Genomic DNA, 144,179 nt, shown 5'->3' on the forward strand with positions numbered 1-144,179 from the left:
ACACAAGCACTGACTGGCTATCATCTCTGCTGTGAAGGCCTGGAAGGGACCGTATGGTTTCACTTTCACAGAAATCCAGCATGCCGCTCTCATACATTTTCTCTGTGGGGCTGAAAACTGTACTGTGATCTGGAACTCCAAACATTTCAATGGAAAAAGTATAAAGCAAACTGTTAAAAACATTTAAAACAGAAAATGAACAGAAAGACATTGAAAAATTTAAATAAACACACTCAGAGCTCTCCACCACGCTATTTGGATACAGATCATTTAGGGAGTGTAAAGAAAGTGTTTCCCTTGGACAACAATATCATAGCATGATCAAGTAATCCATCTGGTGTGCACAGTGTTGTCAGGCCTAACATAAGTTAGTAAGAGTTTATCCCAATTATGAGAAACCTGAATAAAACAGCTGGGATATTCTAATGGCATGGCCAAATTAGACGTCACCTCATAGAGTTCATGATATTATTAGCTTTTATTGCGACGTCACATTGTTGTGAAAGATTAAACCCTGGATATCCATACAGACGACTGGATCATCAACTAGATCTCCATCATATATGGAATGGAGCTGACCCATCTGATTCCCAGATGATGCCCTGTTAGGGCAACCACACTAATAGAATCCCTTTCATGCCATCAATATTAAGCCCATATTGCGTGACCTCGCCCTTTAGGCATCTATACTGAAATGCCTTCATTTATTTATTTTTTTAAGTCTGTAAAATGTAAAAAAGTATTTCACTTTGTGTGAAATCCTAATTTAAATAGATGTATGTATTTTACTGTGCAAGGTCATTGCTTGGCTTACTAGACATTTCATGTTTCAGTACCTTTAGTGTTGATTCTGTCGACTGACAAAATCAACACTGACGAACCATTTTGTCTGTTTTTTTTTCCACTGATGCAAACAAAATAAAAACGAAACAAAAACGGAATAGGTATTATCAATTTCGTCAACAAATAAAGGTGTCCCTATAAGTGAGACACTGGGCCCCTGCCTGCTGCCTGTGTGCCCCCTGTGGCTACACACTGCTCTTAATAGGATGGATCAAATGCAGAGGTCATTTCCCTTTGGGGATCACTACAAAATACCCTTTAAATCTTGCAAGCCTTTTAGCTAAGCGGCACAATTTGTGGGATGGTGTTGTGAGCTCAGTAGATCAGCTCACAGCTGTGACTTCAGGTTGACTGTTGTTACTTTGCGGTTATAAATGTTTACTCAAAGCCTAGCGGTTCTCATTTAGTCATGGCAAGCTAATAGCATTCCCAGTTACCATAGCCGCTTACAGCTGGCTCAGACCTGCTCTTGATGTACTTATTTTGTTTATGAGAAAGGATATCTATTAGTATCTTGCAGTAAAACAAATCTCAGTTAGAGATTGACAACTGTTAAAAGCATTTTTTCTGGAAACTCTGGAAATATTTAGCTGTGCTGAAAAGAAATCTTGATCAGATCTAATGCATTTCCTGTATACATTGCATTGCATTACATTAATCGTAAGTGACCTACAGTAATAAATGCTAGACTTGTCTATAGAGCTTACTTTACTTTACATCGCTAGGTTAACCCTTCTGGTTTGGATATCTATACACAGTGGTCTTAGGTCACCCCTGTAAACAACTTTTTCATCCAACGCTTCCTGAACTATATTGTTACTTTGGTTGTCAGGCAGATTCGCCTAAAACGTATCCGCCTAAACACATTTGGTCCTTTCGCCTGGCACTTTTGCTGTTGGGGCGAGTCTTTTCACCGCCATTGAAGAGCCATTTCGCCATATAGGTCATATACCCTCAATTCTGCTGTCAGACTGTCCATGTTTGCATATTATCCCTTTGTCATTTAAATATAACTGTGACAGTGGTGTTACCTGTCAAATGGTGACCATTACACACAAATCCTATGCACTCCATAGTAATCACATCTATACAGATTAGAGCTATTGGAATCAGGTGCGTCCAAATAATGAATTAATTGATACTTGCACTGCGCAAATAGGTCATGTCCCAATATACATCATAGCATTTGATTTGGAAGACTATCATACTGTTGCTATGCTTTATGGTGAAGAAGGTTTGTAAAATATATTGGCTATACAGCAAAATTGTTCTGGTGGGTGGCGCGCAGATCCTCCCACGAGCATAAACCTTCTGTGTCTGGTTCTGGTCAGTGCGCTTTCCTCTGCTCTGTGCCAGATTCTGTCTGTCTGTCTGTCTGTCTGTCTGTCTGTCTGTCTGTCTGTCTGTCTGTCTGTCTGTCTGTCTGTCTGTCTGTCTGCCCACAGCGTGGCAGCCCGGCCAGTGGCTGCAACGCGTGTCATTGTTGCCTAGTTAAAGACACCCGACTTAACATTTTAAGGACAATTAAGGCAAAATGGTTAAAAAAAGACAGAACCCAGAACATTTAGGCGAAATGGCTCTTCAACGGTGGTGAAAAGACTCTCCTCCACGGCGAAAGTGCCAGGCGAAAGGACCAAATGTGTTTAGGCGAATACGTTTTTGTGAAAGTGCTGGTGACCGTTACTTTATAGAACCTTACATCTATGTCATATTACGGTATATGCGCGCATGGGGGACATGTCTCCACTCCTAAGACGGGAGGAAAACTTGAGGGAGCAGCAGTTTCCATTACGATTGAAAATAACTTCATACTTGATATTTAACCACTTGAACCCAGGCATCCCTATTCTGGTGGGGGAACATTCAACAAAACATTGTAGATCTACAAGCTCACGGTGCGTGACGTGTTGTGAGCTTGTAGATCGGCTAATTTTGGCGAGGAGGTTTGATGGTTGTCTTATTACGTAGAGAGGGGTTTAGTGGTTAAACTGAAGTGATATCGATCAATTCCAAATATTATCAAAATATACTGCGGCACCCACTTTGAGAACCACTGATCTACACACAATATACTGTAGCTTTGACATTATGTTCTACTAAAAATGTGTACACGTCTACACATCCAGACAGACGGACACGGACAAGCTGTGACGTTGCGAACAAAGTGCTTTTATTGCACCAAATACAGGTCGTGACATTTCGAGCACACTGCTCTTCTTCAGACGTTTCTCATAGTAAACTGCGACCTTCGGTCACAATTACCAATTAAAGGAAGGAAAGACATTCTAATTATTGAAAAATCCCCCTTGTTCACATGTCATTTTTTTAAATGCAGACACGCTCAGACAGACTGTGTCAAGCACACATTTTAGCAATCATGCACTGAAAACGTCCCCTTGCATTATTTACTGATTTATATCCCTAATATAGACCAGATTGGAGAGTATGTCATGCACAGTCATTGAGTGATTCTGCATCATCCCTGTGGGTTCCCTGTGGGTTCCCTGTGGTCCCATATAATTTTGAGGAGTCGCGTTCATGGTATGCCTCATTCCCTGAGGGATACGAACACAACTTCCTTAATTGTACTTACATGTGCCAAATAACCGCCCTTTACAGCCCACTTGGCAATCAAACTAAATGCGACAGCCAACTTCTAATACCGTAGTTACCCAACCAGGTATAAGTGCCGTAGATTTATAAGATAGCTTCAGTAGAATGTCCTGTTTCTTCAAAGATTTTTTTTTTTGAAGAAATGTCATTAAATGCATTACATTCACCCATTCACATACACATTCATACACAGATAGCGGAGGAAACCATGCAAGGCACAAACCTTCTCACTGGGAGAAACTAGGGGTGATTGCTCAAGGACACTAACTCTGGAGGAGCCCGAACTGGGAACCCTTTGTGTTCTAAGACTGCAACTCTACTCTCTAAGATGGCAACTCTACCCCTGAGTCACTGCCGCCTGAGCCACTAATATGTTGGATTCATGTGTATTTTAGGATACTTAAATACCACTTAAACCCTCAATATTTAGTAAACTTGACCTATGTCTCCGCCCTGGGTCTGCTCTTTTTTCCCCTCTGTCTACACCAAACGTCTTTGCCAAAAATAGCTGATCTGCAAGCTCACAGCGCGTCACAGTTGACTAACTATTAGGATGGACTACTGTACAGTATATAACACAATGAACACATGAGAATGGCTTCACATAAAGTACAGCCAATGTTAGGGACTCTCACTGGCTCACATTATGTACTAATTATATTTATGCTGCACTATTCAAAATAGTATGAATAAACATAATACAGTATGCCATCATTTGTAATAACTGCCTATATTTCGTAACAGCACTTTTGATGTAGTCGTTCATTGTACACTGTATGTCTTTATTGTAGGTAAAGAGAGAAACTCGAGAAGCCTTCCAGCATGGAGGGGAGATGGGGCCTTCTCTTTGTTCTCGTTGTAGCCGCGTGCTTCTATGGCAATGCTGCTCAGAAAACAGGTGTGTATGATTACCCATATATGACATAACTTCCTGCATACCACAATATAAAGTGTCAAGACGATGACCAATGTTTCATGTCAACATTACATTAGCTCATTGTATAGTACATCTGTGAAACCATGCAGTACACACACACAATATCCAAGGTCACATTAAAACACACACACACACACACACACACACACACACACACACACACACACACACACACACACACACACACACACACACACACACACACACACAAGCGCAGCCGCGCACACACACGGACGCATGCATGCACATGTTACACAGACAACAGAAATAATTGGTGAGTTTCTCATGTTTATTACATTACGAGCACCTATAGAGCACCTTTACTAACCTTGCACATGTTTTTTTATTTGTGTTTGTTCACTATGGGGCACGCAAGCAATACATTTAGAGATTCACAATAACACACAATGGACGATATTTTGGTATATTGCTGGGCAGTTAAAGTATGTGAAGTACGTAGTTTAGTGTTAATAAGTATTAGAGAGGTGATGTGTTATATTTTTGCAGTTTTCAATAGTGGCAAAGAGAGATGTTGACTTCTTCATTCCTGTTAGCAATCAACATCCTGTAGGGTTTGTAATGTTTCACAACAACCAGTATACTGTGCCACTATATGCAGCACTATCTATTCATGGACATGCAGTCAGTCCTATTCTCCTAGTCCTAGTCCACTTCTATAAGTTCTATCTAGATCATGCTCACGCTTTTGCACCTGGGGCACACCTCTATGATGCTGCAGGTAAATGCTTTCACCAGCAGCTCCCTTCGACAGCTCGGAAACTGTTCACGACCTGGAGATCGAATGCTCTCCGTTCCTCTTAAAATCTACCAACACCACGTCTAATCCACCTTTCTCAATAACGCGCACGCTTTTTTCACTGGCGGGAAATCTTCCCAGGGATCATGAACCTGACCAAAAAGTGCTATCTTCCCGCTATCTTCATTCCATGACACTGGAAATTGGCTGCTCTCCCCCTTCCTCCATGCAGTCTGCACACAAGAGGCTGTAGCCGACATCGTTTTCCTGGTGGACGGCTCGTGGAGCATCGGCACCAACAACTTTGAACAGATCCGTCGCTTCCTGTACACGCTGGTCAACAGTTTTGATGTGGGGCCTGACCACGTCCGCATTGGTCTGGTCCAGTACAGCACCACGCCGCGGACCGAGTTCCACCTCAACGCCTTCGAGAACAAGGACGACATCCTTAGGAACATCAGCAGCCTGCCTTACAAGGGAGGCGGAACCCTCACCGGCCTGGGACTGGACTTCATGCTCACCGAGCACTTTGTGGACCGAGCCGGAAGCAGAGCCAACGACAACGTGCCGCAGATCGCCGTGGTGATCACCGACGGCCAATCGCAGGACAACGTGGAGCCACACGCTCAGGAGCTGAGGAAGAAGGGAATCGTCTTGTACGCCATTGGCATCAAAGATGCAGATGAAGAGCAGCTGAGGGAGATAGCAAACCAGCCCCACGACCAGCATGTCTACAGTGTGTCCGACTTCGCTGCGCTGCAGGGGATTTCCCAAAGTATTGTCCAAACACTGTGTACAACCGTGGAGGAAGCCAAACGCCAACTCTCTTTCAGGGTGAAAGGTAACGTGTAGTTAGTTAGCGTATAGCTCAGGATGATTCGGTGACCACATTTTGTTGGTACAATACCAGGACCTAAATAGTAAGATACGGTCTCGCCATTTATTCTTTACACATCGAAATGTCAACATTATTCATTCCTGCAGTTATAAATTCACTATGGAAACGGTTCAAGCATACAGCTTACTGTGATTCGGTTAGCTACTGTACTGTAACAAAGACTTTAAAAATACTTACCTAGAAATATTTTATATGACATTCATACAGTTACATAAATTCACAACTAGGTGTACAAATGCATTATTCAGCTGGGCACTGAGCAGTTGCACTGGAGCTGTTAGGAATTAAGGACCTCGCTCATTGTGTCACTTTGATGGTAGTCGTTGGTTCAACTGGTGACTGAATGCCACCACTCAAGTTTTGTCACAGCATGGCTGCACACTGCACAGCCAAGATAAGGATGCACGAATACTTTCCTACACATATCTTTCTTGGTTAAATTCTCACCAGGCTTGCTGTATACGGTCTATGTTTTAGCCTTACATTAATTCGCACCTGCAGTGGCTTCCGCATTCTGGCTTTGGGACGAGCTGCATGGAGCGTCTTACCGACTATACAGACAGGTCGGGGGCATGGTCGGCAAAACTGCAATTGCGACTCTACACATGCACAAATATGCGAAATATAGCACATCGCAGAAGTTCTGCAAGATGTATGCGACTTGTCCGGAAGCCTTGTTTAATGTATTAGTCCGTATTTTTAAATAAAATGTGTTTTTACCAAGTGTACAGCTTTTCCTCGTTTGCTACAACGTTAGCTGCAACAGCGCCCGTTGGTGGCTGGAAGCATTATTGTGCATTCTTCCGTATACACTTACATCATGTCCTTGTATGAGCGAATGGGGGAATGGATGAACATCACGTGATAAGTGCAGCCATCTTTAACCAAACCAGAGATGCTCGATTTGGAAAAAACACACACTTGGTAAAAACTCATTGTATTAAAAAATACGGACTAATACATTAAACAAGGCTTCCAGACAAGTCGCATAAACCTTGTAGAACTTGTCCGGAAGCTATATTTCGCATTTGTGCATGTGTAGAGCCGCAATAGCAGCTTTGCAGACCATACCCCCGACCTGTCTGTATAAGCGGTAAGAATCTCGTGCAGCCACTGCAGGTGCGACTTAATTTAAGGCTAGTCTATGTTCAGCCCATTCAGACCTGCTGGAAACACCTCTCTGTGTAATAGTTGTTGCTATATACCGGTACATAGCAACATCATTTTTTCAGAAATCTTCAGGTCAGAATTTAGAAATTTAGAAGAGTTTTTTTTAATCGTCCTAAATCGGAACCCATCTGTCTAAATCGCAACCCATCTGTTTGCAGATCTAGCATGTAAATATTTATTTTAATTTGTATTCATATCCATATTCTATAACCCCCAAAACAATTCTTCTTCTTCTTCTTCTTTATGAAATTTGTACTTTAAATGACAAAAATTATTGGGCTATTTTAGAGACAATGTGGAGAGTGCACAAGACAAAAACAAATAGTGTTCAACAAGATGAAATACCTTTGTGGTGGTAACCCATCAGCTTTTTTTTTTTTTAAACAATATATTTAGTGACATGTTTCAAATATATAAAACATGTACAGTATGGCTTCTTAGTTAATACAACAGCACTCATTTGACCATCAATGATCATTCAAGAAAGTCGATTGTTCTCTGAGTGAAGAGATTATCTCTCCACCCAACATACTGTATTTCATATGAATGGAGTATAACCCCACCTAACTTATGATGTGGATCTGAAACCCACGTGACGCACTACCAACAATACTATATAATATAGTGTGCTACTGTATGTTGACTGACCAATTCAACTGGAAGTTCGACCGCCCCAGCGCATTCTGTCTGCTTACCTATTATATACCTACAACCGAGCCGTGACAGCGACCCTGAGAGGAGGGACTCGACACCAGCTCTCTGACTGCACCCAGTCAGTAGTTTCCTTCTAAAAAAAAAAAAAAAAAAAAAAAAACGTTTGGTGGAGGGATAGTCTCGATACGATAGAGAATTCTGTTCACCTGGTGTGTCTTAAGAGACATCCACGTCACAAGTGAGGTGGGGTCATTCATACACATATTTCATATTTAATGAAATATGTTGGGTGGAGGGATATAGTCTGTGATGCCAAATACTGACTGTGTTCTCCCTGCTCTGCAGAATGTGCCGCGGCCACCAAGGCTGACATTGTCTTCCTGGTGGACGGCTCTTCGAGCATCGGCCTCGACAACTTCCAGGAGATCCGGCAGTTTCTCCACACCATCGTTGAAGGCCTGGACATCGGCCCAGACAAAGTACGTGTTGGACTGGCACAGTACAGCGACGATCCACGGCAGGAGTTCCTGCTGAAGGATCACACGGACAAAAGATCTCTACTCGAGCAAGTGGACAAACTCCCCTACAAAACAGGAGCCACTTCCACAGGCAAGGCCATCACGTTCCTCCAGAACCACTACTTCACGAAGGAGGCGGGAAGCCGTGCTGATGAGAGGGTACCTCAGATTGCCGTGGTGATCACAGACGGGGAGTCGGCAGACGACGTTGCCGTGCCGGCCCAGCTCCTGAGGAAGACGGGAGTCATCTTGTTTGCCATAGGAGTGGGGGCCTTTGACGAGAATGAACTCAAGTCCATCGCCAACCGGCCTCACGAACGCTTTGTTTTCAAAATTGACAACTTCCAGGCTCTGCAGAGACTGTCAGATGGTCTGCTGCAGACCGTGTGCACTTCCATGGAGGATAAAAGGCTTGGTAAGTTAATAATGCTATTGCTTGTTTGTCTGTGATTTTCTAAAGCCCACCATGGGTGCTATTTGATAATGAATATACATTGAGGCAATGATCTGCATATTGGACACTTTTAGCTTTTACGGCTTTTCCTTTCACAATTAAACAAAAGGAACATAATGTATTGGTAGGAACAATAGGTAAATGGGGAGATATAAGCAAGTATCTGACTTCCCTTGACCATATTCGACCCTACATTCTACCTACTAGGATTATGACATAGTCATGTTAACAGCCGTTTTACAGTTTGTCTACAGTAACAAGGTTCTCTGTAGACTAAAAAATATTAAAATTGAAATAAAATAAAAAAAGACTCTCTGGAACCATATCCTAAAGCTGCATAGGTTAGTTAATAATTCTGATATAAACAATTTTTCTAGTCACACACCCCTAAGCCATGACTTATAATACCACATTAATTCAGGTTCTAATCATCATGATTAATGCAGTTCTTTTGAGGTCAGGCAGCCATGAAATGTAGCATCAGCCAAAACACATATCTTTAAAACGCAGACATTATTTAGAAAAGAAAATAATCTGACAGAGAGGAGATTTTGGGTCAACTAGGGTTATTCGCAGAAATGCTTTCTTGGCAGGTTGCAAAGATCTCTGCAACACCATACTGTATAACTATAACAAACCTTATTCGTGGCAGACATTTTGTCATGAAATAGTAGGGTAAACACAGGTGTTACAGTGATACTAATTAGGGTAGCACAATAGCTGCACCTGACTCTGTTTATGGTAAGTCCACTGGCATGAACCCATTTAGACCTGGAACGCATCTGTGTCTCTTTAGATTTTAAACACCATTATTTTATACTTTGGCTGTGCCGCGCTATGAGCTTGTAGATCTGTTATTTTTGAAGAATCTTGAAAATGTATGCAAATCTTTGAATATATATTTTTAAAGCAACCAAAAAATATTGCTTCTGGGGGTCCCTGGAACAAAATCTTTTCAGATGGGGTCCCCAGTCTAATACATATAATGGGGGTCCTTGACATTAAAAGGTTGAGCACCACTGATATAGAATTTTTCAAAAAACATTATAGAACCAGGTCCCCAGGTCTGGTGCTGCGGCTCCCACTGATGGAGGGATCGGCCCCATCCATTTAATAGGGGGAACCTTTTTGGTGAGATTATAGGGAAGGAAAGTGAAAACCAACAACAACAACAATCAATAATGTGCCTTTTTGTGTAACAATAAAAACTGTACATTTTCAATCTGTTTAAACTCGAATTTCCTTTATTCTTTTGTACCTTTACAGCTTTGGTCCAAAGGTATGCCGACATATTCTTCCTAGTCGACAGCTCTTTGTCTTCTGGAGACTTTCAGCAGACCCGGAACCTGCTGAATCGCCTGGTCGCCCAACTCAACATAGGAGCCTCCGCCCACCGCCTTGGTTTGGCCCAGTTCAGCAGAGACGCCAACGTGGAGTTCCTTCTCAACGCATACGCAACCAAGCAGGAGACCAAGGCCGCTGTGACACGCTTCCGTCAGCGCCGCGGGAGACCCAACGGCAACGAACCTCGCAACCTGGGCCTTGCGCTGCAGACCGCCAGTACGAATTTCTTCACCAGTGCGGCCGGCGGGCGTCAAGACCAGGGCTTCGGGCAGTTCCTGGTTGTTGTGTCGGGAGGCAACGCAAGTGATCCTGTGATTATGGCTTCCCGCTCAGTAAAGGCTCAAGGGGTGAAGGTGGTGGGGATAGCATTAGGCTCTGCACCAGTCAGAGAGATGAGGTCAGTGGCTACGGCTCCATATGTATGGCAGGCTACCAACATTGCACCTCAACTGAAGGCTCTCTTCGAGACTGAGGACGAGGCAGCCACTATAACTGGAGGTGAGAATCCTTATCATTTCTTATCATTTATTTGACATAAAAAAACACATATAGTTACAGAGCATACACTGCAACAAATACATTTGTTGAACATTTTTGAGGAAAACACAATAATGTTAAAAGATCCATTGGTCCCCTTTACAAGAAGACAGTTATTAAAACATGTCACAGCTATATGGCGCACTGTACCAACACAAGGCTACATTGAAAACAATGTTAGGTACAATAAAAACAACACATGCCTCAATGTAAAACAGGACAGCACAGCATAGATAAGTATAAAAAGTTCTGCCAGTGCCATCTTACGCCCTGATTTACACTTGGTTTCGCCAGTGTTCGTGCACCGGAAATCACAGATCTACAAGCTCACAGCACTTTGCAGCACTATTTTCAGGCTGCAACATATTGTGAGCTTGTACTGTAGCTCAACACAATCGTTGTAGGTCCAATGAGCGCACATACCTACAAGCCATGCATTCAATATTCAAACTACTGTACATACTAGCTTCAGAAACCCAGGCTTATGTACTGTACATACTAAAACCCTCAGACATACTGTGATGTAACATTTTATGACTATAGTCTATGAATTGTAAAGCAATCAAAAAACGATTTAATATAGAATTATGTCCCCATCTACCCTAATTAGGAACATTCATTATTCATTTACTCTCCTTAAACTATACACAAATACAACCTCTGTGTTAATGAATTAACCCATTAATTTCACCCAATTATTAATTATATAATTAATTAATTATATTATATAATTAATTATTGCACATCCTTTTACCGCTTCCTTAACGGTGAGGTAGACAATAAAATGCATGAGTTTGGAGCAAAGCAATATGAATTACCCTAACAAAAAGCATATGCCGTTTTCTTATTTTCTTTCTGCCAGATTGCAACAAAGCCAAACTGGCAGATGTGGTGTTCATCATTGATGAGTCAGGCAGCATTGGAACTGCCAACTTCCAGCTGATGCGCACCTTTGTGCACAACCTTGTGAACGGCCTGGATGTCGGAAGGAAGAGGGTGCGAGTTGGCATCGTCATGTACAACGACAGGCCCACGGCACAGGTCTACCTCGACTCCTTTGACGACAAGAGCGAGATTCTCGACTTCATCAAAATCCTGCCCTACCGCGGAGGTGGCACCAACACCGGTGCTGCCCTGAAGTTTGCCACAGAAAACGTCTTCGTGGAGGCGCGAGGCAGCAGGAAAAACCTGGGGGTCCAGCAGGTGGCCATTATCATCACAGACGGTGAATCCCAAGACAACGTGACAGCAGCGGCAAGGGATCTCCGTAGAGCTGGTGTCACTGTGTACTGTCTGGGGATCCAAAATGCTAATAAGAACGAACTAGTGGAGATGGCCACTTATCCTCCCAGGAGGTATGTGTTTATCGTGGACAGTTTTACCAAACTGAAGCCCATGGTGCAGAGTATGCAAAAGATCCTGTGCACTGACATCTTTGACAACGCGATCACGATCAATACGCGAAGATCAACCATCAAAGAAGGTTTGAGACAGCTGTTTGTGTGTCTAAATGTTCAGCATGCCTTGTGTATTAAAGGACCACTTTCAACCATTTTCAACCTATCTTCAACATTTCTGTATACTCAACTCTGTGTGTCAGAGGAGGACTGTGGACAGTTCAGAAACCTGCCTGCCAGTGTCATCGGTAGGCAGGGTGGGTCATGTCAAACAAGATATATACTGTATATATTTATCTTTTTTTAAATGTGTTTATTAATGCAAGAACAACTGTCCAGCCCACCAATGAGACGCAGAGTGAGTAGATTGAAATTGTTGCCATCTCATAATGAGCATATGAAGATCAGGTGTAACTCTTTTCTGTTTATTAAATTGATTTAGTGACACTCAGAATAGAATGTATATATAAATTAATCCTTATAAGTGACATTGTTGTTCATCCCTGTAGGCTGTGTGAAAACTGAAGAAGCGGACATCTTCTTTCTGATCGACCACTCTGGAAGCATCTATCCACAGGACTTCACAGACATGAAGAAGTTCATCATTGAGTTTGTCCATCCGTTGCGTATTGGGCCAGAATTTGTTCGCGTGGGCGTCGCCAAGTATGCAGATACACCGAACTTAGAGTTTGACCTGACAACTTACACAGACATCCAGTCACTGGAGAAGGGCATCGAGAACATCAGGCAAATAGGCGGTGGCACCCAGACGGGAGATGCGCTCTCCTTCATGACGGACCTGTTTGACAGAGCAGCGGTCACTCGTGGTCATCAAGCCGCAGAGTACCTCATTGTCATCACGGATGGGAAGTCTGCGGACGAGGTCAAACTTCCTGCAGAGAAACTGAGAGCCCAAGGCATCATCATCTACGCCATTGGTGTGAAAAGTGCAGACAAGGCGGAGCTGCTAGAGATTTCCGGCAGCCCACAGAAGATGTTCTTGGTTAATAATTTTGATGCTCTGAGGCCACTCAAGGATGACATCATGACCGATATCTGTGCCCAAGATGGTAAAAGAAGCTAGATTGTTTGTTTGTTGTTGTTTTTTTACAAATGGTTTTGATGTTCCAGGTTTAGTATAGATATGTTCCAAATTAAAATGACAATTGGTATGTATTTAAATGCATGCAATGTGTGTGAATGGGTGAATGTAATGCACATCTAGGTATCGCTTTGGATAGAAAGCACTATATAAATGCACCATTTACCGTGTGCCAGGAGGAATAGCATGTCTCCACGTAAAATGCAATACATAAAAATAACAAGCTTTAAAAAAAGAAAAATGTGGAACGCTCTTCTAAAATGCCTATTTCTCTGCCCACAGCCTGCAAAGACAGACCAGGCGACCTCATTTTCTTGATTGACAGCTCAGGTAGCATCAACCCAGAGGACTTTCAGAAGATGAAGGACTTCATGAAATCGCTTATCAGCAAGTCCCTTGTCGGTCGGAACGAGGTGCACGTCGGCGTCATGCAGTACAGCATCAGTCAAGAACTCGAATTCCCTCTCAACAGTTTCTTTGACAAAACTGCGATGTCGCAAGCAATAGAACAAATGCAACAGCTCGGTGGAGGCACACTTACTGGCTCAGCTATTTCAGATGTTACCCAGTACTTTGATCAACGCAACGGAGGTCGTCCAGACCTGGGACAGAGACTTATAGTCATCACGGACGGAGAGTCCCAGGATGAGGTCAAGGGACCTGCTGAGGCTCTGAGGGCCAAGGGGGTTTTAGTCTATGCAATTGGAGTGGTCAATGCCAACTCCACCCAGCTGCTGGAGATCGCTGGCACCCAGGACAGGGTATATTCTCAGAGGGACTTTGATGCGTTGAAGGACCTGGAGAGTCAATTGGCGATGGAAATTTGTGAACCAGAGAGAGGTGAGAGGCAGTGGTGTGTTCTACTGTGGAATGCATCATATGTCTTATGACCTTAGGATAAAAAGGATATAGAGAGAAAAGGCGGTAACAGATTTGTCTAGATTCAGTCTACTGCATGACTCTTGCCTTGAAGATGGGACCACAACCTCCGCCCAAAAATAACTTGTTTGTTCAAGGCAATCTCCTGACAGGAGATTTAGATTGTTGTTGTGCATTGTGAATGTCCATTTGATGATGATCAGTGAAAATGCCCCTTGTTGCATGTTGTATTCCATCAGGCTTGTGGGCTAAAGCTATACATTGATTAGTGGTTCTTTCTATGAAGCATATTTGTTTTTGCAGGTAGCAGTTATTGGATTTTTCACCACTTTATTTGCATTTTTAATTCATTTATTTGTATTTCTTTATTATTATGTTATAGCTGCTGAAATATGAGGAGCCAAAACTAAAGATACAAACTTACCAAGTCTGATACATATATATTAGCGCATGCTGTGGGTGTGAGAGGGAATAATTATAGAATGGTCTCAAAAGAAGTCTAGAACACACCACTGGTGAGAGGGCTCCTGATTCATGTATGAATGGTTTTGCACTGTAGTTAAACACTAAAAGGTATAGTCCCACGTATGTGCTTTTTATGAAAGCAAAGCATACCAAAACATATCTTAATTTCTTCAACAATAGCACCAAAACTAATTTACTGATTTATTTATCATGACAAAACACTAATTGGTATTTGAATTGATAATACTGTATGTATTTTTGTTTTTCTTTCCAATTTCTTTCAAACAGATTGTAAGAGAACAGAAGTTGCCGACATGATTTTCTTGGTGGATGGATCAACGAGTATCACCCGGCCCAAGTTCCAAAGCATGATAAAGTTTATGGAGTCCGTAGTAAATGAAACCACAGTTGGCATGAACCAAACACGCTTTGGAGTCATTATCTTTTCCACCGAACCCCAAATGAACTTCACTCTGAACCAGTATTATTCCAAAAAACAAGTTTCGAAGGCCATAGCAAGCCTGCATCACCCATATGGTGACACCTATACAGGCAAGGCTCTGGCATATTCCTTACAATATTTTGATGCAGCAAATGGTGGCAGAAAAGCCCTCAACGTGCCCCAGATTCTATACGTGATCACAGATGGCGACGCTACCGACCCTGCCAATTTACTTGCTCCGTCTAATGCACTGCGAGACAATGGCATCAAAGTCTTCAGTATTGGAGTGGCAGAAGCAAACAAGGATCAGTTGGAGATCATGGCTGGTGGGGACAAATCCAGGGTTTTCTATGTGAACGACTTTGATGCTTTAGAGGTTCTATATAAGAATATTTCACATGTCCTCTGTCCTATCACTAAGCCAGGTAAGAGATCTATCTGTCTATCTATTTGTAAAACCTTGTATAGAAATTAAAACTTTTCTTAAATCAAATGTTATTCTAAATTAATTTCTAATTAATATACATATTTGTATATTATATGTATTTATATACACACACACACACACACACACACACACACACACACACACACAATTATATGATCATTTTCAAAATAACCCTTCTCCACTGCCACAGAACAGACACAGTACTTAATTTATCTTTACCTGTTTTTGTATTGGCAGTTTGTGAGAAACAGGAAGCTGACTTGGTCATGTTGATCGACCAGTCCGGCAGTATCGCCTCCAGTGATTACACGATCATGAAGGAATTCATGACAGGCCTCGTGTCGAGTTTCCAAGTCAGCGAGGAGTTTGTCCGGGTAGGAGTTGCCCAGTTCAGCAGTTCTCCTCAGAAGGAGTTTTACCTCAACGAGTTACACAATGAAGCTGCAGTGAACGAACGCATCCTCTCCATGATTCAACAAGGAGGGGGAACAAACATCGGAGAGGCCTTAAGGTTCATCAAGGACTACTTTCAAGCATCACATGGCAGCCGCAATTTGCAAGGCGTCTCCCAGAACCTGGTGCTGATCACGGACGGCGATTCGCAGGATGAAGTGGAGGCTGCGGCCGCCAGCCTTCGAGCTGAGGGAATAGAGGTGTTTGCCATTGGCATCGGAGATGTGCACGACCTGGAGCTCCTGCAGATCACTGGCTCCTCTGAGAGGTTATTCACTGTGCAAAACTTTGGTTCCTTGGCCAACATCAAGCAGAAGGTGGTTGATACAATCTGCCAATCCAGACCCGTCCCAGATCGACCTGGTGAGTTGGTCTGTGGAACTGGTATTTTGTTTGCGACTGCAGGGAGCAGTTAGTGTGAAAACCTGCAGCATTTGTGTCACGCTGTTCCTCTTGCCTGTAATGCTGTATCTCTTGCCTGTTCCTCTTGCCTGTAATGCTTGCCTGTAACGGCACTCGCACACACACACACACACACACACACACACACACACACACACACACACACACACACACACACACACACACACACACACACACACATTCTGTCTCGTTTGCGCTGCTCCACACTGATTGCACTCAGCGGTGACCCCCCCCCCACACACACACACACACGCACACACACACACACACACACACACACACACACACACACACACACACACACACACACAATCTGTCTCGTTTGCTCTGCTCCACAATGATTGCACTCAGCTGCTGCGACCCCTGCCTGGCTGTGGATATACTTCCACTTGCTACATCCACTTGAGTCGAAGACAACTCTAGTCTCTCTCTGTGTGTGTGTGTGTGTGTGTGTGTGTGTGTGTGTGTGTGTGTGTGTGTGTGTGTGTGTGTGTGTGTGTGTGTGTGTGTGTGTGTGTGTGTGTGTGTGTGTGTGTGTACATTGCCAGATTTGCACTGACTATTTTTTTTGGTCTGTTGTTACCCTGCGTTCTGTGGTCGCTTCTCACCCTTAAGGCTTCTTTCTTTCTTTCTTTCTTTCTTTCTTTCTTTCTTTCTTTCTTTCTTTTCTTTCTTTGCTTTTCTCTTTCTTTGCTTTTCTATTTTTCTCCTCTGTTTCCATCTGTTTTCTCTATCTCTATCTATCTCTTCCAGAAGCAGAACCCGAAGTGTGACATTGACTGAGAGTGGCAGAAAGCAAATGTTTTGTCTTTTGTCCCATAGCCTGCAGCATAGACATCGCCTTTGGATTCGACATGTCATACCGGCCCACACCCCAGCCTCTGGTCGCCGGTCAACCCAAGCTCCAGACGTTCCTGCCAGAGATCGTCCACTATGTGTCCACACTGCAGGGCCTGTGCTGCGTTGGACCCTCGCCCGTCTCTGCCAACATTGCATACAGTGCGTGGGGCCGCAATGGAAAGACACTGCATGACCTGCACTTCGCAGGTTACAGCGACGAGGTGGTGAAGAAGGTCATGGCCTGGCAGATGTCCGAGGCCACCTACTTCAACACAGATCTGCTGCACCACTTCAGAGACAAGTTCAGCAAAGAGTCCAATGCTGGTGTGAAGGTGAGTTGGAATGCTGTCGATGCACTGGCTAATCAAACTTTCTTTGGTAGTGAAGTAAAATGTCCAGAATGTTGGTTATGTCCTGACTCCTGTGTAGTGTGTAGTTTAGAAAAAATATAATTTAGAAATTGTGATAGGCCTGTTTTTATTAGTATTGTACAAAACTTTCATCAGGATTGTACCTAATACATTACTACATTAGCACCAATCTAATGTGACAATGCTGCTGTTATCCACCAGGTGTTAGTGATCTTCTCAGATGGACTCGATGAGGACGTGATGAAGCTGGAACGGGAATCGGAGCTTCTACGTCAATCTGGTAAAAGATTTAAATAATTATCATTAACGAATACACTCCCTGCAACTCTCAGTGCTCATGTTGTATTTATTTTTATAGTGAGCTCACACCATATATATAAGTGATGTTGAGTTTTATGGGTGGGTGTCCAGAACAAAACATTTTCAGGACAGCAGAACCACTTTTAATTAATTTGTTATTAAATTCCTTGATTTCATATGTGATGGTAATATAGCACATTTCGTTATTAAAGGTAATAACTAGCCTTGCCAAGCCAGCCCACAAGCTCCATTTCACTGATTGTGGTTGGGCAAGGCTCAGTAGGCATTTGCTTTGATGGACTGATTGTGGGCATCATCAGAGGGTGTAGACCAAAATAACTTGCATACAGTAGGAAGATTTAGATCAGCATTTTGCCCAATTAGGAGAAAGAAAAAATATCCACAAGTTTCCAACGTCCCATCGTGCATTGCGCAGAAGGTGTGCGGCAGTTCCGGTGTTGGATCTACAAGCTCACAGCGGTTGCATCTGCGACGCGACGTGAGCTTGTATGTCAGCTGTTCTCCGGATGTGTACGACACATAATAATACAGTAAATTCTCGCGGAAACAGAAAAGCCTTCAATCAAATCAAACCAATTCATAGCAGCATCAACTCTTACATTGTTGTTACAATCATTTAAAACACAAGGATAATCATTGCCGTTATCATCCAAACAGCTGGTCCGACTTCTAGCTACCAGGCTCAATTGATTCAAAAATAAAAACGGAGCTTGTGATATTTAGGCTGGCTAAGAGAGGCTATAGCGCTGTATAGAGACCTACTGTTGTTACAAAGTTACATTATATAGCCTATTTGTATACTGGTACACATGGTATAATACAACAGGAAAACACATATAGACAGTATATCAGTGTACCGGTACATGTTAAAATATTCTATTTTCATTTCCTCATTTGAAATGTTGTTCTGTGCTGACATGGCATGACATGACATGATGCAAAGTATTTACGGTATATCTTCTGTAAGAGGAGAACAAATGCACTAATTAAACATCATGTGTTGTTTGCTAAGGTATAAGCGCCCTACTGATAGTCGCCCTGGAGGGAGCCCGAGATGCCCGCCAACTGCAAATGGTGGAGTTCGGTCGAGGGTTTGGCTACAAAGTTCCTCTCAGCATTGGCATGCAGAGTGTGGGCAGCACCATGCTGAAACAAGTTGTAAGTTGTGGCTGACAGTCTCCAGCCATTATTACTGTGACCATTTTAGTCTTCTAATGCAGTGGTTCTCAACCTATTTCACATCAAGGGTCCATTATTTATTCTGCATTTGAGCCACGGACCACCATTTAATGAGATTTAGCCTCAGACACAAACTTAGAATATTTTATTATCGTTGGGTACGATTTTGGCCACAATTCCATGCTGTATTGATGTGGTACCATAGGAGAGGCAACAGGCAAACATTGATCAAAATAACAATTCTTCTGCATTCTCTAATTGTGTAGACTTCTTCTAAATTAAGTAATGCAATTGTTTAACAATAATGTAACTCTTGAGAGCGTAAAGTGAAAACAAATGGACCCGTATTTGGTTTCATTTTACATTCTCAAGAGTTAGCGATCTATAATAAGGGTCCATTTGGTTAACAACTCTCCATCATTTAACTGGGGACCACCTGGAACCCCCTCAAGGACCACTGGTGGTCCCTGGACCACTGTTTGAATACTGTTCTAATGAGACAAGACTGCCAAATAGACGGGGTCCGCTCAATATGCCGACGGGCCGCTGTTCCGACTAGCGTCGGCAGGTTAATTACTTGTCACGGTTACTGAGGTTAGGTTTAGGGTTAGAGTTAGGGTTAGTTTGATGCAGACCCCAAATAGACAATGTGTACCATAGTCCTAAAATGTGAGTTTGCTAGGGCTCTGCAAAAAATAAATATGTCTGTGGTCAATAATGGGCTTGTATTTTGCAAATGAGTGACATTTCAGCATATGAAGTATGCCAGGGCGTTATTGTTTCTTGTCTCAGCTTGTCAGTCTGGAGGAGTGGAAGTTTTGTCCTGAGGGTATGGTAATGTCAAAAGGAAAAAGTGAATTGTGGTGGGAGAAGCCTTTTCCCATTGTGGATTGTTTTTCAAAGGAGAACCCTGGCCTTGATGTTTGACAGTCCCCCCCACCACCTCCTTATAATAATAATAATAACTTGAATTTATATAGCGCCTTTCAAAAACCCAAGGCGCTTAACAAAACATAAACAAACACAAATATTGTCCAAAAGCCTGAATAAATAACTCTCCTAATTATCATTTACCACTATTATCTTTCTTTCTCTTTGTACTTCCTGACAAACTTCAACCTGTCTTTTTGTCTGACCTCTTTCTTCCTCACACTCCCATTGAATGTATTTTGCTGTCTATTTCTCTCTCTAGGACACAGTGGCAGATAGAGAATGCTGCAATGTTATGTGCAAGTGCTCTGGATCTGAAGGGATTCGTGGATTCCGGGGCCTCACAGGGTCAAAGGTGACTGTAACATGCATGACTTTAAACCTTTAACGTGTGTGAAAGTGTGTGAAACTATCAAACAGAAGAAAAACCTAAAAAATAAAAATAAAATAAAACATTCTATTGGTTGTGCTCTGCAGAAGTTCTGCGCACAACCTGGACGTGCCACCCCTGGTGAAGGCTTAGCCTCCCTTATGCCCCCTCCCCCTCCTAACAAACCCAATTGTGATGAAATATATTTATGGAATAAATAAATCAAAAATATATAAATATGTGAAAAGCAGGGTGCCTTTGGAGCATCTGCCAATAATCTGATCTGTTCAGTTATAGATACCATAAGCAAGCTATCACTCACAGCCTAAGTCTTCTAGTGCAACATAAGTTATCTATTATGTGGAGCAGTTCCCGATGAATGGAGATACAGGCCATTTATCTCATCCTTTAATACACTTAAATGTCTATTGTTGTGTAGAAAATTAATTAAAAACCATTAATGAAAATAATATACATTTGCAAACAGCCTGATGTCTAAATTATAGTTTTCCTTTTTACATGTAAGACTTTAGGTAGGGTCAGTATAAGAAGTGTGCCTGGTTAAATTGTTTTGTAATTGTACACTCTTAACCACATCACGATTGGGGCAATAATAACAGTAGAGAACATCCTCAAGTGTATATTTGTCATAAGATTGTGTCTCTCACCCTAAGATAACTTTAATTGAATTGAATTTAAGTATAAACTGCATTTTCATGTGGAGCGAAATAGATGACATGCAAGTAGGAGCAAAACAGTATGGGAATAAGTATAAGTGAACTGTAAAAATGTACTTGTGTTTGAGGCAACAGGGTTTGTTGTCTCCACCAGCCGAAGGCAGGGGGAGAGTATGTTTTCGCCCCTGTCCGTCCGTGCGTCCGTCCGTCTGTCCGTCCGTCCTCCGAGTTTGTTAACAGCTAATCTCCGGCGCCGTTGGCCCGGTCGCTGCCAAACTGTGCACACATACTCCCTGGATGCCAATTCAGAGCCTCTGCCCCACATTTTTCAAATGGCCCTGTTCTAGCGCCACCATGAGGCTGATGTTTGCAAAACACATTTCTGTACACTACTCCTACAGATTTTGTCCAAAAATCACGCAAATCAATTGACAGTATCTCTACAGTCATGTGATCGACATGGATCTGTCTGATTGTCCATATTCCATCCTGATTGGCTGAGATTGGCTTTCAAATTTTGTAAGATTGGTCCATTTTGGACAAAATGCCTCAAATCACAAACGCAGAGTGCAATTAACATGAAATCGCTTACACACGTTCCCACTAGGCCCAAGGAAGAAATGCCACTTCAAATCTTTGAAATCAGCCTCATGGTGGCGCTATAACAGGCCGATTCATGGTTTTACCTATAACTCCACCGATCAGTTTCAAACTTTGTAAGCGCACTCCCTGGATGCCAATTCAGAACCTCTTCCCCACATTTTTCATATGAGCCTGTTCTAGCGCCACCAGGAGGCCAATTTATGCAAAACTACCCTTTGGCCAGTACTCCTACAGATTTTGTCCAAAAATCACGCAAATCGGTAGACAGTATCTCTACAGTCATGTGATCGACATGGATCTGTCTGATTGTCCATATTCCATCCTGATTGGCTGAGATTGGCTTTCAAATTTTGTAAGATTGGTCCGTTTTGGACAAAATGCCTCAAATCACATACGCAGAGTGCAATTAACATGAAATCGCGCACACACGTTCCCACTAGGCTGAGGAAGAAATGCCACTTCAAATTTTTCAAATCAGCCTTATGGTGGCGCTATAACAGGCCAATTCGTGGTTTTACCTATAACTCCACCGATCAGTTTCAAACTTTGTAAGCGCACTCCCTATAGGCCAAGGAAAACCCCTTTCCTTTCAATTTTCACATCGGCCACCAGGAGGCCGACTTATGTAAGACACATATTTGGATATTACTCCTTCAGATTTTACCCAAAATTAACACAAATCAGTACACAGTATCTCTGCAGTCATATGATCAAGACGGATCTGTCACATATTAAATATTCCATCCTGATTGGCTAAGATTGGCCTCCAAACTTTGCAGGACTTATCCGTTTCGAACAAAATGACTAAAATCAAACACAGCGTGCAATTGTAATGAAATTGTGCACACACATTCGCAAAAGGCCAAGGAAGAAATTACACTACAAAATGTTCTCAGCCTCATGGTGGTGGCGTGGCGCCATGAAAGGTCAAAGATTGGTGAAGAACACATGCCACCCTTTTTACATTGGCCTATTATAGCACCACCAGGACGCCTGGCCTGGTGGAGACCTGTGCTCGGAAGAGCACTGCTTCTAGTTGTGTATTTATGTGCTGCTGACCGTACAGTATGTGCTGACAGTCAGTGTGACGGATTTGGTTAAAGTGCTGTAAATGGCGATTGAATGGTGTAATATAGTGTCTTACTGTAGCTCCTCACCTCTTGTCTCTCCCTTTCAACAGGGTGTGGTCGGGCCAAAGGGCCACCCCGGTTACCCAGGAGAGGAAGGAATTGCTGTAAGTGTTTTGTTCATGATTTTTTTTTATGTTGTTCATGACGGCCCTGGCCAAGAAAGCATACACAACATGCATGTAGCATCTATGATTCTATTTTATTTTTTTAAACTGGGCTTGGATGCCAACTCACTGTTGAAGCTGTCTGCAAGGTTTCAATAGTCACTCGACATACCTGTACATTGATCTGTTTGTTGACCTCTTGTCACGACTGTCTGTGTCTACCCTCTCTACCCCCAGGGTGACAGAGGTCTACCTGGACCCTTTGGACCTCAGGGGATACAGGGCTGTGCTGGCTCAAGAGGAATGAAGGTACCCACGCGCAGGGGTGTCGCACCAAAATCGTGAACATTTGTGCAAGTCTTTGAATATTTCAAATCTTTTTTGAAAAACCTATGTTTCTGATATGTATTTGGCCACGGACCCCCATCTCAAAATAGTTAGTTCCAGGGACCCCCCAGTAGCAAAATTTGAGTTACAAATGTTCGCTTGAAAAATACATACATTCAAAGATTTGCACACTTTTAACAACTTTCAAAAAATAGCAGATCTACAAGCTCGTAGCGCGGCACTTGGTGCCACGCTGTGAGCTTGTATATCTGCTATTTTTCAATAGCTAAAGTATAAAATAATTAAGGCCCCTCCACCTTGGGCCCTAGTAACTCAGTCCCACTTTCCCCCCCCCCCCCCTTGTGACGCCCCTGCACACACGCACGCACAGACAGACAGACACACACACACACACACACACACACACACACACACACACACACACACACACACACACACACACACACACACACACACACACACACACACACACACACACACACACACACAAAACAAACCCTTTTGCCGACCTGGCTTTAATCTGTGTGTATGTTACAGGGATACAGAGGCCACAGAGGAAACAGGGTGAGTGACTGACTCTTTTGGAATGCAAATTCATTTATCTAAGGAAGTTATTAAGACATGTTGTATGTAGTGTGAAATACATTTAACAAGTCTAGTTTAAAGGTCGTGACTGCTGGAAGAAGAAACTAAAGTAGGTTTTAAATGTTACTTAGCATCTTTGAATCCTTTTGCCATTGCAGGGTGAAGACGGAGAGCATGGGCTTGATGGAGTAAATGGTGAACAGGTAATTAAGAGATTAAGTTATTTATCTCTATTATTCTGAATTCATGGAATCTCTGTATGTCTGTTTTATTATTAAATGGTGAAACGGTGCCAAAACCTAACCCTATTCCTAATCTTCAGAAAGATATGCGTAATCCTAAAGTTATTTCTAACCTTATTCTCAGTAAAACAAATACAAGAATAAAAATCTCAGAGAGTTTCGTTCCGGCGACTCTACCGGTTACCATTGTAACAAGGTTGATGCTACCAGCTAGTTCCTCCGACATAGGGACACAGTCAGGTTGATGGTTCAAAACACATTTATTGTAGAGTGGCAAGATGGTACAAGCCAGAGTACATGTACTGTAAATGCTGTCATCACAGATGCTCTACCTCGAGTGAGTGTGGGGGATGAGCGCGTTCACACGGCCACGATAAGAATAGGAAATTACAGAGTGCCGTTGCGTTCTCACTTTTAGTGCATTGATTCTCAACCTTTTGGATATGCTTTAGGCCACAGAACCCTATGTGATAAAATGTTTTATCTCAGTGACCCCAATTTACGCTGTACAATCCACAGTGACACGATGGGTTATCTCCATATATAGGGTTCCCTGCATCGCCATACATAGGGCACAATGCCTAGCATTGTGCTCAACACGATGGGATTATCTCCATAGGGTTCCAAGCCTAGTGCCCCGAAACGTTCTTAACACACAGTGTTAATTTAACAAATTGAACTGAGTGTAGAAATGGAACCAAATGTGGAATTCTGTCCAGCAGTGGTGGAAAGTAACTAAGTGCATTTACTTACTGTAAGTACTGCACTTAATTACAATTTTGAAGTATTTGTACCTGAGTATTTTCAATTTCCAAATGTTTTACTTCTACTCCACTACATCTCAGACAGGCACATATTGTACTCCACTAATTATTTGAAAACTATATTTGCTAGTTACATTTGATTATTACAAAACGTACATTACCCACTTTAGCCCTGTATACATTTCGTCCATTTGAAAATAGACGCTCTAAAAGCTCATTGTGAGCTTGTAGATCTGCTATTTTCAAAATATATATATTTTTTACACATTTTATACATTTGAAAACTTGTGAAATGTGACATAAGTACTTTTACTTTGGTACTTTAAGTACATTTTTATACCAATACTTTTGTACTTTTACTCAAGTACATTTTGAATTCCGGACTTTTACTTGTAATAACAGAGTATTTCTACATTGCAGTAACTGAATTGAAAACATTTGAGTACTATTGCCACCACTGCTGTAGTCATCATCACCACATCAAATAAACTGTAGCTCAACTGTAACTGTAGCTGTTTGTATTTATTTATGTGGAGTCCAGGAAGTGACTGGGCGTGTTGAGGAAGCAGAGCGCTTGTTAATGTTTTGTCAACGTCTCCTAAATCAGTGGTTCTCAACCTTCTCAGGCCGCGACCACCAAAATAATCATATTTTAACTGGGGACCCCCCCCCCCCACACACACACACACACACTCACACACACCCTGACAAGCACTAAAATTTTAGGCATTACATTTTGTATAACACGGTTCTATTGTGAAAATAGCAGATCGACATGCTCACTGCTAGCTATTTTCACAATTTCTGCCTCTAATATTGGACAATTTGGCCAATGTTTAATTTGTCATTTTAGAGGTATTAAAAAGTCCTTAAATTGTCACTTTAAAAATGTGCCAATACCCTGTATACACTTAATCTTTATGTTGTTGTTTTTTTTACTGTTGAGTGATAAAACAATGTTGCACATTAAGCTAATCATCTGGGGACCCCCCCAAAATAATTTGGGGACTTCCCTGGGGGTCCTGACCCACAGGTTGAGAACCATTGTCCTAAATAAGCTGTTGTTGTCTGTTTGCAGGGCATGACAGGACTGGCTGGGAGCCTAGGAGAGAGAGGAAACCCAGGAAACCCGGTAAAAAAAATGCATACATTATTTTATTTATTCATTCATGTCGTTCATGCTAGTGTCTCAAGCCTAGGGATGGAGCTCCAAACCCGAGCCTCTGTTACAAACTCGATAATAAATGTATTGAGTACCCAGTATCAATAAGCTTTGCACTTATCAAGCCTGTTATCGAGCATAGCGGCCCATAACGTCATCATGTTTAAACAATCAAGAGGCAATCAAAGATTATTACAGTACTATTCATAATATAAAGCCATTTAACACTTATTGCACATTAATGAATGGCTGTTTTAATGATATTTAATGATAATACTTTTGTCAATTGTCATCTTCATAGATGGTGGTCAACCAACTCACAGCCACTCACAACTGGTCAATAAAAAAAGATACCAGTTCTGTTCAGAATTTGTCTTTCCTCAAAATATTCGAAAATGCTCAATAGTGCACTGGATAAGCCCGGCCCAATAAGCAGGATCGATTGCTCATTATCATTAAAAAGTATGAGCTCCATCACTACTCAAGCCAGACAACTATTTCCACAATCTTTGAATGAGAGTCTGTAACTACGCCCCCTGAATGATGACGATAACGGAAGTTGTCATCTGTGGGTCGTTTCCGTTCCCGAAAAGATGTTTTAAAATGTCTTTAAAATGTATTTTGTGGTTTTCTTTTCTGCTCAGCAGCAAGCTTTTTTATATATATGCTTCGACTAATTAGATTTACAATAGGAACCTACTACAAAGACCAAATGAAAGTGGGAGCAGGCAGGGCATCCACTTTAACCTCTCGTCTCATTTCCAGTGCTTCCATTTGCACACGACGGAAGCAGATTTGACATTTGTGTGAGCCAACATACCAGCTCTCTCTCTCTCTCTCTCTCTCTCTCTCTCTCTCTCTCTCTCTCTCTCTCTCTCTCTCTCTCTCTCTCTCTCTTTCTGCCTGCAAGCATAGCATGATTGATCCTTTATCAGGGCAATGACTTCTGACCTGACCTGTCCCCCTAACCTGTCACTCACTACAGCTTGATTTGTTTCACTTCCCCAGGGCATCCCAGGCATCAGGGGAGCGCCAGGGGAACCAGGACAAAGGGGATTGAGAGGAGACCCGGTGAGTTGAAAGAAAAAGAAAATAAATCAGTTTTTTCTATGTCTCACTGTCCCAATTCTTTGGTGCGGCGGTTCTCAAACGTTTTGATTTCCAAGGACCTCTCATAACTCTGACAGTATACTCATTTGTATACTGTCAGAGTTACAGACTTGTAAAGGTCAATTTAGAACACCCCCCCCCCCCCCCATGGAACCCTGGACCACTAGCCCCGGCACCCCAGGCGTTTTTTGTTTTGGTTTCAAAAGAAAAAAAGCCTGGGTTCACTGTGCCCCACTTTGAGAACCACTGCTTTGGTGTACAGTATATATACAGAACAAAAATGTTAACATGTTTTTAGTATGTAGTGTATTTCAACAAAATACAGCATAGTGCACTTACAAAATGTTTAAGTTAGTTTAAGTTTAAGTTATTCATGGATGGGAAATAAATATAAATGAATGAACATAAATAAACTGATAAATCATCTGAAATACAATTTTGGAGGTTGTTTGCACTACAGTAGCCTACAGTATATAGATTTGAAATTGCAACTCAATGATGTCCTTCGGCACAGTGTGCCATGTAATTTCCTGTTAGTAAAAAATGTTATGCAATATAATATAATACAGAGTACAATTAATACTATACTACTAATACAGCAGGGATACTCCAAACTTCTGAACCGGTGGGCCACATTACAAAAATGTCAAGGGACGGCAGGCCAGTTGATATAATTACTTGATACCTTCTCTTTTATTTGCTTTATTTCCACATAACTTAAGACAAGTGCAATGCGCATTATTTTATGTCTTGTAATTCCGTTTATATTCTGTCAATGACACAATTTGTAATCAAAGTAATTTCAAAGTAATTTCTCTATTTTATAATTCTGTGCAATTAGCATATTCCACAAAAACACTAAAACAAACTCATGTACATTTGTCTGGGTTGTTGTCTATCTGTCTGCCTGCTATCAAGTGGGATAACATTTAAGATAGCTGAGCACATCTCTCATTCAATTGCTTCACAATGTTATTTATGACTTGGCCCACATTCAACACAAATGGCTTTTTACAGAAAATAAACTTGTGAAAACAGATTTAGTTATGGCTAAGGAAAATAAAATCAAACAATACTTAAAATAGATTCCCAGACTTTTTAGCTACCAAATGGCTAATGATGGAGTTGTTAAGTAGAGCTACACTACATCTCTCTTTCATTTAATTTGCAGGCATACAATGTTATTTTGGGTATGCTAATTGGTCAGGCAGAGCCACTGGTAAAAAAAGAAAATAAATATCTGCGATTTCAATGGTCGCTTTCAAGATGTTTTGGCCATTATCTCTGGAACGGAAAGTCCAATCTGCTCAGCTTGTTGGATGCGTGACTTCGAGGACATTAAGCTGGTGGGCCAGTCAAAATTGCTCAGCGGCCGGAAGTGGCCCGCGGGCCGGAGTTTGAGTATCGCTGCTGTACAGTATTAGTACACCGTGCCCCACAAATGGGGCATAGCTACTCTTGTACACTCTGCTTCTTTCTATGTTTCTGTGTTTCATTATTTCTTTGTCTTCCTCCATGTCTCTCACAGACTGTCATCCCCCTCCTTGTCTTTTTTCTTTTCCCCCTTCATCTCTCTCGTCTCTCTAGTTTTGGCATCAAAATATATTTAAAGTGCCAAAGTAAAGTAAAACTTTCATAGCACAGACACACAAAAAACATTTCCTTTTACTTGAATCTACCAGTTCACACTGGTTGTGAGCTTGTAGACTGGCTAGGTCTTAATTGGATAATGTTGTTATATATATATATATATATATATATATATATATATATATATATATATATATATATATATATATATATATATATATATACTGACTGCTCAAAGAAATGAAGGGAACAAAATGTTCCCTTAATTCTTTGAGATTTCTTTGAGCAGTACTACAGTATACTATACTCAAATAAATTCAAATAAATTAAGTGAACATTTAGTTTTGTTCATTTCTTTGAGCAGTATGTGTGTGTGTGTGTGTATATATATATATATATATATATATATATATATATAAATCTGAAAAGTAACTTGTAGTGGTAGTGGTACAGTGGTACAGAAAGTACAATATTTGCCTCTGAAATGTAGAGGAGTAGAAGTATAAAGTACAGAAAAAGGGAAATACTCATGTTAGTGAAGTACCTCAAAATGTTACTTAAGTGCAACACTTGAGTGTATGTACTTAGTTACTTTGAACCACTGCTCTCCTGTCACTCGATATGTGCATGTGACCCCCATGCCCTCCTCCATGCTTTATGTGGTTAGCCATGTGGTTACATGATATCTTTGGTATGCCGACAGAAACACTTCATTTCCCTTTCTAAGCTGCTTCTCTCTTTTCAAAGCAGAAGAACAATGTGCTTCACTCACACATGGCATGGCAGGAGTGTTAATGTTACATTATCCCTGTCATAAGTCTGCTGGGACTCAAGTTATTTTTAATATTATTGCATTATGTCAATATCTGAAAGGAAAAGCATAGAACGTGCGCGCACACACGCACATGGTTATATGATATAGTGTGTCAAATCATTTTAACTGTTGACACTTAGACAAGATATGATTGGTTCTGATTGATGATTGGGTGACAGGTCGAGAGGTCATTTGTATTTACAAAATGTCACACACAGCTGGGACACATCTGTAAGCCACTAGCGTTGCTTCAACTTGCATGCGTTTACTGGGCCACAGCACTATGGTCTTTTAACCTCAATGAAAACCTTCAAAGTAAGAATATTTGTTGTGCAAGGGTCATCGCTGTTGGCTTGTGATGGAAACTTTTGTAAAAATTCAACTTTTGCCTTAGACTTACTTAATGAGTAGACAATAATATTACCAGAAACACACAAAGAGCTATATAGCCCCGAATGACCATAACAGATCCGTAACTCTGAGAGTGTTCAAATGGAACCAGATGAACCCTTGCGGGTCCATTTGGTTCCATTTGTACACTCTCAGAGTTATGGTGGTCCTTCCACATAAAACATTTGAGAACCACTAGTTGGACTCCTAATATGCAATAGTGGTGTGTTGTCATAGTAAATCAGTGTCATACATATTCTGAAGAGAACCTGGAGACTAGACAATCAGTAATTGGTTCTAATGATCAAAATAAGAACATTCTAATATCTAATATTTGCCACGGACAAGACCAAGTCTTTGCCACTGATACATTTGTCCATGTACGGACATGTTGACCCCTGTTGTTGTGTCATCCAATAGGGTGAACCGGGTGTGGACAACACTGTGCCGGGACCTAAAGGAGACGTCGGGGACCCAGGCCAACCGGTAGGTGATATCATGGTTAACGATGAATAGGATAATGTAGAACCCAGATGCCTTAAAAAGTTTTACTGAAATTATGACATGCTACTAACAAATTACACATTCTTCCCACACCAGGGAATGCCAGGGGACGATGGCAGACCAGGGGAAACTGGAGTTAATGGAGGCCCGGTGAGAATTTAAAGCTCTACTTTTAAGAATCTAAACCCCCTAAGTCAGTGATTCTCAAACCTTTAAATTTCAAGGATTCCCCATAAATCGGAGAGTTACGGACCTGTAAGGGTCCATTTGAAACCCCCTCAAGGAACCCTGCGGGTCCCTGAATCCCACTTTGAGAACCACTGCCCTACTGTAAGTCTTAACAGTGCTAAGATGTATGGGAACATCTGCTAGCAAGAATAACTTTATATTCTTCTGGGAAAATTGGAAAAGGAACACATAGGCAACTGGAGATTCAATTTCCTGTATTTCTTTTTTCTCTTTAAGGTGCGTGATGCCCACACTCAAAGTATAAATCAAGCCTTGGTCACAATGTTTGTGTTGAACATAATAGGAAATCTATCGATTTTTCCTTATGATATTAACCCCCCATTTGCAGGTTTTGTCGACAAATCCTGTCTTCAAAGGGGAAACACTATTGTTGTCCTGATTCACACTACTACTGCCACTGTCTGAAGCTCTGCTTGAGATAAGTGACCAGAGGTCACATGTCTGCTGTTTGGGAACAATTTATTGACCTCATGTGTACCAGGCTGAGGTATAAAATGTGATACAGCTCAATGGGTTTCAGATTTCAGATGTTATTTCACAAATGTCCTGTATATACAGATAAACCTTGTAAAATGGAGTAGATACGCCATAGACAACTGACATCATAGATTTGCCCAAATAGGGAGTTCCTCTTGGCTTGGGGGATACATGCATTCCACCTTTCACCTTTGTTTTGTTTTGTATCCTCTTTTACCTATTGTGTCCTATAGCACATGTGATGCATGGAAGAAATATCAGCAGTTAATAGTTCCGAAAAAATCACACTCAGGGTGATTTTTGAGCGGTGCCTTTTATGAGTTCATTTCATTAAGCGTCCCGCGAAGCATGGCCAATGAGCCAAGTGTGGGACAGACATAGACTACAGTACATACAGACTTATACATTATCCAGGCACACACTATGACAAGCGCAAGCGAGATATTAGATACTGTTTACTTAATCCCACTCCCGGTGGATTTCTGACCATCTCTCACCTGCAATGACTGTCGGTAATGACATTTCAAAGTCATGTTCACCTGCTCCACGAGACTGTCGATAAAGCTGTCTCTAATTGGTCCTTTTGGTACATTTGCTACACTCGTGCTGACAGACCATAATGCCCGGTCACAAACTAACTCTGTCTTCTTGCCCTGTAGGGTCCTAAAGGAAGAAGAGGACCATTTGGTCCCAAGGTATGTGATTAAGTCATAATACATCTCTTTAGTTCATACTGGTCATTTACGTTTACATGTTCCCTTTTCAGGCAGTGGGTCTTACCGTCCTTGTGTCCGTGTCCGTGTGTGTGTGTGTGTGTGTGTGTGTGTGTGTGTGTGTGTGTGTGTGTGTGTGTGTGTGTGTGTGTGTGTGTGTGTGTGTGTGTGTGTGTGTGTGTGTGTGTGTGTGTGTGTGTGTGTGTGTGTGTGTGTGTGTGTGTGTGTGTGTGTGTGTGTGTGTGTGTGTTCCAGGGGCCAATAGGAGAAAGCGGTGTGCTGGGGGATCCAGGGAGCCAAGGGCCTTCAGGATCCCAGGTCAGTGTGGTGGGCTGTACTTACTGCCTGCCAACAGTGCCACTGGTCACCCAGTGGTATTGCAGCTCATGCTACAGACAAAGCAAGTGACAAAGTTACCTACACATGCAGTTCCACCGCTCAAAAAGCCTAAAACATTAATAGATATGTCTCTGTGAAGTGTAACTTGGATTACTGCACAGATATCTGACACTTGTATTTGGCTGGTGATAAAAGTTCCGTTGGAATGTCTTCGGAAATGGAGGCATATCTGCAGGGATTCCCTACTCTGCCAAAGATGACTGTGGGATGACTTCATTGTGTTCTTGTGCATTTGTGTCTGTGTCAGTGTGGGTGTGTTGGTTGCGGGCAGCAGAGTGGGAGGTCTGGGGGGGAATTGGAGAGGAAAGAAAGACTAAATATAATAATAAGTGAAAAAGACAAAAATGAATCAAAGCTTTAATGGTGATGAAGTATAAAGCCCAAAATCTTGGTCATTGTGAAACCTAACATTATAATTGGTTTTACAACCACAAAAACATTTTCAAGGGGAAAACATTTGTTTCAGGGACACTCAAACTATTTTCATAAGCCAATACAGTAGCAGTTGATCCTAGCACAATTAGCTACACTCTTTAGCATGTACCTACAGAACATTAACTCAGTACACATGCACTGAAAGATTTTCCAAAACAGGGTTGGCTGATTTGACTCATTTTTCTGAGGAACTAGAGGCAGATGTTAAACTGTGGGGATTCCCATCACTGTGAATGTGGGATCTATTTTTATGGTGTTCAAGCATGTGTGTCTGTGTCAATATCCACTTATGCACAGCCTGTTCAAGAAAGGAATGTTATTCTGTTATACTGCCTCGCTGTTCTGTATAAAATGTACAGAGGTGGAATGGGAGGCATTGTTGTTCTGCCGTTAAGCAGGCAGCGGCGTTAGTCACAGAGTGAGGGGAGAGAGAGAGAGAGAGAGATGGAAGAGTTTGGTGCAAGCACACATTTGGTCAACACCAATATACATTCATTTATAAATGTACAGTATGTGACAGAATCACCCCAATCTCCCAGATTTGGTTCCATTTGTTCACATCAACCTGATGAAGGTCTTTAAACAAAAACGTCCCAATAAATACATTTTTATTTCTATTTCTGTCAAAATGCTGTCAAAGCTTGCCTTTACCATTTCCAATTGAGCTTCCATAATTCTTGTCTGGGAAGTGGGAAAGAGGCAGGAAAAGGATTTACACTTTACGCAGGTTTGCTGAAATATTGTGGGAAATTTGCACTGGAATTCTTTTCTTCACATAGTATAGACCTGTTCACACAGGATTAAGGATCCAAGTTGACCTTTGCAATTATTGGGAACTAGAAGAGCACCCATCGGGCGTTTGGCCCCTCGACAGTCGACACCTTAGATGGCCCCACCCAGACCTCTGACCACCTGACGGTCCTCCCAGCGGTCCCCATCACCCTCAGGTGGCGCCTGCACATTAGCTCCTTTTGCTGTTTAGGTCCGGGACCTGCAGAGAATGTTAGAAAGGCAGGGGCTCAAATGTCTAAAGGGGCCTTTTGGTGAAAATATCAAAAATAGCAGACCTCCAAGCTTACAACGCATCACAGCGCTTGATACCACACTGAACTAAGCATAATCAAGTCAATATTGGCGATGTGGCATATGGCATGTATTTCTACACAGAGAGGGCAATTCTTTCAACATAAGAGTTTGGACAAGGTAATTTTCTTGAATGCTGCCTTCAGGTATGGCATGGAAAGGAGGCCTTTGCATGTGGAGAGGGCACTTTATACAGACGGATAAAAGGGCAGGGGCTCAAGCCCCCTTTGATGTATATGTGCCTGGTGTAGGTTGTTTGTCCACAAAATGCTCAGTAGGGTGCTGGGTGGGCGCTATGGGTGGGCGTCCTAGTGGCCAACATCTGGGGCAAAGTCTGACTGTTTAATCAAGGTTTAAACATTTTAGGAGGACACTTGTAAGCATGAAAAGTAACCTCTAGCCTGTTCAAAGTCCAGACCCATAACTTATATTTGTGCCAAGTTTGACTTGGTACGGGTAATTGCATTTTTGGTCACACGAACACACTGCACATGGCTCATTCTAAGTGTAGGATTACTAGAGATCCCTAGATAAAACTATTCCCATGTGAATAGAGCTTTAGACATTCTTGATCCGTGATTCATGATCATTGGGCCCGATTCATCACTTTACACAGCACTTTACGGCCAAATTACATCCATATTTACCGGCATTTAGGACAATTACCAAGTTAGGGGTCAGATGTTTTTTTGTCTGGGATTTTGAAGGGATTTTGAAGGTAAGACAGAAACATAAGCCAGATTTAGTCACTTTATTTACACTATATTTACGACCAGATTGATGAACCGGGCCCATTGTCTTTGTCAAAATCTTAGTTTAGCTTATAAAATAATCTTTTGGAAACTAACATTTTGAAACTCATAGTTTATATTACTTTCATAGACTGACTGATCAGCTGGTTGATGTGGTTTAGCTGCGTGTTCTCAGTACTTTATTATTTTAAAGTCAATTTGGACAGATATAGGGGCCACTGTCATTTAAACTCCTGGACTATACAAACATCATTGCCACAAGGAATTAACATTGGCTTACGTTCCCTCCAGAATATATGAGTTCAAGCGGTTAAGGCTTCTGTTTCATAATGTCATGCACATACTGTAGATGCAAATGAGTTGTCATTGTTTACTTTTGCGGGGACAGACATAAATACATACAGACAAGCCATGTTCAAGAAAGACAAAAATGTTGCCTGGTGTGAGGCCCTCACAGCCATGAGTCCCTCTGCGACCTCCCCATTCAACCCCTCTTTACAGCAGCTCTATTTAGTGACCAATTATATATGACATTTAGCATACTGTATGACATTGTTTGCATTCATATTGAAAAACTTTAATAAATGTGTAGCACTATAATGTGTTTCACCACGTCATGAACAATGCTTGGTAAAACGTGGTGAAATGTAATTTTCCCAGAGTTATAACCTGTATGAGATCACCGTATTGTACCACACTTTATCCACAGGGAGCCAGAGGAGTAAGAGGCCCGCCTGGTTTGCCTGGACCATCTGGTTTGCCTGGACCTCAGGTTGGTACAGTATGCCCTTTCATCTTTATCAAGTGTGAAATAACTGACTCTACATGAATTAGCCAAGAAATGGATCTTAATTGTTTTTGCTTACACTGAAAGAATGTGTTGTTCTACTTTTGGTACTTTGGGTACATTTTGATGCCAATACTTTTGTACAAGGGTTGGATTGGGGGTAAGTCCCTGCGACATACTAGCGTCATGTCCAGGGGGTGTACTTGTGCATCAAGCTGCCTCACGCTCAGGGACGTGCTGGCCATTAGGAAAAGCGGGACAAATCCCGAACGGCCGGTTCATTCCCGGCCAGTCCAGGCCGGCCATTAGGAGAAAAGATTAAATAAAATGTCGGCCTTCGTTCCATTTTGGGGGCTGGGCGGCCAACCATGTAAATCATCACTGTCGGGCAGAAACCTTGTATCTCCAAGTTTCAAATTTGTACATTTTTTGCAAAGCAAAGCCATGCTTCATCAGACAAGGCTGTCGCACAAAAGTAGTGAAAACAGCAGATCTACAAGCACACAACGTAGATCGGCTGTTTTCACTAGTTTAAATAATGTTTTAAATGGTTTTGGACATACAAGGTTTCCACCCGACAATGACGAAATATAACTCATGTAATTGGCCCCACTGGCTTGTCACTTGTCATGATCTGAAATGGCAAATCTTTGAGTAGCAGCAACGCTATAGAGAGAGATATGTCTCTATAGCGCACAATGAGGTCCTCTACAACTCTTTTTCCCGGGCTGAATCAGGGGCCCAGCACGTCCCTGCTCACGCTACAGAAACGGGAATAGGCTCCTGCCCTATGGGCCTCATGGCTCGGCAAGGCTTACTTACAAAATGTGAGTACTTTCCCCACCACTGCCTGGCCCTGTGGTGTTACAGAATGTGACTCTCTTCTTGCAGGGTGGCCCTGGAACAGCAGGAGGTGCGGGACAGGCAGGCCGCCATGGAGCTAATGGACAGAAGGTGTGTGACATCACTTCCACCACTAGGGATGGGACGATGTGAAAATGTCACGTCACGATTATTTTGACCAAGGAAATTGCGATTTACGATATTATTGCGATAATCAAAATATCCCCACTATCTATTATCCTGGGGCAGAACATTTGGCAAAAAATAGCAGATCTACAAGCTTGTAGATCGGCTATTATTTGGCAAAGAGATGTATCGGTTCAACTGGTTAATGTAAAAACAAAGATTTGGTGGCCCCCCTGTAGTAACTCTGAGGACCCCCTAGGGGTCCCTAACCCCCTGTTGAAGACCCCTGGTTTACATTTTTTTACATTCATAAGTAATTAAAATGCTATGAAACGTATCTAAATAACATCTTCTAGACTATTTTCTCTAGACTTTTGAAACCAATTTGCACTTTAAAATGCAATTAAAACATTATCGATAACCAAACCAAATCTGTGAGATACAATTTAGTGTGGGGTAATTTTGTACCCATATAAAACATTGACTTCCTCAAAGACCAAACAAACTGTATGCTTTGGAAAATGCGGTCATGTACTGCACACTGTGAGCCATATAAGCTAAACATGCCAGAGCACCTATATGGACCTTTAATAAGATAGATGGTCTTAATGCATAAATCATTATTAGAAAATCATGTTGCATTTGTGCAGGGTCAAGCTGGTGATCCAGGGTTAAAGGGAGTGCCAGGAACAGAGGGCCCCAGGGGAATGCCGGTAAGATGTCGGGGCTTGTGCTCTGTATGTAGAATAGGCATGGTGTGCATGAGCATGTGTCTGCTTGTGATTGTTTGTGTATACCCTTCTGTGCAGCATTTCTTAAGCCATGGGTCAAAGACACAAATCAGGTCCTGGAACTGTTTATTCGCACCTTGTTGAGTTTGTGCTTGTGCTCATGTGTTTGTGTTTAGTATGGAATGTATAGTATAGTGTAGTACGTGTATAGTATAGAATGTGCATGTGAATACTTGTGCATCTGTCCATTCTGTGCATTTGATATTTTCTGTTTTGCTCCTACTTGCATGTTACTCTCTGCAACTCAGAACAGCTAACACAGGGATTATGACAGTACCCTCACTAAAAGCACATCGTTCCACTCGTCCTAGACTCTTTGCCCTCCTGGCCCTCAAATTGTGGAATAAACTCCCTGTTGCAGTTAGAACTGCAGACTCGCTCCCTAGCTTCTGCCGTGGTCTAAAGGTTCACCTCTTGAGACTACACCTTAGCCCATAGCACTTACCGTAGCACTGCCTACCCTCAATGACCATACGCCGTAATAGTTTTCTTTATTTTATTTATTTGTATTTTTATAACGATTTATTTATTTATGTTACTGAATAGGTGCTTGGTCTACCTATATTTTCTTCTTAGATTATTATTTCTATGCATTTGATGTATTTATGTATTTATTACCTTGCTATTGTAAATCGCTCTGGACTAAACTGTAAAGTGCAACTATGTGTTCTGTGTTGTCAGGGTCTGGATGGCAGAGATGGCCATGGACCCGCTGGGCGGCAGGGAGCAAAGGTAAGTCCTTCATCTTAACAAGTATTCTAAGACAGTGGTTCTCAACCTGTGGGTCGGGACCCCAAATTATTTTGGGGGGGTCCCCAGATGATGTGAGCTTAATGTGAAACATTGTTTTCTCACTCAACAGTATACAAATACAAACCAACATACAGTATAAGTGTATAGAGGGTACCTGCACATTTCTAAAGTGACAATTTACGGACTTTTAAGACCCTTTAAATATCTGTAAAATAAAAGAATTAACATTGGCCATATTGTCAAATATTACATGCTCACAACGTCGCATGTAGATCTGCTATTTTCAAAATAGAACTGTGTTAAAAACATGTAATGCCTCAAGTCTTACAACTCCAAGTGCTCGTCTGGGTGGGAGTGGGGGGGGGGGGGGGTCCCCAGGGGGGGGGTCCCCAGTTCAAATATGATTATTTTGGGGGTCACAGCCTGAAAAGGTTGAGAATCACTGCTCTAATATAGGGCTGCATCATTTATTGGGTATTATGAACTGTGAAAGTTTAATTTCCTTTAGCTATGTGCAATACGTGCTCAGGCACTGGATCTGTTATTCAGGAACATAGTTGGAAAGGCTTTGGCGAGCTGACAGCAGCTGAGATAGATTAACAGAGAGACAAAGAACTGCAGTAAAATAATGTTCTTATTGGGACTAATAATTCTGCTCACATTTTGGGGGGAAATATCTTTTTCCGATATTGGCTGCCCTGATTTCTAGTGCTAAAAGAATAATTCTGCCTAAAAGTCAAGTGTGAAAATATCAAGATTTACTTCATTCTTGCTATATAGGGATTTATCTTAATTAAATTACATATTTTCCACTTCCGCTACTCGGAGATTAATCACTGTCTATATGATATACTGTGCTGATTGTAACATTTAATTAGAATTAGCTTTTAGTTTCTGTAATAATGACTATGTTTTTGTTTTCTTTCCTCCTAGGGAGAGATTGGTTTCCCTGGTTATCCTGGTCTTAAAGTGAGTTCATTAATTTTCATTAAGTAAGAAATTAAAAGATGAGAAACTTTGCCTGTCATCATAGCCTGAAGTTATGCAGGGATGTTTACTGAGTTTCCCGCTGGAAAAGTAACGCATGTTCATACTCTGTATAGTCTACACATTATCTAATATTGAATATTATATACTAAAGTGAGGTTTGAATGTATTTAAGCAATGATGCAGTGCATGTTTTGTTTGAATGCCAAATGATACAGTCAGGCTGAGGTCATAGAAAACAAAGGCAGATTTAGTGTTGGGGTAATCGTTTTAGATCCGAACCTTACAGTATTCTCAACACAGACCGTAGGGATGCACTGGAATGCAAAGACGATTGTAGGTTTGGCAATGATATCTTCCGAAAGCAAGCAATTCAAGGTCCCGTGATGTTTCTGGAACAAAGGTCTACACAGTATATTAGAGCCAATGTCCACTATGAATGTGTGATTTCACAGCATCTGAGGTGTCATGAACTGGCTCTAAATGATCCTTTGTGTGTGTTCTCCCATTATTGTCATGAATTAAAGTAATTTATTTGACAAAATAAGAGACTATACATAATATACAAGGTGACGTATTGAGTCATCAGTCAGTAGTGTAATGAGTGTGAAAGTGTGTGTACAGAATAAACCCAAGCATCCAAACACAAACTCTGTCCCTGCTTAAAGACATCAAATGAAAAATATACTTTTAGAGCATATCCAAGCTCATATTTAAGATGTAATTAACAATAGATTATTCTGAAATTATGATAAATCATGATTTCATTCACCTGATAACCATAGCTCAGTGTTCCTCCACACACCAAGCTGCTGCGTTATTGTGAATTGCCTATTTGATATAGGCAATGCAGTAATATAAACATACTATGTCATCAATGGCTCTCTCTCTCTGCAAGTGCACTGCCAGTGCCGACACAGTGCTGACACGAGACGAGAGAGTAGGACGGTTGGCTGCCGTAGACTGTGATTGGCTAAAACAACCAGCCTCTGTTTCAATAGAAAACAAAAACGCCACTGCAGCTGGACATTAAATTAGGCTCCAGGGCGTGATTGGAGGCAGATGTGTCTCATGACTCTCATCCTCTGGACATGCCACTGGCAGGTCGGCCACCTCCTTCTAAAACAGAACAGAAAATAACATCATTGGATCAAAACAAAACCACACACACAACCACATGAGAGCGGTCATTACAGAAGCCCTGAAAGGTATATCAATATTGGAGAATTGTTGAATGTCCCAGAGTGAATGTGCACCACCAAAAGTCAAACAAAATAGACCTCACTGGCCAAAATACATGGATTGTCTGACTATACTTATTAGCAACTTTGTATTTATGTAAGTAATACATTTTCTTGTAATGGCATCTTTATCTTAATTGTCTCCAGGGTGAAGATGGGCAACAAGGACTCGAAGGAAAGCCAGGCCCCAATGGAACCCGGGGTAGAAATGTACGTTATATCTGTTACCAAACTGCACCGAACTAATCACTAGTCACAATACTGTAATTAAGGCTAATTCATTTGTGAAAATGTTTTATCTACCTGAGATATTTGCTGTTTAGTTGTGATGGTGTTAAGAGTGTGTGTGTACGTGTGTGTACGTGCGTGCATGTTCATGTGTGACAGTATTTCCTACTATATTATTATTTCCGTGTTGTTTACTGTCTGGACTGATGCAGGGGTATGCAGGCCACCCAGGGGAATCAGGTGTGTCTGGAGACATCGGATATCCAGGACATCCGGTTAGTATGAAGTCCTACCAAACATAATGCTTCCACACGTTCACTTTACTTAGCAGAATCATGATGATGGTTGTGGTGCATTTAGGCCTGAACACATTATGACGCGATATTTTATGCTTTAACTATTGAAAAATAGCAGATATACAAGCTCACAGCGCGGCACCGAGTGCCGCGCTGCGAACTTGTAGATCTGCTATTTTTGAAAGATCGTGAAAATTAGAATTTTGACCCGATTCTATAAGTGTCTTTTGAATCCTTCTAAGATTTTTTGAAAAACCGATGTTTGTATGTCAACAATCTGGCCAGCCATCGTCAAAGAAAAAGGTCCTTTTCACTTAACTGGAGCTCAGTTAGTCTGTCCTTGAGAGACTACTATGTCAGTGGTGCTCAAACCTTTTCATGTGAAGGACCCCCAAAATGATATTTATTTGGCCACGGACCCCCATCTCAAAATATGTAGTTCCAGGGACCACCCAGAAGCAAAATTTGAGTTACAAACGTTCGCTTTGAAAAATACATATATTCAAAGATTTGCACACATTTTCATGACTTTTTCAAAAATAGCAGATCTACAAGCTCGCAGCGCGGCACTCGGTGCTATTTTTTGAATAGTTAAAGCATAAAATATTGCGTCATAATGTGTTCAGGCCTAAATGGGTTAAGTACTTAAGTACAATTATGAGGTATTTGTACTTTACTTGAGTAATAACAGTTTCCAATACTTTTACTTTTACTCTACTACATCTCGGATACAAATATTGTACTTTCTTCACTACTTATTGTTTGAAAACTTTAGTTACTAATTATAGTACTTTGTAGATTTGGATTACAAAACATAGATTAAGCACTTCATCTCCATATACATTTTTGCCATTTGCATCGCGAAGCATTGTGAGCTTGTAGTAGATCGGCTATTTTCAAAAGATTTTTATACTTCGACATTCTGCATAAAGAGTACTTTCTACATTACTTTTGTACTTTTTTGAATTCGGGACTTGTAACAGAGTTTCTACATTGCACTATTGATTCTTTTACTATAAGTAACAAATGTGAGTACTTTTTCCACCGCGATTGTTCCAAATGCATATTGTAAAAACTGCCTATTCTCTCTGTCCACTCAGGGTCTTAGAGGCCCTGCAGGAGTAAGAGACAAGACTGTAAGTGATTTTATAATTATTACACAGAATTCTGGGACCAGTGATCTGTTATGAAACAGCAGCATGACATTTACTTTATTTTTTCTCTGTGTGGTTTTCCTTAGGAATGCCAGTTAATAACCTACATCCGAGACAACTGTGGTAAGTGTTATTTACTTATTATTGTTATTGTTTATTTGGAATGGGACACTGCATATCAATGAACATCACATAACAATGCAACGTACTGTTAATATACCAGATTGTATATACCTATGATGCTAATTTACATCCGCAGTCCCCACAGAAAAAACATCCGCAGTCCTCAAACATGCTTTTGAGGACACATAATTGGCTCTGTAACCAATCTTATTGTTGCACTGTGATGATTTGAAAACTATACAGTACCGGTATACCATAATTCTCTGATGAAATCTTCGACATTTCTATTTTGGATCTAACTGATGATGTTTTCTCCCCCAACCAGCATGCTCCCATGGTAAGTTTCTTAATTCTGCCGCTCAGGACTGCACTGTAAGTACAACACGTTTCTATCTGTCTGTCTTTCCCCCACATATCTCGAGAACAGAATAAACAATGGACTTCAAACTTGGCGTGTGCAATGGAGTGGAGTGCCAAGTGGGAAGTTATTTGTATCTATAAATCCACAAATCTCATATCTGTCTGTGTGTCTGTCTGTTTCCCTTTTATGCCCATATATGGATATCCCTGATCTTAGCAATATGACATGTTGATCAGTCGTGTGGTTCTCAAAATGCACTGGTGACTCGCTCACTCTCTCACTCCTAGTGAATATATACTGTAGATAGAGAGTGAAAATTGCACATACAAGCTCACAACTAGCTTTTAGATCAACTATTTTCACATTTTTCATTTAACTCTCAAATACCTGGAACGCGCCCGAGTCGCGCTAGATTCTAACCCCTTTAACCACTATTTTATGCCTTAAGGTGGTTGCACACTGCTGCGTTTTTCGGGCCGAATATCGGAGTGAATTTCGGAGCACGCAAATAAAAAAATCAACGTCACGTTATGTCAATCACGTTTGCACACTGCCGCCCGTTTCGCGCACCACTCGGTCCCTTGCTCTCTCTATCTCTCTCTCTCTCCTTGCCCTGAAAAACGCATTTCGCAACGAAAAACGCAGCAGTGTGCAACCAGCTTACACCATTGAAAAATAGCAGATATACAAGCTCACAGCGCGGCACCGAGTGCCGCGCTGCGAGCTTGTAGATCTGCTATTTTTGAAAAATCGTGAAAATGTGTGCAAGTCTTTGAACATCTTTGACCCGATCTTTGACCCGACTTCTAAATCCTTCCTCTAAATCAGTGGTTCTCAAACTTTTTCATGTCAAGGACCCCCACAATTACAGGTATTTAGCCACGGACCCCCATCTCAAAATATGTTGTTCCAGGGACCCCCCAGAAGCAAATATTTGATTTACAAATGTTCGCTTTTAAATAGATATATTCAAAGACTTGCAAAGAAAAAACATGATTTTTCAAAAATAGCAGATCTACAAGCTCGCAGCCGCGCTGTGAGCTTGTATATCTGCTATTTTTCAGTAGTTAAAGCAGTCAATAATCGTAGGCCTAAATGGGTTATGCAACAATGTTGTATAGGATAGTATAAAATAGGGTTATCCTTTTAGCCTAAATGTCTGACTGTACATTGTTTACATTACTGACTAATGAAGTGTTCAATAAATAGATTGATGATCAGTCATACTAATCAGTAAAGAAAATGATCGAAAATTTGCTTCTCGATTATTCTTAATGGATAGAAAAATAGCAAAGAAGCATATCGACTCTGACAACGGGTACTACAGGTATTGCATAACCAGCCAGTTATTTAGATTAGTTTAGAGCCTTGAATAGTACACATACAGTACTTTATAGTGTTTGATCGTCACTTTGTGGTAGAAACCTTGTATCTCCAAGTTTGTTTGAATTATTTAGCAATTTTCTATATTTTAAATCATTTTTAAAATGATAAACACAAAACGAATGGTTTTGGACATGCAAGGTTTCCACCCGACAACAACAACATTCTGTAATGTTTTCCAACCCACACTTGTGGTATATTTTCCCTCTGTGTTGTCCAGGTCAGACGGCGTGCCCTGCATACCCCACAGAGCTGGTCTTTGCCCTGGACATGTCTGAGGATGTGACGCCTGATGCGTTTGAGAGATCACGTGCCGCCCTCCTTTCTCTATTGGAGGACATAGCTATTGCAGAGAGCAACTGCCCGACAGGCGCACGCGTTGCCGTGGTGGCATACAGCACCTACACCAAGTACCTGATCCGATTCCAAGACTACCGCCGCAAGAAGCAGCTGATCGAAGCCGTCCAAAACATCGCCTTGGAGCGCACGGCCAACCAGCGAAACCTGGGCGCAGCCATGCGCTTCGTTGGCCAGAACGTCTTCAAGCGCGTCCGGCAGGGAATGAGGATGAGAAAGGTTGCCGTCTTCTTCGCCAACGGACAATCCCAGCACCCCGCCACCATTGTTACGGCGGTGATGGAATACCGGGCCCTCAACATTGTCCCTGCAGTCATCGCTCTGAAGAAGAGCCCTAATATCCGCCAGGCTTTACAGGTGAACATCGTTAGCCGTAATTGGCTTCGTCTGTTTGCAATATTTCTGTCCCCTCCCCATCACCTCTTCGGCTCTTCCATTCAAACCAGTTGTTGTATTATCCAAGTCCCTGAAAGTTGTCCTGTTCCATAGAATTGTAGTATAGCTTCAATTCACTATAGAACAACTTACTTTACAATCCACATTATATCCTCTAATCCAGGGCTAATCAACTTAAAGGTGATACACCATGCATTTAAAAAGTATTTGTCATATTGTTTATGTCCCAAAAATGTTTTCCAAAAGGTTTGAGGCTAAATTACCACTCCTGAATAGAGAGCCTCTCTCATTTTTGAATGGCTCTCAGAGCATTTTCAGCTGCAGTACCCCCCCAAAAAAGATTGTTTTTTTCGATGACGTCAGCGACGGCAGCAAATCTGGACAGCCTGTTTTGAGAACCCGTGGGATGCTTTTAACCTCCGCCTTCCCAAAACCAGAGAAAGACACAATGGTCAGAAATGGGACTTTGTGAGGATAGAAGGTGCTAGTGGGACCCCAAAAAAAGGTTTTAAAATAGGAAAAGTTAAATTTCATGGTGTATCACCTTTAAGATGGCTCAGGGGCCACTCAGCAAAATACCAAGGGGGGTCAGAAGTCTGAATGATACAACTTCTGACTTAAAACAGTAGTATGAAGCTGGAAACCCAGTTTGTACAAGCACAGTTTTCCATGCCTCATTCTGACAGATAGTTGGAGTGGTCGGAGCCAGGGGAGTATTGCTAATGGTTAAACCATGCAGTACTGAACAAGATAGGCCTACAGTTTGTTTATTCCACAGTGTAAGCAGAACACAGCAATCTGGGGGATGAACATCAAGGCAGAACCAGAACCAGCTCTATTTTCTGCTTTGATAATACACAAACTTAAAGGTAGCAGGACTTGGCTTCAGTGTGTGGACTAAGAGAACATCATGATCCATGAATTCCTTCCAATCCCTTGTACATAGATTAAAAAATAATTTAAAGAAATCTGATACATTCTGTTGGATTAAGTTGCTTTACTATAGCCATTTTGTTTTACATACAAATACATTTGTCATACAAGAACATATAGAACTACTACATTAATAAAAAAAAAATATTAAAAGGATTAAGCTCCATATCATGATGGTAATCATTGCTATAGTATAGAGTGTTGTGTAAAAAGGGTCTCCCCATCTTCCAGTTCTTTAATAAACATAAAATACTTTTTCAGGTGGGTCAACAATTTAATCCATTCAGGAATCCCGTTATCAGCTTCAATTTGATTGTCCCAAGTTTGTTTGCTCATATGTTTGATTCATAACTTCTGATTTCACCTCTAAATTCTGTATCATGAGTTTTCTCTCCTGATTGTATGAAATTGTTATCCCGACCTAAAAATGAAATTTGGGGTGACCCCTGTTACTGAACAAACTGAACTGAACAATGATTATTATCAGAATATGGGGCTATTTAACACTTATTTTAACAAGAAAATGTCACTCACACGCCCTTTTAACATCCCTTTTAACAACACAAAATTAAATCGTATGCTTTGGAAAATGGTTGATGGTGATCTCAAGTGTACCATGAGTTGTGGTCAATGGGATACATATGCCAGACCAGGCATGTTTCTTTAAATCCATTATTTGTGAATTACATGATGTAATGCCGACTCTCAACAAGCCAAAGATATTTCATTTGTGTAATTTTCAATGTACTTTTAATAGAAAACCTAACAGTGAATTGGTGACGTATTTATGGTTGCAGGTTGATGACACGGGCAGCTCTACCTTCACATTGCTGGAAAGATCAGACAACCTGGCTACTGACCTGCAAAAGACCAGACACTGTGCTATTTGCTATGGTAATGACCTGGATATACATGCATCTAACTAGCCTGACATTCATGTCAGCGCCAATACGGTGAACGAACCTTTGTTAGCTTCCCTTTCATCACACATTCATTTTTTGAGGTTGTCATGTGCGAGTCCTCATGATGTGAAGCTGGCAAGGCATTTTAAACAGTAAAATGTAATCTTACTGCAACTGTAATGTGCAGAATTTACACAATAAATTCACTAATAGTAATACAGAATTTATATAACAATTAAAGTATTGTTGTAATCATAATACATTATTTACACAATCTTTTGAGTACAGTTCTAATTCATAATACAAATAAAGGTAATTTGCAACACGATGACAATAACGTGGTAACAATGCCATAATATCCATTGGCTCATGCTTTAACATTACCCGGCGGTCAGTTCATAAAGTAGTGGCTACTCTCTTCAGATCCCTGCAGACCCGTGGAGGAGTGCGCCAGCATCCAGGAGAACCCAGGACCGCAGATTGTGGACGTTGACCTTGCTGTGATGGTGGACGGCTCGCGGGAGATCCTGAGTGACCAGTTCACCGGCGTCCAGGAGCTGCTGGGCTCCGTGGTGGAGCAGCTGGCCATCAGTCCTCAGCCGGGGAAGAAAGACAGCCAGGCCAGAGTGGCTCTCGTCCAGCAGAGCGGTTCACTAGCAGGCACGTGTCACACTTGGGCATTCACCAAATATTCGAACATTCGAATATCAAAGTCACTATTCGACGTTCACCGAAGTCGAATATTCGCTTATTTTATTGTTTTCTCTTTAAAAAAAGATATAGTTTATAAAGCTTGGCTAGATAGGAAGTCATAAGAATGTGTTGTCAATGCCCCTGGTGGATGAATTTGTTAATGCTCTATACCAGGGGTTCTCAAATCTTTTTAGGCCGTGACCCCCTAAATAAACATATTTGAACCTGGGACTCCCCACCCTGACAAGCACTTGGAATTGTAGGTATTACATTTAATATGACTCGGTTCTGCAGATAAATATTGTGAAAATAGCAGATCTACATGCTCACAACGCCTCGCAACGCGAGGCGTTGTGAGCATGTAGATCGGCTATTTTCACAATGTTCGCCTCTTGCTTACTAAATATTTGACAGTTTGGCCAGTCCTGTCGAATATTCGAATACTTTGAGGTCGAATAAATCGAATACTAAAAATCACTATTCGTAAATGCCCTACACTCAGACAATCAAAGGGGGCTTGAGCCCTTGCCCTTTTTTATCCTGTCTGTAAAAAGTGCCTTCTCCAGAACATGCATGCAGTTTTCACTATGATGAAAGAAATGCAAATGCCCCCTTTCCATGCCTTACCCGAAGGCGGCATTCAAGAGAATTGCCTTGTCCAAACTCACCTGAACTTGAATGCAGCATCTTTTGTTGAAAGAATTGCCCTTTCGGTGTAGAAAGGGCATCCCGACATCTCCAGTATTGACTTGATTATGCTTAGTTCAGCGTGGCATCAAGCACCGAATATAGCCGACCTTCAAGCTCACAACGCGTCGCAGCGTGAGTTTGGAGGTCAGCTATTTTCAATATTTCTACCAAAAAGAAAAATCTGACCCTGCCTCTCTAACATTCTCTGCATGTCCCTGATCACTAGCAACCCCGACTGCCAAGCTGGAGTTTGACCTGCAAGCCTACAAGACCCACGACCAGATGAAGAGGCACGTCGTCCAGGACATGCAGCAGCAGGGCGGCTGGTCGGCCCTGGGTCAGACCCTGGAGTACACCCTGAGGGAGGTGCTGCTCAAAGCCCCCAGGCCCAGGAAGAAGAGGGTGCTCCTGGCCGTGGTGGGCTCGGAGACGTCCTCCTCGGACCGGGCCAAGCTGAACCACGTCGCCCTAGAGGCCAAGTGTCAGGGGGTGGCGGTGTTCGTGGTGGCGGTGGGCGAGGGTTACAACCGTGCCCAGGCGCTAGAGTTGGCCAGTCCGCCCGTGGAGCAGCACTTGATCCACGTGAGTCGCCTGCAGGCAGAGGAACAGGGCTACACCCAGCGCTTCTTCAGGACCTTCCTCTCTGCCCTTGATAGTAAGAAAAGGCACATGACTAAAAAATAAAGCTTGTTACTTGTAAAACAGCATTATAACCCAATAAATGTGTGTGGTCTCTGCTGCATCTAGGAGGGATGAATGTGTACCCACCTGCCTCTCTCAAACGGACCTGTGACCAGCTGGGTCAACGGGGACAGGGACAAGGATCTGTATCAGGGTAACTCACACACCTACTGTATACCAGTGTATCAGGGTAACTCACACACCTACTGTATACCAGTGTATCAGGGTAACTCACACACCTACTGTATACCAGTGTTGCATTGGTGATTCAGTGTTTGGGTGTACGGTCATTTACATTTACAGGGTAAAAGTATTCAGAGTAAATGTAATCCGAGTATGTCTTGAATTTCCTTCGCTATAGTATTTTCTTTTCACTCTTGGTGCTTTTGTAACGGCCGGTAGAGAAGGCCGCGTTTTAAACATGAACGTGATTTAAAAGTTAGATAGATACCCCGTTGCATTTCGGGAATTGGAGTGTTTCTCCTCACAGACGGGTGCCTCGCACAGTAAGCTAGTGTAGATTACTGTACAGCGCGTCAAACGCATCGAGGGCACAGGGAGACATCAAAGAGTATGACGAGTTGCCGCAGATTTGGTCAATCCCCTGGCACTGAGGGGATTGAGGGCAGATTTGCATTGACTATTTTGAAAGTCAATCCCATTTTTTTTTTTTTTTTTACCCTGTCTTCCACATTGAGCCATCTTAGTCTAGCAAAATGTGTGGGAGAAACGTGGATCATGTGCCCCAGGTCGAGAAGTAGTCGAATCAGTTTGTTTTGGGAGGTTTGGAGCTTAGTCTTTTTGATGTTGGAGTACCAGGAGGTGCAAGCACAGTCAAAGAGGGACTGAATGAGTACCTTTGAATACTGTATATATATTGCCCCATTTCCGCAAATGTTCGCTGAATGTTTGTCTATTATGACATGCCCAGAATTGATCAAGCAAAGACTGAACCATTGTCCTTTAGTGTTGGTTTTGGTACTTGGATCATTCCACAATCCACTGGAATATTGTGAGTAGGACATACACTTTAAACAAACATTTATTAAATAAATACAAGTGGTACACAGTATCTATAAAGTCATGTCATCAACGTGGATCTGTCCCATTTCCCCTCCTGATTGGCTACAATTGCCTTCTACAGTTTGTGTATGCGACCTGACGGTCGTTTATCTCCCGATTAGGGAGTCTTATTGGTATTAAATGATATTTTTATAATGGTTAAGAAACTGACTTTGCATGTTCTAATTTAGTTAAATAATCGTATCCCGATCGTTTTTCCAGCCAAGGGGAGGCAAATCTGGAGGAATTCGAAGAGGTGGAGACCTTTGAAGCACACACAGGCCATCGGACACAGAAAGGCCTGTCTCAGCTGGATGTGATCAAGATCTTCTCCAGGGGAGATGGAGACATTCACTCACAACCTGAACTGAAAGGTACTAGGCTTTACACTAAGCCTGCATGAAGAGTCACTTTACTGGTTGTCTGACATGGATGAAATGTTATCAAATGATGACAATATTCCTGTGCCTTCTGTCTTTAATGAGAACATGCCTGGTGTATAAGGCCTGTCCATACCTTCGCCGATATCGAACCTTTTGGCGGAAAGGTCCGGTTTGACTACAAAATGACGTCACTCGTGACTTCTGAAAAGCATTACACCGAATCAGAGTGCGGAAATTTGCAAGTCGGAAATTGCAACTCACTGAACTTTTCTGAGGTTTCGGAGGCCTTTAGACTGCGATCAATGGTGGAAGATGTTGGCCTACTCAGATTTGTTTTATTTATGTAAATGTAGCAATACCACCAATTATAAACATACTCTTACAAGTAAAAAGGCCTTTATTCTATTTTTACTTGAATAAAAGTACAAACGTTTTGCTGTAAAAATATATACTTAAAGTACAGGCTTTCCAGTAAATATTAGGTAGATTGAGACCACGACTGTCACAGATATACATGACCGACCTGATGAAAGAAATCTATGACAGTCTTGATCCAAGGTTATACAGATACCAGATAATGTATGATTGTCCATTCCTTGCTAATTCCTCACATCTGTTGACAAATTCCAGTGACACCAAGTTGTTCATTATTCGCTCTATAAATATTTTACATCAAGGCTGGAGTGTTTAGTCTTTAGTTTACAGGCCCACACTCAGCCATGGTCAGCACCATACCAACACAGGTGTGTGTTTCTCTTCATACCATATTTTGCAAATAAGATCACTTTTACAAAAAACTGAACTCAAGTCTCCATGGCATAAGTAATCAATAGAAAAAAAGTCATTTGGGGGGTGAACTACTCCTTTGAGCACATGGACCCTAGTTTCCCTATTCTGGGCACAACTGTATAGCCGAGCATTGGGGGGGGGAAGGATCATTGTGAGCTTGTAGATTGGCTATTGTCGGTGAAGAGGTTTGTTGTAGAGGAAACAAAGAAGGATGCCTAGTACAGACCACAAGGGACTGTGGTCAACCAGGTAATAGGTATAGAGTGATTAAAGTACAACTCTCTTGATGAAATGAAAGTGCACTTAAATATGAGCCGTGTCAACACCATTAGCTGAACGCATGGCTGAATGCATGTTTTGTGTTCGCAACACATGTCCTTATGATGTATCAAATATCACAGGACTGAGTACAGTAGTTTGTTGTGAATGCAAATACACTGCATGTATTCCCCTTGAAGATTAGTGTGTGTCTACTGTAAACCTCCCATGTTCTGCTTTCTCAGCTCTGTGTCAGCTGGATGCAGACATTGGCATTCAGTGTGGCGACTATGTCCAGCGCTGGTTCTTTGACAAAGCCATCGGTGCATGCTCACCCTTCTGGTATGGTGGTTGTGGCGGCAACGCCAACAGCTTTAGCACCGAGCATGAATGCTTCCAGACGTGTGGGACCTATAGTAAGTCTCACTGCACTCCGTTCCAGAGATGGTCCCCAAACCAGGGCTGGGTATCGATATCTAGTGGTACCGATTTTGGGTAGTTAACTGTCACCAGCTTCACAAAAGCTTTGAAATATAAAATATCATGCTTTGGTATCACCCGAAAAGTATTTGAGAAAATTATGTATCTCAAATTGAGTATACAACTATACATATACAACAAATATGTTTCTTCATCATCACATATGAAGGCAATAGCTCTGCCATAAATTTGACTTTGGAACGAAAATTGCATTCCAGTTTTCAACAGCGATATCCAGCCCTTCAAGCACATCTCTATATGATTTTGCTCTTGTAGAAGCTTCACCCGCTTAGACCTGCACTGTCTCACTGTGACTGTTACTGATACTTTTACAGTACTACAGACTGACAGTGACTGCTGCATGGAATCTGCCGCACTTGCACATGTCATGGACTACTAGGATGTACTGTACAGTACATTGCCTAACTTTAGCAGATGCCTAAGTGAGATATTCACTCATCCTTCATTTCATTGTTGACTTCATTCATTGTTGTACTTTCATTGTAGTACATGTATATGTATTGATAGACGGCACATGTTCACTCAATCATTCATTCAGAGATCCCAGTGTCAGCTGCTCAACATTTTATTTTATTTATACTGGTTTAGTACTTGCCTCTTATACTTACCTGCACCTCTGCTTTTTTTCATTATCTTTGTTTTATTATTACTGTTGCTGCAATGACACCTGCATCTCCCTCTGTATCTTATACTATCTTATCTTATCTTTCAGCTCCTTCCATAATGCTCAATGGTCAGTAGCAGCCAACCACTGTCTGTTATTGTTCAATATACACTTCAAAAGTTGAAGTCAAACATGATTTGATGCATGTGGCACTTAATTCTTGTTTCAAATAGTAGACAAATGCTTTAGTTTAGGCTTACTAACAAGCATTAACAACGATTTCGGTGGACAACCTTAGTTTCCAAGTGAGAGGCACTGGAGGTGAATAATAATAGCATTAAGCCTAATGTATACAGCTGTCTGTAGTACGACATCGTTGCTTGCCAAAAAGAACAGGACTAAAAGCTAATAACTTCTTTTTGGCAAGCGACACCCTCACACAATGGAGTATGAAGTACACGTTAAACCCTTGTTGACCTGGGTGATGTAGCTGTTCCTGATCAATAGCATTGATTATTAGTTTAAGGAGGAAACTGATCCCATTAACCAATTAACAGGTTGGTGATTGGACTCTGCTTTTAGTTATTATTTCAATATGAAGACTTGTTTTTCTTATATCTGTGCTTTGAATTTGTTTGAAGTTGTTAGGTTACTGTTAATTGTGTTTTGTTTGACAGACCCTACCTACCTCCTGAAAACAGAGACCAGTGATCTTAGCAAAGGTAAGGACTACATTCAAGGAGGACTTTGCCACTTTTCAACCTATCTTCATATTATAGGTCCTCACTAATGTTCACAATAAAATTGCAAAAATAAAAAAGAATTCTACTCTCTTTGGATAGCTGTGGGAAGTTCAGAAATCCATAGTCTTGAGACATCATCGTTTGACAGGTTTTTTTTTAACAATATTTTTGAAAACATATTTTTGTTTTTTATTATCGCGAGAACAATAGCTTCCACTTTAACATTGCAACTTCTCAGGAATAGAAAGCCTGCATTTTATATTAGCTTGGATTCCCCATTGATGATGTCACAAGACTATTTTTGCAATTTTATTATGAACATTAGTGAGGACCTATTGTATGAAGATAGGTTGAAGTAATCCTTTAATTTCTGAGTGCCTGTCTGGCAGTAGCCTTAACGTTACTCTTACTTCTTTTGAGAAGATTAAAGGGCCACTTCACCTCTGGGACAACCCTATCTTATTTTATTTTGTGTTGATCGTGTCCCAAACAACAATAAAATAAGATAGGGTTGTCCCAGAGGTGAAGTGGCCCTTTAATGTGCTTTCATTTGGATCCACTCTCAAATATTTGCCCCTCTTTTTTCCCAAATTTGGAATTCATGTAATGCATTAGCATTTGTCTTATCTAATGGTTTCCTTTCCAACTCCCTATTATTTTTTCCTTCAAATTTCTCCTTTTCTCCCCGCCTTGGTGCTGTGGCCCAGACGTCTGCTTCCAAAGAGAAGATGTGGGAAGTTGTCAGAACTACACCATGAAGTGGTACTTTGACCAGGAGCAGAGCGAGTGCTCTCGGTTCTGGTTCGGCGGCTGTGGCGGGAATGGTAATCGCTTTGAGACGCAAGCGGAATGTGAGAACCTCTGTCTGATAAAGAGGCGATAATGAAGCTTACGTGCATCTACGCAGCTTGAGTTCGACCAGAAGTCCATCAGATGTGGTTATTTCACATTAGCGTATGATATCAAAATAAAAAAATATATTATAATTTGATCTATAATGGGGCCTTAGGAAATTTGACGGTTGAGCATTGATTGTGCCTGGCCATAACAGACATTTTAAATATTTTTGTATGATTTATAAAAAAAAAATCCTTTCATTTTTTCATTTTATGACATGAATGTAGCTCCGGCAGAACAAAAAACACAACAAAGACAAAGAATATATCGCAAACAGACACAAACAAGACATTTTAGATTTTAAGATACAGTATGACCTGCTGATTTGAGTTTTACTTCCCTGCAGGTGTAGTCAAACATTGCAGATGTACTACTAGTCAAGCCTGGGGCCAGATATGTCACTTTGCTTAAATTCACGAGTAAACTTTGTGCACACAAAGTTGTAAATGTGCTGATGAATTTGCTTTTAATTAGATTTCAAATTAAAATTGTGCTTACATTTCAAATGCCAATATTCATAATTTGTCAGATACCTGTAATACAAATTGTTGTTGGAGTGTCAAACATTTGTTAGATTTTCTGTTTTGCTACTCAAATTATTCACAATTCATAGAAATGACAGTAAACAAACTATCAGCAGGTGTAAAACATACATAAAAGCAAATTATCTGAGTGGACGCATCTCAGCGTTAATCAAACAGTAATGATAGTTGGTATAATCAGCCCTATTTTTTACATTCTATTTAGTGTCTGTCCATTGCTTTCAGCTTTCAACTCATTACTATCACACATCATTTACTCAATTTCTGTACACGTTTGGTGCTATACTCAGTGAGAAGATAAGCTCATCTCTCTCTAAAGTTACTTTTGTTTACAAATGCCAGACTCCATGGACAGTGGTTCAATCAATCATTTTTATGAATTGTGTACAGAACCTTTAAGCAACTGGCCCCAGATGTTGGTGTACACGATTCTTGCTGCTGTGCTTTATTGGCTCGATCATTGATCATACTTCAACATAATTGCCAAGAATATAAATTTGAAATATCAAGTAATTGAGTTGAATAACACGGTCAAAGCAGGCATTTGAATGTTGAATGAAGATAGCGCTTGGAAATGGGACAGATTATGGTTTACACCTCAGAGGAATGAACTGTAGATGAAGGAGCTTCCCTGGTGTCTGTACAGTCTCAACCTTGCACCATAAACAGACCCCGAAAGTTGCTGGAGTAAACCTCAGGTCCGAGTTAAGAGTCGGCCTTAAATGGTCTGGAACTCCTCACTGCACTGGATAGAGCTTGAACGTGAACCTCGCCAAACGTTCAGTCTCCATGTCATCCTCTCTCACTGTTTGTAAATTGAACATAACTTCAGTGTGTGTGGTTTATCAAACTGACCAATGGTGCTTCATTGTAAAAAAATAAATACGTAAAAAAAGGACCTTCGGGGTTGTGTGCTTGTTTGTGTGTGGGCTTTATGGATAGCCTGGTGTTAACCTGCCATTGAAGTGTTTATGCTACACAGCTGAAGAAAAAGAAATACTGGTGCCTGCAAGCAGCTGGGAAAAGTGAAACGTTTAATTTATGGAAGAATTAAGCCACCAGGGTTATGTGAAAATCTGTTTACACTGCAGTGGCGGTTAATGTAAGGTTAATTATTTGCCGCTCTGTCGGATACAAAGATAAAATAATGTTTTATTGCCAGAGGAATTTATCTTGCACTCCTTTTTTAGCTGGCTCTCAGTGAGTGCAACACCAGGTGAATAATATCAGACTCCTACAGCAGTGTGTACATCTACAAGGATCAGTGCCACATGTCTTAGATGACTCATTTTAAAACTGTAACAAGAAGTAACAAGGAGCATGTGTCATGGATAATAAATATGGGCCACTTAAACAAGACTGGCAATTTGTAGTCATCTTAAGTCAGTCATAAGGACTTCCTGAGTCCTAACATTGGCTTGTAATGGCAAATGAGTCTTCTGGAATTCATATCTGCAGTGTGTTGAGGGAAGAAAAGGCCAAATAAATTGGGGAGGTTCGTTTTGGAGAAGATATGAATAAACATTGAAATATTTTGTAATATACTGTATGACAAATTCCATGTAGTAAATGGAAATTGGGATAACTGGGATTGCAAAATGGGCAATGGTTTGTATAGTAAGTGCATAATTAATTAACAAAACCAGCTGTGTTTCAAAGTTGATACTGTATGTCATAAAAATTGTGGACAACGGTTTAATTAATAGAATGAATAAATATACTGAATAAACTGGACTAATGTAGTAATACAACTAAGGAGGAGCCAGAGGTGATATTGGACATTTTATTGTCATTTTGAGCAGTTGACAAAGAACATCAAAAATGCTAGTCACATGTTTTGTAGGCATTGCTTAGCAATTACTGCAATGAATGTCATAAAAAAACAACTTAATATTCTATTTTATACAATATTCTAGTAGTAGTCATTTATATTATTCAATTGATTTAAAATAGGCTATGTACATTAATTACGTCTACCATTGAAGACTCAAGTGTAGGGGGAATAGGGAGAAGGGGAGACGGTTGAGGAGAGTACAGTGTGTGTAGGGGGGGTTATTTGTGCCCGTATGTGTAAGAGAGAGTACGAGTGCATAATATCCATCTGCGCCTGTGTATATCTTTAGATTTCGTCACTGTCAGGCAGAAACCTTGTATCTCCAAGTTTCAGATTTTTTTCTTTCTCGCAAAGTAAAGCCCTGCTTCATCATACAAGGCCGTCACACAAAAAGTAGTGAAAACAGCCGATCTACATGCACACAAAGCCTCGCGCCGCGAGGCGTTGTGTGCTTGTAGATCGGCTGTTTTCACTAGTTTAAATAATTTTTTAAAATGATAAATACAAAACGAACAGTTTTGGACATACAAGGTTTCCACCCCACAACGACGATATACTGTACTACACTTCTCTGCCTGCGACCAGCGGCGGTTCACTTCCAGACTTTGACGATGCCGTCTCGGGAGGAGGTGACGATGAAGCCCTGCGTGGTCTGGAAGGTGGCGATGTCAGTGATGATGTCATGGTGGCCGACGGGGAGGGACTCGGGGCCCCTGCGGGGCGTGTCCTCTGGCGCCCCACTCTTCTGCTTACTGTGGATTTCCTGTGTGCGAGGACACCATGCGAAGACTTGACATGTTCTGTTTGTCTCGTAAGACAATTGTGTTCAACCAATTGGTTGAACACAACCAACTAATACATTTGTATTTACATATTTATATATATGAATAATTACTGATAATTGTTTACTGCTAAACAAAATTATATTGATGAAAATGTATGAACATACTTTGTCCTGGGGCATGCCAGTAGCTGATTGGGTATTGTATTGATCATAAAATATTATCAATTTCAAATATGGAAAGAGATCTACAGTATGTTGCCTGTCAATTCTCCCTTTATGTCCTCAGCTTTCTTTCCATCTACACTGTCCCATCTAAACAAGGGGTTCCCCAAAAATACATTATGCATTAAGCTAGGGTGACCAGACGTCCCGTTTTACCCGGGACAGTCCCGTTTTCAAGCTGGGTGTCCCAGTGTCCCGACAAATATCTCTAATACACTAATGTCCCGGTTTTCAACATTCACTGCAAAATTGTCCCGGTTTTCGCCAGAAATAAAATAATACTAGCTGTTTTTAGTGGTTGCATAGACATTTATCATGTTCTTTTCACGAAAACATGCTCACCTAACCAATCAGAAAAAAGGAACAAATTCATTTCGTGTCTGAATTCAACACTGAGGCTTTTTGTCAATCACTCACTGCCTGCATGCAACCCTGCGGTGTGTATGTGCGCGTTCACAAACGTTAGAGAATGGGCACGCGCGTGCGCGGTAACGTGCGCATTGCTTTGAGTGTCCCGGTTTTAGGCAACAGTGGTTTGCTTCCCGGTTTGAGCGGCTGAAAATATGGTCACCCTACATTAAGCCCCATTTCAAATATGGCATAAATAGCCAATCTACAAGCTCAAACACGTTGCATCACAACGTGCTGTGAGCATGTATGCTCTTATGTCTCATTCACTGCAATAAAACATCTTCCTTGTGAGTGGATTTCTATTGGCATTACATTTCTTTCTACAATACACACAGAGTATACAGTACATACTAGTAAATAGATAGTAATGTGAATTTCTTCTAATCCTAAGGATGATACAAATCAATAAAGAAATTAACTAAATAAAGAAAATTTAACAGTTCTTGTTCTTTTAGAACAACTAGTCTAATCTTAAGCTCAGTTAGTAACAGCTTCAGTACCTGCACTACTTCTGTGCCCTCAATGATCTTGCGGCTGTAAAGGACGGACGGGCAGTGGAGTGAGTCGTTAGCACCACCTGCAACTATATATGACCTCTCTGGATATGCCAAGTCCCAGAACCTGGGGAAAAGGAAAAACAAAAAAAGAAGAAAAATGTATGGTTATTTTCATCATGAACATAAATTAGGCTTAAAGCTGTGCATAGGACCATGTCAAGCAGTGGTACCGTACTACTACTACATTTCTCTAACATTAGCATTTATGCCATGGGACAGAAAATAATATTTACTGCATCAATATGTAAATAAGTCGACAAGTCAACTCAGTCGACTTCATTACACAAGTCGACTCCCACCAGAGAAAGTCAAAGTTGAAAAAAATAATAATAATACTTTCAATTTGCCTCTATATAGTTGACAATTTGGACAATGTTTAATTTGCCATTTTAGAGGTATTAAAAGTCCTTAAATTGGCACTTTAGAAATGTGAAGATACCCTCTATACACTTATACTTTATGTTGGTTTGTTTACAGTTGAGTGAGAAAACAGTGTTTCACATTAAGTTAATCATCTAGGGACCCCCCAAAATAATTGGGGGGTCGTGTGTGATGTGATGACGTCATCAAACGATAAAGTCAACTTTTTACTGAGTCGAGTCGACTTGCAAAAATCACAAGTCGTTAATGCCCTAATGTAAATGTGCAGTACCTGATTCTCATGTCAGAGCCTGCAGTCAGGAGTAAGGGGTTTCCATCAGCTGGACTGCAATAGATCCCGTGAACGCTGTGTGGAGATGGCTGAGGTACACACAAACACATGCACACAGACAGGAGCAAAAACACATGGAACATTTTCAGAGATTTTACTTGTCAACACACAATCCATGATACAACATTACCCATAACAGAAACCTGCTATTCTGAATATTGTCCTGATCTTCACTCTACAACAACTTACACTAGAATGACAGCTTTTCTATAGCACCTCATCTGATTAGTTCCATTAGGTCTCAACAATAATATGCTAATGCAAGGGCTAATCCTGCTGCTCATTAGTCAGCATCACCTCCCTTTTGTTACTGTTCACAAGGGAGACACTGTATACATCGAATCAAAACAAAACAGCTTGAAAAGGTCTCGTTCATTTTCCAGTGACAGGTAAACGTGAGCCAGATAATCAGTATTAGCCCTACAGTATAACATGCTAAACAATGATGATGATAATGAAAACATAAAAACTTGTGCTTCTCTGAGTGTGGGGAATATAAAGAATGAACCAGGCATCGAAATCGCAGAGATACTCCAAACTAAAACCATTAATCATATTTACTGCCGTTCCCAGATGAGTTAGAGGGGCCTGTTTTACATTGTACACACCAATACACACTACACACCTGCATTTCAGATAGTGGTGGAGCAGAGCTGGCCCAAAGAGTGAACTTGCGGTCTCCAGTTTCCATGTCCCATATTGAAACCTCGTTGTTTCCTTGGACCGCTGCAAGAACAGAAAACACACACATGCTTTCACAACATATCATAGTCTAACTAACTTCACCCATAACTCTACAGTGATCTGTATCTAAACAAGCAAAATAAATAATAATTTGCCCAGAAAACAACAGCGTGTGCCTTCTATCGTAACAATGTGACTAACACCTGTTAAATGCTGACATGAATAGTAATTCCTATTTGTATTCACATCAGTAAGCGAAGGATTGTAAGCAAATTATGCTTTTTCTTCTTCTTCCAGAATTAGAAAAATCTAAACTGACAATTGAGCACACACTTATTTGCATTTTCTGTTGTGCAAGAATAGGACAATACATCAAGTTAGTCCAGCCATGACTAACCGTGTTGCTCAAGAAGTGCATTGCTTTCCTCAAATTGCCTCATTCTGAAAGTAAGTTGAAACGTCCAATTGTTACGATGTTATAACTTTTCCTGAGGCATTTCCAATTGTGATTCACAGGTTAGGCCAGAATTAGGAAATCTGCATCTCTTTTTACTATTAATGACAACAACAAAAAAACGTTAACTTGAAAATATACACACAAAAGACATGGGCAAAAGATAAACAGCTGGAAGTTCATTTGCACTGATTCTCAGAGGGAAAATACCCATATCCACCATGTGATCAAATAGGCTTTAATCTAAGGTCGCATCAAAGGATTTGTACACTATATGTATTAAATAATAACACCATGTGGTATATAATAATTATATACCACATTAATTATTTATTTTCATTGATAATATACAGTAGGCTCAACGTAAACCCTCATGTTACCCCATATAACCAAAACCATATAATCTGAACAAATAAACGGTAGGCTACACAACATGACATGAATACTGCGTCTAATTTATTACCTTAAGCTGAAACTAGCATCAACAATATGTGATCCAAACCCATCACATGGCTGCTGTAATGTTAAGATCAGCTAATTGGTACTGCATACTGCATATTGTTTTTGGGTTGCTTGAAACCTGGGATGGCTGACCCTGTTGTCCCCCATCCCTTTATTAAGGAAAAATACATTAGTTGATTCATTTTTATTGAGCCACTAATATTCTTTATGTGCTCCTGAATTATTCAACTTAGGAGTGTGTGTTCCTTGGCAAAAAAAGGCAGAGTCAAGTTCTGATCTGGATGAGTGGTAAGTTGTTTTGTCTATTCCAAAGTTGTGAATAAACCCTTTTGTAAATCCCGCCCCATTCTGCCCTGTTACTATGATGGGACATTAACCCTGGGCAGATTGTTTTTATAGTGGAAGTGGATGGGATTTTTTTTCCCTTCATAGCCTCATTACAGCTATATAAAGTACCAAAGGAAAAACACCTAGGTGATATTAATAAAAAGGGAAGACAAAGGTACAGTAGTTACATTGCAAAACAGGGGGTTTACCCGAAAATATATGTTTTAATGTGTTTAATCCCAGTGGGACAGAATCCTCTTTGCAGATTCTTTTATAGTGGAAGTGGATGGGATTTTTTTCCCCTTCATAGCCTCATTACAGCTATATAAAGTACCACAAAAAACACATCTACGTGATATTAATAAAAAGGGAAGAAAAAGGTACAGTAATTACATAGCAAAACAGTAGTTTTCCCCCGAAAAATAAATGTTTTAATTAGTTTAATCCTCTGGATCAGAGATAGAAAGAGAAGCGCATTGCATCTTGGGTACTAGGAAGAGGACAGAGAGAATGTTTCTCCTCACATAATAGGCTGGCTTTTCGTAATTCTGCCCATTTAAATTATATGTACCCAATCGTGACTCTTAGACCATTGATAAGGTACATGTGAACTAGTTTGTTGAAGCTTATTCGTTATGATGAGCGAGATCGCTTGACGCTTGCCGTCGCTATCACCGTACCGGCCGATCTCCGTGTCGCGCACTGCGGACAGTTTTTGAAAGCCTGAAGCAACATTCTCCACTGCACAAACTCCACCCCCGATAGCAAAAAGTGAATGTTTTTTTCTGGTTGGCCAGTCAGGGAGTCTCAGGGACCAATCAGAAGGCTGACAAACGGTCTATTGCAACATTGTTTGTGGGTTGGAACGTAGGCCTATAGTGAATTATTGGGTTAAAGGAAAACATGCATCTTGACCCATTTCCAAATTGATATTAAGTTTAGCAAATTAAATCAACTTCTTGTCCGTGTTACAATCATAAACAATCATGTTACATAATACGGAACAGGTGCAAAGTAACATGCAGACCTTCAGCAATAAAAAGTGGTTTCGGGTCACCGCAAACTATTGTTTGAGGGGTGAACATAACCGCTGCGCAGGTCAGGATAGCCTGTCTGGAATAAATGTCTTTTAATCACTATTTTCTTCCTTGCATCGGAGTATGTCAGGAAAGGGTGTAAACGACCTAACAGTGACGTAATGTGGGGTCCTCGCAACAAAGAGCTGAATAAAATTCGTTTTTCACAATGCAGTACACTCATATGAGCATGACATAAATTCACTATAGGCCGCCCTCCAATGATAAAAAAAAAAGTAAAAGGGCTTAAGTGGTTTATTCATAATGTATCTTTGATGTTTGTGTCCCGCAGAGACCTAATTTCTCTTTTGGAATTGGGTCAGGAGATGTCTATGAACCTCTGCTCAAGATTATTCACACAAGTCACTCCAATTAACGTCTCAGCCCAACAAACCAGTTTACCGTATTGTCCAGGAAACGTCAACAATTTAAGTTAACCCAAATATTGTCTTCTCACCAGCAATGACTGATTGTTGGTAGAGTGGATGCATTAGCAGTCTTCTGATTCGTGCTCGGGCAGGGTGGGAGTGGTTCGAGATGGGAAGCTGGAACCGCATATCCCAGCAGGCCATGGTGCCGTTGCTTGTACCTAAGAAGGAAGACATTTTAATAACGATATTAACTCATATCTCTGTAATTTGTTCGTAACATACACTACTAACATGTGTAAACCTTCGGTCTTTGCAAGTAGCACAGGTATCAGGGTTCCCACACATTTTTACCAATTAATTTCCAAAACTTTTCCAGAATATTTAACGCGATTTCCAGGACTATATAACAATAATTCAGCTCAATAACAAGTCGCTTACTCCTATGCGCAATGCCCAAAGAAAGGTAGTGTATGCCAGTGGTTCTCAACCTCAGGCCGTGACCCCCGAAATAATCATATTTGAACTGGGGACCCCCCACCCTGACGAGCACTAAGAGTAGAGGAATTTTGTATAACACGGTTCTATTGTGAAAATAGCCGATCTACATGCTCACAACGCCGTTGTGTGCATGTAGATCTGCTATTTCACAATTTCTGCCTTTAATATTTGACAATTTGGCCAATGTTTAATTTGTCATTTCAGAGGTATTAACAAAATCAATAACCAAAGACAATGCATAGCTATTTTTTCCAGGACCTTCCAGGACCCTTGGTCAATTCGAAAACTTTTCCACGACTGGAAAAATATTTTTCTAATTTCAAAATATTTCCAGGAATTTCATGACCGTGGGAACCCTGAGGTATGCTGAAGCACACACACACACACCCACACCCACACACACACACACACACACACACACACACACACACACACACACACACACCTAGACAGAGCCAACACTGGTGCATGTCCACGGTGAAGGAGGTGATGAGGCCGAGGCGGAGGTCGTGGCGCAGGGTCCAGGCGTTGGAGTTGGAGCGAAGGTCCCAGCCAACCAGGGAGCCGTTCACCGTAGCGTACGCCAACACCGACTGGGCTCCAGAGTTGAAATGGTGAACGTCAACCACACATCCATCGTCCTGCTGATCCAGAGACCTGTACGACACAGAGCAGAGTGTTGGGCATGCAAGGCTGTACACCAGGGGTCTTCAACGTTTTCAGGCCAAGGACCCCTTAGTTGAGAGAGAGATGAAGCAGGCACCCCCACAACCTGTTCATAGATTCCATATAGTTTAATTGTTTGACAACACAATCGTCAGTGTATTTTGGATTCATGTCGATTTCAATTTTCAGATATTTAACCACTTGAACAGTCAATACGTAATAAACTTGACCTTTCACTCTGTACTTAGTCTGCTTTTTTCCCCTCTACACTAAAGCTCTTTGCCAAAAATAGCCAATCTACAAGCTCACAACGCCTCGCGCTGCCAGGTGTTGTAACTTGTAGATCTGCTATTTTTGGCTAAAGTTCTCAGAATATGGACGCTAAGGTTCAGGTGGTTAATATAAAAAAGGAGAAAAAAAGTTTCTATCACTCAAAGATTCGGAGGACCCTCTGTAATAACTCTGGGGATCCCCTAGGGGTCCCGGACCCCCTGTTGAAGACCCCCGCTGTACACAAAAGGTGAGGAATGAACCTGTTAACTTTTAGTCACAAGTTCAAACACTGGCTGGGAAGTGAGTAAAACCCACTCATCTGTTAATAATATCTTTTAGTCTACATCCTGCTGAAAAGCTCTTGAACAAGACACATAACCCCCACATGCTCCATACAGCTAGTCATTGGCCAAAATTAAAAGGCTGTGGCTGCATTGGGCAGCTCCCATGTATGAGTGTGTGTACAGGTATTTGTGTGTTTGTGTGTAATCTTCACTCCCGTTCAATCAATCATCAATCAATCAAACTTTATTTATATAGCACATTCACAAACAGTCATTCATGGAACAAACAATTAAAAGCAACAAAATAAGGAACAATAGAAAATGTGCAAAAAAAAAAAACAGCTGAAAGAAAGACTATGCATATTTAAACCGTTTAAATGCAATTAAAAGCCCGGGAAAAAAAGATGGGTTTTTAAAAGAGTTTTGAAAGGCCCCATTGACTTTGCAGATCTAATTTGGAGGGGTAGGCGATTCCAGAGCCAAGGGGCTGTGGCTGTGAAAGAGCGGTAGCCCCTGTTCTTTTTTAAAGTATTGGTGGGAACATCCAACAATAGCTTGTCAGCGTGCTCATGCCTTTTTGTGCCTGTGAGGAGGCGGGCCGCTGAATTTTGCACAAGTTGCAGACATCTAAGTGACACCTGCTCTATGCCAGGGTATAGAGAGTTGCAATAGTCCAGTGTGGATGTGATGAAGGCATGAATAGCCATCTCCAGTTGATGGCGGGGGAGATACGGTTTTATCTTGGCTAAAAGTCGTAGCTGAAAAAAGCTTGTTTTTACGACAGAACTAATGTGTTGGTTAAATTTGAACGCACTAACGAAGGTGACACTGAGGTTTTGGGCAGAGGTGCGGATATATGGGGTGAGAGTGTCCGGGATAGTGCAGGGTGGGATCATCTCGTGGCCAAATAATATGATTTCCGTTTTATTTTCATTTAAAGTTAGTATCCATCCAGATTTTTACATTGTGTAGGCAGGCGAGCAGTAACAGGAATGAGTTAGTGGAATTAGTATTTACAGATAAGTAGATTTGGACATCATCAGCATAGGAGTGAAATGAAAATATTGTGTTTAGCGAACATTGACCCTAGAGGCAGCATGTATAATACCAATACTCCCCCAAACTACTGCCCCAATTATGACATCTTAGTCATCATGTCTGGTTTTTATCCTTTTTTCCAGGATAACAAAATCTATTCACCCACAGAGCAGCTTGTATTCAAAATCCTATGTATATATTATAGACTCATACAAGGATAAAATGTTACCTTGTCTGGAAGGGCTGAACCTTGGGAGATTTGGGAGGTTTGTTAGCCTCGACAGCTAACAGCTGGATGGAACCGTTGTCTGAGGCCACTGCCAAGTAATGTGAGCCCTGACAGAAGGTCAAGGTCTTGACGTGGCCACCAATGCGGGAGTAAGTCAGCACAGACCTGGAGGTGGAGGCAGGCAAAGAGAGCACGTCATTCATTTAGAAGGATGTCACACAGTACAGCAGTGGTTCTCAGTGGGGGGGGGGGGGGGGGGGGTGAAGTTAGGGCTGTCACAATTATTACATAATCGTCTAATCGCAATCATTTGACATAATCGTGATTATTTTTCATAATCGTTTCCATGTTGAAAAATGTTTATACATTTTTTTAAGTAAAAAAAAATGTGGAAATAGCAGATCTACAAGAAAATAGACGATCTACAAGAGAATAGACGATCTACAAGCTCACAACGCGTCGCGACGCGTTGTGAGCTTGTAGATCGTCTATTTCTGCTATCAATGTTCTGTTTAAGTATAAAGTTGTCAAATATGTCAGTAATTTCTTTGTATATTTAGGTTATGGGTCATATCTACCATGTGCAACTTCAAAGCCTAAAAGCCAAACAGAAATGTAATTGTCAACGACGAAAACACAATTATATCGTTTATCGCAATTATTTGAGTGACAATTAATCGTCATGTAAAATGTCATAATCGTGACAGTGACAATTCATTTACCACTTCTTTTAAGACCTTTTTAATAGCAATAGATATCTCGAAAATGTGAAAATAGCGTCTCTACAAGCTCACAATGCCTCGCAAGGTGAGGCATTGTGAGCTTGCCATTTACGCAATATTTATCCGTGGAACAGAGTGAAACAAAATGCAATGCCTCTACTCCTACAATTCCAAGTGCTTGTCAGGGTGGGGGGGGTCCCCAGTTCAAATATAATTATTTTGGGGGGGGGGGGGTCACGGCCTGAAAAGGTTGAGATCCACTGCAGTAAAGTACAACACAATGTATTTTTATGAAGGAAATTAGTTTGAACAGCAAGTTTATGTATGCTTATACGGTCAGCAAGTATACAATAAATATGTACTGTGTTCACCATTCATTATTACAATGTTAGGTAAATGTAATAGTTCTAATAGTTCTAAGTCACAAGCTGTGGGTTTGGTAGCTGTGATGTTTAACTACCATGTAGTAGAAGTTTTGGCAGTTGTCATGATAAACTACCATGTCATAAGAGTTTTGTAGTTGCCGTAATAAAGTACCATATTGTAGTAGTTGTGATGACAGCCTACCTGGTGGTTGTGGTTTTGCCCTCCATCTTCTGGCTGTCCCACACCTTTACAGTGCCGTCGTTGGAGGCGGTGGCGAAGATGGAGTGCTCATCAGAGACGCGGATGCGGTTGACGGCAGACTTGTGCTCATGGAGGTGGGCCACTAAGAGACCCTTGGGGTGCCAACCTGGAAACACAAACCAAACACATACAGATGGTGGATTCTACATGTTAGACATTTTAGACGTATAAAGAAATCAGCATTTCCATGAATACTACTGCGGCTCATCCTGTGAATTTAAACTAGTTACATTTTTGTTTGGATGTATATACCTACAGTAAACATTTCCTGAAATGCTATTGAGTGCTGTGTTAGCCAAACCATGCTGGTCCTATGTTTAAAGTTTGTTGATCTTCCAGTACACTCAAAGAGAGGATTCATGCTTCCTTTCGTTGATGTGGTTTGATGATTTGATGTATCCTTCTAATCAAGTAAATTACCTCTCTTGTTAAGTGGTTTTCATTAAAGCAGTCTGGAAAAGAAACCCTGAAACTCCTTCTCACAGCCCACATATCATTAACATATTAAATGCCTTCTTGGTTGGAACTTTTCCATAGCCTGAGAGCAGAGTGTGTTACCAGGTGGTGGGGGCCTGCTCTCCCACTCTGCGCTCTCCATCATCTGCTTGGCCATGCGCTCGGCGCTGCACTGCTCCCTCTTCTGCTGCAGGAGTTGCTGGAGCTCTGCCTTGCAGGTGTTGAGGCGCCGTTGGTAGGTGGGACCGCCGGCCATCGACTGCGCCACAGGAACAGCAGGTGCTGTGGAGCTCTTTCTATTCTGATTCACTGGCCCCTCCGTTGCCTGGGGACACAACAACAGCTGTCTGTAAATAACTTGACATAAACAACATCAACATCACGGACACTAATGCTGCTACAGCACATCCAATCACCTGCCAAGTAGCTTGAAAAAAGGGACGGCCTTCTTCAGCGATCCAACCATGTTGGATCTCCTATACGCAAAGCTGCGTATAGGAGTGGTTAGCACCGCTCAAAAAGCAATCAAATGACTTGTCCTAAAGTATATTCAGGCTCTGACCACAGCAGATGTAGCTTAACTAACCCACTACACTTCCATTTTATGCGGGTGTAGGGGTGGAGCATCCGGTTGTGGCGCGTTGATGCTATGCGTCGCATAGACTTCAACCATGTGGAACTCTACGCAGCGGCGCGGATTTGTTAGTTACCATCCTTCAGTAGGCGGCAGACAAATGAGCCAACAGCAGCTACTATACCCAGTCCATATATTTATACTACTACAAAGACATTAGATAGATTTCCTGGAAGTAGTTTAGACTCTCTTGGTATTAACGTCCTTCCCAATATATACACCATAATACAGATGGTAGATCTAAATCAAATTGACAACTCAAACCACAACATAAACTGTTGCCTTCAGAAGGTGTCACCAGTGCCACTGTTTAATCATATTATATCCAATTCATATAATCGGCATGCTTTAAAATCTATATGACCACTAACAATGTTAAATCAATTTTTCCCCCAGTGTTGTATCATTTATAAACGCAATATTTTCTGCTGTAGCTTAGAGGGATTGTCTTTGACATGACTTTCTATTCTTTTCATCCATAAGCATTGCAAAGAAACATTTTTCTGATGCCTTGACAATGCAGGAATTAATATGACTTTTTGCAATGCTTAGAACAGAAAAAATCACACCTGTGTGAACTGAGCGGTGGTCGTGGGGGGGGGGTGCCTGTGTGTGTGGGGTGGGTGTGTGTGTGTGTGTGTGTGTGTGTGTGTGTGTGTGTGTGTGTGTGTGTGTGTGTGTGTGTGTGTGTGTGTGTGTGTGTCTGGCCTGGCCTGAACAACAGCGCCCCTCCCTTAACATGTGTGGTCAGAAAAGGTACTTCGGGCTACATACAGACACACACGCACGCACACACACACGCACGCATACACACACGGCCACGTATAGGAGACGGTGTAACCACCGCTCAAAAATGATAACAATAGGTCTTCATTGTGTGCTCTGTATGGGTAATTTACCGTGGGGGGTTGTTGCAAGGCTGGCTCTTGTGATCCAAACATGCTCTTCCATTCTTCATTCATGTTGGAGTCCTGCTTGGTGTGCTTCCTCGCTACGGAGAAAAACACAAAACAAGTATAGAAGAATTAGATGTTGATTGGTTCAGTACCACAATTTAGTGTTTACAGTTTAGGGCTATTCAGGAAAACTAAGAAATAGGGTTCTACAGGTTGTTTACCACATGCCATGACGTCTAGGGCTGTTCACAATTACCACGGCAAAACAAGGATTTTTAACTATTTGGAAAAGGTATACAGACACACAGAGAGAGAGAGATAAAGCGAACATGTTTCCGTGAAACATGTTCCGTTTCAAAACAAAGGGGGTGGCAGTAAAATTAAATGTAATTTTAACTAAGTTAAAGAGATTTGTTCACAGAGGTACATAGCACAGGGGGCTAACATACTTCACAGACTGCTCCGTCTAATCCTTCAAAGTTTAGTGGGTAACATAATAATGCACATTGTACTTGGTCCAGTGTTAGATAACTCACATATGCTGTATTAAAACACTATAATTAGTCTCAAGACCTAGCTTAAGCTATCTGAATGTGGCATATTAGTCAGCAGAACAGGGCAAGATGGGACAGGACAGAATTGAAAAGATCTTCAGTATCCCTGCGGGCATCTTTTGTGCAAAAGGTCACTAAAGGGGATTTCCTTCAGATCATGTCAACACTGGTCTGTTCTAAATCTCTGCTAATGATACAGCTGCACTATATGCAGCAGAAACTAAAAGCAAACGACGACACACTGTCGCTACTAGTTAAGAGCAAGTCACCAGCAATCCAACACTCCAGGAGGACGTGGCCGTGCGACTGTAACATACCGGCTGGAACACAAACAGTTTAAAGTTTAAACAATGACAACAAACTCTGCACTGCAGAGTCTGCAGTGACATCAGAGGGGTTAAAGGAAGGGAGGGGACTACAGCAGAATATCTTTGCTCTAAAAGTATTTCCTTCAGCTTGGGAGGGGAGGAAGAGAGGGAGGGAGGGGAGAGAGAGAGAGAGAGAGAGAGAGAGAGAGAGAGAGAGAGAGAGAGAGAGAGAGAGAGAGAGAATAAGCCAGTTTAATTTAAATGTTAGTCACTCAGGGCCACATTTTAGATTTGAGACCAAAACTTTTTAGACAAAAATAAAAATCACAGCTAGTGTGAAGTGAGCGGTGCTATTTATGAGTTAATTTCATTAAGCTTGGCCAATGTGACTCTGGGCATACAACAAACTTTGGCCACACAGACAAAGCCAGTCCAGGTGTTGGAGCTTAGCTCCTTCCAGAACACCGCTCAAAAACACAGGTTTAACTACTTAAAACCTATATACTTAGTTAGTTGACCGGAGCCCTCCAGGGGTTTAGGCCCTTCTTTTCCAACCCTGTACACTAATCTTTGCTGAAAATAGACAATCTACAAGCTCAGGAGATGCTGCATTTTGAGCGTTGTGAGATTATAGAGCTGCTAGTGTTCATCACAGAATAGGGACTCAGGGGTTCATGTAGTTACATTTACATTGAAAATGCAGGTGTTCACAAAACCACTATGAAAATGTACAGTAAGGTAGGGTAGCCTTTGGCATAATTAATAATGTGTTATGTACAGTAGCCCATGTGACCACACTGTGGGCTGGAGGTTAAAGCTGGGGGAAATGTTAAGCCATCTGTTATTATTTCCAAATCAAACATGCATCTCACTTCAAGCTACAGTAGATCACATAACAATATACCAGATGTTGTGGTGATGGGGTCTGAAAAAACAAAACCAAAACATTACAATATGAAACAGAGCACTCACCTATGGTTTCTGTTTCTGAATAAATGCAAAGGATCGCTTGGAGAATTAACCCATGCATTCACTACATGATCAGAGCTTTCTTCGTCAGAACATTATGTTTAGTTGACCAACATTGGGATCCATTTCACACAATCAGATCAACTTGATCCTTTCACAAGCCTTTTGAGCGGTAGCTAATGTAGACCTACATGACACAAATATACTGTTGCTTACAAGCCAGTCATATGGCTCATCGCCATAATATGCTGAGCTTGATACACAATTCTTGTTCACAGATTAATGGAATTACGCCTCAACTCTTTGTAACCCTGTTGGCCAACATTTTGAACATGACTATAGCTATCCATCTACAAGCTCTGCTATATTCGGCTAAGACTGTTGCAGGGGGAAACATAGAGGGCCTAGTAAGTTGTTAGTAACCCTAACCCTTGTTTTGTGTGGTACCTGTCTACCTTTGCAATTCTTTGAAGATACATGATTGTTTGACCTGTGCTTCTGCTGTCTCAGAACTGTTCACAAGTGTAGCATGTGCTCACAAGGTAAAGGGTTCAAATCTGGTATTCATTCATTTCTTATCACAGCTGCCGGTTTAGAATGAATCAATACAAAACAAAACAAAGCACTCCCCCATAAGTCCAGATGCTCCTGACATGATTAAGGTGAGATCTCCTGGCCAATCTAAAGTCTGGGCAAGAGGCTTTCGAGGCCATTGGGCTTTGAATCACTCTGCCTGCAGAGAAGTGTATTGCTACAAAATCGTAGCCGATCTACAAGCTCACTTGTGAGCTTGTAGATCTGCTATTTCCACTATTTTTGAAAATTTCTGAAAATATATGAACAATAATGACAAAAGAAATGCAATTATGTAAAAAAATTGCGATTATGTCAAATAATTGCGATTAAACGATTACAGTATGTAATAATCGTGACAGGCCTCACGTTACCTCTCTTGTCCTCTGTGTCTGTCTTGGCTTTCACCAGGTCCACCTGGCAGCCTGTGATGCCTAGCGTGGCCAGGTCAATGACGCCGGTGTGGGCCGTCTCTCCCAGATGGCTCTGCTCACCCATGTTAGCCTTGGCCTTGTTGGACTTCAGCATGAAGTCTTTCAGCGCCAGAAGCTTGTCCTCCTCTGCCTCAGTCATTCCCTGCAAAGACCAAGAAATCTGAATGTTAACACGCCATGTGTGGCCTGAATAGACATGACCTCTCCTTGACCGCAGGTGGAGGGATTCATTTCCAAGAAGAACTCTCACATGTAGACTGGTTGTACTTCGATTCATTTCTACAAGTGAAAGGGATTTATTGCTATACTGTGTAACTAAATTATTCTGATCTCATGTCTGTCTGGGCCAAATGCAGTGTAGCCAGGATTTACATATTGGGTGCACTCCCAAAATGGAGGTCTCAGGTTGAAGTATAATGGTAACGGTAAACGTTTTGATCTGTACTGTGTTGAAATGTTCGCACTGTAAAAGAAATATATTTTCTTCAATTCTGAGCGCACCTACCAATCTTTGTTGTTTTCAAAGCGTGACTTTTGAGGATAGTGTCATTTATGCATTTAGAGAGAGAGAGAAAGAGAGCAAGGGGGGAGGAGGGGTAGTGACATTCAACCATTTAACATCTAACCATAAAAATTTTAATTATCTGACTGTCATTAAATGTTTGAGCCACCACCAGGGTGTCCCCTAGTGCAGCTATTAGCACCTGTCTGGAAAACAAAAAACAAAACAATAAGTAAAAAAAAAGTTATGTTGTGGCTTCACACAATTCTTCCCACAATATTTAACCTGGTGTGCAAACAACATCATTAATGAAAGCCAGGATTTATGTTCTACACCTCATATGGAGCTACTTTAAACCGAGAGCCAAAACATCCAGAAAAAACTTTTATAGGAATGTTATTTTTATTACACCACTTCAGTGATACTAGAGGGGAGTCCCACACATCCACTTCCAGGACGGTGTCTGGAAGATGATTGGATCCAGGAGGGATCGGGGCGGAACTTTAATGACACCACATGTCTTAAAAGGCAGCCAAAAGGATGAAAATGATTATGTGTGCGTTTGTGTGTCTGTGGTTGGGTGAGGGGCACAATCGCAGGGCCGTCCATATGTGCTGAACTGTCAAGAACTAGCGCGATCCAGGGCAAACGGAAACGCAAGCCTCGCCCGTCCCTTTCTTGCACTATTATGCTTGAACTGTACCTACTATACATACTGTACAATATACTGTCAAGTTGAATACACTAATCTGTTGCACATAGAATATACTGTGAAGTAAGTTGTTTACAAAGTTAGGTAGCAGCTGGGGGGAAATGCTGTTGATGTATACAATACACCAAATGATTATGCACATTGTACACATTGCACATGTACATTTGATGATGCTCTTTTTATTCCCTCTTTGCACTATTTTCTTTTTGTTTGTTTGTTGTTATCTATGCTGCTGCATTGCAGTTTTACTCTTATGTACCTGTCCTGTGTAGACAAGATCTAACAATAAAGTACATCCTTGAACTCATGGAAAAGATTCCTTTTCCTCTGTAATGCCTCTGTTATTATCAGATAGTTAAAAGCTATGGTAGCAGTAAACCACCACCCCTATTAGTGATGTGATGTGAGGGACCTTTATAGCTACCTTTATGTTATATAAACCATTTTTTGTTCAATTAACTAAAGGAACACTTTAATTCTGATTAGGACTCTACTTGTTTTATATGATATATATGGCTATTTGTTTATAATCCTTTTCTGACCTGTGAGAGCAGCTTTTTCAGCAGCTGGGCGATGGCCGGGTCCTCAGGTATTGGACACTCTGGAATGGAGCCTGCGCGTTTCTTCTGCCGGAGCAGCAGGTGGCGGAAGAGGCTAGCGATGTCTTTAGAACGCAGTGCATAATCAAAGATGGAACGGCTCACTGGCTCCTTCAGCACACTGAGAAGCACCAACTCCTTGTCAATCTGAGGAGAAAGCAATGCCTTGTTCACTACAGGTATTAGAAGTCCTCATGCCAATGTTTACTGACATTCCTGCCTTGACATTGATCCTGTAATTGAAGAGGATGGTTCTGGTATTCTGGCAAACGCTTTAGAATTAATAATCTGTGGATTAGTGCTACTGAAGAATACAGGGGTAAGACTACTGTAAGAAAAGCCTAATTCATCATGACAATGCTAATGGTAAATTGAGGAGGACTTGCCTGTATGATGGGCTGTGTGATGAATGGGTTGAGGTGAGGCATTAGTTTACAGTAGATATCTGCCACGTTGAGGTGCTGCGCCACTACAGTGATGAAACCCACCGCTCCGTAGCGAATCCACAGATTGGGGTGACACAGGAATGGAGCTATCACCAGTGGCATAGAAGGGACAGTGTGTTTTTAGGTTTGTAATTGGGATTGTGAACATTCAAATTAATATTAAACTAACTGAGAAAATCTACCCAAATGACATTACAGTGTTAAATTATCACTTTTACTCTGTGCCCCTAACAATTTGAATAGAAAACTCTACAACACGCAACTTTTTACTGTTCCAACTGATTAAAGATAATGTTAAGTTAAATTAACAAAAAAATAAATAATCAGTTTGATAAAACTGTATAAGTGAATAGAATATATTGCATCAAATCTTTTAGAAGGTCACTCACAAAAACACAGCACTTATTAATTATAAAAGCCATAGTCATCTCACCGATGTCACTGACAAATTCATAGATGTGGGGCTTCTGCAGAAGGCCCAGCTGGCACATGCAGGTGAGGGCGTTGAGGGCCTTGTAGATGACAAACTCCTCAGCGTCACTCAGGCCCTGCTGGAGGAGAGGCTTCAGGATGGAAGAGCTCTGCCAGCCCACGTAGGCTGCCACTCCTGGACAACACGATACAGGCAAATACGGGGTCAACAACGGTAGGCCTGTCACAATCGTCTAATCGCATTATTTTGTCATAATCGTTTCCATGTTGAGAAATGTTCATATAGTTTCAAACACTTTCAAAAAGTGGTGGAAATAGGAGATCTACAAGCTCACAACGCATCACATCGCGTTGTTGTTATGCTCCAGTGTTCAGCGACAAAAACACAATTGGATCATTAATCGCAATATTATTTGTGTGACAATTAATCGTCACGTAAAATGTCATAATCGTGACAGCCCTAACAACAGTTTGGTCATTAATCGCAATTATTTGTGTGACAATAAATCGTCACATAAAATGTCATGATCGTGACAGCCCTAAACAACAGTTTGGTCAAATCCATACTCTCTGACACAAACACTGTGTCGGGACAACACATTTTTATGTAGCCATTACGTTTATTTTATTTCCTACATTTTGTTTTTATTTATTATTTAATAAGTAATTAATTATTTCATTAAGAAATAAAATAAAAACCATAAATTAGAAAACAAATGCTTAAGAAGTAGTGAAAATAGCTGATCTACAAGCTTACAACGCGGCATGAAGCGATGCGCTGTGAGCTTGTAGATCTGCCGTTTTCACTAGTTTGGGTCAAACGTCTAATCTCTCTTTTGGGTCACAAGCTAAATGGTTTGGGAACCACTGCTCTGGCACACATTGAGCGATGGAATATAAATAAGTAATTTCTCTTTGCCAATACTGCTCAAAAGCAATAGACTTAAAAACTTAACTGCTGACCTATCCTTTTCATTAGAGAAATGTCATATCTTACTATGAGAGAAAGATGCATATTGAATCTCAGTAACTATACAGCCTTTTCCTCCCTGAAAGATGGGAAATATGCAGCACTCCGAGAATCGGCAAAATAAAGAACAAAATAACCTCCTTGTTTAATTTGCAGACATGAGTAAAACATGAACAAAGGCTCTAGCACCGAAATGTGTCAGCATGTTTTTCTCTCTTATTCAATATATATAATATATTATTTAAGATAAATAAGGGGAAAAGAATAATTGTGTTCTTTGTTTTGCTGATAGAAACGGAGCTGATCTGACATTTTAAAACTACCGTACAAAACGATTTTCAACATTTTCTGCTACCCAGTGCTACCCAACTAGAATGTAAATGCTCCATGAACCCACATACCCACGATACTGTCGAAGAAGGCTCCGCGCAAATGCCAGTCGTTCTTATCATTGAGGAAGGTGATCATATGTGAGAGCAACACGTCGTTGGCCTTCTGTCTGCCGAAGAACACACAAAGACGCGTGATGCCGTTCTCCATCAGCGACTGTTTGACAATATTTTCAGAGTCGCTCAGCAGAGTCACCACCTTCTGCTGTACCATCTCATGGAGCGCCTGCAGCTCTGAGACAGACCCACAGACAGACAAAAGGGAAGTTCAGTAGGTCTCAACAAACACCAACGGCCTAGAAGGTTTTTTTTTACATTTAGTTGGTGTTGTTCTCCCCCAAAAAGAGTGGTTCAGGATTTAAAAAAAATCATAGCAGGCAATCTTGTCCATTCACCCAACCCGCCCCCGGCTCCAAACCGGAGTGATTGATTATAATGATAATCCCCTTATTTCTCTCGCTCGATTTTTTTTTTCTCTTCGGTACATCGTCGTACATAGTGATAGTAGTCCCTCCACAGTTTTCACAGGGAGCTGCTATTATTGTTTAAAAAAGGCTGATCTTTGAACTCACGTTTGAAATCTCATCTTGCAAGACTTCCGGGTGTGCACCGAGTCAATAGAGCACCGAAGTTTGACGTAATTTACACATCCTACCTGGTTCCTGTCCCCCCCCCCCTCCCCCTCCCCCCATTCTGAATTCCCAAAAACCTTTTTCAATGACGTCAAAACTGTATTCCCAACATAAACAAATGATCTCAGTGGTTTGACTCATATGGATATGAAGAATCAACTGATGGTGAGAAAACGCTAATGTTACTGTCGCCGAATTAGTTTCGCCAAAAACAGACTGTATCAAATATGAGTGACTGACTATCATAAACTATACAGAGCCACCTCCCTGACAATATCGCGGAGACAGTTTGTTTATTTTTGGACCACAATGCTTATGAGACGATTTTAAGATGACTCTTATTCTCCATAGAGAAATTACTTCCGCGAACCGGGGGATGAGCGAGTGACGTCATGACTTTGTTACTCTGTAGCAGTAGCACCCAGTGTGCACCCCGACTGTGCACCAAGGCTTGTACACAATAATGGCAGCGCCCAGTGGGAATTGACCCCCTGTAGCGACTAGAGGCGTTACGTACTGTACGACAGGCATTGACCAAAAAACTTGATTTTCGAGTGATAGAAATAAGCGGATTATCATTGTAACCATTGTAACCTTTCTGGAGCTGTGGTCGGGTCAGGCAAATGGACAAGATTGCCTGTTACGAAGAAGAACAAAAAAAGACACCTGTACGGGAGAGAACGACAACAAGTGACTAATGTGCATGCAGTTACAGTCTGTCTCTAAAGATCTGATGAAATGTCTACCTGAGTCATAGTTTTCATTAGGGTGGAGGGTCTCCTCTGCATCCTCTCCACTCAGGTCATGTTCAGTGTTCAGGTGGTTCTCCTGGACCAGCTCTAGGAAGCGGAGTGCTGTCTCTGCCAGGTGGGCTATGTTCTCTGTTACAAAAAGGAAAATTAACTGTTAGACAAAGTAAGCTATGTTAATGTCACCTATGTTAATGTCACAATTTATGGATTCAAATGAACATTTCTTTAACACAAAACTAAAAGCTAAAGCTGCCTTAACATTGTTATACCTTTGAAGCCAGGACAGCATTTGTATAACATTAGTTGACCGTATACATTTTGTTTAGAATATGTGAGAAGAAATGTACTCTATTTTAACTTTATGGAGGATAAAGAATTCCAGGTTAGCAATCACAAAATAATAGTATTTTAAAATCGCACAGGTGTTTCAAGCAAGAAGTCCTTCTTCAGTATGCCATGTATGTCAGTCAGATATGTCAATACTGGTATACATTTGTTAACATCAGTAACAATGCCCCTTCATAGAGCACCTATCTCCACCACCATACAAAATAGGCACCTGCATATGCCAGCCTGACAATGGTGGCATCGTCCTGGGCAAGGTGGGCGATGCCTGGCAGGATGTACTCCGGATAGATGTTGACATCATTTCTGGGCACTTCTTTTACCAGTGCCAGCACCTTGGCTAGAGTGCGCACAGCCTGTGCGCGCACACGCGGCACGGGGTCGTTGCAGAAATGCAGCAGGTACGGTGTGATTCGGTCCAGCAGGATGTCCACACTGAGACGCGGTGCCAGGTGGAGCACCAGCTCCAGTGCTGCTAACTTTGAGTCGCAGGATCGCAGCGTCTGCAGGCAAGAGGTGATGACTGACACCAACACGATGAGGCCTTGTTCCTCTCTGGGACTCACTGCTCCACAGCCGCTCTCTTGGGCTGCCTTCTCGGAACAGTAGCCTGCTCCCGTTCCTCCACCTCTTAAGTTATGAAGGATATTGTCCAGGTCCTTGCGGATGACGAGCACTCGCTCGTCGGCTGACTGGAAGGTTTCTTTGGCGAACTGGGCCATGTAGGGCTGTAGGAAGGTGTAGAAGATATCTGGGAACGCTTTTCCCCTCTGCTGCTTCAGATACTCCTCTGCTGTAAGCCGCCTCTCCGGCTCACACTGCACCATCTGGGCAACCTGATACAGAGACAGACGAGGACATTGTTTACACAGATCATTCAAAGACAAAATAAAACACACACAATGATATTGAGTTTATGTTTGGGCCTTATATAAAGACAGACAACAAGGATACACATTACACAACTGCTTGTTATTTTTGTATAATATATTTTTTGCAGCATCAAAGTAGTGTACCTTCAGTTACTAGAGGGCCTTCCTAAATTCCCCTAATCACCAATACATGCAATGTATCAACAAAATGCAGAACATTCTCCATAATAACTACAGCTTAAACAGATAATTACCAACTCCCGAATGCTTTGGTCCTCAATTTTCATCAGAACGTGCTCTGTCTGGTAGTGTCCTTTACGATAAGCTAGTAGCTGGGAGAGATCAAATAGTGGGACCCCCTCTGTGAAGAGTTCTGCAATCACACATCCTGAAAAAGACAAAAGGCAGTGCAGAGTGTGAGTGAGGAGATTATTGAACAGCCTGCAATTTCAAATGTATTTAAAAACAATCTCAAAATAAAACGTATAATTGAATGTGGAGGATTCAATGGTGATAAAGGTTATTTAGACTCTAACAAGTCACAAGGGTAATGCCTAATGTGATCATGTTTTCTCACTGGTGTGGGTAACTATTCTGGCAGCTGATCTTTAAATATAATACACAGCCTACCTGCAGAGAAGATGTCCATGGACTGCTTGAGTTCTCCTCTGCTCCTCTGGTTGTTGTTGGTGAGGTCTACCAGAGGGGTGTTCTGGTCACTCTCTGTTGCGAACATGCTCCCATCCACAAACCTCTCAGGAGCAATGTAGCACGTTCTCCGTCTAGACGTGTCGAAGAAGTAGTTGAAGTCGGCTGGGTTGTCCTCGGGCAGGTATGTGGGTTTGAAGCTGGCAAAGTCAGTGAGCAACACCCAGTTCCAGCTGGTCACCATGACGTTTTCCGTTTTGATGTCTCCGTGGCGTACGCCCGCCTTGTGCGCCTGGTCGACAGCTGTGAGAATCTGGAAGGCCAGCCAGCGCTTCTCCACGCCGTTGAGGAAGGGCCGCGTGCTGATGCGATCGTACAGGTTGTCCCGGACGTACTGACGGAAGAGGATGGCAGCCTTCTCTGTGAGAGACGCCTTCTGGAAGGGCAAACAGTTTTGGCAGGAATGGAGCCTTATCTTCAGCTCCTCTAGCTCCTGCTTGTAGCTGGTGAGGGGCAGGGAAGGGTCCTGTATGGCGAAGACTTTGACCACCACTAGCCCCTCTCTGTGCTTGGCACGCGCCACCTTGAAGAAGCGGGTGCTCCCAAGGCTCTTGTCGTATTCATGGTCGTGGATGTCAGAGAAGTAGCTGTCCACAGATAAGATCTGTGAGGGAGCAATGCCTGCCAGTTGATTCCCCATGACTGCAGAAAATGTAGATGATATGGTGGTAATTAGACAAGCAAAGTCAGTTATAACAGTTGTAAACTTTATTTAGGTTTTTAGTTTTTTGACATAAAAACTATTGTTAGTGATTCATCGCGTTTCTTTTGAGGCTAACAAATATGATCGATACATCCCAAATAGAAGAAAATAGAAAGAAGAACATTATCAACAGTGCATTCTGCAGATTCTGGATGCAGTCACATGACAGATGACACATACAAACACGGTAGTGCTACTTTAGCTGGCCAGAGGCTAACGTTAGCGGTTAGCCAGGGTGGATCTGGATCATAAAATGTATCTGTTTGCAAGAATTCAAATCGTTTTAAGAACATAGCAAAAAATAACAAGGCAATGTGCGTGCGGTGATTGACGTTACCGTGATGATGAAATATGCTTTGGCAGACCCCACTGCTGCTGCTGCTGCTGCTGCTGTTGTTGTTGTTGTTGTTGACAATGGTGTACTTGGAGCCGACGTCTATAGTCTAGACTTGGTTAATTTGACCGACTTTAGCCTTTGTGTCATTCAGTGTCATGCTTACATGACGTAGCTAAAACATCTGTCTGGCTTTGAATGTGTTCTTAAACCCCCTCGTAAAAATTAAAATAAACTAATATGCCGCAGCCCTGACTCAGCCCAGCTCAGCTAAGCTGCTGCTGGCTATGTTCTGTGAGCAAATTTAGTGCCAACAAATATAAGATTTCCGGTGTCGATCTCTTCAGAATAAGAGTACCCCTAACGCCATTGAAAAACGATTAATTTGTATATATACACATTAAAAATATAGATTAACCATTTAATTAAAGCTATACAACGAAAATAATGTTTCTGTGTAAAAATAAAGTTTTAATGAAAAAATATATATACATCAATAGATAAATGCTGTTCACTGAAGTGCATAGCCTTTACAAATTGGACACTGGACAGTAGACGGCTCTTTGCGTAGGCGGTTCGGGGAGACCTCCTCTTCCACACCACACTCTCCGCTAAGCCAGAGAGGTGTAATTGTTTTTTTGCTGGCCTTCCAATGCGGCCAGACATAGTAAAGGTCCCATTTTCAGACTCTAGTGGGCACTGGACGGGAGGCTGCTCTTTGCGTCAGCACTTTGAACACACGCACGCATTCGGGGAGACCTCCTCTTCCACACCACACTCTCCACTAAGCCAGAGAGGTGTAAAAAAATATATTTGCCGACGCAAAGAGCCGCCTCCCGTCCAGCGCCCACTAGAGTCTGAAAATGGGACTTTTTCTATGTCTAGCCGCACTGGAAGGCTAGCAAATATTTTTTTTTACACCTCTCTGGCTTAGCGGAGAGTGTGGTGTGGTAGAGGAGGTCGCGAGTTTAGAAACTCTAGGCTTGCTAAGGGAAAACCACGCCCACACTCATTTTTAGAAGCTTGTGATTGGCTGAACCGGAGGTAGGGAGCGCTCCATTGTAGTCACTTGGACCGCGGCAGAGGTGCACCAAAACCTAAACCTATCCTTAACTCTAACCCTAACCCTAACCCCAACTCTAACCTTAACCCTAACCCTAACTCTAACCCTAACCCTAACCTTAACCTCAGTAAAACTAACGCTGGTGAATGCTAACCTGGTGAAATGCTAACCTGCCGAAGCTGGTGAGTAGCTAACCTGCCGACGCTGTTAAAAACGAGCGCTCCTTCCCTTAGCAAGCCTAGAGTTTCTAAACTCGCGAGGAGGTCTCCCCGAACGTGTACGTGTGTTCAAAGTGCCGACGCAAAGAGCCACCTCCCGTCCAGCGCCCACTAGAGTCTGAAAATGGGACTTTTTCTATGTCTAGCTGCACTGGAAGGCCAGCAAAAAAATGTTTACACCTCTCTGGCTTGGAGAGTGTGGTGTGGCAGAGGAGGTCTCCCCGAACGTGTGTGTGTGTGTGTCAAAAGTTCCGACGCGAAGAGTCGTCTGTTGTCCAGGGCCCACCTAGAGTCTGAAGATGGGACTTTTTGTATGTCTGGCCGCGCTGGACGGCCGGCAAATATTTGTTTTACACCTCTCTGGCTTAGCGGAGAGTGTGGTGTGGTAGAGGAGGTCTCCCCGAACGTGTGGGTGTGTCAAAAGTTCTGACACGAAGAGCTGTCAGTTCTCCAGTGTCCAATTTGTAAAGGCTATGCACTCCAGTGAACAGCATTTATCTATTTAGATATATTCTTTGTTATTAAAACTTTTTTTTACACATAAACATATTTTTTGTTATATGGCTTTGTTCAAATTCCTAATTTATATTTTTAATGAGCATATCATTTGCAAATTCGTTTTTCAATGGCATTAATTATGAGCATTTTATTTTGAAGGCGAATGAATCAAACCGGATGTTTTATATTCATCTTTAACACCGGAAGTTCTATATTTGCTGTGATCACGCAGCTCTGCTGGCTGGCTATGTATATTCTTCTCTTCGTGTGTTGAAACACATTTAAAACTAGTGCCCCTGCTGGCCAGTTATTGCACAACTGTTATTACATATTTGCATAGTTTATTGCGACCGTCAGAACGCATTTACTATCAAAACCTAAAATCACGCAAATCGCTACACAGTATGTCTAAACTCATGTCATCAACATGGATCTGTCCCATATAGCGCCACCATCAGGCCGATTTTTTCAAACACATTTTATTTTGCCCTAAAATCACGCAAATCGGTACACACTTATACAATCATGTCATCAACATGGATCTGTCCCATTTAGCGCCACCTTCAGGCCGATTTTTTAAACACATTTTTGGACACTACTCTTACAGGTTTTGCCCTAAAATCACGCAAATCGGTACACACAGTAGCCTATGTCTACACTCATCTCATCAACATGGATCTGTCCCATATAGCGCCACCATCAGGCAGATTTCAAACACATTTTTGGACACTGCATGCTCCTACACATTTTGGCCTAAAGTCACGCTGCGACCTGACGGTCGCTTATCTCCCGATTAGGGAGTCTTACTGGTCTAATATCATATTTGTCAGTCAGTGGTGTAAAACTTTGATTTGTTTTTTACTTTACTGGAGTATTTCCAGTTTTCAATACTTTTACTTTTACTCCACTACATATTTTACTACCATTTTACTACCACTACAATTACCACTACAATTATTTGAAAACTTTAGTTACTAGTTACTTTGCAGGTATCACCTAAATGGTCCTTAAAACATACATTAACCAACTTTAGCCCTATTTTATACCTTTTTGAAAATAGATGATCTACAAGCTCACAACATGTTGCATCGCAACGCGTTGTGAGCTTGTAGATCTGGTATTTTCAAACATTTAGTACTTACATTTTGGTACTTTGAGTAGGCCTGCTTTTTATGTTAAATGCTTTCATATTTGTTATTCAAGTACATTTTGAATTCCGGACCTTTACTTGTAACAGAGTATTTCTTGTAACAGTGTAAGTAAAGAAATGTATTACTTTTTCCACCACTGATACAAAAACATTTTAGATGGTTTTACTAGTATGACCTTTTTACATTCTTTAAAATCACACTATAGTATGACATTTTTACATTCTTTAACATCATACTATTTATAGTATGATGTTAAAGAATGTAAAAATGTCATACTATAGTATGACATTTAGTGTGACCTTTTTACATGGTTCATCATAGTGTGGCGGAGAGAGTCGCAAAAGTCTAGTATCTGCCCCCGTTCCCCTTCTATAGGGATATCCCTTTGGGATAATGGTTAAGATATTGGACTTTCACGAGGGAGACCCGGGTTCGAAGCCGGGCTGGGAGGGTCAGATCACCTCCGTTACATTGGTGCCGTGACCCGGATCCGGGCTTCCCCGTAGGAGGAGGTCAAAGGGGGGTGAGTGTGGTGGAGAGAGTCACAGCCCCAGCTTGAAGCCTCAAAAGTTTAGTATCTGCCCTCTTTCCATAGTGATATCACTTTGGAGTAATGGTTAAGATATGGGACTTTCACGCGGGGGACCTTGGTCCGAAGCCCGGTGGGGAGGTCCGGATCATCTCTGTTACACTAGAAACACTAAGAACTAGTCCAGTGGACTTGTTTCCATTACGGTCCTATATTAGTAGTCTAGTATGCTATGACCTTTTAACATTATACCATGGTTTATCAGTATGGTACTATGACCTTCTTATTACATGGTTTAACATCATAATAGTATCCAGTAAGACACCTATGTTGGATTGGTTAAACTGACACAATATGTCCATATTTGAGCATTCCCAGATAAGGGCTTCATATTGATGGCATAAAAGTGATTCTATTGTACTGTATATGGGCATTCCCATATGGGCTTAATATTGATGGGCATAAAATGGATTCTATTAGTGTGGTTGCACTAACAGGGCATCATCTCTGAATCAGATGTAGAGGTCAGCTCCATATATGGAGATCTAGGTGATGATCCAGTCGTCTCCATGTATGGATTTCCAGGGTTTGATCTTGATGAGGTGATCTCACAACAACGTGATGTCACATTGAACAAACAGGTCTCCAGCTATAGACATTGAGGCGTTACAGAGATACGTAAGGACAAGATGTTCTCGTCTTCATAGTTAACTGCTACCTACGGTCGCAACTATGCTTTAATGTCAAACTATATATTTTATAGTCAATGAGAATGTTCAAATTAAAACATATAGCCTATTGGTATAAATAAATCATCAAATAATGGCACATATTGTCTATTTGGTCTTTTGCATCTAATATTACTGATAATTATTGCATATTAGGCTACTGTCTAATGGCACATATTGTCTATTTGGTCTTTTGCATCTAATATTACTGATAATTATTGCATATTAGGCTACTGTCTGCTGATGTCCATAGCCTTCATGATGGGAAAGATCAAACTGATCAAACTGCTGTGCGTTTAATGGCCAACAGTGAGGCATGCCACTGCATTTTTTAAGCCCACAAACTCAGTCATATGACTGAGCGTGAGACACATAACCTAATTAAGAAAGGAAATTCCATTATTGTGTATTAGATCTAGTATCTGAGCTGCAGGAATAGACTACTCTTTCTGCTCAGAGACATTTTTATTTTAGATGTCTTTAAACAGGAGCTTTCTTTTCCAACAACTTTATTTGTTAGAAAGAGGCATATGGCATTTGGCTGCATGGTGAAATGATGTTCTATTGGGGTGCTATTGTGATGGTGCAAATTGTGGAACACATCTCTCTCTCTCTCTCTCTCTCTCTCTCTCTCTCTCTCTCTCTCTCTCTCTCTCTCTGTAGGCTAGCCTACATACATAGCATACCATACCACCATCTGACCTTGTAAGGTCTGCTTTTAAAAAAAATATATTGTAAAAAAGGCAACAATTTTGAATATTTTTTGAAATATTTTAACACAAATTTTGGGGGGTCCCACTCCTCATGAAAACGTTTGAGAACCACTGTAAAGTTATGTATTTGTTAAAATAAGTGTTATATTCTGATAAAAGTTATTGTTATTATACAATACAATGTTTGTTCAGTAGGGGTCAGTCTGTCTCTCTAGTCTAGCAGCTACAAGTCCAGCTCTTTTAGTAAACAGAAAATGTCGGGATACCACTTTTATCCAATCAGGAAAGAGAACTCACACACAAGATACAGATTGTGAAATCAGAAGTGATGACGCAGATAAATTATTACTCTCTCCTGATTGGCTGAAATTAATTGGCAACCCATCTGAAAATATGTTTTCTGTAGATGCCATGTATTAAAATGTAATATGCCTATGACTTGATCCAAGACTATCCTATAGATTCATTAGGATCTATAGGATTTTAATTAAATCGATTCTGACAGACCCCCATCTCAAAATATTACGTTCGGTTCCAGGGATCCCCAGGCCAGAAGCAAAGATTTGAGTTAAAAATGTTGAATTTGGGTCTTTCTTGCCTCATGCTAGATGCTGAATAGATACACCACGCTGCTGTGAGGGCAAAAACAATGCCCAACAATGCCCTCTCCACAGCCACGCCAGAGCCACACACACACGCACGCACGCACGCACGCACGCACACACACGCACGCACACACGCACACACGCACGCACACACGCACACACTCACACACACACACACACACACACACACACACCAACGCATGACACCTGACTCCGCCTCTTCCACGCCGAGACCCAGCAGAGAGCGACCGACCGTCAGGCGTCAAAGACAAACCGACACACTGGCAGGATTTTACGGAAGATGCTGAAGAAACGGGAGCTTTTGGTAAGTTTATGTGTGTTATCGCCACGTTTCCACTAAAATGTAGTTTAAGTAATAGGCCCCTGGGATGGCCTACTTAAACTAAACATCGGTCATAGTTATAATAACCCCATTGCCTTGAACTTCCTTCCCGCAGCGATATTAGCAGCATCTTTAGCAAAGCTATGTATGATCGAGGCTATCATGCTAACGTTAGCTAGACACGGCTAACTTTGGGCAGTATTGTCATGTCGGTGCACTGACATTGTTGTTTACATGATAGCATGATGATGCCCCACACCGTTCGTGCCGCCGCCATATCCTCTGACTGGGATTGAATATTTATGAATAATTGTGTGTTGTAGTCTGCAGCGTCCTGGTGTAATTGTTGTCAGCCAGTATAGTTGACCATTTAGCTTTAGCTGCCATTCAGCGTTATAATGTCCTTTCATTCTTCGCCCCGGTGTTGCAAGTTGGTCTTGTCTGTAAATAAACTTGTCTTGCCTTGTAATCATGCATTACTTTAAAATCAGATTTCTTTGCTAAAATGAATCAACATGTTAATGATCAAGTTGACGCTCATCGCAGGATACCCGGATTTCGGATACTTTTGGGGATCATAACATTGTATGTTGTTTACCCATAAAAAGACAAACGACTTTATGTACATTTAAAATGAAAGCAACATTCATAACATGTCATCTTAAAGGAACATTAAGACGACTGTATGTGGGTGTGCAGGTGTGCTTGTTTGGATATAGTCCTGCTAACCTCCCTCTCCCTGTATGGGTTTTAAAGTCTGTGATAATGGTGATGGAGCCCACAGGGGCTTTAAAAGGATGGACATGGCATGTTCAGACTTGGTGCAAGATGGAGCAGCTTCAGTTATTTGTGAGAGCATTAGCCACTGCACTATATAATTTAACAGCAGTTTCTTTCAAATACATCATTACTTCTGAGCACACCCACCATCCAGAATATTCTCGGAGGGATGCGGTTGTGCAGTGTGTGCATCCAGCATACATTCTGTTTATTGTCTATAATGGGTACTGACAGGCCTGTGATTTGTAGGAAGTCCGGTTTATTGGGTATACCAGAGTACTGATGTGACAGATGTTTATCCTGTGTCATGGAATTATACCCAACTAGCCCTTACCCGTTCAAAGATATGAGCTCCAAAATGATGTGCAGTGTGTGGGTTATGGGATGTGCACTGTGCATACAGTATATGAGGGATGGAAAGTAACTTGAACTGGTGCTTGCATGATAATAGGAGCATCAATGTAAGAAATACCCGTTTCGTTTAATGGCTACAGAGATACATCCCCCCCGCCTGCATACACACCCGCCTGCCTGCACACACACACACAGAGCTGGTTAAACATGTTGCCTCATGCTAGATGCAGAATAGATGTGCCTCATGCTAGATGCAGAATAGATAGTAGATACACCATAAAAATGTTAATATACAGCATATGATTTGTGAAAGTGACAAAACGGGCTTCACAGTTATGTCAGGTGTGTTCATATGCTAATGGTGATGCGATTTCAGATCAATTGCTCCAGCCACTGATGAGAAACGCTGTTTCAGACAGACACTCAGACAGACAGACATTCGGAAAATTATATGTTTGATATTTAGTTTAGCTAATGGTAAGCCACCAGTCACGTTGTCGTATATTTAGAATGGAGCTCTAGGCTTGCCTAGTAATGTCTACTCTGCCATGGCATCTACTTGTGTAGGCTAGTATAATGTAGGCTACAAAGGGCTGGGATCCTGCCATTTGCTATTAGTATGGATGTAATCAATCCATACTCTGTTTGTAGGTGGCCAGGCTGAAAAAAAAAAAAACTCCACCAGAAAAAAAGGTTTTGATTGGAATGGCAATGTTTCCACGACTGTGGCCTGGCTGAAAATGGGATGAGAAATTGGACATTGTCCAATGGCAGTCGGACTACAAAGGCTTAGGAGAACTGTTTGGTCCTAGGGGCAGTATTGAAACCACATGCCTCCTATACACAATGAATCTGTCACCCTTAACCAACCTACAGGACAGGAGTCACTAATGCAGCCACAGAGATAGCCTCTTTCTTCCAGCAAAATGCTCATAAAGATGCCCGGGAAAGCCGGAGGCCCGAGGCACCACATTGGATTCAAACCCCTAGTCCCAGTAGTCATGGGGGACGGGGACAGTAGAATATTTGCCTATAACTTATTTGGTTATATCGAATGCTTAACACCACAATTTCTATATTTACCTGCTGACTTGTCTGTTTAGTCTTGATTAACCCTTGACCCTTGTTAATGAAAAGAAAGATAATTTACCTTCCTCACATTTAAATGAGGACATTTTCTTTCTCATAACTGGCAAAATGTACCTCAAAAGAGCTTCCGAGTATGTCTTGTATAGATTTCAGCCTGGATTCTGCCCATAGAGGCTACACCAACCTGTGAAATGTCTGCACTAAAGACAGACCAGCTAGTGCAGCAAGCGTGATGGTCAAGTTTCTGAGTATTTTCCACAAATAGTGTCATGTTGCCTGGCCCTGGCTGCAATGAATGAGTGAAAGAATCCCATAAAGCACCATCAGTCAACATGCGAATAATGAGATGGTTTTGTGTGATTTCAGATACCCAGATTAGATTGTTATCTGACTGGGATACTGAGACAGGTCTGTGACTGTGTGCATCCTTGTTTGGAAGGATGCATGGACAGATTCAGAATGTTGATTCATGCAAGGATATTGCGTGAATATATATCATCAGTTTCAGAAGAATAGGAAAATGTATGTAAACAACTCACATTCTTCTCCATAATATAATAAACTAATGGTCAGAAATTCATAATATTGTCCGCTTGTATTTAAAAAGCTGTCTGCCTAGTGCCTACCTCAGTGTGATGTGTGTTGAAACTGTATGTTTGCTCTTGTTGTGTACCTGCCAAAGGGAGGAAGGGAGTTTTGTGGGCATGCTGGCATAACCAGCTCTCTAACTGTCTCCCGGTCAGTATTTCTCACGCCTCTTCAGGCAGACCAGCAATCTACCTATGCCAGCCAAGTAGCCATCCCTCACTTGTAACATGTACGTGTGTGTGTGTGTGTGTGTGTGTGTGTGTGTGTGTGTGTGTGTGTGTGTGTGTGTGTGTGTGTGTGTGTGTGTGTGTGTGTGTGTGTGTGTGTGTGTGTGTGTGTGTGTGTGTGTGTGTGTGTGTGTGTGTGTCCGTCCCTACATTTCCTCCAGGGCTGAAGAAGTTAATTGAGTCTTGTCCGGTCTCAAGTCTGTATAGAAAGTTTTACCTTGTCCTTGACAATGATGACACGATTCACCGTTATCTCATTGTAGACGGCAGTGATAATTTTGACTGAATTGTGATACAAAACTGGTAGAATTTTCACAAGGCGGTGCTGGAGAGAGACATAGCCTAGTAGGCTGCAGTAACTGGAGGTAAATTAGGTACTCATGTATGTCCTTTCCTTAGGGTGACCATATTTTCAGCCGCTCAAACCGGGACGCAAACCACTGTTGCCTAAAACCGGGACCCTCAAAGCAATGCGCACCTTACCGCGCACGTGCGTGCCCATTCTCTAACGTTTGTGCACACGCACACGCACCGCAGGGTTGCATGCAGGCAGTGAGTGATTGACAAAAAGCCTCGTTATTGAATTCAGACACGCAATGAATTTGTTCATGTTTTCTGATTGGTTATAGGTGAGCATGTTTTCGTGAAAAGAACATGATAAATGTCTATGCAACCACTAAAAACAGCTACTATTATTTTATTTCTGGCGAAAACTGGGACAATTTTGCAATGAATGTTGAAAACCGGGACATATTAGTGTTTTAGAGATATTTGTCGGGACACTGGGACACGCAGCTTGAAAACGGGACTGTCCCGGGTAAACCGGGACGTCTGGTCACCCTACCTTTCCTCCTTAGCTGCATTGTGGGTTAAATTGAGTCCGAGTTTTGACGACATCAGTATCGGCAATTATGCAGCTGATGTCTAAATCTTTAACCACTTTTTGGGTAGTTACTGTTGGCAATCTTTAACCACTTTTTGGGTAGTTACTGTTGGCAATATCCTTTTGTGCTTGACATTATTTTTGCTAAGATTGAGCAACTGCATAACCTATTTCTCACCTAAAGAGCTATCGAGAAACTGTTATTGGACAAAAATAGTTGAGTGGTTAGTACTGGTTAGTGAGCCTGCCTGGGAAGCCAGATATCCTTGTCCTATGTTCGATCTGCCAGGCCAGCAACGTGTCGATGTGTTGCTGAGCAAGACTCTTAACCCCTAATTGCTCCCCGGGCATCGTAGAATATGCCACACACTGCAACTAGTACTGTAGTTATAGGATGGGTAAATGCAGTGGACACATTTCACGTACAGTATGTGCAAATTTACACTAACAAAAGGATTGGGGACTTTCAATATATTCTAGACCTATGTTATGCCAACGCCAACGTTTACTTGCATCCATAAGTGGAGAACCTTCAGTTGAGAACCAGATGATCAGTTGTTACTGTTAGACTGGCTTACATTTCAGTGGACTCGTTACAGAGACATGCCCATGAATATTAGGCCATCTATTAGTAGGCGGTAGAAGTAAGACCCTGCAGTGTGCATTTTGGCATCTTGCCACATCTTTCTTGCGCTTGGTTGTGAAGTCACATGAAGCTGTATTTGTGTATTGTGTATGTGTATGTCTTGTGTGCGGTGTCTTGTTGCATGTGATCTGTACACATGACCCAAACTGTTGTGACTGCTATAGAACAATGGATGGCAACAAAAAACATCAGTGGTTGAAAGTAGTTGAGTTCAGTGGTTGAAAGTAGTTGAGTTCAGAAAGTTCAAAAGTGGCATTACACTTCCAAGTGGAAAATGTTTAGTGCCACTAAGAAGAGCATAGATTACACAACAATGCAGAGAGAGAGATTGTCTCAGTGGAGACAGGTGTTTCAGTTCTGTCCCCCCCCCCCTTTCCAAAATGTGCTATACAAATAAAGTTTGATGAATACAAAAAAAAGAGCATAGTTTATATGCTTGCAGTAGTTGCAGCAGGTGGGTTTAGCCCCATGCTCTCCCTAGTATCTACCCTGGTAATCTTGGTCATAAACTACAGTTATCTCCATGTGCTGGACATGGCTTAATGCTCACTTAGCATGTACATCACGCTTGTGGAATAGTGAAACAAGTCTTGGCTCTTATCAGCTTTATGTGATGTGCATTCTAAAGGCAGTGTGACGGGACAGCATCTGTAAGTTGCTGTGCTGTGTTTTTTTTTAAAGACCCTCCCTTCAGGTGCTTTGGCACTTCTCCATCGCGGTCTCCAAGATCGTTAATAGAGTTTGACCCGGATCTAATTGGAGTTGCCTGAAAATAATTAACCCCGCTGAGTGGGAAGAAAGGTTGTACACTTGAGGAAGAATAGAACGAGCCTAGAGATAAGAGAGAGCAGCTGTATTACTCATCGTGAACCTCTTGGACATTTGCACAGTACACAGAACTGCTGGGGGCTACTATTGGCCTTTATTTTTTCTTCTCCTAGCAGCGAGGGGAGCAAAAGTAGAATATAAATAAAAACAACAACACGACAAAATCACCTGGGACAACAAATAGAACATATGGAATTGAGGACCTAAAACATTTTTTTCTTGGTGTGGGTTTCTTTTTTAAACATTTGTTTTCCATAAATAATATCTAGAGTAAACCGATAACGATAAGTAAACATGCACTGAAAATAGTCCAGGCTGGCAGGCCCTGTGACTCTTGGCTCCAGGGTCCTTAAAACATTTATAAATGAATGCTACTTTAACTGAAGGTCTTGCAATGTGTTATTCCACCTCCGTTTATATTTTGTTGTTCTGCTCCAGCTTAAAGGGGCATTTCACTTGTATAAGTTGTTGCTGGTAGAGATGTTACCGATCAATCGGCAATGGATCGGATCGGGCCGATCAAAGCGTGATCGGCAATAATCGGTGGTTTAGATCAAAAGGTAAATTCACCGATCCGATCGAATTAGTTACTGCTATGATAATAAATACATAGTAATGCTGGTAAATAACTATAAGGCAAATATATAAATGAATTCATGAGTGAATGAATGAATTAAAGTTAAAACATTAACATTTAGAAAATATAAATAATAACTTGATCGGTGATTGTTCGGTATCGGGTGATCAAACTTTTGTGATCGGTGCTCGCTGATCGGTTCCAAAAAACCTGATCGGACCATCCCTAGTTGCTGGACTCAATATTTAGACCAGGGGTCTTCAATGTTTTCAGGCCGAGGACCCCTTAGCTGAGAGAGAGATGAAGCAGGGACCCCCACAACCTTATCATAGATTCCATAGTTTATCGTTTGACAGCACAATCATCTGCGTATTTTGGATTCATGTCAATTTGTGTTTTCAGAATCAGATACCACTTGAACCACTCTGTCTACTCTTTTTCTCCTCTACACCAAACTTCTTAGCCGAAGTTTGGTTTTCAGCTACATTTCTCAGAATATGACGCTAGGGTTCAAGTGGTTAATATTAAAAAGGAGGGAAAAAGGTCACAAAGATTTGACCCCTGATTTAGACATTGAAATACACATCCCTGTTCTTCTGTTGAGTGATATTGTCCAATCTAATGCATTGGGGTGGGGGCAGGGGGATTTTCTTTTCAATTACTTTTTAAATTTATTATATTGTTTTCATTTTCAAAAAAGTAAAAAAACACGGCCCCTTCACACCAGAAGAAAATATCAGTCACCAGAACCAGGCGTGTAATGAATATCAAATATCTAAAAACTGTATGGGGTCTTGTGTATACAATGTATGTATTGTGTATACACAATAATAGGGCATGAATGTATTGGACACAAGAGTGACTTGTCTCAGTGCTCTATACAATTATGAAAATAAAATCTGATTGGCCAAATCAGATGATCACTTCATTGATAATGACGCTGTGTGCACGTTGGACCGTTTCCGGTTAAAGATGTCGCCTAATGTTGTAGAAATGTTCAATCATTTAGTATGGTCCAAAAAGATAATACAAATGTATGCTGAACAATTTAAAGTAGACAATGCAATCACTTCTTTAGCATTAAAGCAAGTTATTATCAAAACTATCAACAATAATGGATGCAGTGGAGGAACTGGGGGGCCAGGTTGGTGTGGGGGATTGAGTTTCCCTTTCTAATAAAGACAATGTGTGAGTGTTCATTGATCAAGTGGAGCAGAGAGGGAAGAGACAGCCGGAGTACCTCAGCTCTAAGCTCTTGTCACTCGTAATCAGAAACAATCCTCTCAGCCACTCAACCTCGACTTATGCAATGCCTTCTAGTACTGTCTCCTTCAAATAGGGCAATAGAACAGTGTCTCCAGGAGCAAAGGAACATGATGCCACTTTTCCTTGTAGCCCTTTCTCTAGTAGTGTTCTTGGGAGTTACAGGTGGTGACTGCAGAGGGGATGGGAAGCGCTGGGAATCTGGAATGCATTGCTGTTGTCTTGGTTCATGCTAAAAGCCTAATTGGTCTTCGCTGCCACCATTGACTGTTGGATGTGAGGGGTGCCACCAGTACTTCTGTAGATCCTGCAGTTTAATCAAAGGATAAAGGTAAATTAGTTGCTGGTGGTGGGCTCATTTCTACAGTATACCAAGTTCAAACAAAGTATTGATTGTGTGAGTGTGTGCGTTGCACTTAGGTTTGATGCAAACTACTAATTGTGATGTTTTGAATGTCTTGGCAGAGGCTAGGAGAAAGATGTAATCAAATTCCTGGGCTGATATGGTGACTGGAGCTGTAGTATTTACTAGAGGTTTGGGCCACTTTGCGGCCCTCGCATCTAGTATCAAGCGATACTACTATTACAATTATTTTGGGCATGCACATGGCTACATATTTAATGACAAACGCAGCAACCATAGAGGAGGACACAGTTGCAGACTTCTTATTGTGGGCAAGGCGTGTGTTCCTATGACTGGATGTCTGCCTGGTGACAGTTATACACACACACACGGGGCAGCTTCGCATGTTGCGATTCACAGAGAGAAGTTGTGGACCCCCAGCGAATGTTTTGTGGGGGTCCATTGGTGCTGCCCGGGGATGTGCGCTCTCTTTTAAATTTTAATGATTTAATGTATGAGTATAGGTATAGTACTAAATACAAATGAGGTCTATGCGTTTCTGTTCCTAACTACTGTAAGTTCTGTGCATAACTCCTTGGCTTGGAGGTAATTAAATTAAAATACACAAGGGACAATGATTCAAAGTTAGCAATAATCAGATTATCAGAACCGGCCATTAGCAGTATATGTATTGATGTATTACCTTCCTTATTGTAAATCGCTCTGGATTAAGAGCGTCTGCTAAATGCCTAAATTGTAAATTGTATCTTGTCGCTTAGGGCCTCAACCTCTAGTGGGTGCCACCACACACACACAAAAAAAACGGTCTTCACCTATTTGCATTGTGACTTGCCCACAGGGCATAACTGAAGAGGTTACAAAATAAATACGATTATGTAGTATCAGCCCTCGGGAGTTCGACAGCAGCCAGAGTAGCTTACTTAGTTAGCAGTCCTCCCAGAGGGAATAAATACGACACACTCAAAGCTCATCTGTTGAAAAGGTTCCAATATTCTGACACCAAGCGAGATCTGGCCGAGAGCAGACCGTCTGAACTCATGGACAAAATGCTGAATCTCCTGCGACGAGACAAGTCCAAGCACAGGTGGCTCTTTGTCCACCTGTTCCATCGCCGGCGACGGCTATCTTCTGAGGTACGGGCTGCTCTAGCCAACACTAAAATCACTGAATGCTGTGCTCTGGCCACGGAGGCCGATAAATCTTTCCTTGCTGGTCAGCAACAATGTGCAGCTGCACTGTTTCCTGTCCAGATCATTTCAGCCACATGCACTTTGCGCAGCTGTGAGACCTGGCAGTGGCACCCTTGGTTGGAGCTGCCCTGTAGCATCACTTCAACTTGCATATGGGTGTGCTGGACTGGTATCCTTTGTTTTTTTGTTGTTGTTCATTAGCCTGAACTGTGACACCTTTACAAACTGCACTCATGTGATTGTGAGGGAGAGGTTTTACCTTTTAGAATTCCGCCCTCATATTCTCCAATCAAAACTAGTCACATAGGCTTTTCATTTGAAAACTTTAAACACCGTGTTCGGATCTGCAAACTATCAACATGGCATGCCAACCATGGCAACAGTGTGTTTGTGCAGGCTTTGGCTATCTATACTGTAGCTTACAATACCAGTATTTCCGGCAATTGTTTACATAAATTGCCAGCATAGGTGCCTAGGCGGGGAAGAGTGATTCACACATCACCCTCCTTACCATCATGCACTGTTCATACAAGAGATTGTTACCAGTCGAAGGTGACTTAAGTACGCAAGACTGGGCATTGGGGATGATAAAATATGTAAAGTATTTGGAACAAACAGAAACAATGAATATCGACCTGCAGGCTGCAAGACCATCTACGGTAATTTATCTATGCTCTGTTCCTACTGTAGATCTCTCTCTCTGTCTCTTTCTCTCTGTCGCTCTCTCCCGCTTTGTAGTTGGACACTCCATCACCATGCAAATATATTTTTCACCTTTCTCAGTTACACCAATATAGGAAGCAAGTTGTTCATTGAACCGTTTTGTTTACTGTCACACACAGCTCTCACTCTCGACCCAGTGGCAGTGCTGTTTGAGATCAGTAAGTTCTTGGTAGAATTTGTACAACAAAAAACTAAATATAAAATCTTACAAAACAAATTCCTCATTGTAAAAACTACATACCGGTATGCACAAATTACAATACAACCAGTAAGACTCCCTAATTGGGAGATAAGCGACCATCAGGTTGCAGCGTGATTTTAGGACAAAATGTGTAGGAGCAGTGTCCAAAAATGTGTTTGAAAAGATTGGTCTGATGGTGGCACTATTTGGGACAGATCCATGTTGATGAGATGAGTGTAGACATACTGTGTACCGATTTGCGTGATTTTAGTGCAAAATCTGTAGGAGCAGTGTCCAAAAATGTGTTTGAAAAAATCGGCCCGATGGTGGCGCTATATGGGACAGATCCATGTTGATGATATGAGTGCAGACATACTGTGTAGCGATTTGCGTGATTTTACGGCAAAATCTGTAGGAGTAGTGGCCAAAAATGTGTTTTAAAAAATCGGCCTGAAGGTGGCGCTAAATGGGACAGATCCATGTTAATGAGATGAGTGTAGACATACTGTGTACCGATTTGCGTGATTTTAGGGCAAGAATTGTAGGAGCAGTGTCCAAAAATGTGTTTTGCAAGAATCTGCCTCATGGTGGCGCTAGAAGAGGGCCATGTGAGAATGGTTTGGCAGGTAAGGAGTGTGTGTGCAAAATTTGGCATGGATCGGGGCAACGGTTGCGGAGATATGAGCAGGGCAAAAGTGTGACGTGTGACTGACTGACTGACGGACTGACTGACTGACTGACTGACTGACTGACTGACTGACTGACTGACTGGCGGACAGACGGACGGACGGACGGACTGACAGCCGGTGGAGGTTTTGATAGTAAATGCGACCTAACGGTCGCAATTATTTTTTGTATATGAATAATACAACTAGTCTACAATTCCAGTTCAAAACTTAGCAAATTTCAATCGAAGGCCAAACATAATCAGAAAAAAATCTATAGGAGAACCCACAGCTGGTGTCACACTGCAAAAACATAGACGTTCTGGTTGTACCCTTTAAAAATCTAAATAAAACCCATCATTTGTGCAATTCATATTAATTGATACGGCATGGCTCTATAGTCTAGCTGTCTATAAGAGGTTCTGACTCTGTGTACTCTGAATCTGTCTGACTGGACCTAATCTCTTTATGAGAAAAATAGCTGAGCTTGTAGATCTTCTATTCTTGGCTAATGTTCCATCACACAAAGATTTGTCGGGCCCCCTGTTTTAAGGCCCATGATCTAGTAGTGCATTACATTACTATTACCTGTTACTGCAAAATGTGTGAAATTATGTCTTTGTCCAACATTACACCTTTTACTACCAGTAAGACTCCCTAATCGGGAGATAAGCGACCGTAGGTCACATGTACACACAAAGAGGGCTGTAACTGCCATTGGTTCCTAATTGTGTGGGCAATGTGTAGACATACTGTGTACCGATGTGCGTGATTTTAGGGCAAAATCTGTAGGAGCAGTGTCCAAAAATGTGTTTTGCAAGAATCGGCCTCATGGTGGCGCTAGAAGAGGGCCATGTGAGAAATGAGGGGTGGGGTCTCCGCGTTGCCTTGGCGGACGAATAGGTACCGGCCCCGGCTCTCCCGGACGCTCCTAGCCCGAGTTACGGCATTTTATGTGAGCTGCAGTGGAGGGGGTCCTCCACTGTGGGCGCCACCACTTTGGCATCCGTTCTGGAGCACCAGGAGTCGGTGGTCCCCGGGAATTCCCCGTGAGCAGCCATGTTGGAGTGGTCATTTGGTCATTTTTGCACATTTGGTCTTTTTTTACATCTGGGGGTCCCCCAGGGACCTGGGGGTCCCTGGAGCTCCGGGGGTCCTTGGAGGTTGTAATTTGGCAGCCAAGGAGCGTGTGTGCAAAATTTGGCATGGATCGGGGCAACGGTTGCGGAGATATGAGCAGGGCAATAGTGTGACGTGTGAGGTGTGACAGACAGACAGACAGACTGACTGACTGACGGACTGACAGACTGACTCACAGTTTGTGCAGGTTTTGATAGTAAGTGCGACCTACGGTCGCAATAACACTTGATGTGATGTAACTTTCACTTTGTTTAGGATGAACAGCATGATGTATCTGTAAATCCCTGTTTTACTCTCAGTAATTGAAATACCGTAGATCAGATTAAGATCACAACTAACCATTTTGTCACCTGTCATAGATATATTTAATCTGTGGGGGATTTACTTGTTAATCTCAGGTGACCACTGACAAGAAGAAAACCTTGCTCTGTCTGAGCTGCGTAGGGATTAAAGGCAGATCATATACGGTACCTGTGATACTATCGGATGTGGATTATGTTTCGCAGGCTAGATGCTGGACCCAGACAGACTAATGGCCCATTAGCACTTAAAGTATTGTATTTGTTCCTCAGTGTTGCATGTTACCATCTGCCTGAGCTGTCTGTCTTCTGTCTTGCAGCTTTCCGAGAGACAACCCTATAGTGAAGATGAGACCATGGTCCCAGTACTAGCCTCGAAGAAAGCCAGTGAACTCCCTGTCAACGAAGTAGCGTGTATCCTCCAGGTAATAAGATAACAAACTGTACCACACATGGTTGTAAAGCCATGATGAGATGTGGCTAGAGTGTTTGTACACAATAACATAAGATACATTTCTTAGGGGAAATTGGTTGACACAATAACAGCAGCAATAGGCTCTGCTGTAGTCCAGTGTTTCTCAAATGGGGGTACGCAGGGGTAATACAGGGGGTACTTGAGAGAAAATGGAAACATTTATTTTACTGTTTAATGTTAAAACAATGACAAATGTATGTGAACTTGCTGCTCTGTAAAGCTTCAAACTAAATTAATAAGAATTACTGTTACTAGAAAACAGGCTACTTACTTTTATTTTTAACATATTGAGGTAAAAAACTGACTTTTGATGTCAATATTTTCAAGTAAAAATGTTGTTGTCGATTAAAGGGGATACTTGGATTCAGCAATTACAGATTTCCAGGATTTGGCATGCCTGTTTCTTGTTCCGATTCATAGCTTTGTTTAATTGAAATACATGACACCTTCATATGTGTTTCTATTTCAAATATGCGTGACTATAATACAGATAATCCACTACCGTCTGGTACTTGGTGGAACACATTGTATCCAATAAAACTGCCATATTGCCATACTGTCAAAACACTATTAAAGGTCTAATGACATCAAGTCTAATGACATCAAATTTAATTATTTTTTATTTTTTTATGTTTCCTGACCTCAATTTAATACACCAAAAGAAACTGACCTTTCAACATTCAGTGGTTTTTCTGTAATCTGTAGTTTTTTGAATAATTAGGCTCAGTACGGTGAGTTCATTTGTCTCTGGGCGTACGCATCATCATCCAGGGGAGGATGTGGTTGTAGGGGAGGGTGTATCACCTTTGCTGTTACTTTACATTGTGTTTGCATCCACCATTTACGAGCATTCACCACTTTGTTTGTTGAGTTCACCCTCCCCTACAACCACACCCTCCCCTGGATGATGATGTGTACGTCCTGAGGCAAAGAAACTCACTTTTCTGAGCCTAGTAATTCAAAAAACTACAGATTACAGAAAAAACACTGAATGTTGAAAGTTCAGGGTTTTTTGGTGTAATTGAGGTCTGGAATCAGGAAACGCCTAAAAGCCTAAAAAAGCACTTAAGAAAATTAACCTAAGGAAAGACTCTTATACCATCTACTACTGCCTTGCCACTGGCAAACCATGATGTATCTCTTTTGATTTATATTCTGGCTGAGCAGAATTGTGCATAGTCAAAATGATAGTTTAGCTTCTTCCTCAAGGTGAAGACACTAAAAACGGTATTGTTATTGCTCAACGGCATGAATAAATCATCATGTCAGAGTTCACTCAAGATGGATTCTGTGATCCTCTGTGGCAAATTTACTCCAGAAACGAGTGTACTGATGAGGATTCCCTTCAAATAAATTGAGTGTGAAAACCTCGCTGTCACATACAGTACGCTGATGAGACGCGTCTTCTTCCCAGGCTGACCTGCAATTAGGCCTCACCCAGGAGGAGGTGAGCAGACGGAGGGCCTATCATGGCTGGAACGAGTTTGACATCAGTGAGGAGGAGCCGCTATGGAAGAAATACATCTCCCAGGTACTAAATCCTATGCTTACACTTAGACTGTCATAGTTTTGCCATAACTAATGTAACTGCCACGGCTTTTTCCTATTGTATTTACCTGATTTTCGATGGCTCCGTGCACGGGGCGGCTCCCGTTCACGACCGTTCCAAGTCTTTTCTTTCATGCGGAGAAGAAAATATACAACCGCGATGATCTGTGTTATAAATATGGTCCATAGAAAACAGGCCATTTTGACCAAACGCGTGATATGGGAAAAGAAGCAGAGATATATAAATTTTTCTGCAGCCAGGATGAATACAATTCAATGGGCGACGGAAGGTTGCGAATGTAGTATTCCGCGAGGCATCATGAGAAACTGAGATTTTTCTCTCACTCCCGGCTGCGGCAGCTCGGGGGCTAACAGTTACCATGGTAACCAGCTAACACGTCTGTGAACGTGATAATGGGGCCGCAGCACTTCACAGAGGGAAGAGTTATCACGTTCACAGATGTGTTAGGCATCCCATGTGTTAAAGGTCTTTTTATACATGAATATCACAACACAAAGAAAACATGTTAAGAAGCTTACAGTCTTAAATACATATTTTCAAGACTGATTCACTGCAAAGCCTTAGAGTGATGTCTCACTTTCTTGTTGTTAGCAGCACTAAATCTTTGTATGTAGAGCAGAGTTCAAACCAGGATTATTTCTCTGTTTTCTTTCTTTTTTCCTTCTCTTCAAGACAATGTATCTAAGTAGATGCTACTTTACAACAAATAGCATAGCATGTATGAAGTAATGGCACAATTTCTGAAAGCAAAAGTAGGCCCTTTATGTGTAGGAAAGACACACACACTCTCATGAGAGAACATGCACCCACAACCCTGCCCCGTTCTCCCCCTTGAAGAACACAGACTGGACAATTGTGTTTGTGCAGAAAATGGTGTAAAGATGTGCATGGGATACCAAATGATACTGAGAGGCTGAGAAATGGGGTTGATTTGCCATTTTATCTCTGTGACATAATAAAAGTAGTTAGAGTGACAACATATTAGTTGTATTATTCTATTATATTCTAATATAACTCTGTAGCTTTGTTAGCTGTCACTCTTACTCTAGTCAGCGCCAATAGTAGCTTGAGGGGGTGGGACCTTGGCATAGGTCAATTCCTGAGGCGCTGAGAATGGACTTTCTCCCAGCGTCTTTTCCAAACTCTCCTCTCCAAAGTCACTTTGGTGTTACGCAAGTAACACTCCCTAAGGTCAAGTAGCGACTGTCACAGCTTTTAACACATCGGGTGCCCACGAGGTGTCTACACGCCAATCTCTTTGATGTCTCTGGAGGCCCACGACGCGTTTGACGCGTTTTACAATAATCTATACTGTACTGTAGTTACTGTACATTGCTACCACAATGAAGGCTCTACCACGGTGATCAAACGCCAACAATATGGGAAAAACACTACATTTCCCAAAATGCAACGCGGTACACGTGACCAGGATGTGCAGTCTCCCTGCAGCCAATCACAAGCTTCTGTTCCTATCCTGCACTGCACTCTATCGTCCCCTCGCAGGCTCGCACGATCCGTATGTATCATGGATACTAGTATTTTCCCAGTAACGGAGTCTTGGCGGAGATACACGTAACATGGCGGATTCTTCTCCTAGTCTAGCTTTTTCAATCACCATGTTCAATGCGCGGTCCTTTCTACCTGCCGTGACACAAACGCTGTGGCCCAGGTTTGATAAAAAGATGTCCTGACTGAAAGAAAACTTTATCGTAAAAATAAACAGGACATCCGTGGATTACATTTACTCGTATCATGGATACTATTTTCCCAGTGACGCGGCGGAGGTAACGTAACATGGCGGATTCCTCTCCTGGTCTAGCTTTTTCAATCACCATGTTCAAAACGCGACCCTTTCTACCGCCCGTGACACACACGCTGTGGCCCAAGATTGGTAAAAAGCTGTCCTGACTGAAAGAAAAGATCATTGTGAAAATAAACTGGACATACTTGGATTACATTTACTCAATGTATTACGGATACTTTTTCCACGACGCGAAGGTACGTAAATGACGTGTTGCCATGGAGACGATGGGCCCCTGCGAGGGTAAACCCTGAATTAACGTGGGCATCCGATGTGTTAATACGGCACATTTAAGTAATTGGGATTACCAGCTATTTTCCCTATTTTTACTTTTTTCGAGAGGTACGATTGGCCTGCCGATCGATCACGCAAGCGGACAGTCTTTGTGATCATGTGGGGGGAAATATCATTTGGACAAACGGTTCCAAAGTTACAGGAGGTTGAGAGAAGTTGTCTCCTCCGTGGCAAAGACTGGCTGAGCAGTTGTTGATTAGCGTGACTGACAGACAGACACAAGTGGCGTTTCCATAAACTTGAATTAGGGAAGCGAATTATCAGACATGCTTTAAGACAAAGCAAATTTAGCCCGTTTCCATTAAACTGGTGAAATGCGATTCTTGGGAGATCCTGCCTGGGTCCGTCTAACCGACCTGCTGTAAACACTTCCCGCGGGCTTGCACACAGTGCACAGAGCTGGCCTGGGATGGGGCTGATTTTTTTCAGACCGAGAGACGTGAGGGCACTGCTGTGACTGCACACGCATCCCGACCCAGAGCCGGTCGCGACGCACCGCTGCAGAGAAAGTGCAGCCGGCGGGAGCACAGAGCAAGCGTCCCCGAGCCGAGGTGCCCCCGAGGGGCGTCCCCGAGCCGAGGCGGCCGCCCCGCCGCCCGGTTGAGTCCTCCGGTCAGACTGCATCCTGCAGCGTCGCAGATGCGATCTGCTGTGAGCTTGTACGGCCACTTATGGCACGCGCAACACGGTGTGATGATGAAGGGTCACTCCGTGTGTAACAACCGGCTTGTTTTGTAGGCTAACGCTATACATTGGACGTTAATTAAGCGGCGGGGGAAAGTGTTATAGGAGGACGATATGGACGAGAACGTCATATTTTATTCGCATTTATCGTCTGACCCGTTTCCATTCACAAACGCGCATTTAGTTTATTCGATTAAGCCTCAAAATCCTCCTCCTCCAAGCGGATAATCTTTTTTGCGGATAATGAAAGTTTATTCGCATTTTGAAGGGTTTCCATAAAAAGAGTTAGCGAATAAGCCGTTAATGCGCAAAAAGTGGCTTTATGGAAACGCCACTACATGCTTGGTGTTTTGATACTAAATGCTCCCCAACGGTTGCAACCAAGTGGAATTAGTCATGAATGACAGTGGTTTGTCTAATTTAGTAGCTGCTTTGGCAGGTAATCACTCATCGCTTCTTTTTATAATATCAAATTGTTTCAAGTGGCTGGTACTGTATATAGGATGTACCTTCAGCCACTCTGGACAGTGGTGTTGAAATGTTGTTCATTGCCCCCTTAAGTTTTTCAAAGTGAAATATCTCTGCTGCTCTCCCCCAGGCAATTGCAGGCAACCCCTGAGCTTGGTGTGTTTGACAAGGACACAGACTCCCAAACGTTACGTGTTGGTTTCCAGGGGGAAGAAGGAAAAAAGGAGAGATCTGTGCTATGGTGCTGAGCTGTGCTGAGTCCTCTGTGGCCACGAGCAGAACAGAGAGAGGTTAAATATAGCACAGCCACCAGAAGAGAGGGCAGGAGATGAGAGAAATGGGAAGGATGGAACGGGAGAGATGTGAGGAGAGGAGCAGAGCAGAGGTTGTTTGTTCTTCCCTGCAATGAAAGAGGGGCCTTTGTCCTATTTTTCTCTTTTCTACCCACCGTTTCCATTCTGTCTTTCAGACACACATTTACCCTTGTCTCTCACTCTCTCTCACATCTCCTTCCTGCTCCATCTAGTTAGCTCTTTTTCATTGCTTGCAGCTATGTATTAGAAAACAATTTAGAAGTGAGAAGTTCGGTTAGAAGTGACACACAATGGCAATGCTTACACATTGTTTGATAATAAAACTACAATTGATGTTATAGCAAATTGAAACCATAGTTATGGTATTGCACTGTCATTTAATATTTTAGTTCAGGGGTCTTCAACGGGGTCCGGGGCCCCTATGGGGTCCTCAGAGTTACTACAGGGGGTCCTCCAAATCTTTGTGTGATAGAAACTCCCCTTTTTTATATTAACCACTTGAACCCTAGCGTCCATATTCTGATAACTTTAGCCAAAAATAGCAAGCTCACAACGCCTCGCGCTGCGAGCTTGTAGATCGGCTATTTTCGGAAAAGTGGTTTGGTGTAGAGGGGGAAAAGAGCACACTAAGTACAGAGTGAAAGGTCAAGTTTATTAAGTATTGACGGATCAAGTGGTTAGATATTTGAAAACTGTGTGTTTTCAAATGAATGACATGAATCCAAAATACACTGTGATTGTGCTGTCAAGTGATGAAACTATATGGAATCTATGAACAGGTTGTGGGGGTTCCTGCTTCATCCTTGGCCTGAAAACATTGAAGACCCCTGTTTTAGTTACATTACATGCAGAATTTGAACTAATGTTGCTTGCACTTCAGCCCACGTAGCCACCAGATGCCTCTGTCTGCTTTTTCAAACGAGCCATAGACACACCAGCTTCACTTGTAAGACGTGCTGGATCCAGTTGTGACAACAGGCAGATGCTACTCGGAACAGGAAATGGCCAGTTAATTGCACAGACTTTATGACCATGGAAGGAAACTTGATCTTGTCTATACAGGTTGCAGTGGTTTAACTTGTCTTACAATGTACCTGCCATGATGAATTTGTATAGTCATAAAGGACTTTTTTTGGGCTGGGTGGTGGTGGTGGTTCATTTCCACCCACATCCTGGATACTATACCAGCAAGTCTTGGCAGTAAAATAAACGTATTGTTTCTCTTCAAATCAAACTAGCTCACTGGGGGGAAAAAAAAGATGCAGAAGCGTTTTTAGTTTTTCAATTTTAGAGCCGATAGCAAGTGGATCACTTAGTTTCCTGCAGTGCCGCTGCTCTTCACTGGAAAAATGCAGAGGAATGTTGTAGAAGCGCTTTGTTAGTTGGTCTGTTCGATCCTGTTGTTAGCATGGAAATGGGGTCATTTGAATGTGTTGCTGCTGAAAATAGCTGTGGACCTGTTGGCCTGCCCTGGATCACTGAAACAATGTGCTCCACAATCGCTTCACTGAATGATTGACAACTTGCCAGGCTTGTTGACATGTCAAGTTGGTATTGACTGTAGGCCTGTCACAGTTATTACATAATCGTCTAATCGCAATTATTTGACATAATCGCAATTACTTTGTCATAATCGTTTTAACTCATTCTGTGCCTATCCCGAACATGTTCGGCTTTATTTCAATCCAATACAATTTTTTTTTATTAATTGACTTACCCTGAGATGCTTGTAGAGTCGTGGGTGGTCCTGGCTCGTCCTACGCTAGCCAGCTAGCCATTTTACATGGTCCGACGATATATTCCATTAAAAATGGTTTCAAATACATTTTTGAGCCCCCCAATGTTCACTGAATGTTCAGCGCCACTTCCGGAACGACGTCCAGTGTGCCTATCCCGAACATGTTCGGCTTTTTTAATGAAATGAATAAAATGATCCGAGGCCTTCTGAAGCCTGGGCCTAAATTTTCAAGCCAGTGATCGAAATCCGGGAGCCCCCCGCCGGCCGTTAGCCGCGAACGTTGCCGCGAATCGCCGCCGAATCCAATGAAAAACCACATCTTTGGAGGCCCATATATCTGGATTGTGTTTTTAGGGATGTGGCGCGAGGTTTATTTACGGCAAAATCGCCTAAAAATGATCTTTTAAATGACAAAATGCTAATAGCTATTCTGTAGCCATTTTCATCCGGGACCTTTCCATGACGTGCACGAACGTGAGCACGCGCGTCACTGCAACGTGAGTCCCCGGATGCTAATGCGCTCGCCTATGGGACAAACCTTGGCATTCTTTGGCGCCCTCTAGGGGCTGGCACTAAAACGGTTAAGTATTAAGTTGTCAAATATATTTGTCATTTCTTTGTATATTTATGTGTCATATCTGCCATGTGCAACTTCAAAGCCTACAAGCCAAACAGAAATGTAATGTAATGTGAAGGTAAAACGACAAAAATACAATTTAATCATTAATCGCAATTATTTGAGTGACAATTAATCGCCATGTAAAATGTCATAACCGTGACAGCCCTAATTGACTGGCCAAAAAAAGACCCCCCCCCCCCCCCCCCCCCCCACACACACACACACACACACACACACACACACACACACACACACACACACACACACACAGAGGAGTATATTAACAGGGGTATAGTAACAGTCAGAATGTAGAATGTTGTACTCGGATGGCGCAGTGGTAAAGTCCCTGCCCACCACGGATGTTTTGGGTTCTAATCCATCGTGGTGCACATCCGGCTTAAACGACCGTCTTGCACATTATTGGTCCGTGTTGGGGGGAGGGAAGCCGGGGCAGGGAGGGTGATATTGGTCGTTGCATGTACTCCTACGTGCCGGGGTGACACCTCGACAGGGAGCGCTCTGCGGGAGGATGTAGAGTGGGAGGCTCTACGTCTTCCCGCTGGGGGCTCCTCACGAGGGATGGGACGATACGAAAATGTCATATCACGATTATTGTGACAAAATAAATCGCGATTTACGATATTATCGCGATAATCAAATAATCCATTATCCTGGGGTGGAACATTTGCCAAAAAATTGCCCATCTACAAGCTCACAACACGTTGTGTGCTTGTAGATCAAATACATTTGATAGAGAGTGAAAAAAGTACTGTATCAAGTGCGTTTATTAAGTACCTTTTACCAATTATAGAGGGTTTAAGTGGAACCGGATATGCAGCTCGGCAAATAAAAGGTGAATTGATCCCAGTGCATGACGGAGCACGATATCACGATAAATTAAATCGAAGTGTTTTTTTTAATCATGATAAACGATAATATCACGTTTCGTTCCATCCCTACTCCTCACTGGCAGGTGAGTCAGTAGGATGCAACAGCAGGAATAATGACTGAATTCTCTGAGGACCCAAAGTTGCTTTACAAGTGTGGGGGAGCCGGGGGAGAGGGCAAGTAACGACGAAATCTTAATTAGAAGAAAAAAAAGAAGGAAAAAAAAAATAAGTTAACTAAAAGTAAGATGTAGAACATTGACATTGATTTTGCACTATTGTAAGCTAACCCATTTCATTTATGACATAACTTCTCTCTCTCTCTCCCAACCACTACTATATTTCTATATTAAACTACCTTCCCACACACGCACACGCACGCACACGCACACGCGCACACACACACACACACACACACACACACACACACACACACACACACACACACACACACACACACACTCTCCTCATTTCATTCTCCATCTCTCTGTCCCTTCTCTGTAGTTTAAAGATCCTCTCATCATGTTGCTGCTGGCCTCTGCAGTCATCAGTGTTCTTATGCACCAGTTTGATGACGCCTGCAGCATCACTGTGGTACGTACCCCACATTTTATACTTTTATTATTTATGTTTCTTTTGTTTAGTCATCTCAGGCAACAGGGGAAAAGATTACACACCTGGTAAAACTATTGTTACTGGCTCTTACCTTTCTTCCTTTTTCTTTGGTCTTTCTTTGTTCTTCTCTTGTACGCCTACAACACTAATTAAAACATGGATTGAATCAAATCCACTTACATTTTGTCTTGGTGACATTGATAAAGGGCGCCTTACATTGAAAAGCCTTTATAAAGGTTGCACAATGTCACCATGGGTTATTTTCAGCAAAGTATAAATTAGGTTCATACTTTTTTCTTTTGTTTAGTCATTTCAGTCAACCGGAAAAATTACACACCTCTAAAAAAACTATTGTTACTGGGTCTTACCTTTCTTCCTTTTTCTTTGGTTTATCTTTCATACTTTTGCTGTCTTTTGTTCTACTCTTATACAGTACGCCTACACTAATTAAAACCATGGATTGAATCAAATGCACCTTCGTCTTGCCTCTGTGATATGGATGCAGCGACAGCTTACATAGTAAAGCCTTTATAAGTGTTGCATGATGTCGCCATGGGTTATTTTCAGCAAAGTATAAATTAGGTTTTGCACAGGACGTTTCCAGGACAACAGAACCTGACAGCAGAGGATACAAGACTTGGGGTGTGTGTGTGTGTGTGTGTGCGCGCGTGCGTGTGTGCGTGTGTGTGTGTGTGTGTGTGCGTGTGTGTGTGTGTGTGTGTGTGTGTGTGTGTGTGTGTGTGTGTGTGTGTCTGTCGCAGTATGCCGTACAAAGCACTCTTGACTTATGGTCTGCTAAGAGTTAATGATGTCATTGTCATCTAGTTCTATTTAGGGTGCCTGTCACCGCCAGCGACTTGGGGCCTCAGAGAACAGCTAGTGGAGATAATTTTTGACATTTCTGGTTCATCAGTATTCCATGCAGAGAAGCATGGAGGAGAGGGGATGATGTGACTAAAGTCCGGAGTTGAAGACAAATCCATAGCATTATTTATTATTATTTATACTCTTTTACTGCCATTTAGGTTGTTTACAGTCTGCTCACGGCCATCAAAGTAGCTTACTTACCTTTGCGATTTTATAGAAAAATAGCCATCCATTATTTCCTATCGCGGTCTTGTGTAAAAGACAGCTGCATCGCTCATGGAGTCGTGAAAAAAAAAAAAACACAACATTATGGGGGCCGCCATTACGAAGCGAGAGGCTGCTCCTCCCCCTCGGTTTGCACCAGTTTTCAGTCATAGAAATAGAGAAAGTAGATCCAGGCTGAGAAAACCACCAAAGAATTGATCCCGCCGTCATTGTTGTTTATGTGCGCTCCAGATTTGAGACTAACGTTACTGGAGCTGCTGCTACTGTAAACACGTGAAACAAAGAACGAGCGCTTGTTCCGCGGTAAAATAGTTAAGTTCATGTAGTGCAGAGTAGAGTTCAGCTTTATCATCTCTCGAAGGGATGTTTGTTTGTTTTACAAAATGACAAATTAAATTTGTGCCGAGATCCGATTGGTTCCTACATTTTTGGGAGTCCATGAAATTCCTTCCAAGATCTGATTTGGTTCTGAGATATTATGGAATGGACCCCAAATGTTGTGTATTATTTGGACCTGACAAACCTAATATTTACTATTTGTAGTAAAATGCCATTCTACCAGTAGATGCCAGTTATAGGCTACTCCATAAAATGGAACCAAGGAGCTACGTAGCAGCCTAAAAAAATGTAATTGCATGTCTTCTCATGATGAGTAATCTATGATCGTGCACCTTTAATACCATGGAGGTATAGATTGATGCACTCTCCCAGCTCACTGAACTCGGCCGGCAGCGTGATACTCATGCGCAGCTCAACCCCCCCCCCCCCCCCCCCATGGAGCTCTTCAATCAGTTACCCCTCTCAGATAACAAATGTGGCTACCTCTTCCTGAGACATGGGTCTCAGGAATCTTGATCATAGAAACGCCCAACTTCAACTTGGAGCCTGGGTGTAAAAGTGTGTTCCGTAATCGTTCAGTTATCTGGGAATGTTTTTAAACAGTCATTATGATTTTCAACACAACAGTCGTATTTAATGACAGGTCAGGTGTAGAAGCAGAGTCCATGGAAAGTACATTTAACTTTGAATTTTTAAGACAAATACTTGATTCACATGAGCTGATAGTTCTGGTAGTTTGTGCTAACCGCCTGTATTCCACTATGAAAGTTGACATTGGCTAAAGTGTCCAGTTTATATGGTATGGCTCTACTTGATAGTTCTGGATTCTGTTGATGAGCACATGTTATTGGTTTTGATCAGGATTCACTGCTGTTGGTGTCATTCTTGCTGATCACTCACAGACCCCTTCATCTCTCTCTCTCTCTCTCTCTCTCTCTCTCTCTCTCTCTCTCTCTCTCCTCTCTTTCTCTCTGACAGGCCATTATAATTGTTGTAACAGTTGCCTTTGTCCAGGTAAGCGTGTGTGTGTGTGTGTGTGTGTGTGTGTGTGTGTGTGTGTGTGTGTGTGTGTGTGTGTGTGTGTGTGTGTGTGTGTGTGTGTGTGTGTGTGTGTGTGTGTGTGTGTGTGTGTGTGTGTGTGTGTGTGTGTGTGTGTGTGTGTGTGTGTGTGTGTGTGTGTGTGTGTTCATGCATGACTGTCTATGACTTTGTGGTGTGTATTTGAAGGGTGTTCTAGTGTTACTCAGTGGATTACCCTGGATACTCTAATTTACTCTAATTTTACTGCCAATGGGCTGCACGCACGATACTGCCTAAAATAATGAACACTGAGAAATGCCTATTTACCCTCGTAACAATATTGTGGTACTCAAAATATTTTGGCAGGTCTGTATGTATGTGTGCGACTTTACGTCCATATGTGGGGGCGTGCATTGGAAACACGTGGCCTGCCAACAAACATCTCTGCTCATTCATCATGGCCTCATAAATCTTCAATGTTTTATGATCCCATTAAATATGAATAGCAACAATCAGTGTGAATCCTTGCATACTGTAATCACATTTGGTTGTGTGTGTGTGTGTGTGTGTGTGTGTGTGTGTGTGTGTGTGTGTGTGTGGGTGGGTGGGTTGATGGGTCGGTGTGTGTGTGTGTGGGAGGGTGTGTTTGTGCTGTTACAGGGAATGTACAGTACGCTGATTTCATTTTAACTATGAAATGGAAGCTTTCTGATGTGAGTTATTGTTGTGTAGGAGTACCGCTCAGAGAAGTCTCTGGAAGAACTGGGAAAACTAGTGCCTCCAGAATGCTACTGGTGAGAATCACAATCTCTCTCTGTCTCTCTCTCTCTCTCTCTCTCTCTGTCTCTCTGTCTCTCTCTCTGTCTCTCTGTCTCTCGCTCTTATTAAATAACACTGTCATAGACTATAAACTGACTGATAAATACTAATGTAATACAATTATTAAAAAAAATAAAAGAAATATTTTTGTAAATGTCTGACCCAAAACCCTCTTCTCCTTATATCTCCTTTTCTCCATTTCTCTCTCCCTCCCTTCGTCTCACCATCTCTGCGTCTGCCTCCCTGCTCTCATACTGCTCCTCTGTCTTTCTGCCCATGTCTGTCTCCATCCTCCAGTATAAGAGAAGGGAAACTGGAGCACCTTCTAGCCAGGGACCTGGTCCCAGGAGACACAGTGTGTCTTACTGTGGGAGAGAGGGTTCCAGCTGACCTCCGGCTCTTTGAGGTACAGAGTGACTCGCACACACACTACAGTTGTCCTATATACCGTAGGTGAGGTGGGGTGGCTGTGGCTCAGGGGTACAGTGGCCGCTTGGAAGGTTCCCAGTTCGATCCTGGGTTCCCTCTTGAGTTGCTGTTGATGTGTCTTTGATCAAGACACTGAACCCTAATTGCTCCCGATGAGCAGGTTGGTGCATTCTGCCTTGAATGGTTTCCTCCGCCATTGGTGTATGAATGTGTGTGTGGATACGTAAAGCGTCTTGGATAAAGGTGCTATATAAATGCACCATTTACCATTTGTAGGTGGTCCTATATAACACTGGTTCTCAATCATTTTCATTGCAAGGACCACCAAATCGATTTGCAATAGGCCGTGGCCCCCCTTTTGAGAAGAGTTTATGCCAGTAAATTGGTTTTTTTTTTACACACATCCTAAGTATAATTAAACTCTTAAATCATTTAGCTGAGGACCCCCTGAAACCTCCTCAATGCACCCACTTTGAGAACTTTGAATGGGACATCTCAGTGCTCTGTGTGCCCCTTTGCCAGGCGACGGGCCTGTCTGTGGATGAGTCCAGTCTAACGGGAGAGACGGCGCCATGCCCCAAGTCCACCTTCCACCAGCCTGCTGCCCTCAACGGAGACCCGGCCTCCCGCAGCAACCTAGCTTTCATGGGCACCCTGGTGCGCTGCGGCAAAGCCAAGGTACACAACAGCACCTCACAATCTCACCTATCCTAGCCTCGGCACCTTATAATCACTGGTTTCATCTCTCATTAAATTAAATGCTGCTCTTGTTACATTAAATGCTGCTCTTGTATGTTTAGCGTTCCATTTCTTTTGATCTTAATGTTTGATAAATACACAAGGATGTTTGATAAATACACAAGAATATGCTTGCGTGATGTTGGTGCAGAGACATATTGACAGGGTAACATAGTACATGCTGACGCACACACGGTACAAGGACAACAAGACCTTGTGTACAGTACCAAGCATTCAATCCACAACACACTGAAGACAGTATATGCACTACTTATAGATGTATTCTGCTGCTATCAATGTGTGGGTTTTTTTGTGTCTGAAACTAGAACCATTATAAGCTACATTTTTGTCTTCTTTGTTTTTGTTTGCTTTCCTCCAGGGCATCGTCATAGGAACCGGAGAGAATTCTGAGTTTGGAGAAGTATTTAAAATGATGCAAGCAGAGGAGGTATGCACTCGTTTTGTAGGGGAAAAACATTCCATGACAGTTAAATGTACACCCAGCATCTTGTGTCTTGTCCAAGGTTTCACTGTGTTGAAATAAATAACCCTTGTTGTTTATCATATCCAGGCACCTAAAACACCTCTACAGAAAAGCATGGACCTGCTAGGGAAACAGCTCTCTTTGTATTCCTTTGGGATAATAGGTTGGCCATGTTTGTTTTCTCAAATGAATATTGTTAATGTATCGTCATTGTGTATACCTACCAAAATGCAAATGTTTGTCATGTTTCAGGGGTGATCATGCTGGTGGGCTGGCTCCAAGGAAAACGGATATTGGACATGTTCACTATTGGTGTGAGGTATGCAGTGGTTCATATCTGATCTGTTTTTTGTTTCTTTCTCTATTGTTCCACTTGTATTGAAGCGGCGTTGGAGCTGGTACGGCAAATCATTTCACCCACTTCTTTATACCTGTGAACTTTTGATGTGACAATGTTAAGTTGAGCTTTGATCCTGGTTACTTGTGTTTTACTGTGATGGCCAAAAGATCGTGTTGTGTTAAAGCCTGTACCCTGTGTTTTTGTGCTTTGATTTCACAAATATTATGGTTGTAATTAAGATTACTCTCATGTTTTGCTTACTGTGTTCATAAGTGAAACTGCGCAATGTATTGATTGTGGATCTGTTTCGTTCTCTCTTCAGCCTGGCAGTAGCCGCCATCCCAGAGGGTCTGCCCATCGTGGTGACAGTAACCCTGGCTCTGGGCGTCATGCGCATGGTGAAAAAGAGGGCCATCATCAAGAAGCTCCCCATCGTGGAAACTCTCGGTATGTTCCTGGTACATGTACTGTAATACAGTCGATTTTAGTCTTTACACTGTAAGCAACCACATCGCAGTAAGTAAAGAGCCTCCTGCCTTAATGAGCCATGAGGGCAGGAGCCTATACTGATTCTGTAGCTTGAGGCAGCTTGTACAAGTACACCCCCTGGACATGACACTAGTATTATAAGCACTGAGTATGTCGCAGGAACTGCAATCCAACCTGGATGCTGAGTGCCAAGCAGGGAGGCACTGTGTACCATTCTTTGGTATGACCCGACCAGGGTTCAAACTCTGACCTCCCAGTCTCAGGGCGGACACTCTAACCACAAGGTCACTGAGCTGCTCTAACCACATCACAGTGCTGTTCGCCAATGGCTAGATTGAGTCAGTTGATGGGTAGCCATCAACTGCGCATTTATGGCTCCTATTAGAGCAATGTTGGCCAAAGGTTTCACATGAACAAATGGAATAATGAGACGACCATGGGTTTATGTGAATCAATGTTTCCTTGGTTGTGGAAATTGGACTCTTAGAGAATGGTTTCCTGAATAGCTTGAGGCGTTCGTTCACCCACAGATAGATTTTACAACAGATTGAAGGGTATTATGTTTATAGTGATGTGACTTAACGTATAGTTCTTTTCTTCCCGACCTTCTTTCCAGGCTGCTGTAATGTGATCTGTTCAGACAAGACGGGCACTTTGACCAAGAATGAGATGACTGTTACTCACCTGTTCACGTCGGATGGATTCCATGCTGAGGTCTCATCTCCTCCATTTGTGTTCACTTACTTGTGTTGTGAAACATATAGTCCACCAGACTGCACTGGTAGAACAACTGAATGTTGACTTTGTGTTATTACTGTGCCCTAGAATGGTGCGGATTGTTTACTCTTTGTAAACACTCACTTCCATTTCCTGTCATCAGGGGACATCTTGTCTTGCATTACACCGTAGAGTATGAATTGGAAGAATGGGGGAGAAAATGTGACTGTGCCAGCATCAACAATGACACCATTTATTTGACAACTGATTTTCCAGCAGAGCAGTTTCAAGTGTTTTAAACATCCTTTAACTGGAGAGAACACTACTATTTTTCCTAATTCTCAGTAAAGAATCCTGATATTTTACCTTTGGGACAGTGTTTTCATCGTTGTATATTCAGGGGTTTGCAACTGGTGGTCTGTGGAGGTATTCATCAGGTCCCTGATCATGCATCGAGTAGGAAAAGTGAAGAACTTCACAGTCCATTGTTCTGGATGAGTTATCAGGCAGTAAAAATGTATTTTACCATTTGTAACTATGTATCTCTGTGACAGTAGTATTTTCATCCTGGCATAGGCCTGAAGAATATGTACAGGGCAAGGTTTGAGGCAGAAAAGGACGCAGGACATGAAACTCCACTATAGCAAAGAAGAGACAGACATGGACCACCCGTAATCATGCCATGAGAAACGGTTCACTCAATGACCTGTTGACCTAAGATGACCTGTCATTGTAGTGGGCAGCAGTTAAAGGGAAGTAGGAGGTCAAGAACTTCCACAGAAAATGGAGGAGAAGGGGAAGTGTACAGGATTGCCTTTATTATCAATACTAGAAGCGTCTAGTCGGCGACCTGGCCAACTCGGAACAATGTAAATAGGGAATGAATGCCCCGCCCTTTAGGACCCGTTTTGACCATCTGTCTGCCTGTGTCCATTTATGCCCATATATGGAGATATCTGTATCTGTCTGTCTGTCTGTCGGCGTCCATTTTATGTCCATATATGGAGATCACTGCAGTTATAGTTCTGGGTCCATTTTATGCCCAGATATGGAGATATCTGTCTATCTGCGTCCATGTTATGCCCATATATGGAGTATCTGTCTGTGCCTCCAACTGTGTGGCGGAGAACGTGCGTGCCGAATTTATGTCCATATATGGAGATATCTGTATCTGTCTGTCTGCAATCCATTTTATGCCCATATATGGGGGCATTCATTTTATGCCCATATATGGAGAACGCGCGTGCCCGTGGGACGAACGGTTCTCGAGATACGCGGATTACATACACACTCACAGAGATTTTTTGTTGACTCATGTGGCGTACGTGATGTCAGAGCCTTTTATGAAGTGATGTCACAATGAGTCAGAGCTTTCGCCGATTTCCTCCGGAACAGCCTGATGTCAACAATCAGCTCCGCATAAGGAGATTCCGAACGTTTCGCGCCGTTTCGGAAAAAACGCGCGTCGGGTCGGGTCGAGGCCGGGCACTGCACTCCGCGCCGCGGCGGAGAACGCGCGTGCCGAATCTGAAGCCGGTGGGACGAACGGTTCTCGAGATACGCGGATTACATACACACAGACAGACACGCAGAGACTTCTCGCATTTATAGATAGATTTGGAGATGTAATAGGGTGTGTCTGCTTGTAAATCAGTAAATCAGTTAATATAGTTTAATACACTGTCGAAGGCTGGATAAAGTAAGACGAATTCTCAAAAACACTGGAATAATATTTCAGTCATTATTTAAGAACTGTCCGTGTACAATTGGTTGAGAAGCAGTCTTATAAAGGGCTGTGAGTATTGTAGTTCTTATAACTATAATCACAGTGTTATACAAGCTTATTATAAAGTATTTTAGACATTGGATTCATAACAGCCAACACAACAGTGGTCCCCTGGTTGATTCTTAGTCAGCGTGGTGGTCCCTGGTTCACAATCAGTTGAAACCCCCTGTTGTATCTGATGGAATCATTGACCAAGCTGTCCATTGTGCAGGTGACGGGTGTTGGCTACAATGGAGCAGGAGAGGTGCTGCTGGATGGAGAGGTGGTTCATGGCTACTCTAACCCCTCCATCACTAAAGTAGTAGAGGTGAGCACTCGTACTGCAGCTCTGGGAACATTAGATGCTTTATTTTAAAGTAGAAAAACATCTTTTGTAGGAAAATATTAAACAAGATGTTTTTGTGTCCCGATATTCTTTTGTCACTGTAAGGATGTTTTTGATCTGGTGGAGTGGATGTCCGCCCGTGAACTCAGAGGAAGCCCCTTAATGATCAACTGAAACCATGTTGTATTTGTTTTTGAGTTGATGCTTCCAGCTAGACCAGGTTTCATTTCAAATTGAGTGAAATTTCAACACTTTTGTTGACAAAAAGATACAAAAGAATGACACAGTAAGACATAAAAAGGAAACCTAAACCCTAAAGATAGCAGATCGACAACTTAATAACCCGTCTCATCACATCTGTTATTTTCAATGCATGACACCTTTGTACAACGGAGTATACATCAACCATAACCTGAACCATTCTAGTTGGATCTCATGTTGTTTAAAAAAAAAAAAAAAAAAAAAGTATCATTAATCTTTTCTAATTGTGAGTGCAGTGAATCCCCACCATACATAGGTCACGATTCAAGCAGGGGATATCAACCAGCGTAGTTGGCAAATCCCTACCGGCAAATCCCCTTAATGATCTACATATTATGCAGACAAGATCAAAGGAGCCTTCCCAAACACAGTCCAGAGTCATGGTGATGACCAGGCTAAGCGGCAACTGCAGCTAAGCTGTAACGAAAAATGATAAAATGACGTATAATAATAATAATAATACTCTAGTCTACAGCTACCCAAACCTAAACAAAAAATTTACTTAATGAATGAAAATGTTCATTAACACATATGGTGCCAACCCCGAGTTTCCCGTGTTTGTATTGGTACTAGTGCTGTGCCAACCCCGAGTTTCCCGAGTTTGGGCCGTTTTTGAAAAAAGAAAAAAAAAAAAATTCAAAAAAAAAATGTTCAAATTTTTTTTTTGGACCTCCAGAAATGTATTAGGCATGATCGCGATCGCGAAATTGCATGTTTAACCCCCATATTACCAACCCATTCTTTCAAACATGGCAGCCATGTTTGTTTACATCTGTAGAAAACATAATGGCTGATAAATCATGAATGCCTGAACGGATTTCCAAGCGGATTTTTTTGTTTGAAAGCTGTGAACAGCATCTACACACGTGGTGCATCATCTAGGCATGGGCGTGCACTTTTTACACACTTGCACAATTACATGGAAGTCTATGGTAACCATGGCAACGTGAGACATTGAACAGAAAAAATCATTGCAACATAAGTGTTAAGAGAAGGCCTGAAACAGGTTGATGCAAAACAGATTGGATGCCTGTTTGTTGTTCGATAGATACCTTTATTATCCCAAGAGTGAAAATCGGTCGCCCAAGTTAACAGGGAAGTATGAAAAGAAAAAGGGTACTGTGTACACAGCAAAAAAACTAAAAAAGAAGCATCAACAATATAGAGCAGTCTTAAACGTAGTAAGAAACCAAAAAATATAAAGTGTCCAGAACAAGTGTCTCATCGTTATCACTTCGTAACACTCATAGTAACAGGCTACTTAAAGTCTACTTATCAATACAGTGCCAAACAAAAAAAGTGACCCTAGCCAAATAAAGTGTCTCTCGTCATAACACAACAAGTAGTAATAATGTTCTATATGTTCTTAATGTGTGTGTTGCCAGGCTGGTTGCGTGTGTAATGACGCTCTGATCAGGAACAATACACTCATGGGTCAACCCACAGAGGGAGCGCTGATCGCCCTGGCCATGAAGGTAAGAAAACACAAACACCAACACTTCTACTTTAGTGCTACTGCACTTGTGAGAACTGTCCATTGAATACAAACGTGCTTAATTAAGCTAATATGCACCGGTTCTTTAGTTGACTCGGTGATGCCTGGAAGGCAGCCATCGTGCTCCGAACACGTTGTTTTTAGTTGATCCCAGCAAAGAGGAACATGCAGTCCTTATTAACATTTGTTGCATCATATCACAAAGTGTGAGTGTGGCTGTCTCTGCTGAACAAGCAAGCCAAGAGCCTCTTGGGAGTGGCTGGCTGCAAGCATGCTGCCATGACAACTGATAATGATCTGCCTTAGATGATTGCCTTGGGTAAAGGGGACATCTCGCTTGGAGCCAGGTAACTGGGTTGATAAAGCAGACACACACACTGGGTATATCTGCAAGATGGTTGTAATTTGATAGATGCCCAACTGTAGATTACACAGAACATAACTGACTCTTAATATAATTCTAAGTTTGTGTAACAATTATAATTACAGCTCATTGCAGCTATATTTTTCCTCTTTTAGCAGACTGTTACTCAATTTCTAATTCAGAATTTCATCCACTCGCTTTAGAGAGGTACACAAAAAGAAAAAGAAAAAAACCTTTCACATGCTACATTCTGCTCCATGCAACGAGTGTGGAGTAGAAGAGATTCTGGTGTTTAGAATTTACAAGTACTAATGTAACTTATCTGTCGATCTAAATGTTGCTGGTTCACATTCTTTGACTGAGAAACCTTGAGCTGAGGTGACTCATTCACACCTCCCTCAGCAGTGCCCTTAAACTAAACCAGGTACAGTACCAATCCCTGTGACTGTGGGAACGTCACTGAATGTCTTTGGGGTGTATAGTGTGTTGTGTATAATCCTCCTTCCCTCAGCGACTGCACCAGGCCATTGATTTTTAAATGATCGTGTCAGTGTGTTCCTGTGTGTGTGGCTTGGCACTACGCCTAGGGTGACAGCAGGTTTCAATTGCTACTGGAAACCACCCTTACAATTTAAAATGTACTATACTGTATGCGCTCCCAGTATTGTAAAGGATAAAGGCGTCAATGGAATTCTTTGGTCATACCTGTGGTCTCTTAACGTAGCTGAGCCTGTCTAAATTTGTGTGCATGTGTAATATGAATCATCTGATTAAGCATGACGTTTCAAATGTCTATTATGACTGCTGACGTGTGTATTTTAAAGGGTGTTTTTTACACTTTCCGCAGTCTTTGAGCACTCTGAACTTGTGTTCAGTATTCTCCATCTAATATAATTTATTTCCAACAAAGTTCTGACTCTTAAGGTGATGATGAATAAACAATGCAATAATTTCTGTCCTCGTCTCAACTGAAGTTTAAATTAATGCAAATGAATTACACAAAATAAACGCTCCCAGTATGTAAACTTTGTCTGTTGATACACAAGGGTGTTCCCAGAGTATTTGTTTAGGGTGATCAACATAATTGTAATTCAGTCCAAGGAACCTCCTCAGTTTACTTCTGCTGACCACAATGCTTCACATTGTTCAGAAATGTATTCTAGACTCTACATGCTTTGTAGTACGGTAACTACAAAGCACACAGCTCAAAACAAAAACTCTGCTTGTTGAAAATCTTACGTCTACCAAGGCAAATACACAGCACAAAAAGTAAGGAAACTTGACTTGGGTCCATTATAACTCCCCTTTAATAATACCAATTTGTATTGTGCTATCATTTTTATTGTTAATTAGTCTCCTTTACAACGAGGTACAGGTTTTAACCATCGAGGCATGAGCTACACAGCCAAATGTGTGGGTAGCGCCGACCAACAATTTGCCAAAATGGCCTGCAATACTGTTCTGCTGGCATTCACTCTCGTTTTGGGCTTCCCTGAAGCTGAGCTTAAAATTAACAAAGTGTAAAAATGGCCAATTTGTGTTGTTTTTTATTTTCCTTATTACTGTGGGAGATTGCAATCATTCAATGCACCAAGCAACAAAGGTGAATACCAACAATTCCAGGCCTGCCAGGCCATTTTGACCACATGTATGTTTGTGCTGCTCATTCCACCAATACCAGATTCTTAGAAGCTTTACCTCGTTGTAAAGGTGAATAATCAACGATAAAAATAATATAAAATTCTATGCCAATTGGTATTATCAAAGGGGAGATACTTTTTGTGCTCGGTTTAGAAGGGAGTCCAAGATTCAGGTGGTATTACTTCACACATTCAGAACCTCCAAGGTGCAATTAAAACTGGCAACATTAAACAAGCTACTGTATTACCAGTAAGACTCCCTAATTGGGAGATAAGCGACCGTAGGTGGCTTATCTCCACAAATAGGGCAAAGATTTGTTTTTCCCAAATCTTCCTGATCCATGTTGATGACATGAGTAGACATGCTGTGTAGTGATATTCGTGATTTTAGGGCCAAAACTGTAGGAGCAGTGTCCAAAAATGTGTTTTAAAAATCGGCCTGAAGGTGGCGCTAGAATAGGGCCATGTGAGAAATGAGGGGTGGGGTCTCCGCGTTGCCTTGGCGGACGAATAGGTACCGGCCCCGGCTCTCCCGGACGCCCCTAGCCCGAGTTACAGCATTTTATGTGCGCTGCAGTGGCAGGGGGTCCTCCACTGGGGGCGCCACCACTTTTGCATCCGTTCTGGAGCACCAGGAGTCGGTGGTCCCCGGGAAATCCCCGTGAGCAGCCCCGTTGGGGTGGTCATTTGGTCATTTTTGCACATGTGGTCATTTTTTTCATCTGGGGGTCCCCCAGGTACCTGGGGGTCCCTGGGGCTCCGGGGGTCCTTGGAGGTTGTAGTTTGGCAGGCAAGGAGTGTGTGTGTAAAATCTGGCATGGATCGGGTCAACGGGTGCGGAGATATAAGCAGGGAAAAAGTGTGACGTGTGACGTGTGAGCACATTTGGTCATTTTTTACATCTGGGGGTCCCCCAGGGACTTGGGGGTCCCTGGGGCTCCGGGGGTCCTTGGAGGTTGTAGTTTGGCAGTCAAGGAGTGTGTGTGCAAAATTTGGCATGGATGGGGGCAACGGTTGTGGAGATATGAGCAGGGCAAAAGTGTGACGGACTCACTGACAGACAGACAGCCCGGGGAGGTTTTGGTAGTAAATGCGACCTACGGTCGCAACCACTTTGGCCAATACTGCCCCTAAATTATTGATTAACATCTAATGGTTCTTATACAGTATTTGTCGCATGGTACTTTTTTTTCCTTTTTTTTTTCTGCGTTCTGCATGAATGTAATGTGAGTAAAATGGCGATGCTTTTATTTTCGTTTAACAACATAAGTAGTGGATGTTTGCATTGTGAGATTTGAAGTTGGTGCCCTGGCTCAGCCACAATCTCCCATCCAGTGTGCGGACATCCTCTCCTTTCATCAGCCACAATCTCCCCTGCTCTTTTTGCTCTCCAGATGGGTTTGGAAGGCCTCAAGCAGGAGTACGTGCGTCAGCAGGAACAACCCTTCACCTCCGAGCAGAAGTGGATGTCCGTCCGCTGTGTTCACCGCACCCAGCAGGTCTGCACCTGATACTCACCTGCTTTACTTCCCTTCTCAGCTTTGTTTTTGTCTATTTTTATTCTGCAGTGATTGCAGTAGCACTGCAACAACCTCAGTTGTATTTAGCATACAGAATGTATTGCAGTTTACCTGTAAAACACGAAGAGGCATTATCTCAAATTTGACAGTAAATATTTGTATGAAAAGGTAATTAATAAGTGTTTTACAGCGCCAGCCCCAGACACAATAACACAGAAATTCATCTACTGTATCTCTACAACTTGCACTAGTCATAGTCATACCTGGGACAGATGCCATACATATGATATCTTTGTTGGTATCAATGTCTTTTATCTACTTGGTTTTGACAATATTTTACTACATGATACAGATGGATAGAATATGGAATGATGGATACAATGGAAAGAGAGAGGATATAATGGATAAGAAAGATGTTGTTCCCCTTTTTAAATGAAGCTTTTCCTCCACTCAGTCCCAGACAGCATTACAGGCTATTACAGACCATTTAGGTCACATGAATATTTAATGATTTATACCTCCACCCCCCATCTTGATCCCCTCAGGACAAGCCTGCAGTATATTTCATGAAGGGTGCCTATGAGCAGGTCATTCGTTTGTGCAGCTCGTACAACAGCCGTGGAGCCACTCTTCCCCTCAACAACCAGCAAAGGGAGTTCTACCAACAGCAGAAGAGCTACATGGGCACTGCAGGACTCAGAGGTAAGCAGCATTACTTTTGAGCAGTGCCGCTCCTACATCTGGCTTTATCTGTATGGACGTATGTCCCGCGTCTGTATGTCCCGCCCCTTCCCACATTGGCCAAGCTTCGTGGGACGCCTAATGAAATTAACTCATAAATAGCACACTGGTCATGTCACACTGGATACCTACCTCTATTTTGCATATTTCCGTTAAATGGGTATGACTTCTTTGCCAATTGTTAGACGACGTGTTCATTCCTTGAAGGCTAGTTTATTTGTATAGCACATTTCAGCAAGGTCCTTTAGTATTAGTATGTATGTAGCATGTACAGTTGAGCCGCTTCTAATTGACAGTTGTACCAAGACCCAGACTTAAATGCTGTCTGTCTTTTATCTTTGTAGTCCTGGCATTCGCGTCCGGATCAGAGATGGGCAACCTGTCTTTCCTTGGCCTGGTGGGCATCATCGACCCACCTAGGTCAGGGGTCAAAGAAGCAGTGGGCACGCTCATCGCCTCTGGAGTGGCCATCAAAATGGTCACCGGAGACTCCCAGGAGACAGCAGTAACCATAGGTGTGTGTGTGAAAGAAATGGCACATTTGGATCTGGTCTCAGCTTTTGACTTCTTTTACCCATTCAGTTCATATTCATGAAAAAAAGAAGCCGAAAAAGTGTAAAGGCACTGAAGTGTGTGGGTGTGTGTGTCTTTCTGTCTGTCTGTCAAGCGAGTCGTCTGGGTCTGTTCACTAAGGGGTCGCTGTCGCTGTCGGGTGAGGAGGTGGATCAGATGGATATCCAGCAGTTGTCACAGATGGTCTCCAGGGTAGGCCTCCCTGCACATCCATGTCCTCACTGCCCATATCACTGTTGATGCTTAAACTGTTCCTCACTGCCCATTAGGGATAGGGGTTTAATTGAACTAATCAATTAATAAACTAATTAAGGGATAATTAAAGGGATTAATTCACTTATCCCTAATTTGGGTATAGGTGAAAATGTACGTTTTCAATATCCAAAGTTCACAAGGCATTGCAGTGCGATACATTTGTGACTGTTGTACAACAAAGTATAAAATTAGGCTTATGTGGATAATCGATTCTTAGCTTCTCAAGTATTCAATTCATCGAAAAAGTAATTGTCAATAGAATAAACGCTAAGAAAAGAATGGCCATATCAATGGCACATTTATTACAATCACTACAATCACTTTGACACAGTAAAATCCTCAGTTTAGGATAACATTTCTTTTATATTTTAGCCTCCAATGCAATTTAACACTTTAGGATTTTGCTTTGTAGTGTTTGTATTTATAAGTGAATTAATTCATACAACTATAATAGAGTGGCTGCTTAAAGGCTGGGGGTGCTGTAACCACCTTGGAATTTGTCTCTCCACAGATAGCAGTGTTTTACAGAGCCAGCCCCAGACACAAGCTGAAGATAGTCAAGGTAAGGCATAAGCTGATGGGCTGATGGTCTGATGGTAAGCGATGATTAGTCTGTTAAGAAAATGTATTTGCATCTCAGAATTATCAAATGTACACATGGTCTGAATTGCACACATAATGCCCCTGAAAGCTGCACATTAAACAGGGTTCCCACGGTCATGAAATTCCTGGAAATATTTTGAAATTAGAAAAAAAAAATCCAGTACTGGAAAAGTTTAGGAATTGATCAAGGGTCCTGGAAGGTCCTGGAAAAAATAACTATGCATTGTCTTTGGTTATTGATTTTGTTAATACCTCTGAAATGACAAATTAAACATTGGCCAAATTGTCAAACATTAGAGGCAGAAATTGTGAGAATAGCAGATCTACATGCTCACAACGCCTCGCAACAATAAAACCGTGTTATAAAAAATTCCTCAACTCAAATATATGATTATTTCGGGGGGTCACAGCCTGAAAAGGTTGAGAACCACTGGCATACACTACCTGTCTTTGGGCATTGCACATAGGAGTAAGCGACTCGTTATTGAGCTGAATTATTGTTATATAGTCCTGGAAATCGGGTTAAATATTCTGGAAAGGTTTTGGAAAAGTTTTGGAAATTAATTGGTAAAGATGTGTGGGAACCCTGATTAAAGCTGCGGCTTTGTCATCAAACGTTGTCAAGGTTATACTGTTACACACTCGTATCCTACTATTCTATTCAAAAAGCATCATTGTAGATCTCTGAAAGAGACTCTAGGACTTGGAGTAATATCAAACCATCTTTATATGTGTCACTTACTGGTGTGACTGTTTGCTTTAGCCTGTGATCAACTCCTGCTCTCATTATCCATCCAGTCGCTACAGAACATCGGGGCTGTGGTCGCCATGACGGGGGATGGGGTTAATGACGCTGTGGCTCTGAAAGCAGCAGACATCGGTGTGGCGATGGGCAAGACGGGTACCGACGTCTGCAAAGAGGCAGCAGACATGATCCTTGTCGATGATGACTTTCAGACCATCATGTACGTGTAGTAATGAGTTGTGTAGGGACCGAACCTTTATGAAATATCAGAAAATTGCACTGACTGTGTATAACATGTTCTGTTTGTCTGTTTTCCAGGCCTAGAAATACTTAGGCACAGTTTGATGAGTTAATGCTTTAATTGCTGTGTAAATTTGTTTACCGGTAAATAAGCTTTTCTGTTCTGAAATGTATTTTTGCTCTGTGCTGTTGAAAATCCTAATATGTTCCTTTTAAAATTAAGTTTGTAGTGTGTACATCACCGTTCTCAGTCATTAACCAAGTCATTGGTGAAGATTGTATTTATTTTGTACGTCCTTTTGTGGTTTGTTCTCAGGTCTGCCATAGAGGAAGGGAAAGGGATATACAACAACATCAAAAACTTTGTTCGCTTCCAGCTGAGCACGTGAGTAACAATTGGAACGAAGCAGTGTTAATATGAGAGCAAATTTTGATTTAGTTTTAGCAATAGTCTTTTGAATAAATCTTCATTTGGTTTTAGTCATCTGAAAAGTTTGCGTTTTAGTCTAGTTTTAGCTGACAAAATCTACAGTTGATTTGTCTACAAAAGTTTTCAGTATGTTGGCGGGCCATAATGGCGATGTAAAGGCTGATTTTACACTTCTAGATCTTTTTTTTTTTTATCTTTTTTCGAGCACAACCAAACATAAAATGTCTTTCTGTGGTATAGATTTAGTCATTGGCCTATGTCATGGCACTTTGAGTTGTCAGTACAGCTGGATGACATAGTATTCAAATAGTTCTTGGATCATGTTTTAATTTCCTTTTGAATGGCAGATGGGTGGGATTACACAGTCAGGTCAGTTGTCATGTACATAAAAGTATGGAACATAATTTAACTTTGTTTGTCAAAAATCTAGCACTCATTACCACTTTGTGGCAAATCACACCCACTCAGAGTGCGTCAAGCAGTCTATCAAACAAATGTCAAGAATCATTTGTAAATACTTAATTACCAAAGTTAACTTTTTTGGTAGCACTTTTCCCCTCCTAATCCCTAATGCATTCTGTCCCTCTGCTGGTCAACAGGAGTATCGCAGCACTGACACTGATTTCCCTGGCAACGCTGATGAACTTCCCTAACCCTCTGAACGCCATGCAGATCCTGTGGATCAACATCATCATGGACGGACCGCCAGCCCAAAGGTACAGCAAGACTAACAGGAGTTTTACTGCAGTGGAAAGACTTGGCTCAGACATTAAATGTGTGTATTGTAGAATGCTCTTATCATCAATACTGTTTTAAATGAATGACAATGCTGTTGCTTTTTGCAATCTTACTGTCACAGTGAGACTCAGATATGGGACCCAAAATACAGAACAGACTCTTCAGAGGCAGAGCAGGTCGAATGAACAAGGATTTATTCTCCAAACACATAAACAGGACTAGAACATGACACCATAACAACAACTATAATCTGGCAAGGGAACACAAGGAAGTGAGGGTTTGAATAGACACAGGACTAACATGATTGGCTACAGCTAAACAAGACACAGGTGTACACATTTGCTAATCACAGGACAGGTGAGACAAGACAGGTAGCGACAACACAAGGCAAAACAGGAAACACTGGGATAACACTACACAATAAAGGTACACACCAGACAGTCCATGACACTTACATCCATCTTTTGGAATTGTGCTTTGCATGATTTTAATGGACCCATGGATCATTAGTTTCTTGGTGCTACTGTGGCAAGTAATCAGTCATCTTTTTTTAAATAGACAGGTTGCTTTAGCCAATTGGTAAAACCGTGGTGTCTGTGCTCTGGAATGGCAAAATACCATAAGAACTTGGCTGATGGCCAATACACATCTTAAGTATCTGTCCAAACTTGAAAAGAAGCGTGCATGCTGTCATGAACTACTTTAATTATTTTAAAATAAAATTAAATTCCATGAGTTAAGAGTGTTTCCACCAGTGGTTTATAGAGAGAGAAGCGATGTAGTGTCATGGACACTATGGATATTGAGTGATGCGAGTCGTGTCCTCCTCAGTTTGGGGGTTGAACCCGTGGACAGAGACGTGATCCGAAAGCCTCCTCGTAACGTCAGAGACAGCATCATCACCCGCAGTCTGCTCATCAAGGTTCTGGTCTCAGCACTCATCATAGTCTGTGGAACACTGTTTGTCTTCTGGAGAGAGGTGAGCTTTTCTCGACTGAGTCTGCCGATTTTAGCTTGTCGTCTTCTTGGATTTAATTATTTGCATATTTATTTTGTTTGGGTGTATTAATCTGCATTGATATTGTGATTTGCTATCGAGAGCAAAATTATCTTCTTCCGGCCATGGTGTCAAGCCACAGTTGATTACAACACTGACACAGACACGGACTTTGCTCTACCTGATATAGGAATTTAAATATTTGAAACAGTATATGGTGCTTGTTTAAATCTTTTTATGCCAATCTCGGAAATACCGTAGTTCGGATTGCCAAGCCCGAACTAGTTCAGGATATATACCTGTACTGTATATACAGTAACCTTGTTAAACCTTACCATAATCTCGGGGCTGTCCATTGATGATGGCCGATGTCCGCGGTTTGTTTACATTAGACGTTGACATCATCGCGCTGCCGAAGTCCTCCATTTAATCCAATGCATTTTGCTAGAGAAAACCTACTTTATCTCAGATCTATGTTTTTATTGGCAAGAACCATATCTTTTCACGGCTAGATGTCAAAATAATGAGCGGCTAACATTAGCTTTAGCCTTTACATAATGGTGGCAAACAACATAATGATGCAGTGGTTACTTTAGTCTTTTAACCTCAACCATTATCAGGAGGATACTTTGTTCTTGTCTTTTTGTGTTGTAGCTCCGGGACAATCTGATCACTCCACGAGACACCACCATGACATTCACCTGCTTTGTGTTCTTTGACATGTTCAACGCTCTCAGTTCCCGCTCACAGGTATGGCGCACAATCATGACCTTAAACCAGGGGTCTTCAAAGTTTTTCAGGCCAAGGACCCCTTAGCTGAGAGAGAGATGAAGCTTGGACCCCCCACAACCTTTTCATAGATTCCATATAGTTTCATTGTTTGACAGCATTATCATCACATCACGACTTGTACTGTAACCATTTAAACCGTCAATATTTAGTAAACTTGACCTTTCACTCTGTGCTTGGTCTGCTCCTTTTTTACACTAAACCTCTTTGCTGAAAATAGCTGATCTGCACAAGGTGTTGTGAGCCTGTTGATCTGCTATTTTTGTCTAAAGTTCTCCTCAGAATATGGAAGGTATCTTTCGTGTGGTTAATGTAAAAATTAAAACCATGTAAAGCCTCCTCAGCTGTGAATGAGGGCGCAATTCAAACTTTAACCTGCATTTATTTGTTTGTTTTGAAAATCTAGGAAAAACAGAATATTTATTTTATTCTATGTGTGCTGCAACAACATTTTATTGCGTCCTAAATGTTCAGAAATATTGTTTTGGTTGCTCTTGGGTCAAATCTTAGAACAGCTTTCTCTGTGTAAATGGATTTGAGTATCTATGCTCCTGTTATCTCAATACCAAACCCAAACGTATAAATTGGTCATGCAGCTTAAACACCTCTACCTGTTTCTCAGACCCGTATGGTACATGAGATGGGTCTGTGCTGTAACCTCTCCCTGTTTCTCAGACCCGTATGGTACATGAGATGGGTCTGTGCAGTAACCGGATGTTCTGCTACGCCGTGCTGGGCTCCATTATGGGACAACTGTTGGTCATCTACTTTCCTCCTCTCCAGAGTGTCTTCCAGACTGAGAGCCTGAGCTTATTTGGTAAGAGCTAAGCCTAGAAACCATTCAACTTTTGGAGTTGAATGGTTAGTTGCACATTTTATTTCTCCATCTTGTAAGTAAGTTGTCTTTTTGTCAGCCTACTACAGTGGCTAGTGTTATCGCATTTGGCTGGTGGTAATGGTATATTGTCTTTATATATTGTAGACGAGAAAACATTTACTAGTATGTGGTGAATGTCAAGTCCATCCATATATAGTCCCAACTCGCCATACCACAACTCTACTCTGTTTACTTTGCTTTTCCACTGTACTGGGCCGCCCTCTTATTAGCCCCTCCTCCCAGCAGTGATGGTCATCAAGCGCTGCCACCATGAAAACTGTCCTCCATGGTCTTTGCATTGCTAGTGAGGATTCTCTGATCAATGGTCTGCAGCATTTTTAAATACATTTTTTGGTATAGATTCAGACCTGCTTGGCTCACATGGAACTTGGCATGTGACAGCACACAAAAAGGTACCTCCAAGTACCAGGTACTAATATAAAGGAAAAAGCCAGGACTATGAAATTGAAAGGGGCATTATTGGGATGGGTGCACATCGAGAAAAATATGTCTGCAGACTGGAATGAAGACCCCAATATTGCTTTGGCCCAGAAGTACAAATTATAATTTAGAGCTAACAATACAAAGAGCTGATGATTGGATGGAGTTGGGTGCTAAAGGCTGTGCCAATGTGAAGACCTAATTCATTGAAGCTTTGTTTTCATTTCATACTGGGAGCTTAGTCCATTGTTGGGAATATTTCACTGTGGCTGGATGTGCACAACTTATACTCATGAGATGAAGGACATCCAAACAAGTATTTGTTTAGTTTTTAGTTTTTAACTCCTGTCTCCCCCTGTCTGCATCTGTTTTATTCAGACCTGCTGTTCCTTCTGGCCCTCACCTCGTCTGTCTGTGTCGTCTCTGAGGCCATCAAGAAGGTAGAGCGGTGGAGAGGAGCTGAGAAGACCACTGGCGTGGATGTTGAGTCCTTCTATGAAGTATGACGCACAAGGACCTCCAGGCCAAAAGGACAATAGTTTTTTGGGGGCAATAACTGGTGGAGTTGAGATGTAAAGACAAAGGGGATTGATTGATTGATTGATTGATGGATGAGAGGATGAGGATGGCAGTGGTTGGGTGACTGCACTGAGCCTGGGATGACAACTGGCAATCAACTGAGACAGCGGGGAAGTTGTAAAGGATCCATGTGTCTCACTGACAGGGGCCCCCCTGACCCAGCAGAGGGTTCGGTCAGGGACCGGACGTTGCTCTTGGCCCCCAGGTTCATGAGAAGAGCTTTATTTAATGGATATTGGAACTGGATTGGCCAGACAGATGTGGGAGGGACGGTGTGTTTGCTGAGGAGAGCTGGCTGTAGACTTAGGTACTCAGCCCAGTGGACGACTATGTTACTGCTCAACGCACCATCTATCCATGTCTTTTGTTTGACTTTGCTCTTTGCCCCTCTTGTCTGGCTTAAGTGAAGGTACCAGACCGTAGCTTCAGGGAAGATTGGCGCTGGCCTTCCTGCATTCCAGCTTTTAACTTCCTAGTTAATCTTCCTGTTATCAAGGAATCTTGCGGGCTAAATTTGAAAGAGTCATGGCTTGAAACGTGTGCAATCCTTCTTTTCAATGTTTTGTTTTGGTATTATAGTTAAGGAGGTGTTGACCACTACACAGCCTGCTTTGTGTGGTTGAATATAATGGTAAATTATTTGCAATGGGTGGAATACTTGTAACTATTATACAAGTGAATATACAGCATTTTCTGTGGTCTATTAGATCTTCTGGTTAATTCTAAGCACATTGTTTAAGGAATTAAAAGAGACCTGGGTTTGGTTTATACAGACAATAGCAAATGTTATTATTATAATCATAAAGTGAGTTTGTTTTTCTCTCACACTTGTCATGTTTAGGCTTCATTGCACTTACCATGATTCCAAATGCATAATGTTCCGCTGTGAGCAAGTGATAGGAAAAAGAAAAAGACATTTAAAAACGGGGACTGCAGTGCCATGCTGTCCTAAAAGTTTGTAAAATGATCACCAGCCAACAGCCAAATCATTGCAAATAGTATGTGTATGGCTAATTTACTCTGTAAGACACACAGGTATGCGTCTAAGAATTTGGCTGGTGCAAATGAGGTTGGAGCTGTTGAATGAATCAGCCTTTGGGCTTGATGGAGGAAAACGTAAAATTATTTTCCTGCATCCTGATAGTAGGGTCTCAATCTGAGGATCTGTGACCATCCTCTGGGAAGGATGGTTTGATGATTGATTTGACCTCTATGGACCCTTTATAAAAGATTTAGACCCCATGTCCCTCGCAGAAATGCTAGCAAAATGTTTGACAGCTAGGGTAATTTTCAGTCTCATTCACTTACTATACACTACACTATAAAGGCAAAAATGACTCCCAAAAAATCTGCTTTAAGTGGGATGTGAGGGGTCAAAATAGGGGTGTTTAATTATTCTGAATCCATTGGAAGCATTTGTTTTGCATGAAAAACATTCCTTGGGCCCCAAAAGCCCAAGGAATGGACCCCAAAAGACTGTGAAAATTGATGACTCATCACTAAACCATAGTTTTGTTGGCCGTTCTTGGTCCAAGGAATGTTTTTCATGCAAAACAAATGCTTCCAATGGATTCAGAATAATTAAACACCCCTATTTTTACCCCTCACATCCCACTTAAAGCAGATTTTTTGGGAGTCATTTTTGCCTTTATAGTGTAGTGTATAGTAAGTGAATGAGACTGAAAATTACCCTAGCTGTCAAACATTTTGCTGGCATTTTTGCGAGGGACATGGGGTCTAAATCTTTTATAAAGGGTCCATAGAGGTCAAATCAATCATCAAACCATCCTTCCCAGAGGATGGTCACAGAACCTCAGGTTGAGACCCTACTATGATGCGAACTATTATTTCATGTGTAATCAACCGCAACAATCTGTTCTCAGAACAGCACAGCACTGATATGGTAGCTTCAGGGTACAAGGTGGACACCTTTTTATTATGACTTAAGCCATTTGCACACAGGCGCGTTTAACCGCACGGATAAAACAGACAATATAATTTTTTGAAAAGAAAACAATGATTCTCTATGACCTCATGCACACCGGCTCCGAATTAGCCGTGCGACGAGTGGCTGCCGCCGTGCGTTTTTTTCTCGATCGAACCCAGTTCGATTCGTGCGTCTTGTCGCATGCGGTAAAAAACTCATCACTCCTTTTATGACTCCTTTTTGGATCCGCAGCGCCGATTCCGCACAGCCTTGCACACCAAATCCAATGCGTTTTATTCATGCCGCAAACGAAAAAAACGCAACTGTCCTGTGTGCAAAGGGCTTTACTCTCATTCTCTTTCTGTGCCTTAGAAAAGTAATTACTTTTTCCTTAACTTTACATCACTGGACAAAAATAAGAATCTTCACTCAAGTGTTAACTAAATGTTTAGGAGGTGCAACACTTGAAGGGGGAAAGAATCAGCCCTTATCGGCCAAATCCAAATTAAATGGACATTTTGGGTTTAAACAATTCAGTATCCCATTATGTTTTGTCGACAGTTGTATCCCTAATTTTATTTAAGACCTCAGATCTCATGATTCACTTTCGACCAAAACAAATGTGTGATGCTTCATGAGATGTTATTGTGCAGTCTTACCTGCACATAACTGATGTTTTTGTTAGTTCCCACTGGCCATGGTACAGTGCTCTTGGATTGCACAAAAAATGTAAATGTCTGTACTTATTAGAGCAAATTAAAACTGGAGCACATCTATAAAGTAGGGCTACTTGTTTCCTATCATGAACTAAAGTATAATCTAAACTTCATAATACTTAGTTCTCTTTTCTTATCCCTGTACTTCCTGTGTTTTTTGAGGTCTTTTCCACTTCCTGTGTCCAGCATTCTTCCGGATGTACAGTTATTACGTTTTCACAACATCCAGAAACCAGCCACCCCAGATTGACTCGCATTCCTCTTCCTCACCTTTCAGAACAAACTGTTCTGCCGCTTTTGGATATGACGGAGGATACTAAGTACTGTATGTAAACCTGTACAGTCTACACTGTAATATAAGTGCAAATATGTCTCAGTCTTAATGACATGCATATGCGCTTGCTATATAAATTGTGCTTACTGTATCTTTTGTATTGGGGCCAAACATGGTTGACATGAAGTCTCTTCTCTAGAAATCTTTTCTCTAGATACAACTGTGTTCTGTATTAGGGAGCACATAGGCCTTGTTTGCTGAGTTAGCACTGAGATTTAATCCCGCAGAGATGAAGTTAGGAAGCAGTAGACATGCCTGCAGCAAAATACTGTTGTATTTTGCCCATTGTTGGTAAATTGGTTTACTTTACCAGGCGCGTTGGGAGGGCTGGTGAAGTATACCAGCCTCCACAACTGATATATTCCCGTCTGTTATCCCATTTTATTACATTTATGTTAATAGTATTCAATTGTTGCTGTCAGGTGAACACCTTGTATGTCCAAAGCCGTTCATTTATTATCAAACATTTTAATGGATGAAAATGGCCATCTACAAGCTGACAACGAATGAATCGCATTGTAATGCGTTGTGAGCTTGCAAATAGTTTTAGTACTTTTGTGCAACACCTTTGTATGATGAAGTTGGGCATTATTAATTAATTAATTTAGATTGAAAACCTGCAGATCATATCCGTGTGTCACGCCTCATGTCACGCTCATATATGGAGCTGGCCAATACCTCTACATCTGACCTCACAGACTCCAGAAATGGATATAGCTGACCTGTTCTGACATCACAATGATGACTCGACCAGCCAGATTAATAGTTGAACTCCTGCTTCTTAACTGTGCCGTACTAAGAAGCTCTAATGTTTCAGTGCAACCTCACCGAGGTCGCTTCTTTCCCTTAGGGCGTCTTAGTGGTTTATGAAAAAACATAAAAGTTGAAATATGGAGATACAGGGTTTTTGCCCGACAGCAACGAAATGCAAAACTGTCCCCTTGACCAACTGTATTTCTTTGTGAAATTGTTATCGATAGAACAAGAGATCCTTCTTCCATTGTCGCCTGGTGTTTGGTTTTATAATGCAATATTGGGTCATGGGTGGGAAGGCTGACATGGAAGGATTTTAACTGAACTGGAATTCCAAGCAGAGTGGGACGACCAGCCACAGTCAAACGCTGAGTCAGTCAAATTTGACTGGCTAGTAAGATTGTCTTTATACTCTACCGACCACTGCGGTAGATGACGAGCTACTGTTCTGCTCTGTTCTGGGCTGTTGAGTTTATTGGAAGCAACGCTGCCACTTTGGCTGCTGGAAGACAGTTTCTCCTCTTAGAGTTGAGTTTCTCTTTCCCTTTTTCTGTCTGAGTCGGCTGCTGCTTTCGTTTCATGCTACTATAGGCGTGGACATTAGTCAAATGATGAACTCAACTCTTTATAATATTTTATTTATAATTTGTGTGTGCAGCACAGCGGAAGTTAATACTTTGTCACTGGATGAAAATGTATATTAAATTTTTCTATGAATCTTTTAAAAAATCGTCCTGATTTGTTTTTTTTATTGTCATTGAAATATTACATTTTAACTTACATTATGAAATGGAAATACTAATAAAGTCTCTTATTCATTCATAAAGTTTTACAGGTGCATGTCTTTAACGGCTACAGTACGTCCTAAATGCTTTTATTTATACTCCATCAGACGTTGTCGTGCGGCATAAATAGATCTACAAGCTTGCAACGTGTCGCATCCAAGATGTGCTTTGAGCTTGTGGATCTTCTATTTTTGGTGCATGACGCCGTTGTATAATGTATAAATTGGGCTTTAAATGGTTTCATCTCATTGCATCCTAGTCTGAACTAGGATCATCTAGCTCTCTGGGTGACTGGTTCAAGTCATACCTTTTCAACAGAACAGAACCTTGTCACCATCCACCTGAAAACCTAATGAACAGGTGGGTGTGGATTATAACACTTTCTGTACACTTTTGGAAAAATATCTTCCTCCAAGTTTTATTATAATACTTTTATTATAATTTAATTATAATACCTGATGAGCCTTTACTGACATTAATGCTCTATACACAACATTTTTAAAACGAGCACAAATCTTGTTGAAGATACAAAATGCTGAGTACTGAGGCTTCTTGGACCATCTCAGTCGAGCTTCAGGACATTTACTCGACTGCAGTAAGCAAGTCCTTGTAGAGTTGCCTGCTGGTCTCCTCCAGCAAAAGCTGCTCAGGGTCCGACCCCTTCCTCAGCCTATGCACCAGGTAGTGGACCAGTGTTCCCTTGTACAGGCTGCGCAACACCGGAAATGAAAGGTTAGACATATCAGAGCATCAGCAAAATAGATTGTTTATCACCATGTTTGTTTGAATATCACTGAACTGTTTTTTTCTTTTTTTTTCTTTTGCTACAGAATAATAGTGATAGAAAGGAATGACACTACGTGACCTCAATCTGGGAGCCTCTCAGACTTTGTTGACAATGCCCATTGGTTGATACAGTTAACACAACAATTCATGTGTTCGTTTAACTGCAGAGTGTAACAATGGTCCTGTAAGGATGCTTTACCATGCAATTTCAGGCTCTTTTAGGGGAAAATCGAGCAGCTGGTTCAGGTGAAGGCTGTCTTTAAGGCATATCTGCCATTGGTTGAAGGCATGAGTTACATGAAAGTCCTGTTTCGGCTGTGTGGCTCCCGTCAAATCTACCACACACACAACACACACACACACACACACACACACACACACACACAACCATTTTGAATTGCCAATGCCAAATATAGCTTACTGCTTGGAAAGGAAAGGATATCCAAAAGGTTTTGGAGATCAAAGATTCAACAGTTTTCCACAATTTCATGTTGAATTTAGTTGTATTATATGAAATAATCAAAGCAAGATGGGCTTCAAGTAAGTTAGTCAAGAAAAACTGAACGTTTACATAATACTGACTAATGAACATTTGTCATGGAAATGTTGCTACAATCATTAATATGGAATTGATGTATGTGATTTACAGAAATGTAAGTACAAGTAGTTAAATGTTTTGGTATTTATGCATGTAGTTCTCTTGTTGTTCTACCTTGTTGTCTGTTGATTTCTCCAGCCACCATCCCAAGCAGCAGAGCCTGAATGACCTTCTCATCAGGGCGAGGACTGCTGTGCAGCAACCAGTAGCAAGTGACAGCCACTGGCAGGCGCAGGTTGGGTGGCACTCCTTTCAAAGACTGAAAAGTGTTGTGGCTCAGCCCAAGTGTCTCCAAAAACACCCGTTCACGAAAAGACTGCTCAGCCTGTTAATGCAGAAGTAAACAGCAAGGTTAGTGGGTTGTTTTTCATTATGTTTTATTTTTATTTTTTTAGCACTGCCTCAGTGGTAGCGCTCTAATGCTTGACCGAGTGTGTATGTCTCTATGTCTGTCTCTATCCAATCCATCTATCTATCTATCTATGTTTAGAGTATGGCCTCAACAGCTGCAATACCGTTGTTGTGAGGGTTAGGGTTAGGCACCACTCACTTCACACTGGGTGTGATTTTTAAATAACCCGGATAGAGCAGGAAATCTACAGAGTTTGTTTTAATTAGTCTAACTACTGTTTAATAACACTGCTGGTGAACAGATAAAGCTCACAATTAGTTGCATGTGCACATAACAGGTCCTATGACACCTAAAAATAAAGCATGTAGCTTACTGTTGGAATTTAACATAATACCTTACCTTACGCAGTAAATCTATTTTCATTTGTTTACCAACTCCATGGACGATTGGTTGGACCATGATCTTGGACAGCTGTGTTCCCTCTCTGTCCCATTCCTCCACTGTGGTTCCTGTATTACAACCTAACAGCAGCCCATACATCACCTCTCGGATGGGCTGAGAAGTAATATTGGCGCTTGGCAGGTGGGCGAGGTCCACCTGGCAAGGCTGGACCAGTCTTCTGAGCAGCAGCACATCCACAATTTCAGAGGTCAAACGGCCCTGGGTCAAAGGAAGGCGAGCCCAGTCGGGGACTATGCCCACCGCCTCTGGTTCGAGATCCAGCGCTGAACCGTCATTGAAGAACCGGGGAAGGCAGGTTGGAGGGAACTGGTACTCCTTCATTCCCAGAGTCAAGGCCTCCTGGATAGTATCCTTTTTTTGTTTAGTCGAGCGACCCAGTAGCCCCAGCACTGCCTTCAAAGCATCATAGGGACGCTGAAAGTCCTTCAGCCATTGCACTATCCCGTCAAAGTGCTGAAATCGGCTCCCCTCTCTGCTGTATTGAGCCCAGCGTATTGACAGGCCTATTTCACGCGGATTGACATAGTCGTTGCCGGCCAGTGCAGCCATGAGAGGCAGGAGTTGGAGTTTAATATTGAAGTTGTCGCAGAAGTAGGATGCCTTGTAGTGTTTGCAGGGAATATAGCTCTGTCTCCCGCACTGTGACACTGCTTCCCACTTGAAGTGCGAGATGGGCAGAAATCCCCCGGGAAGGTCAAAGACATAGAAGTCACTGTCGTTGCTCAATACCGGGCACCTCCACTCTCTAGCCAAGGAGGCGATTTGGCTGTCAGCCTCTCCATAGCACTGTGCGAATGGCACCTTCAGTTTGGTCAGTGTCTGTTTGAGCTCCAATTTAACCAGGGGGGGCAGGATGTTCCCCTCACCTCCCATAGCTGCACTCTGGGCTCTCCTGATCTTGTCTTCAGCTCGTGTCCATATGGTGTTGTGTTTTTTATCAGAGCAGTCTGACCCCCCATCCAGTACTACATAAGGTTCAATCCCACAGTCTCTCAGAGCCTTGACAAACTTTGTAATAAGGTCCTCAAAGGCATCATACTCTCCACCATGTTTGTGATCCAAATCCAAGCCAGCGCCAAAATAGAGCAAATGGTACAAGTTACAGCCATCAATAAGAAGCTTACTGTTTCTGAATTCTATATTTCTAAATATCTGACTGTTGTTCTCGATAAAGGTAAACAAGCCCTTCACCCCCATTGTGAGTTCTGATAATGTGCCTTGTGATACAAGGGAACAAGAGTGACAACTATTTATAGTAAGCTGAGTTTCCTTTTTCTGTAAGTTTCATTTTCCTTACTGATGTCATGAATAGTTAAATATGATAAAACAGAGTACACAGACAGGTTATCACATTGTACCAACTGCCCAGTCAGGTTGTGTCACATTCTTTACAATTATAAACATGTCATCAGTGAGAGAGGTGAGGAAACTGAAACTTTAAGAAAACAAAACAAAATGTAACCTCACCTCAAGACTTATGTGTTTGTTATGCCTAACAAACATGCATTGTGCCAACATTTCCTTTCAACCTTTAGACACAAGAGGGCACTGTTGCACCTTGATAGATATATTTGATTTCATGACAGCAGTGTGGTGATCATGATGATGATGATGATGATGATGACTTTCATCATAATTCCTATTCATAGATGACTTTATAATAGAATAGACTCATAGTAGCCTATTTAAGATGTCTTTATGGCAAGCTTATGACTGCATACTGCTAGGGTGACCAGATGTCCCCCTTTGCGTGGGACAGTCCCACATTTCCATGACTTTTCAGGCGTCCCACAAATTGAGATTGGCAGGCTCCAGTAATAAAAAATGTGTAGGTGTTGATAGGTGAGCAAGTTAGACATGTACAGCATTGCTCTAGCAACACGTGAATAAATTATAGGGTTGGGTATCCTCCTAATAATTGGCTTTCCATTGTAAATCTCTCTCATTGTCTTTCCCTGCAAGATGTTTTTAAGCCTTTCAAAATAACATGAGAAATATCCCCTAGGCTACAGCGGGTTACTAACAAAACGATAGGCAGTATCAAATGACCTCAAAGCATTTAACAACAACTTAAGTAGCCTAAGTTGCTATTAACCACCCCGCCTGCCCGTCCCACACAAACAATACTTCTGTCCCTCGAATAACCAGTTTGGATCTGGTCACCCTACATCAGGGGTGTCCAAAGTGCGGCCCGGGGGCCAAAAGCGGCCCGAGGACAATTTTTATACGGCCCTCGGCTTCATTCCTAAATTGTATTATAAACGGCCCGCCAGCACCGTCAAACAAGAATATTTCTCCAGAGTATAATTTGTCTGGATTGTTTCCTGGCTATTTTATTGTATTTTTAATTTGTTTTCAGAGCAAACACCTGACAAAAGACCATTGATATGTACAACAGTATTGATGATGATAGTTAAATAAAATTGTTAAATGTGATGCATGCATTATGTGACTTTATTAGGCTATGGTCCGACCGAAAGTACATTATGTCAGGAGATAGTCGGCCCTAGGGTGTTTTAATATTTTCTAATGTTTGGAAACCCATGAATTAAGAGCTTTCTGCCCGACAGCAACTATATGTACATTTACATACACTGCTTGTAAGAATCACACATGCAGGTAATGTGCCTCCAATGTGTCTGCATCTTTATTAAAACACATCAGGACTTGAGTCATTTGCATTTCGCCGTCCGCCAAGCCTGTCAGTTTGCATTGGTGTTTGCATCACAGTGCATGCATGGCAACACTGGTTGTGACTGCAATGCAAATGTATGAAATGCATTTATGTGTATTTATTTGCATGTACATATATGTGAGAATCATGCATGCATATAATGTCCCCCAAACATTTTATTGAAAGCCCAGAGCCCAGACTTTCGTTATTTCATATCAGTTTGCATGTTATATTTGTGTCACAGTTGTAGGCATGGGCACATTGTTGTGGTGAATCAGGGGGACAGATGCTACTGTGAAAGCCCCGCTGCCTTTCCTTGAAATGAACCACCACAAGGCACACTGCTCTTTACCTTGAAATGAACCACCACACACACACGGGTTTTACCTAGAAACCCTTTATAATGAGCAGGCCTGGCAACGCTGGTTAGTTCTGGGATGAACATTATTTTTGTACCCTCTTTTTCTCCCCAATGTAGTTGTTATGCCAATGGATTTCTCCCAGGCCCACACACATTTCTGTGTTGTCACTGCTGTTTCTATGATATCTATAGTTCTACTGACTCAAGTGCCAGTGAGGAGCACACACACCAAAAGTTCAAATATGGAAATAAGAGTTTTCTGCCCGACAGCAACATTATATTCTATAACTTCCACATAACAAAAATGCATGTAAATATAAACGTTGCATTGTCAGAATTGCATATAGACGTCCCTCAAATGTTTCTGTACCTTTATTCGTATACTGTATATGATGTTTTCTGCATATTACTGTATATCGTTTGTCTTTAAATGTCTTGATGAACTGAATACACAAAAACAAGCCCTGATCTTATTGGGTTATCCTTTTAGCATTCCTTTTTATAAATATGTGCCCCCGTGCCTTTTCTTTTTGTAAAATGTTAATAACATATTCGATAATACAAGCAGATTAGATTCAACCCATTAAGACCTGATTAAAAAAGAAATGGCAGATCTGTTTCAGTCTGCAGAGTATTATATTTGTGTCTCAGTGCACATGCATGACAGCATTGTGGTTGTCAGAGAGACATTTGGTAGGAAATGTGTGTCTGGTTTCCACGGCCCGCAGCTTCCTCCCTAACGGCCTGGTAGCACCGTCAAACAAGATGTTTATAGTATAAACAATGTTATAATAATGTGTCAGTATTCCTTGTTCCCTGTTGTCTCATTCTGAAGCGTCATGAAAGGCTATTTTGTTGTATTTTTTAACTTACATGTCTGGTTACATTTGGTAATGTGAGTTATTTGTATTTAATTCAGAGCACACACCTGACAAAAGATAAATAATGATAATGATAATTAAAATATTGTAATTGCGATGCATATGTGACTTTGTTATGGTCCGACCGAAAGTACATTTTGTCAGGAGATAGTCGGCCCTTGGATGTTTCAATATTTTCTAATGTGGCCCTCTTTGAAAAAGGTTTGGACACCCCTGTCCTATTCTCTCCTAAAAGCCCATTTCATAAACCTTTTTTGTGATTCTTTTACTATTATTGGTTACTACTTTCATTGTCCTTTATCTCTTATGGTCTTTCACTGCCTTGTATAGAGTTTTAATTTTCCAAAGCAATTTGTAAACTTGTTAGAGAGGCTCTATTTTTTATTGTTAAAACCTTTTTTTAAGTTTTGGACTAAATAACTTTGCTGGGGCTGTAAATCTTTGATTCTCAGCTCATTTTGATCTAGTTATAATGTTCTATCTAGAGGTATTTCAATCAAACAAGATACAAAATTACATTAGGTTCCAATATGGCGGCATATTTTCCAATATGGCAGCAGATACATTACAGAAATGTACATCTGCTCATGGTTAATCCACAGTTGGTGATACATGCATGAAATTTGGCACAGATCACCTTTAGACTACCCTAATTGATAATCAACCTCTGGCCACACGTAATTCCTCCATTTTCGAGATGGCCACCAGTTTTTATAATGGCTGCATTGCAACTGGGCCTACGCTTTGGACTAGATCACTTTGTTGGTGCTGTAAATCTTTGATTTCCCCCTCATTTTGATATAAGACAATATGTTCTGGAGGTATTTCTACCCAAAAAAATACTTCTATAAAAAATACCATTAGGTTCCAAATGGCGGCACATTTTCCAATATGGTTGCCAATAAATTGCAGAATGTACATTTACTGCTTATGGTTAATCCATATGAGCTTGTGACACATATTTGTATAAATTACCATTCACAGAATCCCTTTATGGCACATTTTAAAGTGATTCTGTAGCTTTAGAATGACCTATAGGTTCAAATAGGTTGACATGTTTTTAAATATGGTCACCATACACAAACTTAGATCTTATAAAATGTAGCATTCATTTTGTTTTTTTATTGTATTAATTATGTATTTATTTTTGCTTTTTTATCAGGCAAATCATTATAAACACATTGTCATTTATAATGGTGGCTGGGAAAGTGAAAGGCCTGTGTGCTAGCAACTGCAACCACAGAGGGGTGTGTAGATTAGTCCAGAAGTTTTTGTAGCGTCCAGAACATTCCTTTTTACATTGACATCGCGTCAGCTCCTGGCATGATTTGGCCATTGCTGGAAGATCCATCCATTGTGGAAGCCAGGTTCTGTCCCTCTGGTGCTATCCCAAGTGAATTGGACTTGGCAAAACAGGACTACATTAGAGTGACAGGCCCCATATATATGTCCTGCTTGGAATGCCAGATCTCTTGCAGTGTTCTTTCAGAGCAGCATGTTGGTAGAATACATTCATATGATCGCTGCTTTCTTGAAAACAAGTCCAGTCGTGCCTCATTCACTTCCTTGTAGGAACTACTTCTATCGTACATGAGTACTACAAACTCCTCGATGATTTGCATGTCTTCATCAGTTACTGCAACAGGTGTGGAATCTAATTTGGTGAAGACCATGCTGACCGTCCATGGAAGGACAAAACTGTATCGCATTCGCTGAATGCATGAAAGAACCTGATGACTTTGATCCCATAGCAATTTCATGAATTGGGATCTATCTGTGGTTCTTCCCCCTTCCAAAGTCAATCCACAGATTTTTCAAGCCAAGTGAACAAGTGAAATAATAATTATAACGGTTACCTGGGATGGGTGATCTCTGCACTTATAAAAATGTTTGTATCACTTGTCTGTGAAGGTCTGAAGAAAGTAAAAACCATATCTGGGAACAGCTAAATTGGTGTGCAGAATTCTTTCTCCTTTTACAGTTTCACATCCACCCAAGATCCTCACAGAGGAATCGGTCGATTTCACGTAGAATGGATATCAGTTCTAAACCTGCTCCTTTGCGCCTCACTGTGTCGATGACACAACGTGCCTTTTCATCGATCACTTTCTTTGCACGGGTGGCATTATACTCTCCTTGGCTTATCACCCCCTTCCCTAAAAGTTCGTCCAGGACATCGTCGAGAACGGCATCTGAAACGTTCATGATGAAGCGTCTGCGCACAGACAGTAGTTTGTCTTCCGCTTCATGACTCTGTGTGCGCTGAACATATTTTCTTAGAGCAGCTGAAAGGTCTACCTCGCGTTCCCATGGACAGTCGGAGGTCTTAATGCTTCTTAGAAGTACACTGACAGAACTAAACCGTCGCTTTAAAATCACATCAAATGTTTCTATGTAATTGTGATAGGATGATTGATCAACTACAAATTCTGCCTCATTTGGTTGGATTTTGATGGAATCATCTTGAGGGGAAGTGGAGAGGGTGTATTCTTGCTTTGGGATTAGTTTACAGGGAGGGTTTCCAATGTAGATTTCTTCTCCATATAATTCCCTCCTTTTCTTCAGCACTTCACTCAGCACAATGTTCTGAGGCAGTAGCAACACTTTCAGGATCGAACTGGGATGATCATCATCAAACGGTGGTGTATAAAACAGTGACACCAATGCCTGGACAGGACTGGGCCTGAAAAACTTCTCCATGATGACACCAAAGAAAGATAACCCAGTTACATCTATGATGACATGAGTTTCCGTGATCATATGGGGTTTGATCAGCTCAAATACATCATCATCCTTCACATGGACAACAGACAAGAATTTGCCTGCACCCGTGGAGAGGATCTCACAATGTGGAAAGCATAACTGACACACAGCCCCCTGAGAACCATTTATGTCAAACAGTGGTCCTCCAGGCCTCTTGTCAAGCTGGGATAGAAGCCTTCGGTGCCATGGGACTGTCCTGTAAATCACATCTCCCTCTGCCTCCATCTTAAACCCCAGGTCGGTCACGCTGCATTGGAAAAGTCCTGCTTGAGTAGAGTGGAACCTGTAGCTTTCCTGGTTTTCCACAACAATGATATCAGGTGTAAATTTCTGTGTTTTTCCCAGTAGTGTAACATCATTTAAGCTGTGGCAGCGCTTTGCTCTGAAACCTGTTTTGTTCTCTAAACATGGAATCAGTGAGGGTAAGCTGTGAGAACGAGGCAGAGAGATGAATTCTAATATCCTCAAACCACTGAAGCATGAACTAAGATCAGTTTCATCTTGGAGCTCCAATGAAGGATGTGGAGAGGACCGTGACTCTGTAACAGGATGTGCTTCCATCTCACCTTGCAAAGGAATAGTTCCCTAAAAACAGAGAAAAGTGAAAAATGATATTCAAGGATATTAAATGAACATAAAGAATAATAAAATAATGTTTTTAGTCAACATTTTTATCTATTTACAGCCCAAGCAAAGTGATATTGTCCAAAACGTAGGTCCAGTTGCAGCCATTTTTCAAACTGGCTGGCCATCTTGAAAATGTTGGAATTTTGCGTGGCCAGAGGTTGATTATCAATTAGGGTCATATGAAGGTCATTTGTGCCAAATTTCATGCTTCTATCACCAACTGAACTATCATGCATTGAAATCAGCATCTTTCCGCTAGACTTGAATCCCAGTCTGGGTATTCCTCTAGGCTCACCGTGTCGCCCCTGCAGCTGCTTCCATCTTTTTCCAGGTCTTCTTCCAGGAGATGCAGAGCATCCAGGTGGGCAGCTAGGTCATCTGCTGGCTGGTGCTGCTTTGGAGCTGCCCCTCTCCTCCTCGTTGGTGAGCTGGACACAACGTCCTGAGACTGGAGCACAGCAGTAAGCAAGGCCTTGTAGAGCTGCCTGCTGGTCTCCTTTTGCAAAAGCAGCTCAGGGTCCGACCCCTTCCTCAGCCTATGCACCAGGTAGTGGATCAGTGTTCCCTTGTACAACCTGGTCAATGGTTATCACCAGAAATTAAAAGTTAGACAAATCAGAGGCAGAGCATCAGCAAAATGCTACAGAATAAAGCATCCGACTATCCCTGATTGAAATATTATTGCAACATTCAGAGGAAATCCCACATTATCTTATATTTGTCAATATCCTACTACTGCTCCTTATTATTGGTTGCTTTAAACTTTGGCAATCAATGAACTGAAGCTTATTTTACTGCTGCTCTCATTCTATCTAGAGTCTCTAGACCATAAAAGAAAGGAATGAAACTGCATGACTTCAATCTTGACCCTTCCTCAGCCTATGCACCAGGTAGTGGACCAGTGTTCCCTTGTACAAGCTGCTCAACACCAGAAATGAAAGGTGTTATGTTCCTGGCCTAGGGGTTACATGGAACACAACAAAAACTGGGGGAGACGCAGTCAAAACAAAGTTTAAACAATTTATTTAAATAATCAAAGTTAAGAAAACATACCAAAATGAAGAGTGAGGTGTGGAAGTCAGTCAGATCAGTAGTGAAGTGCATGTATGGATGAGTGAGAGATGTAGTGTGTGAGTGTTGCATGTGCTAACAGAAATAACAAATAAGAGGAATGGTGGGAGAGGAGCTGGAGTGAGGAGAGCTGGGAGAGGACTGGGGAAGCAGGCTTTTATAGGCGTGGACCCGGGCCCAGGTGCACGCCAATCAGATCATCAATGATCGTCAGTCAATCAATGCTGCTCCCCAGTCCTATGGGCAGGAGAAGAACACAAATTAATACAAAGCAAATAACTATAACCAAGGGAGTGACCAATACATAACCATAAAACCCTATATGGCCTAAAGGCCTACAGTACCTCCTACTGAGGGAACCGTCACACCCCCCCCCATAAAGACGGGGTCCCAAAGGGATCACCGGACACCCTGTTACTTTGAATATTGTACTTTAAATGTTGTATTACATACTACCTGTACCACTCATCCCCTATATCTACCTCAACTCCACCCCGCCACACCATCCTGCCTATCACCTCAGCAACCTTGTACATTGGAGCACTTTTAAGAGATGACAAACCTGATGGCCTAAAATGGAGAAAACCCAGTAGACATTTTAGGGTAAGAAAACACAAGTCATGCACACATTTTTGGGTCTCCAAACTCTAGAATTAGAGGTGCTATATAACCCAATTTTAAA

At 41.8% G+C, this 144,179-nt stretch overlaps 4 protein-coding genes across 6 annotated transcripts in view; 2 read left to right on the plus strand and 2 right to left on the minus strand.

The window, feature by feature from the left end:
- The first annotated feature begins 4,260 nt into the window (after positions 1-4,260).
- On the plus strand, positions 4,261-54,747 carry col6a4a (collagen, type VI, alpha 4a). Its single transcript, XM_080754597.1, has 40 exons — positions 4,261-4,354; positions 5,383-5,991; positions 8,218-8,805; positions 10,111-10,686; positions 11,588-12,208; positions 12,632-13,192; positions 13,507-14,064; positions 14,857-15,435; positions 15,696-16,274; positions 17,157-17,506; positions 17,747-17,825; positions 18,879-19,024; positions 20,238-20,330; positions 22,806-22,859; positions 23,097-23,168; positions 23,745-23,771; positions 23,951-23,995; positions 25,877-25,930; positions 26,969-27,031; positions 30,285-30,350; positions 30,465-30,518; positions 31,754-31,789; positions 32,063-32,125; positions 35,186-35,248; positions 36,155-36,217; positions 36,883-36,945; positions 37,705-37,755; positions 38,710-38,745; positions 40,152-40,214; positions 40,445-40,507; positions 41,629-41,664; positions 41,769-41,811; positions 43,770-44,263; positions 46,033-46,129; positions 46,561-46,797; positions 47,747-48,175; positions 48,268-48,355; positions 49,486-49,637; positions 52,476-52,520; positions 53,249-54,747. The coding sequence occupies exons 1-40, from the start codon at positions 4,279-4,281 to the stop codon at positions 53,422-53,424; spliced, it is 8,148 nt and encodes a 2,715-aa protein (XP_080610723.1). The 5' UTR covers positions 4,261-4,278; the 3' UTR covers positions 53,425-54,747.
- Positions 54,748-56,280: 1,533 nt separating this feature from the next.
- On the minus strand, positions 56,281-79,704 carry pik3r4 (phosphoinositide-3-kinase, regulatory subunit 4). 2 transcript variants are annotated; one of them, XM_080747185.1, is made up of 20 exons: positions 79,435-79,704; positions 78,317-79,036; positions 77,941-78,074; positions 77,029-77,650; positions 76,464-76,598; positions 75,098-75,319; positions 73,728-73,901; positions 73,235-73,380; positions 72,792-72,995; positions 70,976-71,177; positions 68,201-68,292; positions 66,770-66,992; positions 66,152-66,317; positions 64,863-65,027; positions 62,818-63,029; positions 61,961-62,092; positions 59,126-59,226; positions 58,441-58,529; positions 57,732-57,852; positions 56,281-56,577 (listed from the first exon to the last, which is right to left on the minus strand). In XM_080747185.1, exons 2-20 carry the CDS (start codon positions 79,032-79,034, stop codon positions 56,407-56,409), a joined length of 4,029 nt encoding a protein of 1,342 aa, XP_080603311.1. In that variant the 5' UTR covers positions 79,035-79,036; positions 79,435-79,704; the 3' UTR covers positions 56,281-56,406. The 2 variants fall into 2 exon arrangements, with proteins under 2 accessions (XP_080603311.1, XP_080603312.1); XM_080747186.1 differs by lacking the exons at positions 56,281-56,577; positions 57,732-57,852; positions 58,441-58,529 and adding an exon at positions 59,582-59,625 and having other exon boundaries at positions 59,142-59,226.
- A 5,445-nt stretch (positions 79,705-85,149) lies between these two features.
- atp2c1 (ATPase secretory pathway Ca2+ transporting 1) lies at positions 85,150-132,907 on the plus strand. Of its 2 annotated transcripts, none has more exons than XM_080751170.1 (27): positions 85,150-85,261; positions 97,397-97,501; positions 98,966-99,082; positions 106,431-106,520; positions 108,951-108,986; positions 109,725-109,786; positions 110,109-110,217; positions 110,763-110,918; positions 111,358-111,426; positions 111,550-111,625; positions 111,715-111,781; positions 112,125-112,249; positions 112,908-113,005; positions 115,006-115,101; positions 116,766-116,855; positions 120,274-120,378; positions 120,945-121,101; positions 121,485-121,655; positions 121,808-121,905; positions 122,480-122,530; positions 123,370-123,536; positions 123,873-123,941; positions 124,586-124,702; positions 125,556-125,703; positions 126,376-126,471; positions 127,186-127,327; positions 128,207-132,907. In XM_080751170.1, exons 1-27 carry the CDS (start codon positions 85,238-85,240, stop codon positions 128,332-128,334), a joined length of 2,769 nt encoding a protein of 922 aa, XP_080607296.1. In that variant the 5' UTR covers positions 85,150-85,237; the 3' UTR covers positions 128,335-132,907. The 2 variants fall into 2 exon arrangements, with proteins under 2 accessions (XP_080607296.1, XP_080607297.1); XM_080751171.1 differs by having other exon boundaries at positions 127,133-127,327; positions 128,207-128,344.
- Positions 132,908-133,504: 597 nt separating this feature from the next.
- LOC308298502 (uncharacterized protein) overlaps positions 133,505-144,179 on the minus strand; it is a gene marked incomplete at both ends in the record, with an annotated part of 17,559 nt that continues 6,884 nt past the window's right edge. Inside the window, 4 exons of the mRNA XM_080742123.1 lie at positions 133,505-133,631; positions 135,053-136,085; positions 141,547-142,384; positions 142,722-143,001. Of these exons, the coding sequence (XP_080598249.1) occupies positions 133,505-133,631; positions 135,053-136,085; positions 141,547-142,384; positions 142,722-143,001 (2,278 nt within the window). The remainder of the gene's footprint in view (positions 133,632-135,052; positions 136,086-141,546; positions 142,385-142,721; positions 143,002-144,179) is intronic.

Source organism: Nannobrachium achirus (assembly GCF_963921795.1).
Source record: "Nannobrachium achirus genome assembly, chromosome: 2".
Classification (NCBI taxonomy): Eukaryota; Metazoa; Chordata; class Actinopteri; order Myctophiformes; family Myctophidae; genus Nannobrachium; species Nannobrachium achirus.

Excerpts from the sequence above, each read along its gene's own strand:
- col6a4a (XM_080754597.1), top strand. The coding sequence starts at position 4,279 with ATGGAGGGGAGATGGGGCCTTCTCTTTGTTCTCGTTGTAGCCGCGTGC. Across the intron at positions 16,275-17,156 it reads ACCCGTCCCAGATCGACCTG|CCTGCAGCATAGACATCGCC; the intron begins GTGAGTTGGTCT and ends TTTGTCCCATAG. Across the intron at positions 35,249-36,154 it reads CTGGTTTGCCTGGACCTCAG|GGTGGCCCTGGAACAGCAGG; the intron begins GTTGGTACAGTA and ends CTCTTCTTGCAG.
- pik3r4 (XM_080747185.1), bottom strand. The coding sequence starts at position 79,034 with ATGGGGAATCAACTGGCAGGCATTGCTCCCTCACAGATCTTATCTGTG. Across the intron at positions 65,028-66,151 it reads GGCAAAACCACAACCACCAG|GTCTGTGCTGACTTACTCCC; the intron begins GTAGGCTGTCAT and ends CTCCACCTCCAG. Across the intron at positions 63,030-64,862 it reads GTTCAGCCCTTCCAGACAAG|GTCTCTGGATCAGCAGGACG; the intron begins GTAACATTTTAT and ends TGTGTCGTACAG.
- atp2c1 (XM_080751170.1), top strand. The coding sequence starts at position 85,238 with ATGCTGAAGAAACGGGAGCTTTTG. Across the intron at positions 122,531-123,369 it reads ACAAGCTGAAGATAGTCAAG|TCGCTACAGAACATCGGGGC; the intron begins GTAAGGCATAAG and ends TTATCCATCCAG. Across the intron at positions 123,942-124,585 it reads GTTCGCTTCCAGCTGAGCAC|GAGTATCGCAGCACTGACAC; the intron begins GTGAGTAACAAT and ends GCTGGTCAACAG.